Source organism: Thamnophis elegans, chromosome 16 (assembly GCF_009769535.1).
Source record: "Thamnophis elegans isolate rThaEle1 chromosome 16, rThaEle1.pri, whole genome shotgun sequence".
In the NCBI taxonomy this organism is placed as follows: Eukaryota; Metazoa; Chordata; class Lepidosauria; order Squamata; family Colubridae; genus Thamnophis; species Thamnophis elegans.
The window spans coordinates 13813470-13931435 of NC_045556.1; the positions used below are offsets into that span (position 1 = coordinate 13813470).

The 117966-nt window shown below is 43.1% G+C and overlaps 1 protein-coding gene across 1 annotated transcript; it reads right to left on the reverse strand.

Annotated features, from left to right (window-relative positions):
* Positions 1-3747: 3747 nt before the first annotated feature.
* On the reverse strand, positions 3748-64382 carry ACAN (aggrecan). Its single transcript, XM_032233151.1, has 17 exons — positions 64313-64382; positions 60626-61009; positions 58407-58581; positions 55760-55887; positions 52355-52648; positions 50606-51091; positions 46878-47052; positions 44041-44168; positions 42746-43039; positions 41197-41361; positions 36093-38228; positions 26127-26240; positions 17644-17802; positions 13641-13723; positions 11924-12068; positions 8342-8524; positions 3748-3824 (listed from the first exon to the last, which is right to left on the reverse strand). The coding sequence occupies exons 1-17, from the start codon at positions 64380-64382 to the stop codon at positions 3748-3750; spliced, it is 5196 nt and encodes a 1731-aa protein (XP_032089042.1).
* Between the last annotated feature and the right edge of the window lie 53584 nt (positions 64383-117966).

Genomic DNA, 117966 nt, shown 5'->3' on the forward strand with positions numbered 1-117966 from the left:
ACCTAATTTGGGTAATGAAATTGCCTGCAAGAAAAGCACCAAGCTCAGAGAGTACCAAGGACCTCTAACTCCTCCTCCTTGTAAATCTCATTCCTTACTAGCACTGATGATGTTACTAGTTTGGGTAATGAAATGTCTGCAAGAAAAGCACCAAGCTCAGAGAGTACCAAGGACTCCTCTAACTCCTCCTCCTCCTCTTCCTCTTCCTCTTCCTCCTCCTCCTCCTCCTCCTCCTCCTCCTCAATCTCACTCCTTACTAGCACTGATGATGTTGCTAGTTTGGGTAATGAAACGTCTGCAAGAAAAGCACCAAGCTCTGAGAGTACCAAGGACTCCTCCTCCTCCTCCTCCTCCTCCTCCTCCTCCTCCTCCTCCTCCTCCTCCTCCTCCTCCTCCTCCTCCTCCTCCTCTTCCTTGTAAATCTCACTCCTTACTAGCACTGATGATGTTGCTAGTTTGGGTAATGAAATGTCTGCAAGAAAAGCACCAAGCTCAGAGAGCACCAAAGACTCTGAAATACACTTTGGTCATAAAGGCTGGGCTACCTTCTCCCACCCCACCCACTTTAAATTTACTCCCCTGGTTTCACTTGGGTACTGGCACTGTCATGATTTCCGGGCTATAACATGGGAGTTTTCTACCACCACGCTTTTAAACAGAAAATACAGTGATTTAGGGATAAGAACCATGTGACTGTGTGGAAGGGAAACAAGCACAACTGGATGAGCATTTGTAAATGTTTACAAACCACCCACTAATAAAAGGATATAGAAAACAGGAGGCTGCTTCAGCGAGCAATGTCAACTCATGAGGACCAATGTTAGGAGTATCTTTTGAAGGGTCTGTCATCTCCACACCCCCATGTGAATCTTCTGAGCTGTGGGCTCTTAGTTGTCCTCTCTTTTGGATGGGACCAAGCAGGGCATTTAATCTGCCCTACAATAGCCAAAGTGTATTGTACGCGGGGGCTCAGTGGCTAAGACGCTGAGCTTGTCGATCAGAAGGTTGACAGTTCAGCGGTTTGAATCCCTAGCACTGCGTGTTATGGACTGGACAATTGTTGAGAATCTTCAAAGTAGGACCATTGATTTGTTGTTGGACCTCTTCACTAAAACGATTAACGATGGAATCCAATACCTTTTTCATTTAAAAAAAAAGGTGTTCTTCTCTTGAGTTGTATCAACATTAATAGAGACTTCATTTTCAGGTTATATATATAAAGGTAAAGGTTTCCCTCGCACACATGTGCTAGCCGTTCCCAACTCTAAGGGGCGCTGCTCATCTCCGTTTCAAAGCCGAAGAGCCAGCGATGTCCGAAGACGTCGATCAGAAGGTCGGCAGTTCAGCGGTTCAAATCTCTAGCGCCGCATAACGGAGTGAGCTCCTGTTACTTGTCCCAGCTTCTGCCAACCTAGCAGTTTGAAAGCATGTAAAAATGCAAGTAGAAAAATAGGAACCACCTTTGGTGGGAAGGGAACAGCCTTCCGTGCCCTTTTGGCATCTAGTCATGCTGGCCACATGATCACAGAGACGTCTTCGGACAGGGCTGGCTTGTTGGCTTTGTAATGGAGATGAGCACCTCCCCCTAGAGTTGGGAACGACTAGCACATATGTGCAAGAGAAACCTTTACCTTTACAATACCCACAAGCAGTGCATCATAATCATCATTCTCTTTTAACAACCCCATAATCCCTTGTGGGGTGGAGTCCGAGTAACTGAATGGAGCTGAGTGTTTACTGGCCAGATGCCTTTCCTGTCACCAATGCGGAGTTTTGTTCAGCAGATATATGCTCATTGTGCGCAGGGAGAAAATGATCTACGGTACTTAGGATCAAACTCACAGCCTCTTGATTATGAGGTGAGGGCTCCACCTCTAGATCACCGCACCTCTCACCCACAAGCGGTGCATGAATACCCCGATAATCAAATACATTCATGCATCCATCCAGGTGGACTTCCCTCCTCCCCCACTGCATGCAAATAGCACCTCAGCCAGGTTAAATTACAACAACTTTTATTGTACAAGGATTCACCATAGCACTGACAGCAATAGGCTTGGCTCTTTTTTCATTCCAGAGTTGCTTTGTGTGTGTGTGTGTCTGTGCACAGAACTTTAAAAGAAAATAAAATGCCGTTTTCCTTGATGGCGTTTTCTTTCTTTTTCTTTTGCAATATAAAAGGCTCTTCCTGGTTCTGTTCACCAGACCGCACTCTTCCCTCCCGTCTCCATGCATTTTCCCTTCCCCATGGTATACAGAGCACAAACCCAAAGCTGAACTCCTACCAGCATCTCCGAGACCTTAGCAAGTCCATTTAAGTTACTGTAAAAAAAAATGACCCCTCTCGGTTTCCTCTCTGCTTTCAATCAATATAACATATATATGTATTTTTCTAAAAAAATATAAATAGGTGCAGGGAATCTTAAGTGCCCTGCACCGTTCCCTGTTGAGAGAGAGTACGCCATCTCAGGGTGGGAGCTGCTTTTGCCTTGCCAGGTGTCCCAGGGAAGAAAACTGCAGCCAAGAAGAAACAGAGGCAATATGAAGTTGCGTTACTAGACTGTCCCCGCGGAATAAAAATGGGGAGCAGGGGGAACAAGTCAGAAGAGATGCAGCGTCAGGTTCAGCTAGGACAGGAGTTGGCAACCGTAAACACTTGAAAGAGCCACAAAGGTCCTAACCGGAAGCTCCCCGTTCAATTCTGGAGCCGAACGGAAGCCTGGTTCCCCCACCATAGAGTCTCCTCCTAGCGTGGCATCCTTTACCCCCTACCTGTCCTAACCTAAAGCCCTATCAATTGTGGAGCTGACCGGTGACATGGAGCCACAGCAGAGGGATGAAAGAGCCGCATGCGGCTCCTAAGCCGCAGATTGCTGACCCCTGAACTAGGACCCTCGGGTTCCGACCACGAAGGTTCGGAACTGAAAAAAAAAGGCAGTAAGGTGTGGAGTTTTGTTCTGCCTCCCCAACTCCCTCTTCTTACCTGTTTGCATTTGAGCGGCTCTGATGCTCTGGCTAATTTCAACTTCCACACGTGATTTGACATTTTGCATTTATTTAAAGGAATGAACATATCCAAAAACAAGCAATCGCAGTTCGCACCCATGATGATGTGTATTTGGGAGAGCTGACAAAGAGCTTTCCTGACCTTAACAATACTTCCACCCACTTATGATCGCTTCCTCCCTGTAGTCCCCACTCCATCCCATGATATTTGCTGCAAATGTGGAATGATGGATTGGAAAAGGGGGCTTTTAAAAAGAGTACTTGTCCACTCTGCAGTTTAAAAATTATGCTTTGTGTGAGATAAAAATCAGGATTCCCCCTATCATCATCATCCTCCTCCTCCTCCTCCTCCTCCTCCTCCTCCTCCTCCTCCTCCTCCAGATAAGCTTTTATTTAACTTAACCCTCTGTAACACCCCACCCCCTGACCCTTTTACCCACAAAGGCACAAAGATAGTTGGCTCTAAGAATCATTATATTAAAAAAAATATATTGCTGGAATCATGTTTGCTTCCTATTTGGCAAAAGGTTTTCCCCCACTTCTCTCTGCCTTCTTTTTCCTTGTCCTTTTTTCTTTATATATACACACATTGTTCCTTATATAATGAGACTTCCCCCCTTTAAAAGCAACAACAATGAAAAATATATCAATTTTGTTAATATAACTGTTCCATAAATTCTCTCTCTTTCTCTGCCTGTCCCTCTCTGCTCCTCCCCGATTGCTCTCTCTTGGAAGGGTGGATCATGCCGTCATCTTTCCATTGGTCCTTGACCGAGCCCGTGAGCTCCTCTTGTGTAGTCTGCGCTTATAGGTGGAGGCTGTGGGAGGAGAGAGGGAAGAAAAGAGACCTTGTTACTCAGGAAGAGTGGCTACACAAGCCTGGCTTGTCCTGGGCTGGATTTTCCCCTCCTGCTGGCTCTCTCTCTGTCCACCCCCTCTCTCTCTCTGTGGAAAAACACCACAGAGGCTGCAGCATGTTATTTCTCTGGCTGCCCATGGCAAGTGTGTGACCGTGCCAGATTTCTTTCTCTTGCACAATTGTGCTTTTTTCTTACTTGTGGACCCCCGGGAGTTGATGTATGAGCTGGGAGGGGATTTCTTCATGCATTTTTGGAGGGTGGGTGGGGGGCAGGTCCTGTCCTGCCTTCCTCCTGTCCCTCCAATCCTCCTCCTTCCCACAAACAGATTTTGGGCACTGCCAGAAAGAATTCTGTCCCTGTCCCGTGGATGAGCAAGACAGCTGCTTGAAAGGACCCAGATGGAGAGGGGGAGCTGCTTGTCAATGAAAGCCTTGTTAGCATTAAGAGTTAGGAAAGTTTAATCTTTTGACCGGGTGGCTTAAAATGAAACAGGAGCTTCCTCCCGCACCCCCCGTTTTTATGATGAAGATAAAAAATGGTCCAAAACTTTCTTGGAGCCTTGAAATCTAACTCATAAGGTATGTTTAGCCTATCAACAAGAAGGATCATTGTTGTTGTTAGTTGCGAAGTCATGTTTGATCCACCGCGACCCCATGACAAAGTTCCTCCAGGCCTTCCTGTCCTCTACCATCCTCTGGAGTCCATTTAAGCTCATGCCTACTGCTTCATTGACTCCATCTAGCCACCTCATTCTCTGTCATCCCCTTCTCCTTTTCCCCTCCATTGTTCCCAGCATGAGGGTCTTCTCCAGGGAGTCTTTCCTTCTCCTTAGGTGGCCAAAGGATTTGAGTTTCAAGAAGGATTAGGTGGACATGATAACTGTCTTTCAGGACTGGAGAAGGGGGGGTGTTGACTTATTTTCCAAAGCACCAGAGGGAAAGACAAAAAAGCAATGGGTGGAAGCCCGTTAGAGAGATCCAACCAAGAAATAAGGGGGAATTTTCTCACAGTGAGAACAATCAATGGAATAGCTTGCCTCCCAGAGTGGTGGGTGCTCCCTCATTGGAGATTTTGAAAAATAGACTGGTGAACCATTTGACCGGGATGGTATAAGATCTCCTATCTTGAGCAAGGGGTTGGACTAGAAGACCTCCAAGGTCCCCTGTAGCCCAATCGTTCTATGTTCTACAAAGAAGGTTAAAGCTACCATTTCTAATAAAAGAATCAGTTCAGATGAACTATACAGATGCACACAGGTTGGGCAGTTCGGTGGTATAGCTCAAATTCTCCAGCTGGGTTAGAATACGGTTCAAACAGTCAGTTTGTTGTAGAGGTTGAGCCATCAGGTAGAGACTGTGAATTCTACTCCTGCTTTAGACACAAAATTAGTTGGATGACCTTGGGCCAGTCCAGTGGTGGGTTTCAAAAATTTTTCGAACCTACTCTGTGGGTGTGGCCTCCTTTGTGGGTGTAGCTTGCTGGCTATGTGACCTGGTGGGAGTGGCTTGCCGGCCATGTGTTCTCTCTCTCTCTCTCTCTCTCTTTTCTTCCTTTTGTCTCTCTGTCCCTTTTTCCTTTTTTTCTTTCATCTCTCTCTCACTTTTTCTTTCTTCCTTTCTTTCTCTTTCTCTCTCTGTGTGAGTCTGTCTCTCTCTCTCTCTGTCTCTCTCTCTCTCTGTCTCTCTCTCTCTGTGTGTGTGTGTGTGTGTTTGTGTGTGTGGTGGGTTTCAAAATTTTTTGGAACCTCTTCTGTAGGTGTGGCCTGCTTTCACTGGTGGAACCTCTTCTAACCGGTTCGGTAGATTTGACGAACCGGTTCTACCAAACTGGTGCGAACTGGTAGGAACCCACCTCTGGGCTAGTCCCTCTCTCTCAGCTCCAAGAAGGTGGAGCCAATAGCAAAACACTCCCCAAAATCTTGCCTAGAATACTGCAGGGACTTGTCCAGGCATATTATCATCAGGAGTAATCAGTGAAACAAGGGTGCATATGCACTCAAACACACACAATGTAAAAAAGATGTGGAGACTCTAGAAAGAATGCAGAGAAGAGGAACAAAGTTGATAAGGGACTGGAGGCTAAAAAACATGAAGAACGGTTGCAGGAACTGGGTATGTCTAGTTTAATGAAAAGAAGGACCAGGGGAGACACGATAGTAGTGTTCCAATATCTCAAAGAAGAGGAAGACAAGTTATTCTCCAAAGCACCTGAGAGCAGGATGAGAAGCAATGGGTGGAAACTAATCAAAGAGAGAAGCAACTAAGGAGAATTTTCCTGACAGTTAAAACAATCAGTGGAACAACTTGCCTCCAGAAGTTGTGAATGCTCCAATACTGGAAGTCTTTAAGAAGATGTTGGATAAACATTGTCTAAAGTGGTATAGAGTTTCCTGCCTAAGCAGGGGGTTAGACTAGAAGACCTCCAAGGTTCCTTCCATCTCTGTTATTCTATTCTATTCTATTCTATTCTATTCTATTCCATTCTACCCTACCCTACCCTACCCTACCCTATCCTATTCAACAGCAATGTTGACCCCTGAGTGTGCAACATTTGAAGAAAGGAAAAACTGCATGAATCGAGCAGGAAAATAACCACTTCTTGCATCTCAGGACCATTTTTCTTCTTTGGCTCTTGGTTTGTCCAAAACAAATCCATGCATCAAAAGATCAGGCTTTTAACTTGTGGAATAGGAACCGACTCCTGTCTTTGTCCTTCTCCAAAAGGCCACATTGCGTGCGTTAGCAAACCGATTTTTGCTCCAGTTTGGAGTCTTATTCCCTACTACATCCATCTTTTCGTGTGTCTTTCGGGATGTTCATGCAACACATAATATGTGCTTATATGATCCTTCCAGAAAACGTTGAGGATACAGTAGGAGAACAGAGAGCTTGCACTGGAACTTCGTATTCTTCTACCGCTGACCAGTTTGGCTGGGCTGAAAGGTTGAATTCCAAACCCCTGGAGGCCACTACTTTTACCCTTCTTTAATTTATACTCATCCTGTCTTGCGAGTTCCTCTACTCGCTCTGGGTTCTTGTACAATTCTGAGAAACCCAAGATTTATAGAAATTTGCTGAGGACCATATGTGGTCCAAGAAGACCTTGCCAACTATTGGCAATCCTTTAGTTACTGTATTTTTCAGAGCATAAGACGCACCAAGGTTTTGAAGAGGCAAATTTTTGGGGAGAGGGGGGTGGGGAGTGGAGGGAAACGAGCACAAAATGGCCCATGTTTTGTCAAAAAAGGCATGCATAACCTTTAGGAGCTTTGCAGAGTGTTCCTGGGGGCTGGGGGAGCAAAATTGAGCAAAAAATGGCCTGGGTTTTGCTCATTTCTGCCCTCCCCAGCCCCCAGGACCACTCTGCAAAACTTCTATAGGCTGTGCATGGCCATTTTGGTGAAGGGGGTGGGGTTTCAGGAGGCAAAAAATTGCTGTATTCAGTGTATAACATGCACCCAGATTTTCAGCCTCTTTTTTGAGGGAAAAAGGTGCGTTTTATACTCTGAAAAATACAGTAATTAAAGGGCTCAGGGCTCCATTTACCAGCCAACTCCTGCAGTCCAGCTTTCCTAGGAGCTGTTTGAATCCGTGATCTCTGTTGGGGTCAAGCTACTGTCAAGAGCATTTCCCCACGTGGCGAGAGGTTGAGTCGAGCAGCTTGAATGTTAGAATGAATCATCCGATTGCGGCTAACAAGGGAAGAAAAGCTAGAACAGAAACGTGGTACACAAGGGACGTTTGTGTAGCAGCGTGCAAACATTGTCTTAATTAAAAGCAGGTTTAAATCTCATTTGTGGAAAGTCTTTCAGGGATTTCCCTCCTCATTAAAAGAACTTTACAAACGAGTAGGTGGCTCGTAGAAATAGTGTGAAGGAATCTGTTGCAGCTCTAATTCTGTCATGAGGAAAGGCAATATCTCTCCTTCGACTTGATTTTCTCACTGAGTCATCCTAGGCAAATAATAACCAAACTTTATCATCCCCCCCACCCACACACCTTTTTTTGAATCCGAAAATACTTAATATAGATTGTTGCAGACTAACTGGCTCATCAGAACTAGCCAGCTTGGTTTATGAACCAAGGTAATTCAAACCCAGACAATTAAATTCATCAATGTAACATCATGTCTATATCTAATCTGGTTGAATAAATATTATTGTAAATTTCCATTTGGGCTGCTATCATCATCTTTTAACAACCCCATAATCCCTCGCGGGATGGAATCTGGGCAACTGAATGGAGCTAGGAGAGTATTTACCGGCCGGATGCCCTTCCTGTCGCCAATGCAAAGTCTTGTTCAGCAGATATATTCAGTGTGCCCAGAGACTGAAATATCTGCCTCTATGTAGGATTGAACTCACAGCTTCCTGATTGTGAGGAGAGAGTTCCACCTCTAGGCCACTGCGCCACTCTCTTATTTGGGCTGCTATATCTTCCCTCTATGGTGAAAGTTCATCAGAAAACCTTACGTACGGTCTATGCAGGCTATCCGAGGCTCTTCCCACTGCCCATTTGATTGGCATCGGATGATAGGCACATGGCGCTGTAGGTAACCCTGGCTGCACTGGTAGCGCACCATAGCGTTGATCTCATAGCGGTCTTTCTTCTTGCCAAAGTGCCTGGCATTCTCAACTGCGGGAGGGTCTCCACAGGCAACTGGGGGAGAAAAGGAGATTTTTTTTTCCAAATTGTTTTCTGCTCAAAGCAGCAATCAGCCGACAGGATGCTCTCAGCTGCTCCCATAGTTATAATTTCTCATCATCAGAATGCACCAGACTATATAAACATAGTCAAAGGCTTGAAAATGTATAGTATCAATGTGACTTTTGTGTCCGGACTCTAAACCATCTTAATTTCCTGGAATGTCTGTGTTGTCATCCGCGGGTGGCCTCCGGAGCTGGCAGCAGAGTCAGACAGTGAGGAGGTTGGGGAGGAACATGGGCCAGTCCTGGAGGCTGGGGAAGGTTCGGACGAGGGCTCTGCATCAGAGGCAGAGAGGGGGCCATAGCCGTCTGACAGTTATCGGCTGCCTCCGGAGCCTCTGGAGCAGGGGTGGGTTTCAGGCGTTCACGGCGGTCCCCGCGGACCAGTTGGTTGGCGAACCCGGAAGTAAGTAACTTCCGGGAACGCCGAAGGATCCACCCGCCCTCCCGCGTTTCTTACCCGGTTTTGATGAGTTCTGCGCTTCCACGCATGCGCAGAACGCACACAGTGCTTGCGCGATCCTCCAGGAGCAGCTGGAGCATCGCACAGGCACTAGTACGCATGCGTGCACTGTGTGCGTGCATGAGGACGCCGCCGGCCCCGTTCCAACCAAACCGGTTGGAATGGGGCGAGAAACCCACCCCTGCTCTGGAGTCTGACATCAGCGAGGCAGAAGAACAGTGTGAGCCTGTTCCCAGTGTCCGCATGCGCAGAGCTGCCAGAAGGCAAAAACAATTAAGAAAAAAGGAGTGACTCGGGAGTAAGGCTTGGAGATGATTGGGCCCTCCCATAATGCATAAAAGAGCAGCAAAGGGAGGTGAGCTTTTGCAGGAAGCAATTAGTTCATATGATCAGTTTTAAGCTCTGAGAAGTTCTGTTTGACTCTGTGCTACGTTTGGCCATGCAAAACTAATTAGGTCTCTGGCAGCGTTTCAAGGGAGATAAAGGTGGGTGCTTATCAGCATTAACCTGAAAGACTGTGGAAGACTTCTGTCAGACTCTTCACAGACTATTTGTGAATCATTACGGGCTGTGAAAGACCATCATCCACAGCTGTTTAAATAAAAGAGGGTTTTTGGGACTAAGCATATGATTTAAGCCTAGATCAGACTTTTACTTCCCCTGGTTAACCCCTTGCTGCTTAACCCTGAAAATTGTAATTTTTCATGTTTATGTTTCAACTGCTGGACTTGTTTTAGAATTATAGTTTGGCCCACTGACCTTACTACAGGTGCCTGGTGCTGGTTTTTTAATCTGATCTTGCCACATGAAGGTAAATAGGATAATATTGAGCTGTATACCAAAATATCAGGTCAACTTTGAAGTAATAAGGCGCACTAGTGGGAAGTGAGTCAGTGGTAAGAACAAAGCAACTTTGTTATAAATTACATGAAGAAGCACCTTAGATATTAGAGCCACGGTGGCGCCGTGGTTAGACTGGAGTACTGCAAGGCTACTTCTGCTGACTGCCAGCTGCCAGGAATTCGGCAGTTCGAATCTCACCAGGGCTGCTTTAGCCATCCTTCCGAGGTGGGTAAAATGAGGACCCAGATTGCTGGGGGCAAATATGGTGACTCTGTAAACCGCTTAGAGAGGGTGGTAACCCACTGTGAAGTGGTATATAAGTCTTAGTGCTATTGCTATATTACAAACAATATTTGTATTGTATAATACAAGCAATACTGGTATAGGGAGGAGTGGTTTGAGACAGACTTGGGGAAACAACTGCCTGAGGACTAGTAGCACTGCAGCATGTGGTTATGCTTAAATTTCCCATGGTGTCAAAGTCCAATGTGGTATGGAAGCATTGTAGGACATTTAAGTAAAGACTAGATCCAGTTATGTGGTGCTGATTGAAACAATAGGCCAGAAACTACAGCTTGGGGGAAGTGCTATGGCCTTTCTTTATTAACTCCAGGAGACATGGATTATGATCTTCTCTCCAGGAAGGAGAACAAAGGTCACACCAGGCACTAAACAGGCATAAAGATGTGCAGAGAATTGTACCTGAACAATGCATGTACTCTGGAGAAGGCCAAATGAAGGCATGTTAAATTACCTGGAAGAGACCCATGAATGTAGCAATATCCTTAGAGTGAATTATTGCTTCCCAGAGGCCTGTTTTCTGCAACTGGTTATGATTAGCATGTGTTGCACTTGCAACAGGGCCAATAGCTTTCAATATTTCATGTTCAGCTGCTGGGACAGCCTGTCCTTGGATCTGCCATGTCTTCCCTCGAGTCTTGCCTCACTGCTTAGCACCTTTAATCATTGCTCAGTCCTGACAGTCCTCAGGATCTGGACTGCTGAGTTGCAAGCCTTTTGCAGTCATCGTCTTGGACTGCTTGATTGGGGCTGTGAATCCTTGTGAACAGGACATTGAGCCTCACCTCTTTTTTACACCTTTTTTACTACAGGTTTTGTAGGTGTGGCTTGGTGGGCGTGGCAGGGAAGGATACTGAAAAATCTCCATTCCTTCCCCACTCCAGGGGAAGGATACTGCAAAATCTCCATTCCCTCTCTGCTCCAGAGGAAGGATACTGCAAAATCTCCATTCCTTCCCCACTACAGGGGAAGGATACTGCAAAATCTCCCTTCCCTCCCCGCTCCAGAGGAAGGATACTGAAAAATCTCCATTCCTTCCCCACTACAGGGGAAGGATACTGCAAAATCTCCCTTCCCTCCCCGCTCCAGAGGAAGGATACTGCAAAATCTCCATTGCTTCCCCACTCCAGGGGAAGGATACTGCAAAATCTCCATTCTCTCCCCGCTCCAAAGGGAAGATACTGCAAAATCTCCATTCTTTCCCTGCTCCAAAGGGAAGATACTGCAAAATCTCCATTCCTTCCCCACTCCAGGGGAAGGATACTGCAAAATCTCCCTTCCCTCCCCACTCCAGAGGAAGGATACTGCAAAATCTCCCTTCCCTCCCCGCTCCAGGGGAAGAATACTGCAAAATCTCCATTCCTTCCCCACTCCAGGGGAACGATACTGCAAAATCTCCCTTCCCTCCCCGCTCCAGAGGAAGGATACTGAAAAATCTCCATTCCTTCCCCATTCCAGGGGAAGGATACTGCAAAATCTCCATTCTCTCCCCACTCCAGAGGAAGGATACTGCAAAATCTCAATTCCTTCCCCACTCCAGGGGAAGGATACTGCAAAATCTCCATTCCCAACCCACTCCAGGGAAAGGAACCTGCAAAATCCCCATTCTTCGGGGTAGGATATTGCAAAATCTCCATTCCCACCCCACTCTGGGGCCAGCTAGAGATGGCATTTGTCAGTCTCCGAGCTATTCAACATTTCCACTACCGGTTCTCCAGAACCTGCTGAATTTCACCCCGGCCTCACCTGTTCCTTTCTTGCAAGTGAACGGGAGATGGTAATTGCATGGCACATCATTCCATTCACCCTTCTCATGCCAGATCATGACCACACAGTCTTCGTCTTTGGCAAAGAAGTTATCCGGTTGGTTAGGTCGCCAGTTCTCATATTGCTAAGGAAAGAGGGAAAAAGATCTGGAGTAAAACAGAGAGCCAGATCAAGGGGGTGGGTGGGTCAAGGGGAGAAGGGACAAAGTCATTAGACTTTTCACAATTCTCCATTTTTTTTCAAGTTAGAATCTTAGTCTTTATTTATTGATTAGCCATGCTTGGGCCATATCAAAGTGCAAAGTCCCAGCAATAAATTATTACTAAAATTGGATAAAATGCAATTTAAAATGGAATTGGAATAAAATTGTGAATGCCCCAACACTGGAAGTCTTTAAGAAGATGTTGGAGAGCCATTTGTCTGGAATGGTATAGGGTTTCCTGCCTAGGCAGGGGGTTGGACTAGAAGACCTCCAAGGTCCCTTCCAACTCTGCTATTGTATTGTAAAATACAATTTAAAGTGAAATGGGAATGAAATACAATTTAAAATGAAATTGGAATAAAATACAGTCTAAAATGAAATGGGAATAGAATGCAATAATTTAAGATATAGATAAAATATGATAAAATTATATTTCGGTGTCACATATTTTAAAAGTTAGCAGCAGTTGTCGCTTTCCCATAAAGTGGTTTTGCTCTATAATGCTGGAATTTGAGGGTTATAACCTGCTTCCTAGCTAGGGGTGTACTTTCTCCATAAAAGTTTCATTTTCCATTATGGATCCTAAGCAACTTTTGAGGAAGGAAGGAAGGAATTTTAATTAAGGTAGATGCCTAATTCATCCTGCTTTGAGATGCCCAATCTCTTTTTTGGACCATGGACTATCTTGGCTTCATAAGAGCTACATTCTGCCCTGCAACATACATAGGGGCATTGCTAAGATCAAGGGTGGAGCCCTTAAGATCAATACTGATTTAATTTGATCGCCCTCTCAATATCAGTACAAATGGAAAGGCACTATGAGTAGTATTACTCCCTGCATATTTAACCATTCCCCTCCTGTAACATAAAAAAATAATTATTTGGTGGGTTCTGGAAGCTGTAGCTAAGACTTTGGGTTGCTCTAGGACCACCTGTGAACCTAAGGCACATGTGCCCGAAGTGGCACATGGAGCCATGTTGCCTGGCATGCGCGGCATCTTCCAGGTGACTGCCGTGCATGCATAAGTGACAATCAGCTGGCCTTCACGCGTGTGTCAGTGCCAGAAACTAGAAGACCTGGTCTTCCGTTTTCTGGTGTGAGCATGTGCTCTGGCCAGCTGATTGTTGCATGCATGCGCACCAGTAACCAGAAGATGAGCTGGACAGTGCGCATGTGTGCACCAGAAACCAAAGGTTCATTTTCTGGTGCCTGCATGTGCCCTGGGTTGCTCCTCTTCCAGGTTGCAGCCCCAATGACTGCGTACACATGCTCCCTTTTCGGCACTCGATGTCGAAAAGGTTCACCATCCCTGCTCTAGAAGATCTGGAGACTTGGATAATATACTTCTAGAGTAAGAAGGATGATTTGTAGTGTTTTCTCAAATTGGCACTCCCCAAATAGAGGTCCTGTTGGATTCTTGGATTTCTGAAGCATTGATTTCCCAACAGTCCAGAAACATCTCTATATTTGATACCTTCCAGAGTCTAACTTACCAGAGAATGTCCATCAGACCAGCGGAAGTCATCTTCTACAGCTCGGTCACTCAGCCCAACCCACTGGTAGTTCTGTGCATTGCCTAGATAACACAGAGAGAAAGAGAAATTAACAATGAATGCTGGTTTATTTGGAGGCAGAGGATGACTCTCCGGACTTTGAGCCTAAGGGGCGAGATTCAAACTCAACTAAGGAGCACTTTGAATTCAATGCAAAAAGGAGCTTTGGAACACCCAAACTGCCTACAGTTCTTTAAAGCAGCTGCATCTTTTCTCAGCAGTGCACATCTGTCTCTTGAGTTGCACAAGGATCCCTGGAAGAGACACACAAGGTTTAAGGAGTTATCGAGAGATGCTGCGGTTATGTGTCTACAGACTCTGAAGCATCTTCTTGCTTTTGAATCCGAAGCATTGCACAGCTCTAGTTTAAGTAATGATCACTTTAAATGAGGAACAGTTTCTTTCATTCAGTAAGTGATAATGAGCTATTTATTCTGGTTTAGTTTTAGAAAATACTGCACAGAGGACTGGAGTGATTCAGTCTTCACATACCCTTACAAATTCTTCCCTGCCCTGGAAAGTAATTAATGGTAATGTGTTTCTATTAGCAGCTATGGGAATGGCTTTATTATTGATGCACAAGATTGCTACACAACCTTTATTATCGTCCCAAAGGTGCTTTTTCAAGAGGCAACTAGACCATCTGGGTTTTCTTTGAAGATGTTTTGCTTCTCATCCAAGAAGCTTCTTTAGCTCTGACTGGATGGTGGGGAATGGAAATTGATCATTTACATTCTTTTAGAGAATCCTTGAGGAAAATTTCCCCCATATTATCTATTTGTAGAGAATATAGGGAATATACGGGATTCTGTCCCAAAGGTGCTTTTTTAAAAGAGGCAACTGGACTTTCTGGTTTTTCTTTGAAGACATTTCATTTCTTATCCAAGAAGCTTCTTCTGAGCCATCAAAGAAAGCCTCCGGAGCCTGGGGAAGGTGAAAATTCCCCCCTCCCTGCTATTGGGCAGGAGGCTGACTAGACCACGCCCACCATGGCCACGCCCACCCAGCAACCGGGCAGAGAACCTGCTGCTGAAATTTTTGAAGCCCACCCCGATGCAAACCATCACTTTGGAAATGCAATTCATTGATTGGAATCTGAAATGATCTGAAGCTTCGGATTGGATGCCTCTGAATTGATGTGGATCTTAATCGGCAATTCAAGGGACCTTTTTTTGCATCTGGGGGAAAAACCCTTGTTACCAAATTATTTCAGAAGTCTGAATTAGGTCAAGTCAGGTCTTTGAATCCATTTGAAAATCCAAATTACATTGTGAATGATTTACAGACCTTTAGTACACCATGACACCCATATCAAATAGTTTTCTAAAATGGTCCCATTTTTCATTACCAAGAAATGAAAGGTCTCTTTAAATTGTATGTTTTTTTAATAGGAAAAAAAACACCAGGCATCCTCATATAGTATCATATGGCCCAAAGGTGTACTAAAGTACCTAATAACCAGGACCATTTTATAAAAGAAAATAAGCTGGAAGGTCAAATGCAGATATTCTTAACCTTTCTGATTTTATTTTTCACTTTTTTCACTTTTTTCCTCTCGTAAATGTGTTTTTATTTTCTTCCATTTCATTTTCGTACAGTCACATATATACTGTGCATAACCGGGGCCATATAACATTAAACAATAAACACAGCCATTCCTCTTGTCAACAATACCCCTCAAAATATAAACCCAATGTACCTCTTGAACCCTCCATACACCCTTTCTTTCGCCCCCCTCCAACTTTCCATCTTCCCTCCATCATTCCCCTCTACCCTACTTCCCCTCTCCCTCTATCACTCCTCTCTCACGATACACTCCCTCCCTTCCTTCTCCCCCTCCCTCCAGTTCTCTCTCCCACCCTCTCTACCCCTCTTTCTTCTATCCCTCTACTCCTCCCTTCGGTGCATTTCTACAATCTATTAATATATTCAGCTTGTCCCATTTTTACAGTGGAATTAAAGAGCAACAGTATACAAGTGCCGTCATGTTACTTTAAAATCTAGCACATACTATATATCCCCCCTCCCCCCTAACACCCCACCTCCCTTCCCCCCCCCACCGATTCTGATTTTATTATAAACTACTAGCTATTTTCTTTTCTTTTTTGTAATTGCATATATATTTGGGAATCTTGTTAGACTTTACTTAGAAATCATATATCCCTCTAAATCTAATCTACTTGCTAATGGTGAAGTTTTAACTGGACCTCTATGGCTTATATATTCCCTTTATATAAGAGATTTCATAGCCTCCCATCTTATTATCAAGTTTGTTTGATTTCCTTTTTAAAATAAAATAAACATTAAGCTCTGAAATGCTTGTTTTGTTGCTTGATCAATGTAGAATGAACACATCCAACTATCTGGGCTGTGTTCATGATCTATCAAATTTCCATGCAGTTTTTATTTATAAAGCGGAAATACTATGAATTCACTAAGCAGCAGGCAAATAGATTGAAAAAAAATCAAGAGAAAAATTGATGAAATGAATGCAGGAACTAAAACCCAAATTTGTTATTAATGATGAATTTATGATCTCCCCCAAAGTTGTACATGCTTCAATTTTCCATGGTAAATAAAACTAATAACTTAATTTCAAGTTGCTTGGATATTCTAAGGACATTCAATACTTAGATTTTAAAAATTCCAAACATCTCCTTCCAGATAAGTAGCAGAGATTGCTAGCAATTTACATATTACAGTTTAAGAATCTATAGTCTAATCTATCTTGTCCCATAATAACTACTGAATATCAATTGAATGATGATATATTTAGCACACTTACAATGCACCCAATTGTTTACTGAAATTCTTTGGGGAGATTAGAATGTGAATAAAATATTAAACTTCTACTTGAAATAGAATTTGAAAATGTGGAATATAATACAACTGAAAAGATTACTGAAATGGAAATACAAGAGATAAATCAAGAAAGGAACAAGCAGCAGTTATAGCAAGGAATCCTGGGTAATGTCTCTTTATTGGATTCACAAAGTAGCTTGGTAAAACTTCTGAAAATGTTTTGGAATATTAAAGAATGCTGAAAGACCAAGTCCTGCAACACAACTGGAACGAATCACAGGCTAAGATTGTGAAGCACAAAAGGAAGGAATATAAAGTTGGATCATTTGATCAGGACTAAATTATTTGACATTTCTATGGATTCTAATGGTATTTTGAAGGTTAATACCAGTAGATTAACTTGTGGCTCTGTCAGATGAAATATTTGGATTTAACACAGCTTCTGTGCCAGAGGTGGGTTCCTACCAGTTCGCACTTATTTGGTAGAACCGGTTCGTCAAATCTACCGAACTGGTTAGAAGAGGTTCCACCAGTGGACCCGGAAAGCAGGCCACACCTACAGAAAAGGTTCCTAAATTTTTTGAAACCCACCACTCATCCTTGGATATGATTATTCTACATTATCATGCTCCTATTTATAAAACTCAGTGCCTCTGTGAAAGGTAAGGATGACTACTGCGTTTGTGGTGCAATCAGAACATTGCGTGTGTTGAAGTTGTTTTAACGCAAACCAAAGATGCCTTTTAAAAAACAAGTTTACATCATATTCTGATGCATGCCAGTGCTGTGTGTGAGGTAATTTAAGGTGGTTCTGACAAGTGTCGCCAGCATCTTCATATCTGGTCACATGGGCAGCAAGCCACTCCCACAAAGGAGGCCACACCCACAGAGTAGGTTCAAACAATTTTTGAAACCCACCACTGTTCTATGCACTACAGTTCATGATAATAATATATAGCCTCACTGGGGCAGTCTAATTAAAATATGCCACTTAAAGGCTGAGCCATAAAAAGGCAACCTATCTAGACAAACCGTTTCTTCCAAGTGAAATTCAGAATCAGTACTGTATTCTGTATCAGTGTTGTAATCCTAGAAGTCCATTGGTTTGGGGGTATTTTTTTAATCAAGTTGCTATACTTACTGTTCACAAATTCTTGCTCTTCAGGTGTGATGATACTGCTCAGGTGGGATTGATGTTTTCGGCATAGTTTCTCCGCCTCCATCCAAGTGAGTTTCTCTTCAAAATGCTTGTAGCAGTTACCTTGAAATTTAGTCCAGCCTGTTTCACATTCTGCCAGATCTAAAGATGAACACAAAAAGATCACATGAAGAAGAATCAAAGCAGAGAGTGACATTTAACCCTTCCAAATCTCTTTGTAGAAAAAGTGATGGTTCTTGTGTAAAACTTACCTGTTTCTCCAAAAACAAAGCATTATTGATTTCTTGCCAATGAATGTCATCCCTTAAAATAAAGGGTACTGAAGAGTTTATCAGAACTGTCAAGATGGATGAAAAAAAGTGTTTTACAGTCATCTAAACCATAGAACTTCTATCTAAGGAAACATTATGAGCTAGTAAAAAACAAAATCCTGCAGGATATTCTTTAGATGTGTATAACTTGATACCTGTTTTGGAGAAATTAACCCATACAATTTCCTTAAGAGGGAATATGACATTTTAAAAATCAGTTCCTTGCGCTCGTGGTTTAATTGTTGTGCCCTCCTATGCATTTTCTCACACACAAAGGGCTCCTAAAGTTTTATGCTGTATATGCATGCATTTTATCAGATAATGTGACTGCCCAACTTGCAAACTGTGACTGTGGGATCTATGATTGTCTTCAACAGATGAACACAACAAAGTAACCCAACTGTAAAAAGGGTAGTAAGAACATAGTAAGAACAGCTTGCCTTCAGAAGTTGTGGGTACTCCATCACTAGAGGTTTTTAAGAAGAGATTGAACAACCCCTTGTCTGAAATGGTATAGGGTCTACTGCTTGAGCAGGGGGTTGGACTAGAAGACCTCCATGGCCCTTTTCAAATGTTGCACTGTTATTGTTACTGCTTAAGCACAGGGTTGGATTAGTAGACCTCCAAGTGGTGCCTTTGATGTAAGGGAGGAGGGTGATGTCGTTGTCCTGTTGTGTGTCTCTCACAAACCTATTAATCTCCAACAGATTCCAATAAAACAATCACCAACCTAATCCAAAAGGAGACTCCCTCCAAAAAACGAGACACAGAACAGGACAACGGCATCGCCTTTTTCACTTACATCAAAGGCACTACAGATAAAATCAGCAAAATTCTCCACAAACACAATATCAAGACAGCCTTCAACACTGACCAAAAAATACCCAACATCTTAAGGAACCCCAAAGACAAAATCTAGCTAGAAAACCAAGGAGTCTATGAAATACCATGCAAAATCTGCCCTGCAACATAGATAGGACAAATGAACAGGAGAACAAATGCATGCATCGCAGAACACAAGAACGCAGTAAGAAAAAAAGAAGAAACTTCCTCCCTTTTCCAGCCCCTTAAAGCTACAGGACATGAAATTAATTTTGAAGGAACCAGGTTAATCTCCAAAACTAAACAGTTCAACAAGAGAATAATTATGGAAGCTATCAAAATAGAGAAACACCCCACAACATGAATAAATGTGACGATACCTCCCACCTACCAGACATCTGGAAACCAGCCCTAGTCAACAAATGATCCCTACCCACCACCCAGGCCATTACAACATGAAACAACAACGGACACACAGCCAGCACCAATCAGCACCAATCTACCAATCATGATACAACCACACAACCAATCACCCCACTTACTGAAACAAAGCCAGCACTCCATCACCCCCACCAAGATTTATAGAAAGATGGCAGCTCTGACCATGCTTTAAGCCCCAAACCCAGCCTGAAGATGGTGAGTGAGACTTCGCTGAAACGTTGCCAAGACAATCTCAATCTTACACAGGAAAAGACCCGATAACTTAGGAGTGCCTTAAGCAATTTCAACCAAACGGTACACAAATGACTTACCCTCTGGAAACAAATAGTGGGTGAGTGGGGTTAAGACACCCCTGGTGTGTGTCTCTGTGTTTGTGTCTCTGTGTTTGTGTCTCTGTGTTTATGTCTCTGTGTGTGTCTGCGTGTGTGTTCTGGATTGCCTGGCCTGTTAAAGAGAGTGAGTACGGCATCCTAGAGCAGCAATTGTTTGTGATGTCAGTTCCTTTGCAGCTTCCTCTGGAAAGGCAGCAGTGGCATTTGCCCTCCAGTGGACCAATGGGGAAGCGCCTGATAGATTTGGGGCAAAGTGCCAGGATCGTAGACAGGGCAGGAAAGAGGAGCACATGGGAGGGGGGAGGGAGAGGGCAGGGATGTTGGGCATGGGAGTAGGGGCAAGAAAGGCCCCTCTCAATGGCTCCCTGTCAGACAAATGCTTTGACGTCTATAAATACCCAGGCAAAACTGGGTTATCAGCTATTTTTTAATAAAGAAACCTTTTAATTTTGTTCTGAAACCATAAATGAAGAGATGTCAATATATTTGATTTTGTCTCCAAGCAGAAGTCAGAGATGAGTCTATATTTCCTGCCAGGGAGACAAATGAATAGGAACCTTTTGTAAGGAGAAACGAAAGTTAAACACAATCATAACATTATTAATGCCAAGTAGAACAGAATAAGTACGTGTTTTCTCTCCTCTTTATTTTCTACTTCTAAAAATAAGTACCCTTTTATAGTAGACCAGCTGAAGGACCTAATATATACATCTCAAGTACATCTGACACACAGAGAGGTATTTTTTGGCTCTGACTCTTCACAACTTTTTCCCCTATGAATAATTGTCAGGCAATTGTGTCTTTCTGAATTCACCATGGTGCAAAAAATAAATAAATAAAATAAAAGCTTGAATGCAAGTAATCCTCAACTTACAACATTTCCTTTACAACAAGCATTGAAAAAAGTGATTTATGACCCTTTCCCCACACTTACAAGCATTGCAGACTCCCCATGGTTACGTGAGAAAATTTCAGACCCCGGGCAGCTGATTCCTATTTAGGATGGTTGCAATGTCCTGGGGTCATGTCCTCACCACCTTTTATAACCTTCTGACAAGCAAAGTCAAAGGGGAAGCCAGATTCACTTAACAACTGTTCAGAATGGTTGTAAAATGGGGCCCAGGTGGCGCAGTGGTTAGGGTGCAGTACTGCAGGCCACTTCAGCTAACTGTTATCTGCAGTTCAGCGGTTCTAATCTCACCGGCTCAAGGTTGACTCAGCCTTCCATCCTTCCGAGGTGGGTGAAATGAGGACCCAGACTGTGGGGGCGATATGCTGACTCTGTAAACCACTTAGAGAGGGCTGAAAGCTCTATGAAGCGGTATATAAGTCTAACAGCTATTGCTATTGCTAAAACTCCCTTAACAACGGTCTCCCTTCACAACAGAAATGTTGGGCACCGTCGTGTTTGTACATTGAGGATTACAGATAGTTCAGATTTCATTTTTCTGTAGGGAGGCTTCCAAAAGCTGCTAGCTGAGCACACATTGAAGCATCCATACATTGTTGTGGCTCGCATTTGAATACAAACCCAGTCTATTTTGCAAGGTAAAGGTAAAGGTTCCCCTCGCACATATGGGCTAGTCGTTCCCAACTCTAGGGGGTGGTGTTCATCTCCACTTCAAAGCCGAAGAGTCAGCGCTGTCCGAAGACGTCTCCGTGGTCATGTGGCCGGCATGACTAAATGCCGAAGGCGCACGGAACGCTGTTCCCTTCCCACCAAAAGTGGTTCCTATTTTTCTACTTGCATTTTTGAACTTCTAGATTGGCCGAAGAGGGGACAAGTAACGGGAGCTCACTCAGTTACGCAGGGCTAGGGATTCGAACCACCGAACTGCCGACCTTTCTGATCGACAAGCTCAGCATCTTAGCCACTGAGCCACCGGGTCCCATAATTTGGCAAGACGAAGGGGAAAGCAATTCTCTTTCTGTTTTCTCCCACAACTTTCAGGTCCCACCGTACAGCTTTGATCAAGGTATGCCTATGGAAATAGATGCTTAGGCAACGAAGAGTACCAAAAAGAAAGCAGCACTTGAATAACATGCATATTTTTCAGGGCAAATTGCCTCTAACAAAGGATATGATTTTTCAAGTGGCAGCTGTAATTGAGGTTGAGGGAGAGTCGCCTCCAGATTTAGCTAAAAGGTTTTTCTTTGCTTACGAAAAATGATAACACAAATAACTAGGTATCTTAGAGCGTCACACACACACACACACACACACACACACACACCACTAAAGTGGGGATTGCTTTTGGATAACAGTGTAACAACAAACATTTCCCTTGTTTTCAGCCAGGTTCCCTATCCTATTGGCCTTTAAACTTTGAATTGAATAAGAAATGGGAAGGGCAGGTTTATTTCCAGCAGTGGCTATTGCAGTGGTGGGATTCAAATAATTTAACAATCGGTTCTCTGCCCTAATGACCAGCTGGGTAGGCATGGCTGGGTGGTCATGTGACTGGGTGGGCATGGCCAGTGACGTGCGGTGAGTTTTATGGCTGGTGAGGCAGCAATTTTTTTAGACTTGTGGGCTTCAACTCCCAGAATTTCACAGCCAGGCATGCTCAGTTCCGATTTAAAGCGACAGCATTTGTTTTTCTCCCTTGCTAAATGAGTTTCTTTCTTTCTTTTTCTTTTTCTTCTCCCTTCCCCTCTTTCCTCCCTCTCTCCCCCCTCTCTCAAACACACACACACACACACACACACAGTTGCACCAGGATTCAGAAAATTTAGGTTTTTCCTCCTCAGCCCATGTTAGCAATACCACTAGCAGCATTTTGGCTGGCAGGTGTAAGTAGAAGTGGAAATTCATTCTACTGAAACATTGTTTTTGCTTATGATTGGATAATTAAAATTTCAGAAGACCCAAAGGCATAGTATTAGAGTGTTATATAGTGCATAAACTAAAGAACTGTCTCAATATGCTCCCTCCCCCCTCTCTCAAACACACACACAAACACACACACACACACATAGTTGCAAGAGGATGAAGTTTGAATTCCTCGCCCTCCCTCCGATCCACACGTACCTTTTCCAGCTGTTTCAGAGAGGATTTCAACTCTGCTCTTGCCTACCATCATGAAAAGAAAAAAAATGTAAAAGGAAAAAGGCAAGAGCTGAGGTCAGGCTGAGCTAGTTGCTGCCAGAGTCACCATGGATGACTCTGCTTAGTGCTTAACTGTTTAAAAAAGCCTCTAAAAAAACGCCCTCTACAGGAGGAGGCAAGAGAACGAGGTGCCTCATCTGCATCAGGAATTTTTTGGCTTTTAACCCTTGCTTAGCTCTGCTCGAGTGATCATAAAGTCAGACTAGATGAGGCACCTCCTTCTCCTGCCCCTCCTTTAGAGGGCACTTTTAAAGAGGCTTTTTTAAACAGTTAAACACTAAGCAGAGTCATCTCTGCCTCCCCTACCTCCCCTGACTGCACATCCCAGGGCGTGGCCAACTTGACATCACTCACGTCGAGGGGCGCTTCTCCTTGCTTGGCCTCTTGTGACCATGGGGATGCTGCAATGGTTGTAAGTGTAAAAAATGGTCATAAGTGACTTTTTTCAGTGCCACTGTAACTTTGAATGGTCACTAACTGTTGTAAGTCGAGGAGTACCTGGACAAAAATACAAAAAGCTTCTTTGTTTGCAAAAAGCTGCTCTAAATACCAATCATTAGATTAGAAATACCTGCAACCCAGAGTTACAAAGAGCACCTTGAGGAATTAAAATAGTTAAAATGCGATGATTTCTTCCAACAACTGGTTCTCCAAACTGCTTAGAAAGTTAACAATGGATTCTAGTGATTGGTGTGAACTGAATGAATCCCATCACCGGTTATTTGCATCCTGGGCCATATAGACATTCTTAGAAAACAAAGATGTCAACAAAGATGGTGGCTATGTTTGAAAATGTGCCTCTCTGTCCACAAAAATGGACACAGGCCTGCTGGGAACATCCTATATATCATGACTGACCAAACTTGGCAACTTTAAGACCTGTGGACTTCAACTCCCAGAATTCCACAGCCTGCGTGGTTGGCTGTGGAGTCCTTGAAGTCCACAGATCTTAAAGGTGCCAAGGTTGGACACCCCTATTGTATATGCTAGCTATTTTGTAGTCAGGCTTATTTCAACTGTGGCCATCAGTTCTAAAGTTGGAGGATGTCAAGCTCAAACTGTGCAAGTAGTTCTCATCTACCACCCACAATTGGGACTGGTAACTCTGTCACTACGTGATGCACTTGTTAAGTCACTAACTGCAGCTTGCAACTTGACGCTGGCTTCCCCACTGACTTCATTTTAGCCCTGGTGGCACAGTGGCTACAATGCGGTATTGCAGGTTAACTCTGCCCACAGCTAGGAGCTCAATCCTGACTGGCTCAAGGTGGACTCAGCCTCCCACCCTTCTGAGGTGGGTAAAATGAGGACCCAGATTGTTGGGGACAATATGCTGACTCTGTAAACCACTTAGAGAGGGCTGTAAAGCACTGTGAAGCGGTATATAAGTCTAAGTGCTTTTGCGATTGCTTGTTGGAAGCCAGCTATGAAGGTCACCAATGGCAATCACGTGACTGAATCACAATCACATGACAGCGGGGATGCTGCAATATCTTCACCTCAAGGGCCAATTGTAAGAATTCTTCTTCAGTGTCCTTTTAACAGTGAAAGCTCCTTGAAGAAGTGGTTGGTAAGTGAGGACTAGCTCCATCAAATGGTAAATATTGCCCTAAGTGATGCTGTATTCCTCGTAATTTCACAAACACATCACTGTTATTTATTAATTGGCAATAATATAGAAATGGCGTATTATTCTGTGATGATGAAAAGAATTGTGGAACAGTTCAGGGACTCTGTCCATCTGCAGCGGGATAACTTGGAAAACAGAATCCTTTATGGGAGAAGTAGCTGGCAAAAGAAAGATCAAATTTAGAAGTAAGCAGAATGAGGTTGAGGGCTGTGGAAAAAAAAGACCAATCCTCAGATTCTCCCACTCTTTCCCTGTTAGACCCTGTTGTGAGCTGTCGGCTGCCGGCCCCTTCAGCAGCTGAATCAGATGAGGAGGAGGTGTGGGAGTCAGGATCAATATGAAGGCAACCTGAGAGCTCCGAGGGGGAAGAGGGAACGGAGCTGTCAGCGAGAGAGACAGACGCAGAGCCTGGGCCATCCATCAGCCCTCAGATGGAGAGTCAACAGCCCCCAGGTCTGGAGGTGGCTGATGAGGAAGAGGAGGAATAGCTGGGTCCAGTGCCTGATGCACGGATGCACAGAAGGCAGAGGAGAGGAGAACAGTGGAAATCTATGGGCCGGTCCTTGGGACAGAAGAGCCATGGCTGCCACGAAGCCCCACCCTAGCTCTGGGGATAAAGGCCAAGGGGCAGAGACGAATAGATGTGGCAGACAGCTATTCATCCCCCTGCCCGACAGACTTGTTAGCCTGATGTGTGATAGAAACTTTTGCCGGGGCTGCTGGTGCTCCTAATAAAGGAATCATTGATTGATTACAGAGGGTTTGTTGTGTTTGGGGAACTGGATCAGAACATATCCATGGAACTCAAACAGAAGCAACTTGTATACATCCACCTGATTAGAATCTTCTTTTATAACAAAATGCAATACATACTCCAATTATTCCCAGGAGAGAAAGTGCACACAAACACGAGATGCTTGTTCATTACACAGAAGAAAATACATATCTTCTCTATATTATACAGATCTTCGCCTGTATTAGTGAAGGGATTGGAAAATTCCCTATAGAAGCTATAGGTGTTTACTTTCTATGAGCTTAGAAGAACTCTGAACATTTGCAGATGGTTTTCCATGGGTGGCCTAACCAGGCCAGACTCTGTTTAACTTATAAGCCTTCATGTGTTTGACCGAGATCAATGGTAGGTAGCAATAACACTTAGACTTATATACCACTTCACAGTGCTTTACAGCCCTCTCTAAGCGGTTTACAGAGTCAGCATATTGCCCCCAACAATCTGGATCCTCATTTTACTGACCTTGGTAAGATGGAAGGCTGAGTCAACTTGAGCCAGTGAGAATCGAACTGCCTAATTGTTGGCAGCAGGCAGTCTGCAGAAGTAGCCTGCAGTACTGCATTCTAACCACTGTGCCACTATGGCTCATGATAGATCATGATAAGAGCCCTGGTGACGCAATGGTTAGAATGCAGTATTGCAGGCTAACTCTGCTCACAATCAGGAGTTCGATCCTGACTGGTTCAAGGTTAATTCAGCCTTGCATCCTTCCAAGGTCGATGAAAATGAGGACCCAGATCGTTGGGGGAGCAATATGCTGACCTTGTAAACTGCCCAGAGAATGCTGTAAAGCACTATGAAGCAGTGTGTAAGTCTAAGAGCTACTGTTGTAAGAGAAAATAAATCCCCCCCCATACCCTGAGCAACAGATATTTTAGGAATTAATTGTGATGAGATGAGAAAAGGTTGCAATACAATCATACTGGGTGCATGTTAGATTATCTTTTTTTTCCCAATTCCCCCAGGAAAAAAAAGAGGAATACAGTTAGTAGAATTAGCTGAAGCTGGGTAAGGTAGCAGGCCATACCAATGTCACAGCGGCTCCCTCCGTAACTGGGAAGGCATAAGCATGTGAAAGTGTGGATGCCATCGACACAGGTCGCTCCATTCAGACAGGGGTTGGAGTGGCACTCATCAATGTCTGGAAGAAATCAAGGGCTGCTATTAGGACTTTGGCTAGGCAGAAAGTCCACAACAAGAGACTCGGTTTTCTTGATTTAACCAGGATATAGAAGGAGGCGGTGAACTAAAGGATGCATAGAGGCAACGAGACCCATTTGGAGATGGGGGCAAAGTGAAACTGCAGCCACTGGAGTGGAAGAAAATGAGTGGGAAATGGAGAGAATTTCCCAACCATAAGGGAAAATAAAAAAAGCTTGGCAACTACCTGGCTACCTGGCTCAATGGCCACCAGAATGAGAGTCAAGCCCAGATGAGAGTCAATCACTCCAAAATCATGGGAAGAATGGGATATCCTTAATTAGTAAACATAGCAAAAATATGGAGAACAGCCACTTTCTTATGCTTGACCCATTGAGGGAGTCTAATTTTCTTGGAGCTCAGCAGAGGAAATTCAATAATCTCATAAATTAAAAATGCAATAGAAAACCTCATAAGAGCTTATGCATCAGAGACAAATTCTTTGTATTCGAATCATGTAAGACCAATAAAGAATATTCTGTTCTGTTCTGTTCTGTTCTGTTCTGTTCTGCTCTGCTCTGCTCTACTCTATTCTATTGTGGGATTCAAATAATTTAACAACCGGTTCTCTGCCCTAATGATTTTTTTCCAACTAGTTCACCAAACTGCTCAGAAACTTAACAATTGGTTCTCCTGAAGTGGTGCGAATTGGTTGAATCCCACCACTGATTCTATTCCATTCCTATCCTGCCCTGCCCTGCCCTGCTCTGTTCTATGTCTATTCCATTCTATTCTGTTCTGTTCTGTTCTGCTCTACTCCTATTCTATTCTGTTCTGTTCTGTTCTGCTCTGCTCTACTCCTATTCTATTCTGTTCTGTTCTTCTCTTCTCCTCTCCTCTTCTATTCTAAAGGCATTTAAGCCAAAGACTAATGCATAAACCATCTTCTGCTCAAGCAGCATTAGGACTAATAGCTGAAGCTCCCCAATATAGTTCCTGAAAAGACTCAACTGTTAACTTGTGATCAGCCCAATGACAGGAGAGCTGGGCTAAATGAATGGTCATTGATGACTGCCCATCTGAGAAGAGAGCTAAATTTGTCTCTTAGGCCCTTATAAAACTACTTTTTGACTGATAATTTCATACAAGCAGATCAAAATTGTCTTCAAAATATCAAGATAGTTGTAGTCATATTGGTGTTCTGTGAGTCTGAAGGCTTGAGTCCATTAGAAGTGTCCTTTCCTGCTACTTTACTGATGGATGAAAAAGACAGTAAAAATTGCCTGATGGTGTTTTCTTAGCTCAAGAAAACAAAACCAACATGCATGGAAACAATTTTAATTGTAAGAAGAAAATATTCAAGGCTATCAAATGGAATTTGCTCTTGTTTATGTTTGTTAACGAAACTGTACCTTCATCCTTGAAAGATTTGTCCTTCAGTTTCTGAGGGAGCGAAAAGCTTTAGAAATGTTGATCCTGAAATACTGATAATCTAGAAATTATCTCTGTGGTAGGGCTAAAAAAAAAGATTAGCATTTACTGCAAATGTACAAAGATGGTGACCTAGATAAGAAAAATGTTTTGAAGCAAAGAATAATAAATGGATATGTCTATATTTCACATTCATTAATGCTGGCAAGGCACAAGGTTGGGACCATGTTTCCACTATGGAAAGTCTAGGGCAGGAAATAATCAGGACTAGAAGTTCTCTAGAAGTTTGTTGCGGCATTGACACTAGTAATTACTTGTAATGACCTGTCCAGGGTGCTGAAAACATTTTCCACTTGATATTCTTGACCATGATTCTGGCCTGTTTTGACATTTCTGTTCTGGTATCTAAGGTTTGAATTTTGAATGCAGTACAAGGTCTTGCTTTCTTTATCAGCTGGCTGTGCCATTTGCCTTCTACAAATTCTCCTTCCCTGAGACAGATGCATGGACATAAAGATAAAGATAAAGGTTCCCCTCGCACATATGTGCTAGTCGTTCCTGACTCTAGGGGGTGGTGCTCATCTCTGTTTCAAAGCCAAACAGCCAGCACTGTCTGAAGATGTCTCCGTGGTCATGTGGCCAGCATGACTAAATGCCAAGGACGCACAGAACGCTGTTACCTTCCTACCAAAGGTGGTTCCTATTTTTCTATTTACATTTTTATGTGCTTTCAAATTGCTAGATTGGCAGAAGCTGGGACAAGTAACAGGAGCTCCCTCCATTACGCGGCGCTAGGGATTCAAACAGTCAAACTGCCGATCTTTCTGATCGACAAGCTCAGCATCTTTTCCACTGAGCCATCACGTCCCATGGACATAGGAGGCTGCAATTTTGTTTTCTGGGAAAATCTTCACCAAACATGCATGTTTCCAACCTGGTAGCCTCCAGATATATGAGCTTATGTCACAGAATTATCAACAATGCCTATGGAATTCTGAGTGTGAGGGACATCTAAGTTCAGGAAAGTTTTTATAATAAGAAAAATTCTAGAAAAATTGTGCCTTTGCCCAAGACTGCAGAGGTGATGGGTTATCAATTATTTTTAATATGTGACTTGGGATTCTGTGACTTGCAAAGTACTTTTAAAAAGTAAGAAATTCTGATAAAAAGCATTTAGCAAACAGTGCAACAGCATATGAGTGAAGAGCTCAAGCATGGACTATGCTGTCAGAAGTAAATCTCCTCTCTTTTTATCTGCAAAGCACAATATCTATAAAATACCTTCCTAGCTATGGCTCATGTATTTTCTTCAAATCAACAAAAACAGAAATGGAGAGTAGGAATTTTCAAAAAAGTGATCCACCAGAGTGGCAAACTTTCAACAAAGTATGTTATGAACCAACAGACCAAAATTTTTATTATCTTTATAGTTTCCCAAGCAGTGCCCAGCTGGATTGGATCCCTTACTCAATTAGTTTCAGCAGCCCTCAGAGTACCAACCAACTGTACAAGAAAGCCAACTAGTCTCCCAGAAGATGGCATTCAGAGTCAGCCATTCTGCCTTCTACACTAATACCCATTGATCCCTGTTGTGGCCCGGCAGGAGCTGTTAGAGCTGTCGCCAGACTCCGACAGCAAGGGATCTTATGAGTCGGTCTTGGAGGAGGTGGAGGACCCTGGACAGGGTGTCGACTCCGAGCAGGGCGAGGAGAGACTGGTTGGCCATCAGGTGGCGGCAGAGCATTGGATCAAAGGGAATGTCCATGAAAGCATTTGGGAGTTGTATCAGGATGCATGCAGGTCTACTCAGCGTAAAGGACAAAGAGTAACTACAGGAGGTGATTGCAAACAGCTGAGGCTGATCAAGATCCCCTCCTGCTGATAAAAGAGACTGCTGGTGCCACGCCCTGGGGGCAGAAGTCAACGTTCTGTTCCTGTTCTAGTGATTGTTCTTGTTCGTGTTCACAAACCGAGAGAAGCCAACTTGGATAAGTGGTTTGAGATAAGAGAAGCCAGGTTTACATTTTGTTATGAGATATAGGACTTTTGCCATCTTTGTTTATTTGGGCTTGCAGCCAACAAGAGCTTGGACTGATTAAAAGAAACCTTTTTAGTTATGTGGCTTTTGGCTTTCATTCCTGGATGGAGAAGGGGGGTTCAGAACAGATCCCTATGCCATCCATAAGTTGGCCCATGGCTTTTGTGAAACCTGACCCAGAAACACAAAATGAAGCAATTAATTGCAAAACAAGACTTGAAATTTGCAAATACCTCCCCACTTACTCTTCCAATCACATTCCATCCTAGATTTGCAAGATCTTAAGGTTAGACTTGAAATTTTATTCTTCCTACCAACCTGTTATCCTTCATTTGTTATGTTAGTTGCCTGGCTACTTCTGGATTCACCCTTACTAGTACATTCTCATCTTTCTGTTCCTGGGTCTATGGCAATTTGCTGCAGCCAACTTGTCACAGTCAACTCACCATGGCCAACTCACCACAGCCAACTTGTCACAGTCAACTCACCATGGCCAACTCACAACAGCCAACTTGTCACAGTCAACTCACCATGGTCAACTCACCGCAGCCAACTTGTCACAGTCAACTCACCATGGCCAACTCACAACAGCCAACTTGTCACAGTCAACTCACCATGGCCAATTCACAACAGCCAACTTGTCACAGTCAACTCACCATGGCCAACTCACAACAGCCAACTTGTCACAGTCAACTCACCATGGCCAATTCACAACAGCCAACTTGTCACAGTCAACACACCATGGCCAACTCAAACTAGTGAGCTGGTGAGACTCAAACTGCTGAACTGCTGGCAGCTGGCAGTCAGCAGAAGTAGCCTGCAGTACTGCATTCTAATCACTGGCCACTTTGGCTCTTACACTAATATCAAAAGAAATGGTGGAATATAATCATTAAGGAAAAGATGCAAAAGAAGGGACAGAATGAAATCTGAATGACAAAAATTAAAATAATGTTTTATTTGTTTTAAATAATTAAATTGAATTGCCCTGCGGCGAGTTGTCCCACAGCAAGTTTGCTGTGGTGAGTTGTCCCATTCCACCATTTTTGCCTTCTTCTCCCCAATTCTCTCCTAAAATTTACTATTCTGCTTTCCTCTTATGTTACAACAACATGAGTGGGGAGGAGCGAAGATGAAAGTTGAAAGTATAGCAGGTGAGATGAAAGTTAATCCTGATCTCCAACTTGCCACTTCATTTTCAAATTCCTAATATTGGCAAGAGCGTCACAATTGTTCAGTAAGAAAGGCAGATCCAGCTTTCTGGGGATGTAATTCTGCTGTTATTTACTCCTTCTGACAGAGCTCTTCATCGGAAGAGTTCTAGATATAATGGAGTTGAGATCAGATCAGATCAATATTTGGAATTCAAACATGCTTTTGGAAAGCTGACCTGTCATGATTAATGTTTTTAGCCACTTAGCATCTCAGTAGTTAACAATAAACTTGGGAGATAAGAAGAAGAAAACAACAGACTTATTTTATTCGCTTATAGCCCCATGCCCAAAACATACAATCTTCCCACATCTCTAAGGTCACTGAAGGAGAGTGAAATAGAATAAAATAAAATATATCAAAAGTCAGAAATTGGCAGCAGCAGCAGGAGAACCTTGAATTTATCCACTGCAGGATGAAAGTTTCTTCATTAAAGGTTAAGGACTATCACGTTAATCCAGTGTGCGTAAGTAAACAGATGTTTTTGAGCGACCTAAAAGCAATTGCAATTGAGTGAAGCTTTTGTTCCGTGATTGACAATTTCAGTGGAGAAATCAGCAAGTAAAAGGTAGGTAACTTGAACTCAAAATAGGCAGCCTCATGGGTAAGGCATGAGTTATGAGCTCTGGGCTCTGCACACCAAGCACAATAGAGAGGACAACGAAAGTAGAGCTGGAAAAGAAGCAGGAACATTTTGCCTGGGGGAAATGGTTAGGGTCCCCTTTATTAGATTGAGGGTAAAACACTGAACTTTGCTAATGTGACTGTGCTTCTCTAGCATTAGTCCTATATAACACATAACCCTAAAATGGACAGGAAATACATACTGTGAAATATTCTATGAATATCTATATCTATGTCTATATGTCTATATGTCTATATGTCTATATGTCTATATGTCTATATGTCTATATGTCTATATGTCTATATGTCTATATGTCTATGTCTATATCTATATCTATATCTATATCTATATATCTATATCTATATCTATATCTATATCTATATCTATATCTATCTCCATCTCCATCTCCATCTCCATCTCCATCTCCATCTCCATCTCTATCTCTATCTCTATCTCTAATATCTATATCTATATCTATCTATATCTATGTAATTAGTATCACAACCCCCTGGTATGCCCAAACATGGGAGGAAGCTCACTGCTTCCATTCTCTGTCCATCGGCTCGTCACAAGAGACCATCCAGACAGAAACCCAATATTTTTAATGTTGCCTTTTGTTACATTTGTGTTGTATTTGTGCTGATAAATTGTTTATTTATTTATCAGCACAAATACAACACATCTATCTATCTATCTATCTATCTATCTATCTATCTATCTATCTATCTATCTATCTATCTATCTATATGACTGTTTGTGTGGGTGCATGTTCCAGCATAACTCTGGGATGTCTCGAAGAATTTCAAACAAACTTGGTACACAGATGACTTACTCTCTGGAAACAAATACTGTGTGGGTAAGACACCCCTAACACCCTCAGGATGTGTGTTCTGTTATGATACAGCCTGTTGTGCCTTAAAATGGCTTCTACTGTACAGCACAGTGGAGTTGCCATGGTAATGGTTTCACAGTACTCCACAAGGGGGCTCCCTCTGGTAAGGGGGAAAATCCAACATTAGAAATTATGTTTCGTCTGGGCATTTTCTCCCTATAAATAAATACCCGGACGTCAGCTGGGTTATCAGCTAGTTTTAAATAAAAAAAAACTATTATATTATTGGAATTCCATTAAATCCTTATTAATATGTCTTCCCCTTCCTTCCCCATGGTTACAACATTAATAAATTGCAATCAAAGAAAGAAAAAAACAAACAGCAGAAGCTGTTACAATAGTCACTTTTCCTACATTGCTATTGTGTAATGAAAGAAAGCAGCAAAAGAGATAGAATGTGTGAAAAAAAATCACTTTCCTAGGATCACAAATTGCTCATAACGGTGAATGCAGCTCAGAAATAACATGCTGGCTTGCACTAGCCTGCACAGCAATGATGAACGTGAACCGAATATGGAAATATGGAAAAGCAAGGACATCAGCCTGCAACCAAAAATAGGTTAGTTTGTTCTGCTGTGGTCCCCGTAGCTACCTATGATTGTGAAAGTTGGACCTTAAAAAAGCAAGGCAGGAAGAACATTAACTCTTTTGAGGTGTGGTGCAGGGGAAAGCTCCTGCATATTCCTTGGAGAGCAAAGTACTGGAGTGCCTAACACCAGGCATGTCTCTGGAAGGGCAAAATCACAAAACTGTGTCTCACTTATTTTGGTCATGTCATATGGGGGATTTTACTGGAAAAAGCAATTACCGTATTTTTCAGACTATAAGACACACTGGAGTATAAGACGCACCTTAGTTTTTGGAGAGGAAAATAAGAAAAAAATCTGCCTCTGCCTACCAGCATCCATGATATTCATCTGGCTAGCGTCCTGTCAGTGTGTGAGAGAGTTGAGGGCTGTTTGGAAACAAACAGTATTTGCTATGTCTATCTTGATCGGCCTCCCGAAATACCTCCAGTCAGCTGTTCCAGGCTGCAGGGATTGCCACAGACCATCGTCTCCTCCGTGCCTTGCACTTTTGGCTACATTCGGTATATAAGATGCACCCAAATTTCCACCCTCTTTTAGGGGGGGGGGGAAGTATGTCTTATAGCCCAAAAAATATAGTCTGTTTGGAATAACTAGCAGTAAAAGAAAACCAGACCGCCAAAGAACAAATGGTGGCTGTTCTTTGGAAGATGTGTAGACACCTTGCCCATAGAATCATCAAGAGTCAGACACACATCATGATTAAGAAGAAATCAATACTCACCTATCTCACAGTAATCACCCATAAATCCAGTTGGGCATAAACAGGTGATGTTTCCTTCTTGTTCATGGCAGGTCCCACTTCCACATAGTTTCTCCTCACAAGTCTTAGGGGTAGCTGCAATCAAAAATATTTTTTTCTTTAACTATTCTTGAGGGTCATCAAACTTAAAGTTACATTTAAAGACAAGCCCCCTTTTTAATGAGACTTTCTTGTCCCCAAATAAGGGTTCAGTTCCAGCGTGGATTAAATAAAACCACTGGCATCTTAGCATAATCCTGAAAGAAACTCCCTTTCCCTAGTAAGGCAACATTGAATTCTACTTCACTCACTCTTATTGCCCCTGTGGGTTTTAAGGATTGTAGAAGTAAATTAAGGATTGTATTTGGTCCAAAGTTTGGGCAGAAAACGCTTTCAATGCCTATGAACTTTTTTACAGCCACCACATGTGAGATAATATGGAAATAACACAGAGATGGTATTCTGCTGGTTCGCCCCAGTTTGGGCAAACTGGTAGTGGTGGTGATGGGAGGCTCTGCCCACCCACCCAGATGTTATCATGGATGCTCTGTGCATGCGCAGAAGCTCCACATGCGTCCATGCTCCCAGTTCCGAACTGGTAGAGAAGATTGGAGCATTTCATGCCTGAAATAATAGTTCATGGGTTTTGGTGAGACAGAAGTAATTTTACAACTATGTGCCTTTATTAGTCAATATACAAGTCCTTTCTGAGTATACAATGTAGTAGGGTTCAAAGAACTTTGAGTTTTCATCAAACTGGGCATTTTATTTCATAGATAGGTAAAAACATTTTTTTTAAACAAATCAGCTGGTGTAAGGGACAGATATACAGCTATATTTATTTTTGCTCCCTCCTATTTGGAAACTTATAGAATTGATGAGTCTCTCTGACATTACAATGTTCTAACTTCTTTTATCTCCCAGCTGTGGCAAAAGAGGTGAGGTAATAAGAAGAGATCAAAATACAGATAATTTTTAAATAAGTGTTAGCATGCCTCACCCTTACACACTGGTGCTTAGACTTACATACCACTTCATACTACTCTATAGCCCTTTCTAAGCGGTTTTACAGAGTCAGCCTATGGACCCCCAACAATCTGGATCCTCATTTTATCAACCTCAGAAGGATGGAAGGCTGAGTCAACCTTGAGCCAGTCAGGACTGAACTCCTGGCAGGGGGCAGAATTAGCCTGCAATACCACATTCTAACCACTGTGCTACCAGGGCTCCTTAAGTAAAATACTGTAAACAAAATGCATAAATCTTTGTGGAGATAACTACTATTACTAATTGAAGAATTGAATGCTGCCTAGGCTAGGATTACTGCATTAATTTACTGGACGAACCATAAGCTTAAAATAAAGATCTTATTATATACTTAATTTTAGCAGCCCAAATGATAATTGTGCAACATTGAAAAACTTTAGAGAATGTAGCAATTGGATTCTGAATTAATGAGGCCTCTTCAATGACTAAATTAGAAACCCCCCCCACAAAGTTAAATAAATGAGATATCAGAGGCAGGAAGCACAATTTCATCAAATCTGGATGGATTTTATGGTTTATCTCAATGGTTTATAATCCATTGGAATACTTCATATATACATGGCAGTACCTGTTTATTCTCATTGTAGTAAATCTTTTTCATATTTTATCTATTTTTCCTCCTCTCTCCCTTTGGTACCTTGAATTTATGTTAATGCAGTTGCCTGATGTTGTCTGTTAAAAATGGATCAAAATGTGCTTAAAAAATTATTAAGCAATAGGCAAAAGGAAAGGTAAAGATTCCCCTTGCACATACAGTATGTGCTAGTCGTTTCTGACTCTTAGGGGGAGGTGCTCATCTCTGTTCCGAAGCCGAAGAGCCAGCGCTGTCTGAAGACATCTCCGTGGTCATGTGGCCGGCATGACTAAATGCCGAAGACGCACGGAACGCTGTTACCTTCACACCAAAGGTGGTCCCTATTTTTCTACTTGCATTTTTACATGCTTTTGAACTGCTATGTTGGCAGAAGCTGGGACAAGTAATGGCAGCTCACTCCGTTACACAGTGCTAGGGATTCAAACTGCTGAACTGCCAACCTTTCTGTTCGACAAGCTCAGTGTCTTAGCCACTGAGCCACAACATACATAGGAGGGAGGGACAAAACTGTGCAAACGAATGTTCACAATCTTTAGTTAATCAACCAGTTAGATTACCCTTCCTGAGAGTCTACGTTTGAGAGTCACTATGTCATGGGAGAAATAAGGGAAAGATCAGCAAGGGTGAAAATTTAGCCTAGTGCCTATTGGAAGCTCCATTGCATATATGCATTTCCCAATTTACCTTGTGTCATAAGATGTATCCCATCAGTCATCTCCGATGAAATGTTAGGAAGGAGAGGAGTAGCAGTTGGTGATGGTAGTGGAATCACTGGAGCAGCAGCATCTATTGTTTCCAACTCTGCAGTTGGATATGTACTGGTCTCTGTCTCAGCCTGAGTCTCTGTTAGAAGCCTTGAATGTTGAGTTAGTTCAACACCTGGACTGCTAGTACTAAGTAGGACATCTGTCAAAAAGACTTTCTCTGATGTGTCTGACACTGCCTCAGGTGCTAGACCTGAACTGTCTCCATTAAACTGAGTCCTTTCATCATAAGTCCCAGAGGGTAAGCCACTGATGAATGGTGCCCCAGATGTTTCTGAGTAGCTTTCAGATAATGAAGATGTTTCTCCACCTGGTTCATAATGGGTTGAAGTTTCTAGGTGGCTTTTTGATGAGACTGATGTTTCATCCCTTGTTTCATTAAACAAAGGGGTTTCTACACTAGTTTCATGAAATGTGGATGCCTTGCTACTGATTTCATGATATTCTGGGGGTGATATGGTACTTTCAGGATAGGTAGAAACTTCTGGCCCAGATGCGGAGGCTTCCACACTGGGTTCATGAAAATGGAAAGACTCTGTTTGTCCAATCAGTTGCTGTTGAACTGTTGGTCTTGTCACTGTTTCTATGGAATCAGTTATTAAGATAATTTCTGGGATTCCAGAGACATCACCACTAGCACTGGCTGTGGTTGAAGATGCTCCACTTACATCAGTGAGATCATCAATTTCTCTACCAAAATATGGAATGCCAGAGGAAGTCCCGCTGAAGTCAACTTTCTCAGATGATACTCCACTAGATGTTGTCACATCATACAATGCTCCAGATGTTTCCTCCTGTCCTGAAGGAAGCCCACTTATTTCTAATATCCTGGATGTCCCTTCTCCTAATTCTTGTGCAACAGAGGGCTGTGTTACGACTTCCACCAAAGTTGTATCCACAAGGGAAACTGTAGGAAACCCTGATGTGAGACCACTATAATCATATGTTCCAGATGAAATGCCACTGACAAGTTCAATGCCAGAGCTTTCTCCACTAATGTCTGTTAGTCCACTAGGAAGTCCACTGACTTCAGTAACTCCTGAAGCCCACCCACTGAAGTCCACTTGTCCAGAAGAAGGCTGACCACTGACATCTAAAATTCCTGGTGTAGTGCCTGATAGATCTTCCTCTCCTGAAGGTAATCCACTTATTTCTACAAATCCTTTCCCTTCTTCTTCTTTAGACGAAGGAGTTGTCACTTCAAATAATTTAGTATCAATGAAGGTAACACCTGAAGGCTCACCACTCCCATCAATACCTGAAGGCTGGCCACTTAATTCGACATCGCCACTTAGATCAGGTGTCCCAATAGATGTTCCATTGAAGTCAAGTCCTGATGGTAATTCACCGATATCAGGTGTGCTGGATGGTTCCCCACTGATATCAGTTCCTGAAGAAAACCCACTGAGGTCAGTGGTCCCATAGGCATCAGCTCCAGAGGGCAATCCACTGGTTGTGCCACTAACATCCCAGTCAACAGAGGGGAAGCCTGATACATCTCCATCTCCACTAACCCCAATTGTCCCTTTCCCTTCCATTTCCCTTTCTGTTGCTGTGGTCACAACTTCCGTCAAAGTGGCATTCACCAGGGACACAGTAGGAAATGCAGATGTGAGACCACTATAATCATACTCTCCAGAGGGTGAGCCACTGGGATCAATACCAGAATGGTCTCCACTAAATCCAGAAGGCGACCCACTAAATTCTGGGATCCCTTTGCCTTCCTGGAGCCCAGGTTCTTGGATTCCTGAACTAATCACTTCTTCTTCTCCAGAAGGTAAGGTGCTGACTTCAATAACCCCAGAAGATAGGCCACTTTGGTCTCCTGAGGGTAGCCCACTTTCTCCAGAAGGCAACCCACTTATTTCAGGGACTCCAGAGGGGAAGTCTCCAAATCCTGAAGACGTTTCACTAGGTTCGACTGTTCCGGTTATCTCTGGGGCTCCAGAAGTCCAACCAGAAGCAGATGTCTCTGTGATTGGAGCTTCTGAACTTGTTTCATCAGGTATGGCATCAGTGGGAAGAATGGTTGATTGACTCGCAGCTGGTGGACTCACTTGCATGAAAGAGAAAGAGAGAGCACAGATGCAAGAGTGAACACTCAAGCAATACAAAAAGGAACATCAACATTAGGCTACGTTCAAGGCTCTTTCTTAAAAAAGCAACATTATTCTGCAATGCATGAAATATATATTAGCATATGGATATAAGCAGAGGTAGTTTTCAGCCAGTTCAGCCAGTTCAGTTTTCAGACCGATTCTGGCAAACTGGTAGCGGAAATTTTGAGCCGTTCAGAGAACCGGTGAACTGGCATACCACTCTGGCTGGCTCCACCCCCAACTATTTGCTGCCTCCCGAGTCCCAGCAGATTGGTGGGGTATTCTTCTATTGCCCTGCACAGGAGAACGGAGCTGGAAAGCAGGTTAGTGGGGTGGGGTGGGAAGGGAAGGGAGATTTTACAGTATCTTTCCCCCAGGACTGGGGATGGAATAGAGATTTTGCAAGCTTCCCTTGCCACATCCACCAAGCCACATCCTCAAGCCATGCCCACCAAGCCACGCCACACCCACAGAACCGGTAGTAAAAAAATTTGAATCCCACCACTGAATACAAGGCTACAGAGCAAGGATACCCACCTTAAGAAAAAAGGTTTGTCCATTTTGGTAATCAAAACTGGAATAATATACCAAGAGTGAAATTTATAGTTTTTCTCTAAATGTAATATTCAGAGTAAATTTCACATTCTTCCACTGAAGTTTTCATTGTCGCACATCTGTTACTACATCTATAAGTTCTGCATCATTTTAATTCTATGGTATCACCTTCAACTTGTTTCCGAATCAGACTTTATCAGGTTATAAATAAGGCCACACAGATATTCTGAGTGATACATTATAAAATGTTTAAATTCATGTTGTTTCTGCAGTTATTTTCGCAGTTATTTTTGTACTCCATTTTTATGAAGATAAACTCGGTGAAGTGTACTAGACCATTGTGAAGAGTCTCAAAAGATTTTATCTTTGTCTTGTTAGTAATCAAATATTGCAATCTAAACACATTGTTCTCTCTCCACTGAATGAATTTCAGTGTTTTGCTCGTCATAAAAGTAAACAGTTAATTACAAAACAACAGGGGAACAATCAGGACTTATTATTTTTTTGTTTTATCCCAGACATTTAATATATTACTTATTACTGCATAATGTATTCTCCAGTTTGTTTCTATTTGCATCAGATTAGAAATATCTACGAATGCCGTCCTCACTCTCTTTAATCTGTCTCACCCCTTTGAATCCTGTAACATCTTGAATTTAATCCTTGATCTTTTATTGGAGCATTTGCAATTCATTACTCATTGATGCCAGTTGCTTAAAATCTTTTCAGTATGTACGGGAATCATACAGAATAGTAAGTTAAGTCTTGGTAAAATATTCATTTTGATAGCGGCAATTTTTCCTAAGCGGAAAAGGTTTAATTTTTCCCATCGGGAAACATCTGCTGTATTATTTCTCCATCTCTGTAAATAAGTATTTTAAACCAAGTTCTTATTATTTTTGTCAAATAGATTTCCAAGAGCTTAATTTTTTGGCAGTAGTGTTAATGCCCATTACTTGATGCAGATATAGCTTTTCTTTCTCTGCTAAAGTCTATGTCAACATCTGGGGGATTTTCGTTATTGATCTGATAAACTGAAAAGAGGCCATATCGCTGTATTTTTTCCTTTAACAGTCCTGCAGTTTTTTGGTTTGTTTTGCGAATTTACATCAACATGGCATAGAGATTTTTTTAGGCAAAGAATCTGACCAGTTTCAGAAAGCTGCAGACATCAATGGATTATAATGAAGATATTTTGTTCAATTCTATGTAATTCTCAGAGTGTTCTGACTTAGGCTTCACAAAACCATGAAGCAGACTCCTTGTCCCAACAAAACCCCTTTTTATTAAACTAATGTGAATTCCTCTCATTCACATCCAGCAAAATCCCAGCAAACAGTCTTTCAAGGTGTATTTACAACCACAGACCTTATCAGGAGATAACGAGAGTGCCAGCCAATATCTTCCAAACACAATGCTGTACAAGAAAATACTTGGCAAGGAGTCTCTGAGAGTCATGAACAAATCTTCACGCTAATTAAGCGAACTAATTGTCGTTTGCAAACTCTCCTCCCCTTTTGCTCCCCTTTATTCCCTATGGGAGAAGCCATTCACTGTCCACCTGTGGCTTTACTCCCAAATTGGCCCTTGTTCCTTAACTGTTCCCTTCTCCTGGCAGCTCTGTGCATGCACACGTCGGGAACAGCCTCCAGCTGTTCTGCCCCACTGAACTCCGACTCCGAAGGCAGCTGTTAACTGTTGGATGGCCCTGGCCCCATCTCTGCCTCTGATGCAGAGCCCTCATCAGAGCTTTCCCCAGACTCCAGGACTGGTCCATATTCCTCCCCAACCTCCTCACAGTCTGACTCTCCCACCAGTACCGCTGGCCACTGGCAGGCCACAACACAGAAGCTGCCTAGATAAAACCCTGTAGTTTTCTTGAGAAGGCTTTTCCTAAAGTGGTTTGCCATTTAATTTAAATATAAAACTGGCATCAAAAATATCCTGGGTTGACATCACACACTAAACTCTCAATCTAGAGACCCCTAGTATAAATGTGTGTCATTTGTACCATGTAGTTACAAGTGAATAAAGTACATGACAAAGGCAGTGGATATGTGCAAATAATGCAAATATTTTTTTTACATATAGACAAAAACCACATTTTGAGATTATCTGGACTCTGTGCATTTGGGGGGAGTGGGGAGAATTAGTCTGGATTTAGATTTCATACATTACATTTGAAGCCTGTTAAATGGGAATTCATTTCGAGTCTATTAGAGTTGAGCTACCAATCACTTTAAATATACAAATATTAAGATGATTTACTATGCTCTTATTGTTAAATATATATCCACTGTTTCCTAGACTCTGGGAAAATTTGCAGCTGCAACAGTTTATTCTGAAGTTGAACCAATGGAACTTATTTACCAGATAACAGTGATGTATCAGTTGGAAATATATCTGTTCCCCACTCAGTTTGATTGTCAGAATCAGTGGTAAACGTTTCTTCCCCAGAAGGAACTTCTTCTACACCAGGGACTGTCTGGGCGGTAATTAAGTCTTCTTCTTGTTCCCCATACAAAGATGGTGTTGCTGAAAGACAGAAATCATTGTTCAGAATATCCAAATAGGGAAATTCGAGGCAGATGTATAATGAAATCTTCATGATCAGGAGTGGGTTTCTGCCAATTCTAACCTCTTCTATAGAAGAGGTTCCACAAATCTACAATGCCATTTAGAAACGGTTCCAGCTCCCTCCCTCCCCCCACCCGCCCGCACATCATCAAGATGAAGAGCGAGAGGAGGAATTCTGGGAGTTGAAGTCCACAAGTCTTAAAGCTGTCAAGTTTGAACACCCCTGGGGTTTTTTTGTCTAAAGAGTTACGGGTGCAAGAGTCTTGTAACTTGACAGCTTTAAGACTTGCGGACTTCAAATGCCAGCGTTTCTGAGCCAACATTTTGGTTGCTAAGCAAGAGCGTTGTTAAGTGAGTTTCACCACATTTTACAAGTTGGCCATGCCCACCCAGTCACATGGCCGGCAAGTCACTCCCACCCGGTCACAAGGGCCGGCAAGCCACTCCCACCTTGTCACACGGCTGGCAAGCCACTCCCACAAAGCAGGCCACACCTACAGAAGAGGTTCTACAATTTTTTGAAACCCACCACTGTTCATGATGGTGTTGTAACTTCGAACAATCACTAAACAAACTGTTGTAAGTCAAGGAGTAACTGTAATCAATTCTGGCTGACTGGAGAATTCTTGGCATTTGGGTCTGGGAGTCTTAGAGTTGCCAAGTTTGGAGACCCTGGTGTAGTCCCCTGCTCGAGCAAGGGATTGGATTAGAAGACCTCCAAGGTCCCTTCCAACCATATGATTCTATGTCTTATGATATAAACAGGGGTGGGAGTCAGCCGGTTCACACTGGTTCGGTTCGGTAAACCGGTTGTTGTAAGGACCGGCTGGCCTCGCCCACTCTGCCAGTCTCCTTCCAGGAGTCTCCATGCGGCCCATTCTTCATGCCAAGTAAGTTCAGGGCCCACGTGGAGGCTCTGGGAAGGCAAAAAATGGGCCTCCTGGAAGTCTGGAAATGGGCCCATTTTCAACCTCTGGAGAGCCTCCGGAGCCCAGGGGAGCCTGTATTTTCCCCTCCTGGCTGCTCAGGGAAAGCCTCCAGAGCCTAGGGAGGGTGAACGCCCCCCCCCACCATGGTGCGGGAGGCTGAGTAGGCCACACCCACCATGGCCATGCCCACCCAGCAAATGGGTAAAGAACAGGTTGTTAACATTTTTCAATCCCACCCCTTGATATAAAGCAGGGGTTTCCAAATGCCATGATGGCTGGGGAATTCTGGAAGTTGAAATCTACAAGTCTCAAAATTGCCAGGTTTGGAGACCCCTGATATAAAGGATTGAAGGTTGAATTCCGGATGGAAAAGGTTGTTTCCCTAGTTCTAGAGAGATGAGCAGGTTCCTTACCTCTGAAGCAAAAGACGTGATGCTTCGATTGTGGGTCAGGGAATCCTGTCTGATTGGAGTACAAGTAAATCGTTCTCACACCGGGCTTGTCTCCACCACAGGTAGGGCGGGGATGAACAATGGGATATCGGAGGCTTCCATCAGCCAACCAGCTTGCCTGACAGTTATCTTGGCCTAGTCTCCAGGCAGCGTAGAGTTGTCCAGTGGAAGCCATGGTCGCATTTTGACTCTCACAGTATCTTTGGGCTTCCAAGAAGGTGAATTGTGCTGTCTGAGTTGCAAAGAAGACCTCACCTACACATAATGAATGAAAGGCGGTGAGATGCACTTTCATTAGAGCTACACAGTACTTGGGATTCAAGTTTCCCCATATTCTATAGAGCATAGATCTAGCACCTATCCATAACACCTCCAAGCAGCTGACAAATCCCGTAAATGGATGCCCTTTGGTGCTGTGGGAGGTCCAAATCCAATGCGTTGATTCATCAACACTTCTTGACCTACTGATAACAATAGGTCCTCTTGACTTCACCTTTTGCTTGCTCTTTATCGTCGTGTTTCTCAACTTTACCAACTTTTAATGTATGTGAATTTCAACTCATAGAATTCTGGGAGTTGAAGTCCCTATGTCTTAAAGTTGCCAAGGTTTAGAAACATGGGTCTAAGAGTGATTGCTAAGCTGAAGTCACTTACTTCTGCCTTTCTTCCAGGCTTGGAGTTTTTTCCTAGTGGACTCTAGGGTCTAGGCCAGTGATGACTAACCTTTTTGTCATTGCGTGCTGAAAGCCCGTGTACATAATGCAATGCCTGCATAACCCCACTGTGCCCACTCCCCCATGCATGTATGCATGACACCCCCGCATGTGCCCCACCCCCATGCATGCATGGCAGAGATCCAAAAACCAGCTGGCTGGTGGGAGGTACACTCATATGCATGATGGACCTGAGCTGGGGCATTGGCTCATGCTCCTGTGGCACATGTGCCATAGGATTCCCATCATGGGTCTAGGCTGTGTCTATCTCTACAGTGCTTTTCCTGAAGATAAATATCCTCTCTGCTATGAAACCCACTTCATGAGCCTTTCTTCAGGTCATATTTCTGCTGCCCCCAAAAGTCTTTGTGTCACACCCACAGAGCACTTCAGCCTTCAACAACCCTTTAAGATGTTGTAGACTGCTTCTGCCTTCCTTCATCTTTGGAGATTGAAACTAAAACGTTGTCCAGCCCTATTTCCATGATTACATTAGATGTCAATAAAGCACTTCTGCAGAAGGTCCCATAAGTGTAAACATACCTTTCAGTCTTTCAATATAACAGTAGACATCAAACTTTTCTGATGCTGGGCGCATACCATACGACCTCACTCCAGGGGAGTTCTCTTTGTCTCCTGAACATTTGCTGCGTGGAATGACAATGGGATACCTGGCCAACAGGGATGAATCTCATCAAAGGTTGCGGAATTTTTCACTAATAGTTGAGAACTGCTTTGGGTGGGCTAAAAGGTAAAGGTTCCCCTTGTACATATGCTAGTCATTCTCAACTCTAGGGGGCGGTGCTCATCTCCATTTCAAAGCTGAAGAGCCAGCGCTATCTGAAGATGTCTCCCTGGTCATTTGGCCGGCATGACTAAATGCCGAAGGTGCACGGAACGCTGTTTGCCTTCCCACCAAAGGTGGTTCCTATTTTTCTACTTGCATTTTCTACGTGCTTTCGAACTGCTAGGTTGGCAGAAGCTGGGACAAGTAACTGGAGCTCACTCTGTTATGGGGCGCCAGGGATTCGAACCGCTGAACTGCTGACCTTTCTGATTGACAAGCTCAGCATCTTAGCCACTGAGCCACCACGTCCCTTTAGGTGGGCTAGGATCATGTAATTGTTTTCAGTGTAAGGATTATACTTACTGTAGCTTTTGGGGAATGTGTTTGGAGCTACATTCCCAAAGTAAATGAGGCTGAAACGATTTTATAAATGTATATTTCATTAACTCAATGAATTTTATGATCACTTCATCATGTACTTAATGGATAAAACATTAAAAGCTGCAGTTGGCTGACAACCTTTGGAAATACTTCCTGGTCCACCCAAAGCTTTCTGTCCTGGGTATCTGGCAAAGTCACAATGGGCAATTTTGAACCAAGTTCCTCAGTTGGCACATTATCACATTCACAATCTCTTTGTTGAACAAAATGACAACGAATGTGACAACATCTTCACATGATTCCAAAATCATTGCGAACCTGCATTGAGATTCAAGTTTATAGATTCTTCCAACCCTATTATTCTGCATTGTTTCTTAGTTTTAAGTTTTGTATTCTTTTATGTGTGCTGTTGTCATTATTACTGATTTCTGTTTTGTTTTATAATATGTCTTTAAACCAGTGGTGAAATTCAATTGTTTTTACTACAGTTCCGTGGGCGTGGCTTGGTGGGCGTGGCAAGGGAAGGATACTGCAAAATCTCCATTCCCACCCCACTCGGGGGCCAGCCAGAGGTGTTATTTGCAGGTTCTCTGAACTACTCATAATTTCCACTACCGGTTCTCCAGAACCTGTCAGTACCTGCTGAATTTCACCCCTGCTTTAAACCAGTTGTGAACCACTTAGAGGCTCCTTGCCATCAAACAGCCTTAGACATTTAGCAAAACGGATAAAAAATAAATAGAAGCAGCCTTCCAAATTTGTGCGGGAGAGAAAATGTACTTTGTAATCAAGAAAAATCAAGAACAATGCATTTCCTTTCAGGTTTGCAAACTACGTCATTGGCAGCCTCTTCACTGCAGTTTGAAGAATTTGAAACTCTCCTGTGAGCTGACAGGTTCGGTGTAAATATTTTTGTGGAGAGAAAGAAATGGGAGGGTTGATAACTCTAAGGTAGACAGAGTTCCATACCAGTGCTTCAAACTGGTATGACTTTAGAAGTATTATGTCTTTGAGGAGTCCTTGGTGCTCTCTGAGCTTGGTTGTTTTCTTGAAGATGAGGCATTAACACCAAGAAACCCTCATTTCAACCCTGAGCTACAAATATTCTCCTTTATTCAGGGATGGGTTCACCCCACCCGTGGCTGACCTTTCTGATCAATAAGCTCAGCTTCTTAGCCACTGAGTCACCCTTTTTGGTTGCTTATATATAACACCATATCATTTAAATGCTGTTTAGTCTTTTGGACAGCGGGCCTGTTTCTGCAAGCTCAACCAATTTAGCTTAAATCCAAGCCATCATCAGGACCTAACAAAAATGGATTAATGTAGCACCAGGTAATGTGTGTTGAAAGTTAGCCAAGTGGACTCTTTGGAAGGACGAATGCGGAGAGTTATATCCATACATCTATGGAGATTCTCAGTCATCCAGGTCATGGTTATCTCAAAGGTGCTTTTACAAGAGGCAACTGGACTTTCTTGCTTTTCCATTCCATTTCCATTTATTGAATTTATAGGCCGCCCAATCCCGGAGGACTCCGGGCGGTTTACAGAAATAAGAAGGATTAAAAAGGATTAAAACAAATAAGACACAACAAATTAAAAGAAACACAACATGCACCTAGTCTAAGCGGGGCTGGACCTCAATCAAGAGGTCAACAGCCCCAGGCCTGCCGGAAAAGCCAGGTTTTGATAGCTTTACGGAAGGCCATGAGAGTGGGTAGGGTCCGGATCTCTGGGGGTAGCTCACTCCATAGGGCCGGAGCGGCAACAGAGAAGGCCCTATTCCGAGGCATCGCCAGCCGGCATTGTCCAGCTGATGGCACCCGGAGAAGGCCCACCCTGTGCGATCTTATCGGTCTTAGGGAGGTATGCGGCAGAAGAAGGTCTCGTAGATATCCGTTTTGCTTCTCATCCAAGAAGCTTCTTCGGCTCAGAAGAAGCTTCTGGGATGAGAAGCAAAACGTCTTCAAAGAAAAACAAGAAAGTCCAGTTGCCTCTTGTAAAAGCATCTTTGGGACAGAATCCTATATATTCCTGCATCTCTATTCTTGGAACTAGGTAGATAATATGGGGATTTTTTCCTTGGCATCCAGAATCTATAGAAATTAGCGGTAATCCTGTTTAATGGGAATCCCCAGAAGCTGATTAAAGTAGACAGGAAAATCCCTCTTTAGGGTACTTTCCTTCCTTCGCCATCAGCCCAGAGCCTTACCTGACTGTCTGGTCGTTCAGCCAGCCAGCATCACACTGCTCGTACCCATCTTCATAGGCAGCCTGTAGTTGTTCTGGAGTAGCAATAACAGCGTGATTGTTTAGGCAAGCTTGCTGAGCTTCAACAAAATTCAGGGAATATCTGTTGGTGGATGGCCGGTAATGAAAAACAACACCTGCAGAGAAATCAGCAGAACACCAGGAGGAAGTAGGTTGAAAAAGAAATAGGACACACGGGTGGTAATTAAGGAAACAAGGTAAAATATTTTGCTGGAAGGTATTCCTGTATTCTGTACAGTTCTTGGCATCTGATTCGTATGACCCAAGCAAGGAGGGTAGCGTCTCTGTGTGGACCAAACACTCAGAAAAAGGTTTGTTTAAAAGGTGTGTTTGGGAGTGTGCAGCAGCTGCCAAAAAAGCCAACACAGTTCTAGGCTGCATAAACAGAGGGATAGAATCAAGATCACGTGAAGTGTTAATACCACTTTATAATGCCTTGGTAAGGCCACACTTGGAATTCTGCATTCTCACGGACTTCACTCCCACTCTGAATCTATAAGCAAACACCCCAAACCTTTCTCTCTGGCCATGCTTTTGAGTGATATTTGTTTGGTTATTGAACAGAATTTATATAGCTGCCCACTCACTCTCAGTGACTCCAAAAAAGAAAAATCCATATATGTGTTTGTGTGTGTGTGTGTGTTCTGTTAAGATATAGCCTATTGTGCCTTAAAATGGCTTCTACCATACTGCCTTAACATGGGTTCTACTGTACAGTGGAGGGCCTGCAATCTGGGCGTCCTCCTGGATATGCGGCTTAGTTTAGAAGAACACCTGATGGCCGTGACCAGGGGGGCCTTTTACCAGGTTTGCCTGGTACGTCAGTTGTGCCCCTTCCTGGATCGGGATGCTCTGTGCACAGTCACTCATGCCCTCCTCCTTTCTCACCTGGACTACTGTAATACTCTCTACATGGGGCTGCCCTTGAAGAGCACCCGGAGGCTTCAACTGCGCGGATTATCATGGAGGCACCTAGGTGCTCCCATGTTGTGCCCCTTTTAGGCAGCCTGCACTGGTTGCCGGTTGTCTTCCGGGTGCGATTCATGGTACTAATTATGAAGCGCTCCATGGCTTAGGCCCAGGGTACCTGCGAGACCACCTACTGCCACCAGTAGCCTCCCACCGTCCAGTGTGATCCCACAGAGTTGGCCTCCTCAGGGTGCCGTCGGCCAGACAGTGTCGGCTAGCGACCCCCAGGGGAGAGCCTTCTCTGTGGGAGCACCTGGAATGAGCTGCCCCCGGAGCTTCGTATAATCCCCGACCTCCGGTCCTTCCGACGCGCCCTAAAAAGTTGGGTTTTCCAGCAAGCCAGCCTGGCCTGAACAAAACAAAATAAATTATTGATCATTGTTAATTTTAATTCGAATTTAAAAAAAAATGTTATTGTCAATTCTAATTGGGTTTGTTTGGGATGTTCTATTTAATTTTTTAAAAACTTTTGTATTATGTGTTTTTTTAATGTTGTACGCCGCCCTGAGTCCTTGGGAGAAGGGCGGCATATAAATCTAATAAACCAAACCAAACCAACCAAACCAGTACTGTGGAGTTGCCATGGTAATGGCTTCACAGTATTCCACAAATGGACTCCCTCTGGTAAGAAGGAAAATCCAACATTAGAAATTGTGGCGATGTTCATGGAAGGAGGGTCGGGATAAATAAATACCTGGGCAGCGCCGGGTTATCAGCTAGTATACAATAAAATCCAAGAAACAATAAAAACAATAACTCCATTCCACCTCCCTGGTGGAAACAATAAATCAGACAATCCCCTTGTTGGACTCTATCCCACTCTGGGTTTCCTAGGCCTGTTGACCAAACCACATCTTCTGGACTTTGCAAAAGTGTGTCAAAATGAGGCCCAATCTAATTTCCATTGGCATAATGGAGAAGACCCTTCTTCTGGGTCCCACTCCCAACAGATGTACCTCATTTGAAGAGGGGACTTGCACATTCCCTGTCTCCCTGCTCTGAAGGGTTAGGTAGATGTGATTGGGGAAAAAAATGTCCTTCTGATAACCTGATTCCAAGCCATGCAGCATAATAATAATATGCTACTAATCACTTCAGTGCTTTTGCTTATTGTTTTTGAATTCTCTATTATTTTTGTCCATTAATCAGCTTGATGCTTCACCTTAGCATATAGGTAGGACAATCTGGAACTGCATTGCCTGTGTTTCGATCTAAGCATAGTACACAAAATCGTCTGTTACAACGTCTTATCTGTCAACAACTTCTTCAGCTTCAAGTGCAATAATACACGGGCAAACAATACATACAAACCCAAGGTAAACCGTTCCAAACTTGATTGCAGAAAATACAACTTCAGCAACAGAGTGGTCAATGCCTGGAATGCTCTACCTGACTCCATGCTTACAACCTCAAACCTTCACAGCTTCAACCTTAAACTCTCTACTGTGGACCTCACCCAATTCCTAAGAGGTCCGTAAAGGGGGCGTGCGTAAGTGCACCAGCGTGCCTACCAGAGGTGGGTTCCTACCAGTTCGCACTTATTCGGTAGAACCGGTTCGTCAAATCTACTGAACCAGTTAGAAGAGGTTCCACCAGTGGACCCGGAAAGCAGGCCACACCTACAGAAGAGGTTTCAAAATTTTTTGAAACCCACCACTCATCCTTGGATATGATTATTCTACATTATCATGCTCCTATTTATAAAACTCAGTGCCTCTGTGAAAGGTAAGGATGACTACTGCGTTTGTGGTGCAATCAGAACATTGCGTGTGTTGAAGTTGTTTTAACGCAAACCAAAGATGCCTTTTAAAAAACAAGTTTACATCATATTCTGATGCGTGCCAGTGCTGTGTGTGAGGTAATTTAAGGTGGTTCTGACAAGTGTCGCCAGCATCTTCATATCTGGTCACATGGGCAGCAAGCCACTCCCACAAAGGAGGCCACACCCACAGAGTAGGTTCAAACAATTTTTGAAACCCACCACTGTTCTATGCACTAAAGTTCATGATAATAATATATAGCCTCACTGGGGCAGTCTAATTAAAATATGCCACTTAAAGGCTGAGCCATAAAAAGGCAACCTATCTAGACAAACCGTTTCTTCCAAGTGAAATTCAGAATCAGTACTGTATTCTGTATCAGTGTTGTAATCCTAGAAGTCCATTGGTTTGGGGGTATTTTTTTTATATATTGCATGCTTCAATGCCAGAGTTTCTGAGCCATCATGACTGGAGGAGGAATTCTGGGAGTTCACAAGTCTTAAAGCTGTCAGGTTTGAAGACCCCTAGTTTTTTTCCCTAAAGGGTTAGGAGTGCAAGGATCTTGTAACTTGACAGCTTTAAGACCTGCATGCTTCAATGCCAGAGTTTCTGAATAGCTACTTGGACCGACCTAAGTACTAATTCATAATTTCATATCCGGTCACATGGGCGGCAAGCCACTCCCATCCGGTCACATGGGTGGCAAGCCACTCCCACAAAGGAGGCCACACCCACAGAGTAGGTTCGAACAATTTTTGAAACCCACCACTGGTGTCTACCGTCCCTGTCCTACTGTCTCCATTTATTTGTACTCATTTCCCTTGTTCATGTCCATGTTTATTCTTATACCTGCTATCTTGTACATGTTTGACAAACTAATAAATACAAACACAAAGGGGAAATATTCATTGAAAAACAGAGGATAGCCTTGGTTGCGTACCTGTGGGAGAAGTGGGTTTCTGAGGGACTTGATCAACAGGAGAAGCCGCTGTCCCTGGCACGATTTGCTCTTCTACTGTAAATGGTGAGGCTGACTCAGATTCAGTTGTCGCAGTAGACCATGAACTATATTCCTCCGATGTTGTTTCTGGGATATCGGTGGGGAAGAGAGTATCCAGGGTTGAGATAGTACCGTTTTCTAAGTCCTCCCAGATCCCAATCTCAGTCCTGTTCTCTGTTTCACCCGTGAAACCTGTTGGAAAGAGATCTGGAGTTTCTGTGATGGCTTCATCCACCTCTAAGGTGGCGGTAGTAAAGTCGATGGGTTCCAAGGTTGCAATGCTTCCTCGGGCTTCTTCTTCGGTAGTGTTGCGTGGAAGCTCCAGCTCAATATCTGTCTGAGTAAATGTCTGGACGGTGAAGCCACTGCCCAACCCTTCGAGAGAGTCCTCTGTAATATTGTCATGGATGACATGAATGCCAACATCTAAAGCACAAAGGAAATACCTGTCAGGTTATTTGTTTGGTAAAGCAAATCACAATAGGGAACACATCCTTTTTAGGGATGTTTCCAGGACTTTTAGCAATAGCAATAGCGCTTAGACTTATATACCGCTTCACAGTATTTTACAGCCCTCTCTAAGTGGTTTACAGAGTCAGCATATTGCTCCCAACAATCTGGGTCCTCATATTACCAACCTGGGAAGGATGGAAGACTGAGTCAACCTTCAGCCATTCAAGATCAAACTGCTGGCAGTGGGCAGAGTTAGCCTGCAATATTGCATTCTAACCATTGCACCACCTTAGTTTTTTTTTTTTTTTGTTTTTTTTACAAATGTAATAATAAGTGATGTAGTAATCATGATTACTCTCTAGTCACATATGTATCATTTTTCCCCCTTTGGTCAAACAAAAATAATAAAACCATTTACATATCTCTTGTACCTCTTCCGAAGGGTTTCAAGAGCCTAAGGCCTCAGATTTGACTCACTTGTAATAGAGAATTAAATTGACTTGGGAAGAAGCATTTACCTGGCGGTAAGCATTATACACATAGCATAGAAAGTTGCATGGGTTTACCTTGTTAACTAGCACTTTAATTCTGATCCCAGATGGGGATCACACATTGCACTAATCCCTGATATGATTTATTCAGCTTTGATTGAGGGCTGTGTGTGATTCCAATCGTTACAGCTTGTAATCATGGTTTATGGCTTAGCATAATCTTCACCGACCATTGTCTCATTTCACAATGTTCAGTTCAAACAAACCATGGCCTACAGCAATGTATATGTTTAGCCACAGTTTCTCTTCTAGAATTATCCTACAAAAGTCAGTGGAACTTGATCTTCCTAGGGTAAATTGGCGAAACACATGCATTTTGAACCGCTTTGATATGGTAATTCTAGCGAAAGTGATGCTGGACACATTTGTTTGAACTGTTTTTTTTTAATGGACAAAATTTGAACTTCTCACAATGAGAGCAGAAAGATGATTCTCTAAATCTCCTAAATGATGCGTGTAGTTTTGTAGATGAAAGAAAAGAAAACTTATAAGGCTGTGTGTTTTGGAAAGACGTTGACACACAAATACATATTTCAGAGGAAGAGAAATGCACATCTGTGTGTGTGTGTTTTTAAAGAAAGTGGGGAGCAGAAGGTAACATGAAATATAGGGGGGGGGAAAACTGCCAAAATGGAGACAGAATGGGAGAAAAAAAGGCTCAATGCCTCTTTCTGTTTCTACTCACCAGTGTAGCAAATGGCATCGTAGCGGGAATGAGGGTAAGGATACCCGGTCTGATTGACGTAAAGATACACCGTACGTACGCCCACCAGGTTGCCACCACAGATGGGACTTGGTTTGTTGATGGGATACCGGACACTGCGGTCTGCCAGCCAGCCAGCACTGCAAACATCCATCCCATCCTTCCAGGCCAGATATAACTCTCCTGTGGTTGCCAAACGTGCCCCGAGACTATGGCATTTCTCTGCTGCTTCTGAAAAGGTGAACTTCTCAGGCGAGGTGGCATAGAAGACTTTGCCTGCAAACACAATGCACAATTATTGCTACTGATGAGCTGCCCAATGGTGCCCTTTCCATCTACTGAGAAGCTTCATTAGACTTTTCTATCCATTATCTGTTGTGGCCTGCCAGTGGCCAGTGGAGCTGGCAGCAGAGTCAGAGAGTGAGGAGGTTGGGGAGGAACATGGGCCAATCCTGGAGGCTGGGAAAGGCTTGGACGAGGGCTCTGTGTCGGAGGAAGAGGTGGGGCCAAGGCCATCTGGCAGTTCTCAGCTGCCTTTGGAGCTAAACAGCAGTGAGGCAGAGGAACAGCTGGAGCCTGTTCCCAATGTGTGCATACACAGAACTGCCAGAAGAAAAAAACACCTAAGAAATCAGGGTCAACTTGGGAGTAAAGCCACAGGTGGACGGTGAATGGCCCCTCCCATAGGAAATAAAAGAGGAGCAAAAGGGTTTTGCAGGAAACAATTCATTCATTTATTCGTTTCAGGAGTGTGAAGATTTGTCCATGAATCCCAGAGACTCTGTGCCAAGTCTTTCCTTGCACAGCACTGCATTTGTAAAATATTTACATGGCAGCTTTCCAAGCTAGATGAGGTCTGTGGTCATAACGTCACCTTTGAAAGACTGTTAACCAGGCCTTTGCTGAATGTGAATGAGAGGAATTCACATTCGTTTAATAAAAGGGATTTTTGTCAGGACCAGGAATCTGCCTTGTGATTTGAGGAAGCCTAGGTCAGAACATTATCTTTGCTTATATGCAGGGACCGAAGAGTCCAGAAGGAAAACCGGTTGGAGGGGGAAATGGATTAGAAAACACGTTTCTGAGAATGGACCTAATAGAAATTGGAACTCTTGGGGTGTGATGCTAGTTCCCCTCCTCATGGTATACCCTGGATAGCAAGGAAGTGTGAACCAAATTACTAGCAACCATTGGGAGTCGTACTAATTGGAAATTAACGACAGTTGGCAGGATGACATCTTTGTAGAACATCTGGCTCTCTAAATACATGGCAATGGGTAAACAAAATGGGCCTTGTCAATCCCAAACAACAACAAAGGAGCTTACAGCAACCCAATGTCTGATTTTTTCAACATAGACCATCCTGCCCTTGAATGGCTGGATGGACTGGACATTAGCATTGGAACTACTATCCTGTTTCCTCCAAAATAAGACCTCCCTGGATAATAAACCCAATTGGGCTTTTGTATGCATGCGCTAAAATAATCCCTCCCAAAAAAATGATCCTTCCCCTAAAATATTTAAACGCATGCACAGCTAGTCCCTGCCATTTAGCTGGGGGGGAGCATGCCCCACACACCCCACTTGTACCTGCCATCCACACGGAATGGCTTCATAGAGGTCACTCCCACAAACCTTAGCTACAGTGCCCCTTCTCTTAGTGGCGGCGGCAGAAAGAGTGGGAGCCCAGTGACATTAGGGCTGGCAAGAATGCGCCAGAAACAGAACTTCATGGATCAGCTGGTCTGTAGGCCACAGGCCGAGCTTAAGGGGTCTCCTGCACCTCAAAAATAATAAGACCTGACCGAAATAAGGCCAAGTTCTTATTTCAGGGGTCAAAAGAAAATAAGACCCTGTCTTATTTTCGGGGAAACACAGTGTAAGTCCATGTATTTGTCATATGCTAAATAAATAAATAAATTGGAACTCTTGATTTCTGAAGAACTGGACCTTGGAAAAATTACAGCTCCTATCATCTTAAGGCAACCCCACCCATTTTTGTCAGTCAGGGCCACAATGAAAAATGTGGATAACGATTGAGGTTGTTCCCTGTTGGATCCATTTGAAAAGAATAACAGGTGTCCCCTGTCATTTTCTCTTAAGATTTTCCCTCCTCAGCTTGTTCCTTCTTTCACTTATAATACATTTTCATTAACTACTCAGATGCTACATCGTAGAAGAGAATTATGTCTCCCTGGGAATAGTCTGAAAATTGCTCCCTCCTCCCCAAGTGTGCTACCTGCAAATTCAACCTATTTCATTCAATCCTAAAGATAAATCCAGAATATTAAACTATAAAGCCCATCAGCCACCCCCTACAATTTTGACCAATTTTTCTCTCAGCATAATATATCTCCATGGGTTGCTGAGAGGATTAAATTGAGAAGCAGAGTACCAAATCTGCTATTTTCAGATTCTTGAGTACAGGGTTTTAAAAAGTAAGAAAATAAGAGTTTTGATAAATCTAGAAAATGTTCTGAATAGCGTTGGTGTTGATGGTACAGTTATTATAGTACAGATTTACTTGTAATAACTAGTTGATATCAACAGACCTCAAACACTTATTAAAGAATATTTACTTTCACGTTAGAGGTAGCTCATTTTCCAAAATAATTTTGGAATTCAGAAAAGGGAGGTCAGTTCCTTCAAAAAACTCGCTGTTCTCCCCCACCCAAAGAATAGAATAACAGACTTGGAAGGGACCTTGGAGGTCTTCTAATCCTGCTCAGGCAGGAAACCCTATGGCATTTTGGACAAATGGCTGTCTAACATCTTCTTGAAAAACTCCAGAATTGGAGCACCCACAACTTCTGGAGGTAAACCATATCGCCCTTTGGAGAAGTCATCCAGAAATTAGGTTTTGATATCATTATTATCTAGATAAGATGTGACTCTAGTTTCGAATTCAATAAATTCTGTGGAACTCTTGATTCTAGGGAGCTCTTGAATAGCTACCTGTGGATGGATAAGGGGAATGGACAAAGAAGAACAAGACAAATCTTTGCTTTGTTGGTGGATCAAACTGGTTGATCTTAACAGCTGCTCTGCAACTGCTTCAAGTGGTCCTCACATTGATTGACCATCAACATTTCCTCTTCTGCTGTTGCCTTTAATTGTGCTGATTAAAATATCCACAGTACCCTTCCTGAATATTGTGGATATTCCCAATATTTTAGATGACAAGAACTCCCATTTAATAATCGTTGTACAAGTTGGGTTGAGAAAGGCACACAACCCTAAAAAGCATCTAAAAGTACATCCAATCAATGTGTTTATTTTGCTGCTCAAATCATTGAGCAATGTTTTAAACCCTGCAGAAGCTATCATTAAGGCCTTCTAGCTGAAGAATAGAACATCAGTGTGCTGAGTATAAAAAGAAACCATTACCTTCCATTTCCTGTGCATAACAATAGACATCATAGGTCTCATCTGTATCTCGAACACCATATGTTCTCACTCCAGGAAAGTCATCCTTGTCACCATAACAACCTTCCCGAGGGTGGTGCATTGGGTATCTAGTTTAATAAAAGAGTTAGGGAGAGGAAAATTTATTTTCACAGGGAGAGGACAGAGAAATGAAATAGTATATTCCGAGATATAAATAATTTCCAGAAAAATTAAAAAAAATGATTGAGACTGAAGGAGCATTTGGAATGATAGCATTAATTAATGGGTATGCCTAGTTCAAAGGTCAGCAACCCATGGCTCTACAGCCACATGTGGCTCTTTCATCCCTCTGCTGCAGCTCCCTGTCTCCAATCAGCTCCACAATTGATACGGCTTTTGGTTAGGTCAGGTAGAGGAAAAAGGGTGCCGTGCTAGGAGGAGACTCTATGGTGGAGGAACTGGACTTTCGGTCGGCTCCAGAATTGAACAGGGGGCTTCCAGTTAGGATCTTTGTGACTCTTTGAATGTTTAAGGTTGCCAGCCCCTGGTTTAGTTTAAAGAAAATAAGGACTAGGGTGTGACATGATAGCAGTGTTCCAATATCTCAGGGGCTGCCAGAAAGAAGAGGGAGTCAAGCTATTCTTCTACCTCAGGGTAGAACAAGAAGCAATGGGTGGAAACTAAGCAAGGAGAGAAGCAACTTAGAACCAAGGAGAAATTTCCTGGCAGTTAGAACAATTAATCAGTGGAACAACTTGCCTCCAGAAGTTGTGAATCCTCCAACACTGGAAGTTTTTAAGAAGATGTTGGATAACCATTTGTCTGAAGTAGAGTAGGGTTTCCTGCCTAAGCAGGAGGTTGGACTAGAAGACCTCCAAGGTCCCTTCCAACTCTGTTATTCTATTTTATTCTATTCATTCCATTCTAATTGGAAAACTAACATGAAGACCCTCCACTTTTTGGACAAATGAGTTCCACAGCTCAGTTTTTTGGCTTCTTTTGTTTTCAAGTTTCATTTTCTTTCTTTAAATTGTCCATCCCGTAATTTTTTGCTCATAAAAGTAAGAAATTTCTCCCTCAGGGAAACTCCTGTTCCAAGCTCTGATAGCAACGTTTCTGTCTTTTTTTTAAAAAAAAACATGGAATTACAAGCTGTGATTGTTTTCTGTGCCTCTTCAGAGAAACAGAAAGAATTGGGATTATGACTCAGAGGGACAATTTCACAAATGGGGGATATTTTCACTGCCAGGTGCTGTATGTAGCATGTCAAGGCGCCTAGGGCCATGATGATTGAGTCATATTTGTAGGATCAGATTTTTTAAAATTTATTTGAGAGAGAGAGAGAGACTTTTAGTTTTCAGTTGCCATGATGTAAAAAAGATGTTGAGACTCTAGAAAGAATGCAGAGAAGAGCAACAAAGATGATTAGGGAACTGGAGGCTAAAATAGTTGCTGGAATTGGGTATATCTTATTTAATGAAAAAAAGGAATAGGGGTGACATGATAGCAGGGTTCCAACATCTCAGGGGTTGACACAAAGAAGAGGGAGTCAAGCTATTCTCCAAAGCACCTGAGGGTAGGACAAGAAGCAATGGGTGGAAACTAATCAAGGAGAAAAGCAACCTAGAACTTTCCTGACAGAACAATTAATCAGTGGAACAACTTGCCTCCAGAAGTTGTGAATGCTCCAACACTAGAAGTTTTTAAGAAGATGTCGGATGACCACTTGTCTGAAATGGGATAGGGTTTCCTGCCTAGGCAGGGGGTTGGACTAGAAGACCTTCAGATTTCCTTCCAACTTGGTTATTTTGTTCTGTTCAGTTGTTTTGGGTTTCCCCCCCAACTTGGTTAAGCCTCTTCTAGGGCTTTTACTGTAGCTCAATGTACCTTATCTTTAACTGATAGGAAACCATGACAACTGGATTCTGGAGGTGTAAATCTCAGGGATGAGGCCTTGAGTTGCCCATCTCTGCCTTGCAGCAGAGTTATACAAAACCTAACCTTCTGGAAGTCACTTAGCTACTACTCACAGCAAGCAGACCAATCTGTGAGGGATGGTGGGAGAAGTAGTTCACTGACACTTGCAATTTTTATTTTTCTTTCCTGAATTTCTACTAATACTATCCAGGCCAGCAGAATTGTGTGGAGAGAGAAACCCGATTCTTCACCTGTTATAAAACCTTCAGTTCTCATCAAATGGACAGGAGGGAGTTAGTCAAGTCATATAATTTCCTACCCCTTCTCTACAGCAGCACTTGATATTTCAACATTATTAATCCCTGTGTTTGCATATACTGTATCCCTACTTCTCCATACTGACCACCCTGGCTGGGGAAGATGGAAATGTATTCTAGTTTACCCAGATGGTGTACGAGAAGGGCAGGAAGAGCCAGGTGGTGGAGTCAAGAATGGAATCAGCCTAGAGTCATTACATTCCCACAAATGGTCGAAATCCAACCCCTCTTGAATTCCACTGACTCTGTCTAGTGTCAATTTAGTGATGACTGTTTGTTGACTAGATTCTTGTGTATCGACATGAGCCATACATCATCTTAACTGGAAATTAATGTGTGGTCCCAATTCTTCATGCCTGATGGATGTGTTGTGAGAAATGGAATACAACGCCCCCCCCCCCGCTATTGCTTACCTGACAGTTTGATCAGACAACCAGCCAGCATCGCATTGGTCAAAGCCATCATCATAGGCAGCCTGGAGCTGCTCAGGAGTTGCAATGACTGCGCTGTTCTGGATGCATGCCTGCTTTGCCTTCTCAAAGTTCAACGTGTAGCGAGTAGAGATGGCTCTGTAATGGAACACGATCCCTGGAAAACACATTGGTTTAGTTCACACCACAGGCTTCACTTGGCTGCTGAACTTATCCACTTTCTGGATTGCTGCAATATTTTGATGCCCAGCTTAATGAAACGGTTGAGTATCTACAAGATGCTACTCCCCCCCACCAAAGAAGCCAAACTTTGTATGATGTGTGCTTGTAGTTTGAGCCATTCCTATCCACAGAGGTCAATGACAAAATGTAAAACCATTTTTGAATAAAAATGGGTCAATGCCATCTTCCTATGAGAAAAATGGGCCCTGCCATCTTCCTATGAGAAAAATGTGATCTTCATTTCCACATCAAGTTTGACATTTAACACCCCACAAAAAAAAAAAAGGATGAATATTTCTGGCTTCGCTCAATGACATCATTTCACCCAAAGAGCATGGTGACCTCCGAAGTCAAAGGAAATGAAACACACTGAAATTTCATGCCATTTATACTGAAAGCAATCACTTTCTCCTTTGTCTGTGCCTATGGTGTCGTTATGCTAATCCCTTTTGGACTCATCAATATCAATATAATATGTAGTAGCAGAGAGGGTGGAGTTTGCCAAAACAGACTATTCCCAGATAGAGACCCAGATCAAGGGAATGTGCAATCCCAAGATGGACGCGGGAGGGGAAAGAACTTCAGGGTAATTACACTCTAGAATCTTTCAGGTTGTTTCTAGTAGCTTAGAAGGTTATACTTAAATTTGATGTCAGGGCCAAGGCAAGAGATGAGAGAGTCAGATCCAATTGAATCCAATCCTTACACCCAATAGACAGAATCTTGCCAAACAAAAGGTATAACCTTCTAACCTTCATCATAAACAGTACATTAGTAATGCTTTTAGATTTATGTTTGCTTCTTTGACACATACAAACGAATACATGTTCAGTGTAAACAGACTCAATGCAGAGATCTAAGAAATTGATCATACTTAGATCTCTGTATAACTCATTGTTCTGTGTACTATCTCATTCCCACCCATCCATTCAGGCTTCTTAGCAGAATATTTTATCATGCTGGATCAGAGAATATTGTACGTTTTTTCCTGAAGCTCATCTGTAGTCCTTTTATTATCACTAAAGCACAACACATAACTATTGCCAACTTTTACACGTTCACCCAGAGCAATCTAAATGACACTAGTTCATATTTTCTGACATACAATTTAGCCTTCTGATTCATAATTAAACATATACTTTCATCAAAATAAATGAGGACCAGTAAGAATAAAAATAGAGGTACCAATAAAGAAGAATATTTGTAGCCCAGGGATGAAATGAGAGGTCCTTGGTGCTCTCTGAGCTTGGTTGTTTTCTTGCAAATGTTTCATTACCCAAACAAGATAACCAAGCTCAGAGATCATCAAGGACCCTTCATAAAAATGGAAGAGAAAATTGTAGCAAACGTCCCAATCAAAACTTGGCTCCAAAGCAGTAAAGAAGATTTTCTTTTTCACTGTTGTGGTCCACCAGCGGCCAACAGAGCTGGCAGCAGATTTGGACAGTGAGGAGGTTGGGGAAGAACATGGGCCAATCCTAGAGTCTGGGGAAGGCTCTGACGAGGGCTCTGTGTCAGGGGCAGAGATGGGGCCAGGACCATCCAACAGTTATCAGCTGCCTTTGGAGTCAGACATCAGTGAGGTAGATGAACATCTGGAACCTGTTCCCAGTGTGCGCATGCGCAGAGTTGCCAGACGAAGGGAACAACTAAAGAACAGGGGTCGATTTGAGAGTAAGGCCACAGGTAGATGGTGAATGGCCCCTCCCAGAGTAAATAAAAGAGGAGCGAAAGACGAGTGGAGTTTGCAGGAGATAATTAGTTCATTCCTGCATTCTTGAGAAGTATTGCAGAGTCTAAAAGATATCAGCCTGGCCACTCTCCAAGCCTGATAATGGCCGGTAATTGTGAACTATCTTGAAAGACTGTGGGCCGGGACTTTGCTGGAGAGGAATTCACTGTAAATTAAATAAAAGGGGATTATCGGGATGAGGACTCGGCTTCGTGTTGCTGGGGAAAGCCTAGGTCAGAACACTCACCTTTAACTTTCACCTCCACAGTGTCCTGGCTATCCTCAATACCATGAATGACTTCACAGCGGTAGATCCCAGTGTCATTGGATCGGAGTGTCTTGATTTCCAGAGTAGCATCAGTTGGTATGGAAGGATAATTGGGTAGAGAGATAGACTCCTTGTAGGCACTATTGATCCGGACCTGCCCGTCCATGGCCACTAGAAGGCTAACTTCTTTGCCTTCTGATAGTTTGCTCCATTTGATCCTTGGGGACACTGGTGGGGTGTTGGGAGCTGTGGTGACCGGCCCCAAAGTGTCGATAAAGTAGCAGGGAATGGTCAAAGTTCTTCCCAGGGAAACCCGCAGAGGAGCACTTAAAGGTATGCTCACACTGAGTGTGCCACTGTGATCTACTAACCCCCAAAAGAAAAGGAGAAAAGAAGAGTGAAATATCAGTACAGCAGAATCACCCTTGTTCATTAAACAGGCAGAATCATTTCCACACCAGGCCCCATGGAAGAACTGCCTGTGTCCTTTTATTGGCAAACATGGCCAGCCCTTAGACACAACTCTAAATGTTGGCGGTATGGTCCCCCCCCCCCCCCGGTGCAATTCAATCTTTAATATTACAATTGCCAGGCATTTCTCTATATATAAACATTGCATTTAATTTGTTCATGTAAGGAATACAATAACATTTACAAATACAACTTTTGCAAACTAAGGCAAAATACTTCCTTGAACACTATAAGTATCCGTGTTCGCCAGACTGAGGCCAAAATGACGTAATGTATGTTGCAATATTAAACAGAAGATCACAACAAACATTTTGTCACTCCCCCTCCCGCCCCAAACACCTAGGCCAGTGATGGCGAAACTTTTGTGGCTCGAGTGCCAAAAGCGGGGGGCGCGGAGGGGCGTGTCATGCGTGGGTGTGCCACACCCATAATGCTATGCACACGACCCCAGCGTGCATGTGCACACGACCAGCACTCCCCTCCATTTTTAGTGTGCTTTTTTCACCCTTCCCAGGCTCCAGAGGCTTTATAGGACCCTGGGGAGGGCGAAACCAGCCTTCCCTGCCCCACCCCTGGAGGCCCTCCGGAGGCTTCAGGAGCTTCCCTGAAGCCTCCGGAGCACAAAAAAACTGGCCTTATGGGCAAACTGGAAGTTCAGGAATGGACTTCCGGTTTGCTCATAGGGGCGGTTTTAGCCCTCCGGAGCCTTCAAGGGCCTTCAGAAGGCTTCCCTGAAGGCTCCATAGGGCAAAAAAACGACCCTACGAGCAAACCGGAACTCTGGAGGGAAAAAATCAACCCTACAAGCAAACCGAAACTTCTGGCTTGTGCGTAGGGCCATTTTTCATCCTCCAGAGCCTTCAGGGGCCTTCCAGAGGCTTCCCTGAAGGCTCCGGAGAGCAAAAAACAACTCTATGAGGAACCCAGAAGTGACTTCTGGTTTGCTCGTAGGGTTATCTTTTGCCCTCTGTAGCCTTTAAGGAAGCCTCTTGAAGGCTTCGGGGGGCTCCTACCCATGAAGAAGCAAGTCTGCAACTTAAAGATCCTCTTGGACTTCTTCTCAAAGAGAAGGTGAAGACTGTGGCCATGGAGGCTTGGCTTGGCTTTGGTTGGTACACTAGCAAAGGCCCTACCTGGGGTGAAAGAACTTCACTAAAATGGCTCATGCCTTTCCCATTAGCCGACTAGCCTTCTCTTGCATGTTGTACTTGGGATTGTTTAAAGACCTACTTGGAAGCTGCAGAGGGTCCAGATTGCAGCAGCCTTTGTATTCCCTAATTGATGTCATTGGGAGCACATGATGTATGTGCTACAACTCCTACGCAAGTTGCCAATAAGCTTCTCTAAGTTCAATTTAAAGTACTGGTTTCAATCAATAGAACCCTCTATGGCTTGGCACTTGGTGGCTTCCAAGACGGCTTTCTCCAGTTAGAATCAGCTGGAGCAGCAGAACTATTCCAGAAGAAGCAGCTTGTGGTGCTTCCAGGAGGTGAAAAGAATTGTGGTTCCTCAATTCTGGGAAGTCTCTTCTTTGTGGCAGTGCTGCCGCTTTGGAATGGCCTCCTGGTTGACATTAGTTTGGCACTCTCTCTCTCTCTCTCCCTCCCTCCCTCCCTCCCTCCCTCCCTCCCTCCCTCCCTCTCTCTCTAACGGCCTTCTGCAAAAAAACTTAAAACAGAGCTCTTTTGTAGAGCATTTGGGGACTGAGCCCATTTATTGTTACTTTGGCTGTTGTTTCTCTACAATATTTTAGCCTTCTTCTTCAGTTTCTACCATGTGTGCATCTGTAAAATGCCGAGTGTTCTTTAGACAAGGCCAGAAGAGATGAGTCTTCTGGATGTACAATAATAGCTAAACCACGACTTGCATAAACTCAACCACTATGCTTACTGTGTTTCACCGAAAATAAGACAGGGTCTTATTTTCTTTTGACCCCTGAAATAAGCACTTGGGCTTATTTCTGGGAGGTCTTATTATTTTTGAGGCACAGGAGGTGGCGAGGGTGGTCACCTCATGGCTGCTGCTGCTGTGTTGCAATATTTTGGGGAGGTCTTATTTTCAGGGGAGGTCTTATTTTAGCGCATGCACTCAAAAGCTCGCTTGGGCTTATTATCCCAGGAGGTATTATTTTCAGGGAAACAGGGTAATAGTATAGGACAGTGTTTCTCAACCTTGGAGACTTCAAGTCCTGTGGACTTCAAGTCTCCAAGGTTGAGAAACACTGGTATAGGATGATGGCGATTGCAGCTGCCATCATGTGGGAGGTCATGTGACATTCCTTCTTGCTTTAGAAGCTGTTCGATATCAGAAGGTGAAAACTCTGACAAATTAGAATGTAGAACTGGGATGTCAAACTCAAGACCCACAAACCACATCAGGTCCATGGGATGCTTAGATCTGGCCTGCCCAGCTGCCCTGGAAACAGTGAAGGACCGGCCCACAGCAGGAGTGAAATTCAGCAGGTTATGAAAGGTTCTGAAGAGCCGGTAGCTGAAATTTTGAGTATTTTGGAGAACCAGCAAATACCACCTCTGGCTGGCCCCAGAGTGGGGTGGGAATGGAGATTTTGCAATAACTTTCCCCTAAAGTGGGGTAGGAATTGAGATTTTACAGTATCCTTCCCCTGCCATGTCCACGAAGCCACGCCTACAGAACCAGTAGTAAAACAATTTGAATTTCACCACTGGCCCATGGTGCCTCTGCCAGCGAAAATGGAGCTTGACACGGCCACATTTTCAGCTGTGACAGCATCCTGCAACCCTCCGCCAATAAAAACGGAGCCCAGGGAGGTTGCATGTGCCCCCCCCCGCTCCATTTTCACTGGCAGAGGGCTGCAGGAGGCCGGCGTGGCCAAACCAGAGCACGGGTGGGCCACACGCTGCCTCCATAGGCTCTGTTTTTGCTGGCAGAGGGCTGCAGGAGGCCATAATGGCTGAAAACAGAGCCTCAATGAGTGATGTTGAGCTGGCCATGGCCACCCTGGCCACACTCACCCCAGGCCTGCCCACCCCAATGGGCTCACAACCTTGATGCAGCCCTCAATGAAATCAAGTTTGACACTCCTGATGTAGAAAAAGGAGCAGTACTTTTACAAACTGCAAGGGCATTGTCCATTACTTCCCAGAAAAGGCACCGAATTGCTTCTGTTTTGTTTTACATTTCATAGTAAATGTTAGTAAATGTTATGCGACATACCTAAAATTTCCACAGAGGTGGCTGCAGCGATGACAGGCAAACATACAAACGCTAGTAGTAAAGTGGTCATGTTTTTCCTGAAATACAAACAGAGGATAGTGAATTAATATTTTTGGTAGGCTGAACAAAACAATAACCAAGGACTGTATAGCAGCCCATATCAAGCACACAGACAGAGAGCAATGGTTTATTACAATGGCACATTTAGGATTTCACCTCCTCTAGCTGGCAAGGAAGAAAAATACTCCGCATTTCAATATTTGGGATGCTCTGCCTATTCCAGTCAATACGGAATTTAAATGAAGACGTGACAATGCTCAGCCTTCCAGATGTTGATGAGTTAGAATTTCCACATCCCTTACCATTGTTCAGACCAGCTGGAGTTGCTCAAAATTGGTGTTTAGTCACAGCTGGAAACTGGACATTGTCACCTCCTAATTAGCAGCTGCTAAGGTTTATTAAATCACAGTTTTCTGATGCATCTGAACAAGGAAATTGGCTTACACATGGTGCAAACTATACTTGCAGCAATTCTTCAGTGAATTGAAATGGCACTATAAAAACCAAGTACACCGAAATGCAGGAGCTCAGCTGGCTTCATATCCAGATATCTAATGAGGCACAAGTTGATATTAAAGTAGAATTGGCTTAAGAGCATAAGTGGAGAGGAACAGAAAGTGGGTCAAGCTGAGCCAGGCAATAAAGTGTACTTAATATACCAAGTCATACATTATTGGATTTCTAGGAAGGGCCGATAAAAAGATGCAGAAATCATCTTTCAAAATTCTCCAATTTAGTTCTGGTCGGATGGGGAATGAAGAAGGGAGAAAGTAGAAGCAATTTCATGGAATCTTTTCAAAGACAAATGAAATTCTCCAAACATTTTACCATTAAGGATTTTTTTTCCTGTCCAGCCTGTTATATCCATCACAATTGGTTTCTTGATAGCAATAGCACTTAGACTTATATACCACATCACAGTGCCCACTCTAAATGATTACAGAATCAGCCTATGGCCCCTAACAATCTGGGTCCTCATTTTACTGACTTGGAAGGATGAAGGGCTGAGTCCACCTTGAGCCTGGTGAGATTTAAACTGCCAAATTGCAGGTAGCCAGCAGTCAGCAGAAGTAGCCTGCAGTACCGCATTCTAACCACTGTGCCACCGCAGCAGGAAAACAAACAAATGGATTATAGAATAAACTAATCCTCAATTTAATCCAGCACAAATGACCAAGATTGAATTAGTCAAAGCGAGATGCATTATACAAAGATCTAACTTTCTAGGCTCTAATCTATAGTGCTGAGAAAGATGGAATGAAAATCAGGAAGAGGCCAAGTAGACACAAGGTGGATTGGTGCACCAGTGGAAGGCTTGCAGGGTCAGTTTAGGGACAACATCCTGGAGAAGATCTATTTAGATGTCTTCTAGGATTCAACATCTAATTGATGGCACACAATCAATCACCAATCAACGCAGGCCCATAGCTGGAATATCAAACTGAATGTACTGCTCTCCTGCTATATGTGGGTCTAGGACAACTCACCATGGCTAACACATTGGGACCAACTTGCCATAGTTAACTCAGCACAGAACAATTTGCCAATCTCGCTGCAGGACAAATTCAAATTCAAAGCCTTTATTGTCATTGTACATCATGTATACAAGGAAACTGGTTTAGCCTCTACTGGTGCAGTCCATACAAGAATGCAAGACAACATGAATAACATACAGAATAATCCTTATACAAATAGTTAGGAAAACTACTTGCCATGGGATAATTCAAAACTGTATTGTTTCATTCAGTTACTTTTCTATTGGTGACCACATTTTCATTGAAATGATTGTAACTGTTGTATTTCTGGGTTAGTTTATCTTTCTTTTATGATTATAGGCCACAGTCCTGTGGAAATTAATTTAACGTTTCTTTAAAAAAACATGTTTTATTTATTTTATTTATAACGCTTTTCAGCTCCATCAAACAAGTGTGCGAACTTGGTACACTTATTTGAGAATTCATAGTCCACATATTTGTTGTCATATTCATTACAATAACATTTATAATACAACTATATATCAAGATAATTACAATAATACATAATATCATCATAAACTTTTCTCCAAAGTAACATTTTCCCTTCTTATATCTCCTTCCTAACTTCTCTAGCCATTGATAAAATACATCCCATGTAAAAAAATATTCAGTTTCTTCTCTGTCCTTGATAATAAGCGTTAATCTGTCCATTTCTGCACATTCCATTATTTTCTGAATCGCCCTCTCGTCTGACGGGATCTCCTCACTCTTCCAGTGTTGTGCAAATACCATCCTAGCCATGGTCGGTATATGTAAAATCAAATATGCAGTCTTTTTGTCGCATTTTCCAGTAGGGTTCCCAACCAGATATGTATTTTCAACAGTATTTTTTAGTTTTGGGACATGTCCACCACATATGCTAATATGAACCTGGTGTCTGGTTACATTTCCAACATTTGGCTGACCTTTCTTTGTACACTTAAGCCAACCTTGCTAGTGCAAAGTGCCATCTATGAAACATTTTGTACAAGTTTTCCTTATACTGCATATAAGGAAAATGTTTAGTTTAGTTTAGTTTAGTTTATACTTTATTTGTATGCCGCCCTTTTCCCTGAGGGGACTCAGGGCGGCTCACAATTCAAGGGAGGGGGGGAAAACAAACAAAGTTACAGAACAAAAAGACCATACACAGCTAAAAACACAACAATCATACCATATGGAGTGGGGCTGCAAGTCTTTAGCCCCAAGCCTGTCGGAACAGCCAGGTTTTAAGGGCTGTGCGGAAGGCCTGGAGGGTTGTGAGGGTACGAATCTCCACGGGGAGTTCGTTCCACAGGGTCGGAGCAGCCACAGAGAAGGCTCTCCTCCGGGTAGTCACCAGTTGGCACTGGCCGGCGGATGGAATTCGGAGGAGGCCTAGTCTGTGGGATCTTATTGGTCTAGTGGAGGTGGCAGCAGGCGGTCTCTCAAGTATCCAGATCCAATACCATGAAGGGCTTTGTAGGTGACGATTAGCACCTTGAAGCGAATCCGGAGATCAACAGGCAGCCAGTGCAGCTCGCGGAGGATAGGTGTTACGTGGGTGAAACGAGGCGCACCCACGATCGCTCGCGCGGCTGCATTCTGGACAAGCTGAAGTCACCGAATACTCTTCAACGGCAGCCCCATGTAGAGCACATTGCAGTACTCCAGCCTAGAGGTCACAAGGGCACGAGTGACTGTTGTGAGAGCCTCCCGGTTGTGAGAGCCTCCCGGTTCAGGTAGGGAAATGTTTCTTTTTGTTGAATTGTCCCACAGCAAGTTGGCCCATTTTGGCTATATATTGTGATAAGATAAATGTACAAAAGCCACCTTCTTTTTATTTTGCAGCAAAATGGTGCAAAATCAGACAGTTTGTTCATTCCTAGTGATATAGCATGTCGAGTCAGATTTAAACTTGGTTTCTTCACCTTGTTGCTTAGAGCTTTGTACAAAGCTCCAGTTCAGTAGGTTAATTTACAGTTTGGTGTATTGTACAAAGCCAGAAGAACAGGAGTTATTTAAGAAGCAGATTTAGTGGTGTTTCCCCAATGTTTGCCTACATATGCCTGATGTTCTACATCCCACTTAAAGGTAAAAGTTCCCCTCACACCAGGGGTGGGTTCCTGCCAGTTCTAACTTCTTCTATAGAAGAGGTTCCACAAATCTACAGTGCCATTTAGAACCAGTTCCAGCTCCCTCCCTCTGCCCGTCCGCACATCATCAAGATGAAGAGCGAGAGGAGGAATTCTGGGAGTTGAAGTACACAAGTCTTAAAGCTGTCAAGTTTGAACACACCTGGGTTTTTTTTTCTAAAGGGTTAGGGGTGCAAGGGTCTTGTAACCTGACAGCTTTAAGACTTGCGTGCTTCAAATGCCAGAGTTTCTGAGTCAACATTTTGGTTGCTAAGGAAGAGCGTTGTTAAGTGAGTTTCACCACATTTTACAAGTTGGCCACGCCCACCCAGTCACATGGCTGGCAAGACACTCCCACCCAGTCCCATGGCCAGAAAGCCACTCCCACAAAGCAGGCCACACCTACAGAAGAGGTTCTAAAAAATTTTAAAACCCACCACTGCCTCACACATATGTGCTAATCGTTCCCAACTCTAGGGGGCAGTGCTCATCTCTGTTTCAAAGCCAAAGAACCAGCGCTGTCCGAAGACGTCTCCGTGGTCATGTGGCCGGCATAACTAAATGCCAAAGGTGCACGGAAGGCTGTGACCATCCCACCAAAGGTGGTCCCTATTTTTCTACTAGCATTTTTACACACTTTCGGACTTTTGTCCCACTTAGCATGTCAAAATTTGTGTAGGTCTGCTGAACTCAGTGTATTTCAGCCAGTCTTGCCTCTTTCTATCCATGGGCCCAGGAAATAAATAATTACTTTGGATTAAGACTGGTGTTTTTTGGTGGGAGGGGTGGGGGAAGAGAACATTGGAAAAAAAATCTTCTCTTGTTTTGCTGCTATTCTCTCCTGGGCATTTTTGGAATCAATCAAACAGTGAGAGCACAAAAATGACAAAAGTCAAAACGGAGAAACTTTACAGCTATTTGTTCTGGGTCATGGAGGGAAAGAACATCAGGTGCCTCCATTATTTCAAGGAAATCCTTCCTTACTGGTCTGTCAGCTACTCAATTGCAGAAGAAAACAGGGAGGGAAGGAGATAAAAAAAAGAAAGGCAGGGAATGAAGCATTGCCATGAAAAGTGCCACCAGTCTCGCCAGAATCACTTAATAAATTAACTTGCAGCTTGGGGAAGCCAAATCAGCCTAGGGAGTTTTCTCCTGCATTCTGTGTCTTAAAGAGAAATATGCAAAAGAGAGACATTTTTTTAAAAAAATACCATAGTTTTTGGAGTGTAAGACACACCAAGGTTTTGAAGAGGAAAATTTTAAAAAGTTTTTGCAGTCTGCAGACCTCCCAAAAATGGCCTGTTTTTTTTTTTTTTTTAAAGTCATGAATAGCTGTTAGGAGGCTTGTAGAGTGTTCCTGGGGGGTGGGATGGGGGCCAAAAACAAACAAAAATGGTCAATTTTTCGCTCATTTCTGCCCTCCCCAGCCCCCTGAAAGCCTCCTAAAGGCTATGCACAGCCATTTTGGTGAAGGGGGTGGGGTTTCGGGAGGCAAAAAAAGTGCTGTGTTCAGTGTAAAAGACACACCCAGATTTTCAGCCTCTTTTTTGAGGAAAAATGGTGTGTCTTATACTCCAAAAATTACGGTATTTATTATTTATTTTATTTATAATTGAATTTATATTGCCGCCTATTTGCCCCTGGTGACTCAAGGCAGCTTACAAAGTATAAAACCTCATTTAAAGCAGTAAAATTAATAAAAAGACCCCAATAAATTAATATAATAAAATCACCACCCACCCCCAGCAACAGCAGATCACTCAAGCCATTTAATGGCCTACATCCTGCTCTGGGTTCTCCAGGCCCACTGACAGAGCCAGATCTTCAGCGCCTTCCGGAAGAGTGCTAAAGTGGGGGCCATTCTACACTATGGAAAATGCGGTTCCAGAAAGAGGGAGCCACCACGGGGAAGGCCCTTCTTCTGGGTCCCACCAGCTGTATCTCCCTCGGGGATGGGACATGCAACATTCCTTGCCTCCCCGCTGTGATGGGTCGGGTAAATGTGACAGGCAAGAGATGGTCCCTCAGATAAACTGGTCCCAAGCCATTAAGGGCTTTAAAGGTGACAACCAGCACCTTGAATTGCACACAGAAGCAAATTGGTAACCAATGCAGCTCCTGCAGGAGAGGAGATATATATGCACACTGGTTTCTGCACAAAACCAGGTGGGCCACCGCAATTTGCACCAACTTTTAGACCTTCCGGAGTGTTAACTGCACATTCTTAAGTCTTTTGCAAAATGTTCATTAGACCTTCTTTTTAAAAAAACATAAATTATTAAATCACCCCTACTCCCATTCATTTTGTTCCATGTTATTTCAGCTTCTAAGCAGTTGGGAACATGATTGCAAGCAAAATAACAACGTGAAAAGCAATAATAATTTAAAAACAGCAGCAACCCAGCCATTACAGAAAGCACACAATAAAAACACAGCTGTACCAGTCAGTGTGAATATCATTGCAGTACAATACCACCAATCTTTCCATAACTAACGTTGAATGAGTAGGTTCTTATTCAAACACAACGCAAACACAAAAGTTGCAAGGCGATGTAAGTTTAATCGTTAAAATAGTTGCTACACGACATCCTGCCCTTGCTACAAAGGAACGATACAGATTAATTATAAATCACTGAACTCTATAACTCTGATATTTGAATTATTCATTACAATATCACTAACCTTTCCATAACTATGGAGTTATGGAGCCGAGGTGGCGCAGTGGGTAGAGTGCAGTACTGCAGGCCACTTCAGCTGACTGCTAGTTCTGCAGTTCAGCGGTTCAAATCTCACCGGCTCAAGGTTGACTCAGCCTTCCATCCTTCCGAGGTGGGTAAAATGAGGACCCAGATTGTGGGGGCGATATGCTGACTCTGTAAACCGCTTAGAGAGGGCTGAAAGCCCTATGAAACGGTATATAAGTCTAACTGCTATTGCTATTGCTATTGCTATTGCTAACTAATGTTGAATAAGTACACTCTTAACAAAACACAAAATCCAGGCTAATTCAGCCATTAACTACACAGGTAATCATAAAGCACTGAGCTCTACAATTCTGATGCTTGAAACTTGTTTATTTGTAGAATAGAATTCTTTATTGGCCAAGTGTGATTGGACACACAAGGAATTTGTCTTTGGTGCAGATGCTCTCAGTGTACGTAGAAAGACAAGATACTTTCGTCAAGAATCATAAGGTACAACACTGTTTATTTGTAACTTGGTTAATTTGTTATCTAGAGTGCAGTCTGCATCTGGTTCTATTGCCTCTATCTTTTTTCCTGAATAGCCTTTCTTAAGTAGGACACCTCTGAATCAGTGGTGGGTTCCTACCAGTTTGGACCATTTTGGCGGCCTGGGTTGCTGGAACCTGGAGCGACTCAGGCTTGCCACGCCCCCAAACAGGTTCTCCGGGCAGCGTTATGGGTGCCGCCATCTTGTTTTTCAGTTCTGCGCATGCACAGAACAATTTTAATTGCACTGCATTTGCGCATGCAAAGCATGCACATCCAGGGCGCACAGAGTGCGCACACAAGCAAACCAGCAGTAGTGCCTGCTGGAACCCAACCCTGCTCTGAATGTGTGGAGTCTGTGGAGAATTTAATTCCAGAGTCTTTAACGCTGCCCCAAATGGCCGAGAATTATGGGAGATGAAGTTTATCTATCTGGGAGCTGAGTACCTGGGAGAACTTTACCATTTCCCCAAAAAACAAGATGGCCGTTGTTATGTCCACTGACTGATAGAGATGCTTAGAAGAACCATTTTATACAAGGCTGAAAGTGAATGGAACAACCTTCTCATTTCAGGTTTTTTTTTTTTAAAAAAGAACAAATTATTTTCCAGTGGACAGGCTCCTGAGTAAAGAGCGGAATGAGTCACATCTGCATTTAAACAAGACCACAGATGAACGAAATGGCCACACCTAGAATTAAAACTCAACTTCACTTTTTCATAGCTTAACCAGGGAGGCAAACACGAAGGTTTGCTGATTCACAAAGAAGCTTCTGTCTGCTTCCCCAGTCCGGGCTGTGGTTTGGGTGGGTCCCAAAGCGCCCTGCCCCTGGGTGCTTCTTTCTAAGACCCCTTTGTTGTAGAAATCTCACACCTCTCTGCTTCTCTCATCTTGCAGACACTTTTCCCACTTCTTGGTTTTTATGGCAACTTTAGCTCTTCCATGAGCCTCGAAAGGCATCACATTTATCAGGTTTTAGATAAAGTCACACCCTTCTCTGACATCTTAAACCAAAGAGTAGCAATTTGTAGAAATTGTTCAGTGAGCATATAATTTAGACATATTCAGTATTACTAGAAATATTTCTCAGGCTATTTCATTCCTCCAGAGATTCCGGGTATTTCAACACTGGAGGTTTTTTAAGAAGAGACTGGGCAATCATTTGTCTGAAATGATATAGGGTTTCCTGCCTAAGCAGAGGGTTGGACTAGAAACCTCCAAAGTCCCTTCCAACTCTGTTATTCTGTTATCCTCTGTGAAAATGCTTTTGGGTGCCTTTTTCATGGAAGATTACAAGTAGAATAGAATATAACTTTATTACGGTCATAGACCAGCAATAGACAGCACTGTTTACAATATATTAAAATAGTACTGACATTAATAGTGGATAATAACATCCCTGTTAAGAAAATGCATGTTCTCAAACCATTAGAGTCACTCCCTAGTTTACGTGAGTAGAGAGCCGATAAGTATGTAAGTATAATTTTTCAAAAAATTGCTAGAGAGATCTCCAAAACATTGGCACAAATTGACAGTTATAATTTTGTAACCATTTTTTTTTCTTGTGGACATTGCAGCAACACAGAATTTTGCCCCTGCACGCATGCTAGCCAGGTTTGAGTCCTGGAGGAAAAAACCTACATAAAAGTTGTTTGCCTTCCTGGCAACCTTTCTAATAAGGGGAGAGTATACTGTATAACTGACCTATAAACTCTGGAATTATACAAGTAGAAAGTGGTCTTCTGTGATGTTCAGGCATCAGACTAGTTGTGGCCTGCTTACTAGAGCCAATAGGATTTCAGCTGTAATATCATATTTCTTTAAATGTCATTCCTAAAATTTACCAAAGGGCAACACGTGCTCTGAAAATGTCTTTTCTTCTCAAAGTTCTCTCCTTGACTCAGCTGCTCTTATTCTTTTCATTTTACATTACTGACGTGTGCATATTTTCCTTTCCCTCACTCCCCAGAATCTGAAGCTAATCACTTTTCAGCTAGTGGAGGAAATACAGCCATAGAAGTATCTTTTCCAATGCTTCTGGTGCCAATCATCGGGTGAAGGGGGGGGGGGAAATGTCCTGTTGCACCGATAGTAAGTGAGGACAGATAATTAAGCTCATTGTTAGTTGACTACTCAATCAGAAGGCAGATGTAGGTCAGCAGAAGAGAAGCTCCAAGGAAATCAATCAGAGCTTTAAACAGAGTCCAGCATCAGGAAACTGAAATAAAATCAAGACTAGCAAATATTATGTTTAACGAGATTACCTATTTCACACATTAAGCTGAGATAGAACAGGGGTGTCAAACTTGCATCGTCATGGTGGCATCATGTGACATATCATGACTTTTCACCCCTTCTCTAAACCAGGTATGGACGTGGTCAACATGTGATGCATCAGGCCTGCAGGCCATGAGTTTGACCAGCCAGCCATAGAACATAGAATGATAGGGTTGGATGGGTCCTTGGAAATCATGCCGTCCAACTCCCTGCTCAAGCAGGAGGCCTATACCATACAACCACAAATGGCTGCCCAGTCTCTCCTTGAAAATCTCCAGTGATGGAGCATCCACAACTTCTGGAGGCAAGCCGTTCCACTGGTTAATTGTTCTCACTGTCAGGAAACTTCTCCTTGGTTCTAAGTTGGATCTCTCTTTAATGACCTTCCACCTGTTCCTTCTTAGACCATGGCGAGGTTCCCACAGTGTACTGAACCCCAAGCCATCCAGTCCCATTGGAGCATAGCCTGGTGTTCCATCTGAAGATAGATGGCCTATGGCAATCTCATGAGCTGCCCCTTGACTTTCTTTAAAGCCCAACGGCATGTTATCTGAAGAAGACACAATCCGTCCATTTTGTGCAGAAAAAGGGGAAATCTCCATGAGGCTCACTCTCATATACAGAGGTTGGTGTGTATGTGTGCGCAGTTGCCATGAATACTTTTTTTTTTTAAAAAAAGCTGGATGATCCCCATTATAGAGTTATAAAAAAAGGGCCCGTCTATTCCATGGCTCAACAAAAAAGCTTCTATATGTCTGCACTGTAAGTCTATTGAGGGAAGATGGGCAGAAACAGCTGCTCACACCCGTTCCCCTTGTACACACAGATGGATGGAGACTGGAGTAGTTCTAGTTACACACACATAGGACGAACTGTTCTGCTTCCCTCCAAGGAGAACAGGGAGTTTTTCAAAAGCAAATGCTATGATTTCCGCTGTTGCATCTTGCTTGGGTTAATTTAATATGTAATGACTTGCTTGGTTTCTCACTCTACCTCAATGCCCTCTCGGCCAGCCTGCCACCCTACTCTCTTGCCCTCTTCAGAAAGAGAGTGAAACTATTTAATCAGCTTCTTTATTAATAATAATGATAATAATGAAACTTTAAAGGGTCTTTGCTGCTGTGTGGCAGCCAAAAGCTGGCAGCATGTGGACTATGAGATGAACACAACTTTTGTTGCTGCTGCAGAGACATTGGCTATGGCAAGGCAACATGAGGGCTCCTTGGTGCACTCTGAGCTTGCTTCTTTCCTTGCAGACATCTCATTACCCAACTAGGTAACTGCATCAGTGCTAGTAAAGAGTGTGATTTGCTCTCAGTTTATATTCAGTTTGCCCTGTCAATGCTGATAGGGTTGATCTTAGAGGTTCTTTGATTGGGGTGCTTACTGTTGGCTTCTTTTCAAGTTTCTTGATTGGAGTATTGTTGACTTGTTTGTTGGCGTGATGTTAGTCTTCAAAATTTATCTTTGGAGGTGTGTAAAATATGCCTGTGGGTGTGTTTATGAATCATAAAGTGGAAGATTAGCCTTTCCTTTTAGCATACAAGTTGACTTGACTTATAACTGTTGATCTGGGTGCTGATTGCTGGCGGAGAGGTGCATGGTCTTTTGTTCCCCTTTTAGCTGGTTGATTGACTCTTTTGCATAGTCTGTAGATGTTAATGTCTATTTGTATCATCATCATCATCATCATCATCATCATCATCATCATCATCATCATCATCATCATTTTAGCCATTGTCTGTCCACTGCAGGATGAAGGCCTCTTCTGCATGTTTCCAACCTATATGGTCCTCTAGCATTCTTTTGCCAGTTGGGCCCACCATACTTGATGATGTGGTTGATCCATCTTGTTTTAGGTTTCTTACATTGATACTTTCTTTTATTCGCTTGTTATTGTATAGTTTTGTTTGTTCTCTAATCCAAGTGCGGATCTTTCTATTTTGTCTTGTAATGCTGAGCAGGTGTCATCCCATGGCTTTTTGTGCCACTCGTAGCCTTTGGATTGATTGTGAGGTTAGTGTCCATGTTTCACTGGCATATGTTAGAGCAGGTAGCAGACATTGATTGAAAACTTTTTTCTTCAAGCCAGAGGTTAGTTTTGAAAATTATGCTTAGCTTGCCTGCCAACCACATTTAATACGCCATTCAATTTCCTTTATTGTATCATCTTCCACTGAGATCCATTGGCCAAGGTATATGTAGTGGTCTACCATGTCCACTACATGGGCTGCGGTGGCTCAGGGGCTAAGACGCTGAGCTAGTCGATCAGAAAGGTTGGCAGTTCGGCGGTTTGAATCTCTAGTGCTGCGTAACAGAGTGAGCTCCCGTTACTTGTCCCAGCTTCTGCCAACCTAGCAGTTCAAAAGCATGTAAAAATGCAAGTAAAAAAACAGGGACCACCTTTGGTAGGAAGATAACAGCGTTCCATGCCCCTTTGGTATTTAGTCATGCAGGCCACATGACCATGGAGACGTCTTTGGACAGTGCTGGCTCTTCGGCTTTGAAATGGAGATGAGCACTGCCCCCTAGAGTCAGGAACAACTAGCACATATGTACGAGGGGAATCTTACCTTTACCATGTCTAATTCTTCTCCAGATATAACATTTTTTATTTCATTAGTTAATTTATTAAACACAACCCGGCTCCTTTTCGGGTTTATTTTTGAGCCAAATGGTTCTCCCGCTTCGTGCCACTCTTGAATGTATCTTTGTAGCTCATCTAACATCATCTGCAAATCTAAAGTGATTTAAAGAGGTGCCATTGATTTCTATTCCATCTTTTTTTCCCTGGTCTGGTTTGAGAAATACGTCTTCAAGGCAGGCTGAGAAAAGGACAGGTGATATTTCATCATCTTCTGGCACACCTCGTTCTATGTTAATTTCCACTTTAAGATCATTAAGGCAAATTTTTGCCATTGTTTTTATTTGTCTTCCAGCCGATAACCCGGCGTTGCCCGGGTATTTATTTATAGGGGGAAAATGTCCGGACCAAACATAATTTCTAATGTTGAATTTTCCCCCTTACCAGAGGGAGCCCCCTTGTGGGGTACTGTGAAGCTGTTACCATGGCAACTCCACTGCACTGTACAGTAGAAGTCATTTTACGGCACAACAGGCTGTATATTAACAGAACACACACCCCGTGGAGTGTTAGGATTGTCTTGCCCCACAGTATTTTTTTCCCAGAGAGTAAGTCATGTGTTTACCAAGTTTGGTTGAAATTGCTCAAGGCGTTCCAGAGTTATGCTGAAACATGCACACACACGCACGCACGCACACACAGAGCGATAGATAAATAGATGGATGGATGGATGGATGGATGGATGATGGATGTTAGATAGATTAGACAGATAGATTAGGTAGGTAGGTAGGTAGGTAGGTAGGTAGGTAGGTAGGTAGGTAGATAGATAGATAGATAGATAGATAGATAGATAGATAGATAGATAGATAGATAGATAGATAGATAGGTTAGATAAATAGCTGGCTAATTTATCAGAGCACCAGGCTTCCAGAAATTCCTTGGGGTTTTTGGATTTGACTTGATCTAGGATGATCACATTTTCCCAATTGAAGAAGCTATGGTTAAGTCCATTTATATCTTGTGAAATTAAGGAGATTTCATCGCATCTTCTGGCCTGATGAGCAACATGGCAGCTGGCTTTTTCAGGGCAATGGAAAGTTATATTGGAGGCCTTTGAGGAGATGACCAAATTGTGGGAAGGGGAAATTTTCCAACAGCCACATGCTCATCTCCAGTGCAACTCCAGTGCAACTTCCATCCTTCCGAGGTGAGTAAAATGAGGATCCGGATTGTTGTTGGGAGCAATATGCTGACTCTGTAAACCACTTAGAGAGGGCTGAAAGCCCTATGAAGTGGTATATAAGTCTAACTGCTATTGCTATTGCTAACTCTGGGAAAGAAGCAGCAGCAGCAGATGACAAACAGATCGGGGAATTGGAAATGTCTTATTTAAAGCCAATCAACCTGCCTATTGTCCTCCAAAATGAGATGAAGACGCCGGGGGAGTTGACTCCAGCTGCATACCAATGCGCCTCCTTGTGAAAAATAAAGGCAGGGCTGTGCCAATATTATTTTTGTTTTAAGCCAAGCACCAAGGAAACCTATACGGGGCTCCCCCACATAAAGTGAGCAAATAATGGAGCCTGGGATAGATGCAAATCACCTTGTTGCGTTTGTCTGGCTGTGTTTGAATCTCTACTGGATTGGGAAGAAATGAGCACGGGACAGGAATCAAGAAGGCTAGACTAACAGCCATCCTGATTTTTAATTACAGACTATAAACCGGGGAGAAGGAAGCGTGAACTGAATGATGTTTCCATAAAAGTCCACGGATGGTGTTACATAAAATTGAACATAAAAGTGCATCCTGTTGTTTTTTTGGCCCCCGTTTTCTGTACCTGGCATCGCATTGTCTCGGCATGGTGTATGAGAATGGCAGAAATGACAGACCATTCCGATCTTGAAAAGTTTGCTTAAGTGAGCCGGTCTTGAATAATAACCTCGGCGAGCATCTACTCCTATTGTGCCCATGAATATTGGCATTGTTTTGGAGCAGAATTATCGTGTCTGAAATGAGCCAGATTTCTCGGGACTGGCAGTCCTGCAAAGTGAGGAATCAATTAGAAAAGCCGGACGGAGCTCCCGGGAGCTCGGTTGAAGCAACATGCTAAATTGTAAATCTGGATGTAGAAAACATGACGCCTCCATTGGCAGAAAATGGGATAACTCAATGGGGGAAAAAAGGGTTGGGGGCATGATGGCCTAGAACAGGGGTGTCAAACTCAATTTCATTGAGGGCTGCATCAGGTTTGTGTTTGACCTTGGGGTGTGTGTGTGGCATGACCAGGGGCATGGTCAGCTCAATGTCACTCATGTTAGGGGTGCCTGTGGCGGCCCAAGCGCTCTGCCAGCAAAAATGGGTTCCCGAGCTCCATTTTCACTGCGGGCCAGTCCTTCACTGTTTCTAGGGTGGCCCCGTGGACCAGATCTAAGCACCCCGTGGGCCAGATCAAGCATCCTGGCCATGAGTTTGACACCCTTGACCTAGAACATCCAATATGTTAAAATAATGATCAATTAATTAAGCATATTGGGTGAACGAGGCCAGTGATGGTTAGGCTTTTTGCCATTGCATGCCTAAAGCAAAGGGAGCGCAGGGGGGGAGGGGTCGTATGCGGGCATGCCCACACTCATAATTCTATATGTGTGACCCAGTGGTGGGTTTCAAAAATTGTTCGAATCTATTCTGTGGGTGTGGCCTCCTTTGTGGGAGTGGCTTGCCGCCCATGTGACCGGATGGGAGTGGCTTGCTGCCCATGTGACCGGATATGAAGATGCCGATGACACTTGTCAGAACCACCTTAAATCACCTCACACACAGCACTGGCATGCATCAGAATAGGATGTAAACTTGTTTTTTAAAAGGCATCTTTGGTTTGCGTTAAAACAACACACGCAATGTTCTGATTGCACCACAAACGCAGTAGTCATCCTTACCTTTCACAGAGGCAATGAGTTTTATAAATAGGAGCATGATAGTGTAGAATAATCATATCCAAGGACCAGTGGTGGGTTTCAAAAAATTTTGGAACCTCTTCTATAGGTGTGGCCTGCTTTCCGGGTCCACTGGTGGAACCTCTTCTAACCGGTTCGGAAGATTTGACGAACCGGTTCTACCGAATAGGTGCGAACTGGTAGGAACCCACCTCTGGTGTGACCCCCCACGTATGCAGGTGCAACCCCCCATCCTCCCCCCACTTTTTGCACACAATGGACCCGTTTTCCGCCCTTCCCAGGCTTCAGAGGCTTTCTAGGAGCCTGGGGAGAGTGAAAAGGGCCTCCCTGCCCCTCCTGGAGGCCCTCTGGAGGCTTAGGAGGCTTCCTTGATGCCTCCGAGGGCAAAAAATGGCTCTACTGGCAACCTGGAAGTTCGTTCCCAAAGCCTCCTGAAGCCTTCAGAGGGCAAACATGCAACCTGGCAGTTCGGGAACGGACTTTCAGGTTTCCCATAGGGCCGTTTTTCTCCCTCCGGAGGTTTCAGTGAAGCCCCGGAGGGCAAAGGATGGCTGAAATTGAAGGCCAAAGTCAGCTAGCCAGCACCCACATGCATGCTGGAGCTGACAGGGCAACGTCTTGCATGCCCTAACAAATGGCTCCATGTGCCACCTGTGGCACACATGCCATAGGTTCGCCATCCTGGAACTAGGCCATCATGCCCATTTCCATAATACATTGATGACTCAGTCCCATGTGAAAATCCAGCCATTGTAAGAGTAGACTTGCAGGTTATATTGGTGTAACATGCAGTAGTTGTAAGCAGCTTCCTGGGTGTTAAAGATTTATTCCCTTTTGTGTGAGTCAGATTGGTATAGGGTCTCCTGTTTGGGCAGAGGATTGGAACAGAAGATCTCCAAGGTCCCGTCCATCTCTGTTATTCTATTCCAAGGGTATCAAACTCGCAGCCCGTGGGCCAATTGCATAATGTGCTGGGCCCCACCCCTGCCCAGTTTTGTGAAGGGGAAAAAAGTCCCGATACGTCACATGCCACCCCCATGACGATGTGAGTTTGACGCCCGTGTTCTATTCTCTAATTCCCATCCATTATGAAGGTGGTTGAGATGACAGCCCTTAGAACAATAGCACTTAGACGTATGTACCGCTTCATAGTGCATTAAAGCAGAGTTCCCCAACCTTTTTCGGCTTTGTGGACCAGTGGTGGGTGGGGGGGAAAAGGATAGTTTTGCATGAGCAGCAGGCAAGCACACAGGTGCACACAGCTCCATTTGTACGAGTGGTGTGCACACTGTTGCCTGCTGCTCATGCAAATGAGGCATGCGTGCACGCACTTACACAAGTGGAGATGGACGTGGGCATGCTCGCCCACTGTATTGGCTTCTGAACAGCTCTTGGCCCAGTAGTGGGACATGGCCTGGGGGTGGGGGGGTTGGGGTCCCCTGCTTTACAGCACTTTCTAAGTGATTGACAGAGCCAGCCTCTTGCCCCCAACAATGTGAGTCCTCATTTTACCAACCGCAGAAGGATGGAAGGCTGAGTCAACCTTGAGCCGGTCAGGATCGAACTCCTGGCAGTGGGCAGAGTTAGCCTACAGTACTTCATTCTATCCACTTAACCACCATGTTTCTTGGTGGGTGTTCCATCCTGCAGGATTGTGAAGTTTTTTAAACATTTATTTTTTTTTATTATAAAAAAAAAAGATTATCATGGTAGGATGGAAAGCTTTACCTGCTATTTTACCTGCTCTTATTTTTCCAGACATATAATTGAAGAGCAATCCTGTCTTTATTTCTGTAATGTAGGAAAGGCCTTGAGAGACTGGGCAAAGAGCTGCTGTTAAGGGAACGGTCAGATAAGAGACAACGTAGCCTGCAATTGTATAGTGAGTGGAAACAGTTTCTCAGGCTGCAAAGGAGACAGGAGGGAGGGAGTTTTAGACTTGCAATGTAGAGGTTGACCTCGCAGGGTAAACCAGATGGGGAATATCAACCAGATGAGCTAATTCTATAGTACTTAATTGGGAAGTGACACTGAGGGGAAACTGCTGGCCTTTCATATCAAATGGCAGTATAAAACTGACTTAGTGGGAGAAAGCTTTGTTGCTTTCCCTGCCTGCTCAAGGTTAATATGCAAGAGCGAGATGAGGGCAGAAGAGGAATGTAGGAGAGAGGCATTGCATATGAACAAAGGGTGTCACAGATACATGCGTGTCTACCCAATCCTGTGCTCACATACAATAGCAGAGTTGGAAGGGACCTTGGAGGTCTTCTAGTCCAACCCCCTGCCTAGGTAGGAAACCCTATACCGTTTCAGACAAATGGCTATCCAACATCTTAAAGACTTCCAGTGTTGGGGCATTCACAACTTCTGGAGGCAAACTGCTCCACTGATTAATTGTTCTAACTGTCAGGAAATTGCTCCTCAGTTCTAAGTTGCTTCTCTCCTTGATTAGTTTCCACCCATTGCTTCTTGTTCTACCCTCAGGTGGCTTGGAGAATAGTTTGACTCCCTCTTCTTTGTGGCAACCCCTGAGATATTGGAAGACTGCTATCATGTCTCCCTTAATCGTTCTTTCTATTAAACTAGACATACCCAGTTCCTGCAACCCTTCTTCATATGTGTTAGTCTCCAGTCCCCTAATCATCTTTGTTGCTCTTCTCTGCACTATTTCTAGAGTCTCCACATATGATGCAACTTGCAGGGATTTGCAGCAGTCGGTGGATTCAAAAAAATTTAACTACCGGTTCTGTGGGCATTGCATGGCATGATGGGCGTGGCTTGGTGGGCATGGCAGGGGAAGGTTACTCCAAAATCCCCATTCCCTCCCGATCAGCTGGGTCTCGGGAAGAGAGAATAGATGGGGGCGGGGCCAGCCAGAGGTGGTATTTTCTGGTTCTCCGAACTACTCAAAATTTCTGCTGCCGGTTCTCCAGAACTGGTCAGAACTTGCTGAATACCACCTCTAAGTTGCAGGGTGCAAAAAATATCAAAATTATTATATAGGTGTGTGCCATGAATGAAGCTAAATGATATGAAGCCCCAGAAGAAGGCTTGGCACCTTGATGAAGGTGGGGCCGGAACAAGACGGTGGTGCAGCAAACAAAATGGGGAGAATCTGATAGGTAGGGCAGGGAGCTGCAAGAGCAGAATCCATTCATATTACTTTTTCCAGATGCGTAGAAAGAGGAGCTTTGGCGGCTGCAACATGTCATTTAATTTTCTAGGGAAATAAAGAGCTGCAAGCCTGCCAGCTTTGCTTATTCTTGCTCTATTGGCACAGACGATGCCAAGTCTGAGGACTGTGTGATTTCTTCTTAAATCAGAGCTTTCCATTCCCTTAAAGCAAGGCTGGGCAAATCAACTATTTCCAGCCAAGGGGTTGTATACTTAGTGGGATTGAAATGGATTTTTCTAAGCCTTTGGGCAAAGGAGGTATTAAACAGGTTCTGACAAGTTCTGGAGAACTGGTAATGGAAATTTGAGTAGTTTGGAGAACCGGTAAATACAACCTCTGGCTGGCCTCACCCACATCTGTTCTCTGCCTCCCGAGTCCCAGCTGATCGGGAGGGCATGGGGATTTTGCAGTAACCTTCCCCTGGAGTGGAGAGGGAAGGGTGCTTTTGCAGTATCCTTCCCCTGCTACGCCCACCAAGCCATGCCACACCCACCAAGCCATGCCACGCCCACCAAGCCATGCCATGCCCACCAAGCCATGCCACACCCACCAAGCCACACCCACAGAACCGGTAGTAAAAAGTTTGAATCCCACCACTGCTTTGTGGGGGTGGGGTAGGGGGCTCCAATTGTGTTGTCTTTTTGTTCTAGGCCAGATTGAGAGTCAGCAGGCAGGCAAGCAAGCAAATGAGGTTTGCATGCCTGATCTAGGAGCATTCTGGGGACGATGCAAATGAACCTGGGCTTTAAAGCGAGGATTGCAAATTGCAGAGAAATCCAAGACCATATGACTCTCCACTAAGATGACACTGCAAAAAATTTTTTTACTGGAATATTTTTTGCTGTTTCGTTTTAGAAATAACAATGGAAGGAAGCCTTCTGTGCTCAACACACTCCCTGGAGCCCTGCCAGAATGAACAGAGTATCTCTGCATCTCACCCATCTCAGTGACCCTGAGAAGACGGCAGCTATGTGGATCCTTCAGCATTTCAATGTCACTTCATCAGCAGCATGTTGTCACTATCCACCAGCTAGAGTGTGATCCTAGCTACAAAGGAGTTAGCCATCATTGACTTGTAGCCATGAGAAATGAAAACCGAAATATAGTTAGGCAGTCATTGGACACAACCTGACCAACCCCCCCCCCAACCTACAGCAGGGGTCAGCAACCTTAAACACTCAAAGAGCCACAAAGGTCCTAATCGGAAGCCCCCCGTTCAATTCTAGAGCCGACTGGAAGTCTGGTTCCCCCACCATAGAGTCTTTTTCCTCTACCTGTTCTAACTGAAAGCCCTATCAATTGTGCAGCCAGCTGGCAACAGGGAGCCACAGCAGAGGGATAAAAGAGCCACATGCGGCTCCAGAGCCGCAGATTGCTGACTCCTGCCCTACAGCATAAAAAGCTTGTAAATTTGCACAGTGCCTCACATGTTTGGAATGAATGATTTAAATAACAGAATAACCAAGTTGCAAGGGACCTTGTAGGTCATCTAGTCCAGCTCCCCACTCAAACAGTACACCCTACACCATTTTTGACAAAGGGGCAGTCCGGTCTCTTCTTGAAAGCTTCCAGTGATGAAGGTCCCATTGTCAGACCCAGAAGCCATCTTTTACATTGCTCCTTCAGGCTTGCCCCATTTTTGTACTGTGGGAAAACGGGCAGGGGGATTATATGGAGTATGTAGGGAGTATAGTCAAAATAACATTCCTTTCTCAGAGAGTCAAGGACACCTTGCCTTGCAGCTTCAATGGTGTGATCTGGAGGCATCTCCAGTTGGGACGGTGCCTGATTGGACCATGGGATGGACATGTGGGTGCTGGGCAGGGATTTGAACTTTCTTTTGGGTGGGGCAAACCTGGAGACTTTCAGATTTGGTTTTTCCTGGATGTGCCAATATCACCTCTCTAATAAAATGGAACTTTGAGGAACCTCAAGCCTCCAAGTCTTCTTTTAGCAATAGCAATAGCAGTTAGACTTATATACAGCTTCATAGGGCTTTCAGCCCTCTCTAAGCAGTTTACAGAGTCAGCATATCGCCCCCACAGTCTGGGTCTTCATTTCACCCACCTCGGAAGGATGGAAGGCTGAGTCAACCTTGAGCCGGTGAGATTAGAACCGCTGAACTGCAGATAATAGTCAGCTGAAGTGACCTGCAGTACTGCACCCTAACCACTGCACCACCTTGGCTTTTGTTGGAGGTATTACTTGGAAGCCTGACCCCCATGACTTCTGAAGGCAACTTCTGTTCCATGGGTTGATTGTTCTCACTGTCAGAAAATTTCTCCTTATTTCTAAGTCGAATCTCTCCTTGGTCAGTTTCCATCCATTATTCCATGTCTGGCCTTCCCCCATCTTCCAATACTTTTCATCAGTATGGATAAAAGGACTGGTTTATCACCTTTTATTCAGTGCCTACATCCCCAAAGGCAAAGTGCTTTCTTTTCTGATCTCTTAGGAAGCTTTACAATTAAATGGACTAATTGAACAAGATCAAAGCAGCATGATGCAGCGTTTAGGAGATTGGAGTTGGAAAATAGAGATCCTGGTTCAAATCTACCCTCCGCCATCAAAGCTAAGGTTAATTTTGAATCAGTAATTTCAGCCCAAACTTTCTCACAAGGCTGTTGCTAGCACAATGTGAATTGCTTTGAAGAAAAGGTCTAAGTTCCAAACAGACCATTTCCAGGCTACTGGGTCCAGGATACTTTGGTTTGAGACCAAGTCATCACCTGCCATGCTGGAACAGAAAAAAATGGCCCCTTCCAATATCAGAAATTGGAATGGGATGCAAGCTATTATGACGTTTAAGGCTTTGTAAATTTTTAATAGGTGCAAAGAGAAAAAAAATGGAGGAGGATCCCTAAAGGCAGAGGTGGGCTGTTGGGGGTTTGCAGGGGTTTCGGGAGAACCTCTAGCTAAGATTCTGTGCAGTTCGGAGAATCCCCAAATCCCATTTCTGGCTGGCCGCACCCATTCCTCCCCTCCCCTCCCAGGAGTCCCCATACAGCCCGTTCTGGATGCATATAAGTGCAGGGCGTGTGCGGAGGCTCAGGGTGGGTGAAAAATGAGCCTACTGGAAGTTCAGGAAGGTTGGAAAGAACCCCATTTCCTGTCTCCAGAGGGCCTCCGGAGCCTGGGGAAGCCCAAAGAAAGCCTCAGGAGTCAGGGGAGGGCAAAAACGCCCCACCCCCCTCTCTGTGGTGCAGGAAGCCAACTAGGCCATGCACACCATGGCCACGCCCACCCAGCAACCAGGAAGAGAACCCCTTGCTAAAAAAAATTTGAATCCCACACCTTGGTTAAGGGTATGCAGGAGCTAAGGCTAACAGATGGACTTTTATTTAAAACCGAGGGGGACCACTTTAGATGAAGGACATACTGAGCCTTGAGTGGAATATTAAGAGAATTCAAAATGGGACAAAAAAAAGGTTAATTAATTTAAACATCAATTCATTAAAATGGACAAAATCAAGTGACCAGCTCTGGTTGTGGTAGCAGTTAGCAATAGCAATAGCAGTTAGACTTATATACCAATTCATAGGGCTTTCAGCCCTCCCTAAGGGGTTTACAGAGTCAGCATATTGCCCCCAACAACAATCCGGGTCCTCATTTTACCCACCTCGGAAGGATGGAAGGCTGAGTCAACCCTGAGCCGGTGAGATTTGAACAGCCGAACTGCAGAACTGCAGTCAGCTGAAGTAGCCTGCAGTGCTGCATTTAACCACTGTGCCACCTTGGCTGTATATGGTAGCGCCTGGCTGACTTTGAGCTTGGAAGCTAAGCAGGGCTGTGCCTGGACAATCTTTGGATGGGAGAAGGCCAGGGCAAACTATCTCTGTAATTCTTTGCCTAGTAAATGGCATGGATGGATCTAGGCTTGAAGTCATCCGATTCAAGAGCATTTTTTTGCTTTCATAAACGGTGTAGTGGTTAAGGCCCCAGTCTAGAAAGCAGGAGACTGTGAGTTCTAGTCTCACCACAGGCGCAAAAGCCATCTGGGTGAGCTTGGGCCAGCCACTTTCTTTCAACCCTTGGAAGGAAGCAATGGCAAACCACTTCTGGAAAACCTCGCCAAGAAAACGGCAAGGACCTGTCAAGGCAGTTGCCAGGAGCTGACAGACAGACAGACAGACAGACAGACAGGCAAATGTTCGATAGCAATCTGAGCAATTCCCACCCACCCCATCCCCCACAATTTAAAATATCCCAATGCAGCAGCAACTTTTAGAAGTGTGTTAGATTATACACACCCGGGCGAGAGTATTTTTCTTTGTAAAAATCAGATTATAGAAAATGGGCAAACATTTTAGGCCATTCTATAAGCCAAGATTCTTTTCAAGAAACAAGGAACCGTCTCAATGGCTTTAGAATAATAGAATAGAATTCTTTATTGACCGAGTGTGATTGGACACACAAGGAATTTGTCTTTGGTGTACACTCTCGGTGTACATAAAAAGAAAAGATACATTCGCCAAGAACGTTTGAGAGTGGCACTTCTGTGGAAGTTATTTCATGAGAAAGATGCACATTTTGAATGTCTATTGAACCAAAATGTGATGGTGCTATAGGTGTAAACATTTGTTTTATTGTTTTATTCATATTAGCTGCTGATTTCTATCAAAGTGTGCACTGTGGGTGGCTTTAGGCTACTTCTAAAAAGCAATCTCCTTTAACCATAATAATAATTACATGTATTCTGGGTCTTACCCATTAGCAATTAAAAAAAGAAGTTTGAAGAACACACAAAGAAGCAGACTAATAGAATAAAGGAACAAAAACCATGCATGTTCCTTGTTCCTTCTCCCCCCATCTCCCTTAAAAAAAAAATGTATGTGGTCACATTTTTCTCTTCGGGCAAAGCCTAGTTCTAATTGGCCAAGGCTAAAGTTTAGGGGTTTGGCATCAGGCAGAAAATACAAGCATTCAGGATTAATGAAGGGTTTGAAAACGCCGATTCCATGAAGAAATGACACATTCTCTTTTAAAATGAAACCACATTGAAGAAAAAAGAGAGAGAGAGAGAAAGAGAGTTCTGTGCATTCATTCAAAAAGAAAGTAGGTCTTTAGCCATTCTAAGCTGATCTGTTGGATTTAAAAAAAAAAAAAAAAAAAAACCTAGTCACTCTAAACTGTGTAAGAAGTCACCTGGGACTGAGGATCAACGTTTCACAGCCAGAAACTTTTATATATATATATATATAAAAAAGCAGGATCTATAGCCACTGTTCTCCCCCAGCTCTTAATGCGTTCATTCATCATTTGTATATATATAATATACAAATATATATATATATATATATATATATATATATATATATATATATATATATATATATATATATATATATATATATATATATTATATATATATATATTAAATTGCCCAATATTCCATCTTTCCAAATAGCTTACAGGCTGAAGTAAGATCAAAGAATGACATTCTAAGAACAAACCTCCCAATATTACGGGTTCGTAGCATAAGGGATAATAGAACTCTTGGTTTGCAGATGTAAATCTATAATTTCACAATTTTTAACACTGAGCCTTAGTCGCTGAGTAACGAACAGCCAAGAAAAATGGAATAATGATCAAGCACTATGACACTGAATTGGGAAGATTATTTAGACATAGAAAAACAGAGTCGGAAGGGACCTTAGAGGTCTTCTAGTCCAACCCCATGCTCAAACAAGAAACCCTACACCAGTGTTTCTCAACCTTGGCAACTTGAAGATGTCCGGACTTCAACTTTCAGAATTCCCCAGCCAGCGAATGCTGGCTGGGGAATTCTGGGAGTTGAAGTCCGGACATCTTCAAGTTGCCAAGGTTGAGAAACACTGCCCTACACCATTTCAGACAAATGGTTATCCAACCTCTTCTTAAAAACTTCCAGTGTTGGAGCATTCACTACTTCTGGAGGCAAGTTGCTCCACTGAAATCCTCATTTCTTAATAACAGCTTCCCCCTAAGTGATCCTACATTGCTGCCTATATTCACACAAACTCCTTGACCTAGCTGGTGGATGAACCCATTTTTAGGTTCCAACAACGTAATAAACCATCAACAAAAAAGATGGTTTGCAGAACAAATTAAACCAAAAGCGCATAGAAAAACCAAAATTAACATTAAAGGTGAAGGTCCCCCTTGCACATATGTGCTAGTCGTTCCTCACTCTAGGGGGCAGTGCTCATCTCCGTTTCAAAGCCGAAGAGCCAGCGCTGTCCGAAGACGCCTCCATGGTCATATGTCTGGCATGACTAAATGCTAAAGGCTCATGGAACGGTGTTACCTTTCCACCAAAGGTGGTTCCTATTTTTTCTACTTGCATTTTTACATGCTTTCGAACTGCTAGCTTGGCAGAAGCTGGGACAAGTCATGGGAGCTCACTCCGTTACGCAGGGCTAGGGATTCAAACCACTGAACTGCTGACCTTTCTGGTCGACAAGCTCAGCGCCTTAGCCATTGTAACTAACATTACTAAATCTTAATATGATGTTCTAGTTCAGTTCCGCAGTTTCTACTTGACCTGAATAATCTTGTTATGCCAAGGCATTCATCGTTCCTTAGTGTAACAAATCTCATAGGGTTGCTGTAATAAAGGAAAAGGGGGAAAAATCTATTTTGACATTTGTGATCCTTTAAGACAAAAAGCATGTTTTTGTGTAATTAATAAGCTTAGTCATTAGTGCTACTTTGACAGCTTAGCTCATGAATAATGCAAGTGGCTATCATACTGATGAAGCCATTTTTTTGGAAATGCAGATGTGCCTGCATCCAAATTGCATATTTGCAAACTTGTTACCTTCTTTGCTCCCTTACCTTCTCGAGAGAGAGCTAATTCCAAAGCATCCGTTGCATTTAGTGACATTCCTCATTCAATCTCTGCTTCCCCCACTTTGCAAACATACATTATGCTAAGCCGTAATATTTGATGGACCGGGAACCAAGCTGCTGTGGTAAACTAGAGTTTCATGCATTGTGTGAAGCCGGTGAATTTGTGATTCAGTAAACGGCAGTTAAAGCAATGGATGCTTAGTGTGATCCTAGTCTAAATGCAGATTGTTTGGGAAAGGACCCATGTTTGGTCCTTCTGTAATTAGCAATTTAATAAATTTATATGCCGCCCAAATCCCGTAGGACTCTGGACGGCTTACAGAAACAAAAATAACAATAAAAGTTAAAGTAAAGAAAAGATACAATTTAAAAAACAACACACCAAACATTCCATTTAAGTGGGGCAATTTCTGTAAATTGGCTACATGCCAAATAAATTAACAGAGCAGGAGAAATGGTGATATGATAATAATAACAAGAATCTGCAATAACCAGCATAACTTTCTAGTGGATTGGTCCTAGACCTGGATCAAATCAGTTTTCTGCAAAAGAAACCCCCCTCCCTTCCCATACTCTCTTAGCTCAATTTAATGGGATTTCACTTCTAACCCTCCCTCATAAAGCAATACCATCAAATTATCCATTTCTTCCCATCTACAGTTCCATTCCCACTACCCCCAAAACAAAATGAAGGAAAGAAGTTGGATGTAAGTTTTGTTCCTTTTCTTGGTTGCCTGGCAACAATAAGCATCCATCTACCCAATCATTCATCATGAACAAACTTTTTCTGTTGCGGCAGCTGAATGCTCATGGATGCCACTTAATTGGAACAGTTGGCAAAGGGAATAATTGCTCCCCCTTCAAGATAGACATTACAAGACATTCCGCATGGCTAGATGGAAAAAGGTTTCCTCTGTTTAATCCAGCATCCTTTTTTTTTAAAAAAAGTGGAGCAATTTTACCAGGGAAGTATCAACATGACCTGAAGGCGTTCACTCCTGCTGTGATCCCAATGCTGTCTAGCAGAGAGAAAGGATGCACCCAAATTCCCACCATCACCAAAAAAAAAAAAAAAAAACCCCTTATCAAGTTACACACCTGAACATGTAAAAGCAGGAAAGAACAGGCAACATCTTACCTTTCACAAATCAGTGCTTTGAGAAGTTAAGTCCCATACGCCCCAACTGAAGGCTAGAAGTCTTGTAGTTGTGTCCAAGGGAATTCAGGAAGGCAGGATGACTTCTGGCCAGCCTGCTAAGGCTTCTTCTTCACAGCCTTCAGATGTCCTTGCTTTTCTCTGGGGTCACCTTGTTCTTGATTGATTCCCCCTACACCCCCACCCCCAAAAACAAGAAGTTCCTGCTACTGGTGTATCGAATTTTCAGTCGGAAAGCAGCAAAAAGCAGCAGCAGGGTTAATGCTAGAATGAAAGTCGAAATGAATGAAGAAAGAAGGGAGAGAAGTAACAGTCCTCGTTGAGCTGCAACCGGCTCCAGGGAGACTCCTCCTGTTCTTCTTTAGATACCTTTTGCTCCAGTTGGTGGATTGCTAAGAGGACTGAACTGTCCTATGAAACTTTGAGTCAGGTAGGCAAAGATCCAGGAAAAATAAGACATGGGCTGGAGTGGCAAGGGGGTGGGGTGGGGGGTGGATAGGAGGGAAGGAGGGAGGCAGGAATGGGAGAAAAAGTAGGAGTCAAACCTCTTGGAGGAAGGGAGAAGAAACAGGGAAAGGAAGAAAGCTTTTGAGCAAAAAATGAAGGATTTTTCCCCCCCAAAAACCCAGGATCCTCTGGAGGGAAAACCAGCCAGATTGTACATCAAAAGTGGTTGAAAAGGAAGGTGTGAGCCAAGGAATAAGATGCAGAGGACCACGGCTTAATTTAAAAGGAAAAAAAAAAGGCAGCTACATCTAAACCTCAATCTCTCAGCAAGAAGGGATGAGTGAAAAAAAAGAATGTCTGCAATGCAGTCAATATTACTGCAAGCTGGCTATAAGCTTTTGAAATAAATATTCAGAGCATCCTACATAGGAGGTTGCTGCTCAGATCGGGCAAGCCAAATACAATCCTGGGTTGTATCAGCAAGGGCACAGAATCAAAGTCACGCGAAGTATTACTGCCGTTTTATAAAGCCTCAGTAAGGCCACGCTTGGAATACTGCATCCGGTTTTGGTCACCACAAGATGTGGAGATTTTGGAAAAAAAAGTGCAAAGAAGAGCAACTAGGAGGATTAAAGGCCTGGGGACTAAAACATATGAAGAACAGTTGGAGGATTTGGGTTTGGCTAGTCTAGAGAAGAGAAGCGAAAGTTACTTTGGACATGGGATGCGACACTCAAATCACAGCACCCTTCACTTAATCCTCCAGGGAAAGATTGGAGGCAAATGAAGTCCAGGAAGAAGAAGAACATCATGGCTTCAAAACCTAAGGGACTGGTTTGGAGAAAGTCTGGCAGCACTTTTTTCATGCAGATGTTGACAAAAATAGGATTGCCAACATGATCGCCAACGTCTGATGACAGATATGGAAGAAGAAGAAGAAGAAGAAGAAGAAGAAGAAGAAGAAGAAGAAGAAGAAGAAGAAGAAGAAGGAAGAAGAAGAAGAAGAAGAAGAAGAAGAAGAAGAAGAAGAAGAAGAAGAAGAAGAAGAAGAAGAAGGGGAGGAGGAGGAGGAGGAGGAGGAGGAGAAGAAGGAGGAGGAAGAGGAGGAGGAGGAGGATAGGGGGGACATGGGAACAGTATTCCAGTAATTGAGGAGCTGCCCCAAAGAAGAGTTGGTCAACATATCTTCCAAAGCACCAGAACGGAAGACAAGAAACAATGGAGAGAAGGAGAGAAATAACCTGGAATTAAGGAGAAACTTCCTAACAGTGAGAACAATTAATCAGTGGAACAGAAGTTGCCTTCAGAAGTTGTAGGTGATTCATCACTGGAGTCTTTTAAGAAAAGACTAGATAGCTACTTGCTTGAAATGGTACAGGGTTTCCTGCTTGATGAAGGGGTTGGACTAGAAGACCTCCAAGGTCCTTTCCAACTCTATTCTGATTGATTGATTGATTGATTGATTAAAGATAGACTAAAGGAAAGTTAGCAGAATTTCAGATCTTTTGGTTGGCTTCAAGAGTCTGCTGATGTGGATGGCATTACTTCTAAGAAACAATTTCTCCCCCAAAAGGATGCCATCTTGTATCCGATTAGGCATCTAGTAATGTGCACATACGAAAGCATGCAAGCATAGAAATAAAGTTACATATGAAGACAGTACACTATATCTCATTAAACTAGGGAGGTTTGTAAGCTGTGCAGTGGCTGTTCATTTAGCCACCAGTATTAATACTGAAAGGAACACAGTGGCTAAGATGCTGAGCTTGTCAATTAGAAAGGTCGGCAGTTCGGCAGTTCGAATCCCTAGAACCGCGTAATGGAGTGAGCTCCCGTTAACTTGTCCCAGCTTCTGCCAACCTAGCAGTTCGAAAGCATGTAAAAATGCAAGTAGAAAAACAGGGACCACCTTAGGTGGGAAGGCAACAGCACTCCATGCGCCTTTGGCATTTAGCCATGCCGGCCACATGACCAAGGAGATGTCTTCGGACAGCGCTGGCTTTGAAATGGAGCTGAGCACTGCCCCCTAGAGTTGGAGACAACTAGCACATATGTGTGAGACAGTGGTGGGTTTCAAAAAATTTTGGAACCTCTTCTGTAGGTGTGGCCTGCTTTCCGGGTCCACTGGTGGAACCTCTTCTAACCGGTTCGGTAGATTTGATGAACCGGTTCGTTCTACCGAATAGGTGCGAACTGGTAGGAACCCACCTCTGGTGTGAGGGGAACCTTTACCTTTTACCTTTATTAATACTGAATGCAACTTTTAAGACTTTTGATTCTTTGATCGCTTTATGGCCTCTTCTTTTAAGAACTTTAGAACTTTGAGTCTGGATCAGACAAAAGGCCTGCCTAGTCTAGCTTCTTGTCACACACACACACACACATGCTGGCATGCACACACACACACAGAGTGGCCAAGGAGGTTATAAGCATTGACAGGAAGATAACAGTCTTCACTTTTGCTTTCTCTAAGATGTTATTTAAGGGTTGCTCTTTGTGATTCGAAAATTGTATGCAGGCAACAAAGCAGGTATCCATGCTTGCGTGAGACATCTTCAGTGTATCCAGTCTCTTTAAAATCTTCTGAACTGATGGCCAATGCCATCTTAGAAGGCTATGGTGCTGGATCAACACTTAGATTAGATCCAATAAAGACACTTCAGGGTGTGCTTGGTGGGGGGGGGGAAGAGAACACTGAATGTAAATAACCTTCTCCAACTCTTTAAAGTAATGGGACACTGCAAGGATCATAGTTACCACTGGTTCAATGCTGTCATAAATTTGAATGGTTGCTGGACAGTCAGTAGTCATTAAATGAGGACCACCTATGAGAAGAGAATAGAAGAGAAGAGAAGAGAAAGGAGGAGAGGGGAGCAAGCGAAGGGAGGGGTAGGGAGAAGGGAAGAGGGAGGGAAAGGGAAGGGAGGAGGGGGAGGAGAGGAGAAGAAAAGAGAAGGAAAAGAAGAGAAGGGATGGGAGGAGAGGAAAGGGGAGCTGGGGAGGGGAGTGGTGGGCAAAAGAGAAGTGGGAGGGGAAGGGAAGGGAAGGGGGAGGGAGGGGAGGAGTGGATTGGAGTGGAGTAGAGTAGAGAAGAGAAGAGTAGAGTAGAGTTGAGTTGAGTTGAGTTCTAGGTATTGGTTCCATATCTGGGCCATCCACACCATACCAAGCATGTTAAAAGGGAGTGTGGCTCTATACATTTGCAGCCATCATCTGGACTTCTTTTTTTCATTTCACCGCAGACAATCCTGCTTACCCATCATTTCCTTCAGCTCACCTGTCGCATCACCCCAACAGTCATCCCCTAGGTAATTCTCCCTCAACAGGAAAATGGTAAGCAGATCTGTCCTTCTATCACTCTATAAGAGGAAGTCATCTGATGAGACACCCCCCCAAGCCATAAAACAACCAGAAAACACATTCTGAAACCGGATGAGAATGGCGGTTGAAAGAACCCAGAATCCTGTTTCACAAGGAAATTAAAAAGAGTCTAATAGATTCATAACAAATCCTTGTAACATTTATGGAATTTTCCATGTCAGTTTTCCAAGGTGATGCCAACTTGGCTAGGTTTTTTTTTTTTTAGACAACTACAGGAAGAGTGACCAAGTCTCTAATAGTTCTGAAGCTTATCTGGAATTTTACAGGAGTTGAGGTTCATTTTTTTTTTGAACTGTTAAAACTAACACAGAGATGTTGATGATGCAATGACAACGGAGAGAGAAGAGGAAGAACATTTATCTTCCTTTCTAAGCGGTGAAGTTTTGAAAAAGGTTGTGCTTTTTTCTTCTTCTCATTTTTTGGGTGGATGAATTCCATAGATGTGAATTGGGGAGGGAGGGAGGGGGCAGATACGCTAAAGAGTGGGGTACAGTCTCTCAGTGGATGATGACTGGATGCTTAGCTCTGCTTGGTTCAGGGCCGATATGCTTCCTAAATATTAGAGTCCCTTGGGCAGAAATGAGCAACTTGACACCCGTTTCCCTATTTCTGCAGACTTCAGGAACCTCCAGCATGGTGCCATTGAAAATTAGCTCTCAGCAGCACAATTTTGGTCTTGTTTTCATTCAATCAAAAATTGTATAGCTGCTTTGTTTCATTTTCCTCTCCCTGAAATGGGGTGAGGAAGGGGGGGATATTTATTCCACCTATTCTGACAACAGAGGTGGGTTCCTACCAGTTCGCACCAGTTTGGTAGAACCGGTTCGTCAAATCTACTGAACCGGTTAGAAGAGGTTCCACCAGAAAGCAGGCCACACCTACAGAAGAGGTTCCAAAAAAATTTGAAACCCACCACACACACACACACACACACACACACACACAGAGAGAGAGACTCACACAGAGAGAGAAAGAGAAAGAGAAAGAAAGGAAGAAAGAAATTAAAGAAAAAAGAAAAAAGAAAGAAAAAGTGAGAGAGAGATGAAAGAAAAAAAGGAAAAAGGGACAGAGAAACAAAAGGAAGGAGAGAGAGAGAGAGAGAGAGAGAGAGAGAGAGAGAGAAAGAGAGAACACATGGCCGGCAAGCCACTCCCACCAGGTCACATAGCCAGCAAGCCACACCCACAAAGGAGGCCACACCCACAGAGTAGGTTCGAAAATTTTTTGAAACCCACCACTGGACTGGCCCAAGGTCATCCAACTAATTTTGTGTCTAAAGCAGGAGTAGAATTCACAGTCTCTACCTGATGGCTCAACCTCTACAACAAACTAACTGACTGTTTGAACCGTATTCTAACCCAGCTGGAGAATTTGAGCTACACCACAGAACTGCCCAACCTGTGTGCATCTGTATAGTTCAGAAAGAAAGAAAGAAAGAAAGAAAGAAAGAAAGAAAGAAAGAAAGAAAGAAAGAAAGAAAGAAAGAAAGAAAGAAAGAAAGAAAGAAAGAAAGAAAGAAAGAAAGAAAGAAAACACATGGCCGGCAAGCCACTCCCATCAGGTCACATGGCCGGCAAGCCACTCCCACAAAGGAGGCCACACCCACAGAGTAGGTTCGAAAATTTTTTGAAACCCACCACTGTCTGACAACCTCCTGATGTCACCACCGATAGTTTTTGATGCTCGCTTTTGATAGACCTCATCCTCATCTTCATTATTTCGAATGCACTGAAGAAAAAGGATGGCCCAGATTGATATCTCCATGCATCATTCATATGTGGGCCTCCATGTAAAGACCCAACCGATCAAATTTTTTTTATTACGGCTGCAGACCAGCACATGAAAGCATTAAAACCATAATGATGCTAACAAATAAAAGACAGAATAATACATTGCATTTGGTGGTGGATGAACAGTGAGCAATAGCAATAATAGCAGTAGACTTATATACCGCTTCATAGGCCTTCAGGCCTCTCTAAGCGGTTTACAGAGAGTCAGCATATTGCCCCCAACAATCTGGGTCCTCATTTTACCCACCTCGGAAGGATGGAAGGCTGAGTCAACCCTGAGCCGGTGAGATTTGAACCGCTGACCTGCTGATCTAGCAGTAGCCTGCAGTGCTGCATTTAACCACTGCGCCACCTTGGCTCTTGAGCAGTTAAAGTTTGCCTAATTTTGCACACAGCCCAGCAGAATAGCAGAACCCAGGGTGACACAGTGACTCAGTGGTTAAGACGCTGGGCTTGTTGGCTGGAAAGTCCAGATCTGAGACCCCAAGTGCCTCATGAGAGGGTGAGCTCCCATCCTCGCTCCATCTCCTGCCAACCTAGCAGTTTGAAAACATGCAAATGCAAGTAGATAAATAGGGACCCCTTTGGTGGGAAGCTCACAGTGCTCGATGATGTCATGCTGGCCATATGACCATGGAAATGTCTCCGGACAGCGCTGGCTCAATGGCCTTGAAACCGAGATGAGCACTGCCCCCTAGAGTTGGGAACGACTGGCTGAATAACATCTGCAGGGACTCTTTTTACCTTTCCCCATCGCAGAATGTGGCCACACTCAGAGAAACCATTTCATGCCGATCTGATCACAGTAATTCCGTGTTAAAAAAAGATCAGTGTTTCCCAGATGTTTTCTTAGGTAAGGTGTTACAGATGGAGCCCGTGAATCTGCAGAGAAGACCAACAAGAGCCGAGGTGGCGCAGTGGTTAGGGTGCAGTACTGCAGGCCACTTCAGCTGACTGTTATCTGCAGTTCAGTGGTTCTAATCTCACCGGCTCAAGGTTGACTCAGCTTTCCATCCTTCCGAGGTGGGTGAAATGAGGACCCAGACTGTGTGGGGGCGATATGCTGACTCTGTAAACCGCTTAGAGAGGGCTGAAAGCCCTATGAAGCGGTATATAAGTCTAACTGCTATTGCTATTGCTATTGCTATTGCTATTGCTATTGGTCCTATTGGATTGGATCCTTCTCAACCTCTTGGGTTGCATGTGCTGGAGTCAACATTGAAATCTCCATGTCATGACACTTACAACAGATTTATGCTCATATCTGGGACAGATGGACCCGTCTTCATTAGCCACCAGTGGGTTGGTCCTTCAGGTTGTTAAGACCATTTTGTTGTCAGCCAAAAGGTTCTGGGACAATGTGTCTATTTAACCTGCAGTGGTTGGCTGAAAAAGAGACTCCTTCTCATTGCAGGCGGTGTAGACTGGGCCACTTTACATAGCTAGGTATAAACACCCTAAGCTTTCTTTCCCCTCCTCTACACCCTCCCTCTCCCAAATATTGTGGCTTATTCATCAACTGGCAAAAATAGCAGCAGACATGTCCAAAAAGGACGAGACTGCCTTACAAAGTGAGCTCTATTTAAATGCTATCCCAACCCCAGCTGTCTTTGTAACCCCTTCTGTATCTTTCCAGTTACTCATCAAACCTGCCAGAAAAGGGATGCATTAAAGCCAACAAGGCTAAGAAAACTAAGTTAAAAATCAGGAAATCCCCTGTTCCAACTATACTTTTTCTGTGAATGCATTGGAAGGCTACAGGGAAGCCTTTCCAGCCTTCCACTTAGGTCGTTAGCACCAATTGCTACAGGTAGTTCTTGATTTACAACACTTTGTTGTAAATTCAAAGTTACAATGGAACAGAAAAAAGTGACTTACAACTGGCACAGAATTCCCTTGGTCATGTTTCCCAAATGTGAGTGCTTGGGAACCACCATGTAGAATAGAATAGAATAGAATGAAGAGGAAAGGAGAATAGAATAGAATAGAATAGAATAGCAGAGTTGGAAGGGACATTAGAGATCTTCTAGTCCAACTCCCTGCTCAGGCAGGAAATACTATCCCATTTCAGACAAATTGTTCAATCACTTCTTAAAAACTTCCAGTGTTGGAGCATTCACAACTTCTGGAGGCAAGTTGTTCCACTGATTAATTCTTCTTACTACCTGGAGATTTCTTCTTAATTCTAGGTTTCTTCTTAATTCTAGGTTTCTTCTTAATTCTAGGTTTCTTCTTAATTCTAGGTTTCTTCTTAATTCTAGGTTTCTTGTCTCCTTGATTAGTTTCCATCCATTGCTTCTTGTCCTGCCCTCAGTTGCAAATGTATTCCCATTGCAAGAGGTTAAGGAAAGAAGGGGTTTGGGTTTACCAGATCTGAAACTGTATTTCGATGCTGGTTGTTGGTCTGGCTAAAAGAGTAGGTGAACTTCCAGAATAAGACGTGACTTGATTTTAGAAGGTCATGAACTAAGGTTTGGATGACACGGTTATTTATGTTATAACAAAGTTAAAGTAAATGTTGATTTTTTTAAATAACTGCTTTGTTTGATGTGCCATTCTAAGAGGTTGGAATAAATATAAAACAAGGTTTTCTACAAAGATGCTTCTTTGAGTGTCCCCACTCCACTCCAGGAAGCCTTTTTCAGAAAAGAAATGGTGGACTTATAAAATATTTTCATTTTGGTGATCCAAAATTAATTAATTTTGGTGATCCCACCCTCAAGTCTAAGGGAGAGGTAGAATCAGAAGGTCATTTCTGCTATTGATTTATATATTTACAATTGAAAGAAAGATTTAAATTACATAAAAAGACTTCTGGTTTGACTTCATTAAAAACAAATTAGAAAGCCTAATGTGTGGTAGCGATGAACATATTATGGCTAAGATCATTTTCCAAAAGTTTTCTTCTCCTAGGTAAAGGTTCCCCTCGCACATATGTGCTAGTCGTTCCCGACTCTAGAGGGTGGTGCTCATCTCTGTTTCAAAGCCGAAGAGCCTGCGCTGTCCAAAGATGTCTCCATGGCCACGTGGCCAGCATGGCTAAACACCAAAGGCATTAGCCAGAGGTAGGATTTGGCGGTTCTCTGAACCAGCCATAACATAAGATGATTAGGGGACTGGAGGCTAAAACATATGAAGAACGGTTGTAGGAACTGGGTATGTCTAGTTTAATGAAAAGAAGGACTAGGGGAGACATGATAGCAGTGTTCCAATATCTCAGGGGTTGCCACAAAGAAGAGGGAGTCAAGCTATTCTCCAAAGTACCTGAGGACAGGACAAGAAGCAATGGGTGGAAACTAATGAAGGAGAGAAGCAACTTAGAACTGAGGAGAAATTTCCTGACAGTGAGAACAATTTATCAATGGAACAACTTGCCTCCAGAAGTTGAGAATGCTCCAACACTGGAAGTTTTTAAGAAGATGTTGGATAGCCATTTGTCTGAAATGGTATAAGGTTTCCTGCCTAGGCAGTGGGTTGGACTAGAAGACCTCCAAGGTCCCTTCCAATTCTGCTATCGTATTGTCTTAGCTACAGTTTCTCCTGAACCGGGGTGAATTCAGCCCACCCCTGAATCCGTCACAATATAATTAAACAAAAGCTACAAAATTTTCTTTGGCAAAATGCAGAGCTTTGAGAGTTTGAAAATGCTACACAAATGTTAAATCTGAACTATAATTCCAGCCCCGAAGCTATTACTGGATAGAATTGACGTTTCCATTAGCATCCCTATTATTTTACTCAGGAAACGCTTGTGTCTTTTTATTAAACAAAAAGATCTTTCAACCCACACACTACAGTGAATACCAGCTGCCATTTGGGCAGCTTTGATTGAAAGGTGGCATGCTCAGATTCCAAATAAACAAATGTCAGAAACTTTTGATTTGATCCACTTCATTTAAAGGAAGCAACCTCGGAGGACGCTGTTTTGAGCAGAGTGGCTATATAGACTAAAGAAAACATCATCTTATTTTTGTTTGCTTGGCTCAGTACACTTATCTCTCTGCTTCCTTCCTGGGTAGCCTGAGCTTTTTAATCTTTCATCTTTGCAAATGCATCTGGAAGCCTTATCTGAGAAATGCTTGAGTTGCCAGCGTAACCACTGGCTGCATTCACACAACATCCAATATCGCCTGATTGTTGGATTTACCAACAATTATTGGATTGTTGGATTTTTCTGGATTTGCACAATACGTTGTGTCTTGAAAGAATGGTATAGGCTGCGTTCAAACAACGCCCTAAGCCACAAAGAAGCTAAGCAGAGTTAATACTCCCTACGGTTAGTGTCTCTCGTTTATGTCATGTAGTACATTGTTTCAAAAATGAGAACAAGAGGGTAAATTTTTATATGAAATGCACACATCCCAATGTTTGCCAGATGACAATCTTAGAAATAAAGATGTAGCTACAAGCTACATTATTAATTTCACATCATTAATTCCCTTCCAAGATATAACTGGATAATGGATATATACAGTATGGATATATACAGTGTGTGTGTGTGTGTGTCTGTGTGTGTGTGTGTTGTATGTATGTATGTATGTATGTGTATATATATATGTGTGTGTGTGTGTGTGTGTGTGTGTGTAGGTGTAGGTGTAGGTGTAGGTGTATGTGTATCTATATCTATATCTTTGTCTATATATCTGTCTATATATCTATCTATATCTATCTATCTATCTATCTATCTATCTATCTATCTATCTATCTATCTATCTATCTATCTATCTATCTATCTATCTCTGTATCTGTATCTATATGTATATGTATATCTATATCTACATCTACATATCTATATCTATATCTATATCTATATCTATATCTATATCTATATCTATATCTATATCTATATCTATATCTATATCTATATCTATATCTATATCTATATCTATATCTATATCTATATCTATATCTATATCTATATCTATATCTATATCTATATGTCTATATATCTGTCTATATCTATCTATCTATCTCTGTATCTGTATCTATATGTATATGTATATGTATGTATATGTATATCTATATGTATATGTATATCTACATCTACATCTACATGTATATCTATATGTACATGTACGTCTACATCTACATCTACATCTACATCTATATCTATATGTATGTATGTATTTTGATTTATTCAAAAGTTTTTTCCTCCTCCTCCTCCTCCTCCTCCTCCTCCTCCTTTCTTCTTTCTTCTTTTTTCTTTCTTCTTGTGTCAAGAAGAGTTCTTCTTGACAAAGTTCTTCTCCCATTCCCCTCCCAAAAGATTCTTATTCATGAAGTGCTAGTATTTTCTTTTTAATTGATGCTTTCATTTCCTTTAAAGTCTGGGATGAGACAGATATGTATCAAAGAAGATACCTTGGTTGGATAAGGTTAGCTTGCATTACTTTACCTAGTTTAAAATGCTTCCATCTCACTCCAGCTCCAGCTTCGCCTCTATTCTCTAGCTGCCCGTCCCTTGCATTTTAACTTCTCTGCTAATCACAGGGCTAAAAATGCAGCACAAATAAAAGAAGGTGTTAATATGGACAAACAAATGAAAATTGAATGAATTGTCTGTTCCTTCTGATGCTCCATGAAACTGGGCAATGGAAGAATGTTGCGACTATTGAATGGGTGAATACAGAATGTCTCCCATGTTGATTTTTCTGCCAGAATTTTGTGAGTTCAGCTCTTGACAAATAACGCTCTGTTGACCTTGCAGATGGACAGAGGGAATACCTCAGGTGATTGACAGTTGCTGGGCTGGGGGTTCCCACGAACGTTTCATGGCAATGCTTGTTCTCATGAAATGTTTCTCTTCTCCTCTGCAAAGGTAAAAGCTGGAGGAGGCCTGAAACACAGACCATTGTTCCCATTATTCAGACCTTCCCATCTTGCCCCGTTCACTCTTAAGCAGCCTTTGCACAACATGGTGAATAGATTAGCTAGCTAGTCCAGAATGCGGCCGCGCGAGTGATTGTGGGTGCACCTCGGTTCGCCCACATAATACCTATCCTCCGTGAGCTGCGCTGGCTACCTGTTGATCTCCAGGTGCGCTTCAAGGTGCTACTTACCACCCATAAAGCCCTTCATGGTAGTGGATCTGGGTACTTGAGAGACCGCCTCCTGCCAATTACCTCCTTGCGACCTATTAGATCACACAGATTAGGCCTCCTCCGAGTTCCATCCGCCAGTCAGTGTCGACTGGCAACTACGCGGAGGAGAGCCTTTTCAGTTGCAGCTCCGACCCTTTGGAACGATCTTCCCGTGGAGATTCGTACCCTCACCACCCTCCAGACCTTCCGCACAGCCCTCAAGATCTGGATATCCCGTCAGGCCTGGGGCTAAAGATTGTAATCTGTCCCCACCCAAATGATGAATGTTGTTTCTATTTTTAAATTATGTGTTGTTCTTATATGTCATCGTTTGTATTCCCTTCCCTATAAGTTGTAAGCCGCCCTGAGTCCCCCCAGGGAAAAGGGCGGCCTATAGATAAAGCAACTATAACTATAACTATAACTATTAGACTAGAATAGAATTGTCCAACTATGATTGGACACACAAGGAATTTGTCTCTGTTGCATAAGCTCTCAGTGTACATACAAGCAACAATGAGATAAATCATGATCATAATCATAAAAGGCATTCATCATAAATCATAAACTACAACACTCAGCGATAGTCATAGGATACTAAATAAGCAATCAACACAAATCATATTAGGATACAAAATAAAACAATATAAATCATAAGATACAAGCAACAAAGTTATAATCAGAAGAAGATAAGGAGACAGGTAATAGGAAAAGTAAGAAGAATAACAGTAATACAGCCCTACCAGGTGCTTTAACAGTATTGTGGGAATTAGTTGTTTAGCAGAGTGATGGCATTCAGGAAAAAAACTGTCCTTGTGTTTAGTTGTTCTGGTATGCAGTGCCCTATAATATCGTTTTGAGCGTAGAAGTTGAAATAAATTATGTCCAGGATGTATAGTGTAGCCTTTATTATTAATAAATTCAATGAAATTGGTTGTGTGAAGGGTCTGTAGATATTTTCACAACCTTCTTTTTGACTCCTGCAGTGTACAGGTCCTCAATGGAAGGCAGGTTGGTAGCCATTGTTTTTTCTGCAGTTCTAATTATCCTCTGAAGTCTGTGTCTGTTTCATTTGCTTTCGGTGCCAAACCAGACGGTTATAGAGGTGCAAATGACAAACTCAATAATTCCTTTGTAGACCTGTCTCTCAACGAAGCACTCACAGCCTGCTTCTCCACATTGTTTCAACGTTATAGAAGTTAGTGCTAGTTTTGAGCTTGGAATCAAAATCAGATGTATTGTGCAAAGTTGTTAATCCTGTATCCAAGTTGAGTTGGTAGTTTTGCACGGCCAGCTACAACATGGGTGTCAAAGTCGCCACGTCACATTGCCATGATGTGACGTGATGTGACTTTTTTCCCCTTTGCAGAGCTCGGGTGGGCGTGACCTGCACATGATGCATCCAGCATGTAGGCCACCAGTTTGACACTCTTGATTTCCGAGCCGAGGTGGCGCAGAGGTTAAATGCAGCACTGCAGGCTACTTCAGCTGACTGCAGTTCTGCAGTTCGGCTGTTCAAATCTCACTGGCTCAGGGTTGACTCAGCCTTCCATCCTTCCGAGGTGGGTAAAATGAGGACCCGGATTGTTGTGTGGGCAATATGCTGACTCTGTAAACTGCTTAGAGAGGGCTGAAAGCCCTATGAAGCGGTATATAAGTCTAACTGCTATTGCTATTGCTATTGCTATATCCAAGTTTATACATTTGTCAAGTTTTTTGCCATCTTTCCTTCAGAAGTCCAAGGCAACAAATACTATATTAAGGATACCATATTTGGGTTGGAAAAATGTGATCAACCCAATGTTTGAATGTGTATTCCCCCACTCTCTTGCTTGGGAAGTTACTTTGCTCCAAATATTCAATATTTTGGGAAAACGTTTTCCTCCTCTTCCTCATTGAGGATGTTTCTTTCAATTCGATATCCCTTGTTTAAGGCAGAAACATTGAGGTCAGAGGTGGGTTCCTACCAGTTCGCACCAGTTCGTCAAATCTACCAAACCGGTTAGAAGCGGTTCCACCAGTGGACCCGGAAAGCAGGCCACACCTACAGAAGAGGTTCCAAAAAATTTTGAAACCCACCACTGACACACACACAGAGAGAGAGAGAGAGAGAGAAAGAGAAAGAAAGAGAAAGGAAAAAAGAAATAAAGAAAAAAAGAAAAAAGAAAGAAAAAGTGAGAGAGAGATGAAAGAAAAAAAGGAAAAAGGGACAGAGAGACAAAAGGAAGGAGAGGGAGAGAGAGAGAGAGAGAGAGAGAGAGAGAGAGAGAGAGAGAGAGAGAGAGAGAGAGAGAGAGAGAGAGAGAGAGAGAGAGAGAGAACACATGGCCGGCAAGCCACTCCCACCAGGTACCATGGCTGGCAAGCCACTCCCACAAAGGAGGCCACACCCACAGAGTAGGTTGAAATTTTTTTGAAACCCACCACTGATTGAGGTTTACTTTTTTATTATTCACAAATGAAAAAGGCTGGAACCAAAGAATCAAGGCCAGATCTATACATCTATCCTTTAATTTATGAACAATCAACAATTAGGATAGAGCTCAAGCAGAGAAGTAAGGCGTGGTTTCCATTCTTATTTTTCTTTTTCTTCCTCTTTTGTAAGCCGCCCAGAGTCCTTTGGGATTGGGCGGCATATAAATTTTAATAATAAATAAATAAATAAATAAATAAATAAATAAATAAATAAATAAATAAATAAATAAATAAATAAAAAAACACAGAAATGCATAACAAATTCCAAATATTTTTTTTTTAAAAAGTGGCTAAAGAGGCATTTGTTTAGACTCTTATATTTTTCACATGTTTGAATTTAAAAGCAGAATTCAGACTTTGCTTTTTGAATAAAACTTCCTTATATTTATTTACTTATCACAATAATTTGTAGGAACCTCTATAGCTGACTCACAACAGCTTTTTAAAACTCTTTTTCCATGTTACTTTTATTCTTTTACTTACAAACCTTAAAGGTAAAGGTTCCCCTCGCACATATGAACTAGTCGTTCCTGACTTTATGGGGCTCATCTCCGTTTCAAGGCCGAAGAGCCAGCACTGTCAAAAAACATCTCCGTGGTCATGTGGCCAGCATGACTAAACACCAAAGGTGCACAGAACACTGTTACCTTCCCACCAAAGGTGGTCCCTATTATTTTACTTGCATTTTTACGTACTTTCAAACTGCTAGATTGGCAGAAGCTGGGACAAGTAATGGGAGCTTACTCTATTACGCGTTGCTAGGGGTTCGAACCACTGAACTGCCAACCTATCTGATCGACAAGCTCAGCGTCTTAGCCACTGAGCCATTGTGTCCCATACTTATGAACCCAATATAAGCCTAATCCTGATGAAAGAAGACTTTTCTTTTAAATCTGAATTGATTTGGTAGTATGAAATGTACAGAGAGAGAGAAAGAAAGACAGGACACACTTGTTAGAGATTCTATTTTAAAATAAATGGCAAGGTAAACATTTTCCAACTAATATTCTCTTACTCCATAAATGACTACCCCAGAACATTGGTCCCTGCTTTTAAAGCCATATTTTTTGAGCGAAGGGTTTAATCCCAGAGTAAATATGAATTGAAATTCAGGGGAAAATATTGCAGGTTCTGTTATTCGAAACCAAGAAGATGAACTGAGGACAAAGAAGTGAACATGGAATTAGCAAATAAGATGATGGGTGAACTTTGATTTAAGAATCCACTTGTTGACTTGTTTGTTTTCCAAATAAAGATCCCGTTCAAAATCTCTGCAAACCTCAGGCAGTTATTTCTGTTTTCCTGACATGCTATTTGGGAACAGTAATGATGTAAGTAATGGGATATACCCTCCCTTCTCCCCAGAACCACAGTTTCCTTTAATACATTTTATGTATTAAAAAATAGGTACATCGGAAACAAGAAAAAAGAAAGAAGGGGAAGGAAATATCTTTCATCAATCTGGGGTTATTTATGTTTACAGAGGTGGGATTTGCCAACTGTTTTTCAAGGCTTAGACTGTAGAAGACTTAGAATAACTTTATTGTCACTTTGAATGTCCACTAATAGCCATACATTAAAATGAAATGTCATTGCATACAGCTCTCAAAGGCTCTCCACCTCTAATATACACTACATAAACATGACAAAACAAACAAACAAACAAATAAATACATGAAGGGTTCCAAGATCATCTCTCTATTGGTTTTCATAGCTTCTTCCAGCCATTGCTGAAATGATATGAAGCTTATCCTTATTGATATTTATTTATTTATTAAATTTATATTGATGAAAGAAATGTCCTTCTGGGTTCGGCTCCAAGTGGGGAAAAAGACACTGGAAAAATGGTTTATTGTTGGACAGGGCCACATGGCTTGAGCCCTGAACAGAAAAGGTGATCACATGCTTCAACGTTGGGGGAGAAGAAGAGAAGGACTGAAGGAGGGGCTTGCTAGGCTTTTTATAACCTGTTTAGTCCCACCTCTCTGTTTCCTGTTCCTGTGTAAGAAATGTATTCTGATTGGTTGCCAGACTCCCATAGGGCCATGCAGGGGCAACTCTCTGGGCTGTGTTTTGAATCCAGGTTTAGTTGAGTTCTCAGATGCCATATGGTCAGTTGAGTAAAGGGCCAATATTATCATGCCTTTACTCCCATCCCCCCTGGGGCTGCAGTGGAGAAGTCTTTATTATGTAAAAGGGACTAGCTTGGCCTTCTTAATGGCACATTAACAGTGGGGATGGGCAGGAAGCTACAGGCAGCTATTCTGTCTTTTAAAAGATGTTTCTTTCTTTTCATATCCAGAGAAATATTCTGCCTTTTAAATATTTCCTAGGATATTTCATTTTTCTGGGAGAGGGCTGGATGATAACTTCCCACAATATGCCCCCCACTTCTCCTTTTGAGGCAACTCTGGGTCATTAAATCATGGTTCCTTTTATCGCAATGAAGGTCTAACAATTCTTGAAGGTGCTGTCAAGTTGTGAGCGGAGAAATGGGAGATGACAACCTGGAGTAAGTTATCAATTGGAAGCCGAAGAAAAGAATTTTCCCACAAAATCAGACTGGGATAAAATGGATTGGAAGACTGGAAGCTTCCCATCGCAGTTTTTCCAGGGGAAAAAAAGTATAAAATACCATTGTGGGAACCTATATAGAAACATTGGGATACATGCCCTCCCAATACCACATCCATGTTATTGATACAAATTAAGTTCTGCCAATATTATAACCCGGGGTGGGCTGCTGGGGGTTCGCAGGAGTTCGGGAGAACCTCTAGCTAAGATTGTGTTCAGTTCAGAGAACCCCCAAATCCCACCTGACTGGCCCCACTCACCTCACCCTGCCCCTCCCAGGAGTCCCCATGCAGCCCGTATTGGATGCGGGTAAGTGGAGGGCGGGCATGGTGTTGAATATTCAGTAGATATTTGCATTCAGAACTTACAAGAGGGCCAGCAACAGCTCTGCTGCGCCCTGATTGGCCAGGACGCAGCAGAGGCTGTTGCTGGCCGCAATCCCTCCCTGATTGGTCGAGGTACTGCGTCAGCGGTTGCTGCCCAGTCCTCGGCCACCGATTGGTTAACTAAGAGTTACTTTAGTTATAAATACCTTGGCGCGTGCGTGCGCCGTTTGAATCGCTGTCACTTCGTTCATCTGTTTAATAAACCAGTTCTTGTTTGGAAACCCTGGCTTCTGCGTTGTCCCTTCCTTCAGAATTCAAAACTGGCGACGAGGGTGGGATCCAGCGATTCCCGCAGAGCCTAGGGTAAAGCGAGAGAAGACGCTTAGCCAGCCGCCCAAGCCGCGACCTCCCGCCGGCACGCAAACGCTGGTGGAAGCAAAAAATTTTTTTTTCTGTTCCATCCTTCTCTCTGCTCCGTGCCACATCCTGCCACCATGGAATCGGCACTACCACCTTTTGCTCCTTTTGGTTCAGCTGGGGAAACCTGGGAAGGGTTCATGGAGCGGTTTGAGTGCTACCTCATTGCGTCCAAGAACCACAACCAGCCCGAAGAGGAGAAGTGCAGTTTCTTCCTGTCCTGCTGTGGCCCCGCGATATTCGCCCGCCAGCTTGGGGAGGACGAAAAATGCCCCTAAGTTCAGGAAGGCCAAAAGTGGGCCCGTTTCTGGCCTCCAGAACCTGGGGAGGTTGTTTTCACCCTCCTGGAGGCTTGAAAAAAACCTCCAGGGCCCAGGGAGGGCAAAAACGGAGGATGACTAGGCCCAGCATGGCCATGCCCACCCAGCAACCAGGCAGAGAACCCCTTGCTAAAATTTTTGAAGCCCACCTCCGACAACAACGATATCATTGATACAAATCGAGCTACAGCGTATTTGCCTAAATAAATACTGAATGTCAGTTTACTCATATATACACCAGTTCCGGTGTCTTTTTTCCAGGCTTAGTGCAGATCTGGCTATATATTTTCATGAATTGGAGAGAAGATTCCATCCCTCGCGTCATTCGTTAAATTAGCTTACTGAGATGATCTCTAAGGAACTCCTGTGGTTCAGGACATTTCCAGACTATGAGATGGTGAGAAATGGGGGTTAGGTTTATTCTTAGGCTTTCCCTTGGTTTTACCACACTCTTTTTTTCTTTTTTCTTTTTTGAAGGAACCTGTGCTCCTCTTTTCCAATCTTTTAAATAGTTTTTAAAAATTATTTCCAAATGCTAGGATTGCACGAACATTTCTCCCCCCATAGAAGATGGAGTATGAGCGTATGTAAAACCAACTAGAAAATCTGGGGTGTTCAGGAAGGGGTAGCACCTATGGTGTCGGGGAATGTCGTGTCCTTTGAGGGCAGCTCATTTTAGGGAATCTTTTAGGGCAGCTCCTCCACTTTTGGTCCCCACCTGTCACTCAGCTCTCACCTGTGGGCTCTTACTAGCTGTAGCATGCGCAGCGGCCACACCCCGGGCAACAGCTTCAACAGCCTGGGCAAACCAGGTTGAGAGTAGCCGTTGGGTCGTTGACCTTAGGTGAGATAGGGACTTGTCTCTCCCAAGCATGTGAAGACAGATTCTGGGGGTTGAACGGATGAAACCTACTAGAATAGGACGGCGGTCATGAAGGCGGTGTCTGCAAGCGATGTGGTATGCTAAGAGCACAGCAAGACATGGAGGACGCCCTGGTCAACCACTGCGCCCGCCCATCTCCAACTGTCTTGACTCTTGTCCTGCTATTGGAGCAAGATGGAATCTGGGAAGAGAAAGTGAGGCTGACTCTGCGCATCTCTCCCTCACTCTAGTCCAATTCCCATGTAAGTCTTTACATCCCCCCCCCCCAATTAGATGTCAAAGTCCTCTTCGAACTGGATGGGTGAAATCAGAAAATTAAACATTTAAAAAAACACACCAAGACACCAATGCCTCTAGGTGTATTTTACTGCTACCTTGCTCTTGTGAGCCAGCTATCATTTTTAAGTCTGTAAAGTGATTTATTCGGCACTCTCAAGTAGCTTACAGCCCAAGATAAATTGATATGAACAACCACCAGCAATCATAAGCAACAACAATATAGCAGAACACATATAATGGAAAAAAAGATGTAAAATGATTGACATGCTATCAGAGCAAAGGATTTAGGCAGGAGAGAGTAAACTTGTGTCATCTCTATTAAAATACAGATTGGGTCTTTTCCCACAGAGGGATTTTCAGGCCATTTTCTCACTATGGACATGTGTGTATCTTTCTGGTTTCTCAAAGTAATAGATATGCTTCTATATCAGTGATGGCAAACCTTTTCGGATCCGAGTGGCCAAACTTGAACATGCATGCATGTGTGTGCACCAGAGCAACAGAAACCCCAAAACAGCTGGCAGGTGTGCGCATGTCTGGTTTTGGCCCATTTTTCCCCATTTTTCAGGCCATTTTCAGGCAGTTTTTCAGGCTGTTTTTCAAGCCATTTTCAGACCATTTTAGGCCATTTTCTGGGCCATTTTCAGGGTGTTTTCTGGGCTGTTTGGGGGCCATTCCCAGGTCATATTCCGGGCTGTTTTCGTCCTGAAAAACAGTCCAAAAACAGCCTGAAAATAGCCTGAAAAAGGCCCAGAAACAGCCTGAAAAATGGCCTGGACAGTTTTCTGGCGCTCTGGCAATTGTGAAGACCAGCTGGTGCGTGTGCTGGAAACCAGAAGAGCAGTGTGCCCACAGAGAGGGTTCTGCATGCCACTCTGGCACGCGTACCGTAGGTTTGCCATCACGGTTCTATATTGTAGGTTTCTTGAAGGTCTTTATGCTGAAAATGGACATCATCTAGTCATTTCTCCACTAGTGAATTACAGGGTTTTTGAGAGACATCCAGCATTGTTATGCCCAAAGTACTTATTTATTTGCTTTTGTCTTTTCACATGACAGCTCAGTGGTTAAAGATGCTGAGCTTGGCAGCTGGAAAGCTGACAGTCTGCATTCGAGACTCGAGTCCCGTATGACAGGGTGAGCTTCTATTCCTGCCTCAGCTCCTGCCCACCTAGCAGTTTAAAAACATGCGCATGTGAGTAGATAAACAGGTACCACTTCAGTAGGAAGACAACAGCATTCTGTGCATTGTCATGCTGACCTCATGAGCACAGAAATGTCTGTGGACAATGCTGGCTCCCTTGGCCAAGAAACAGAGGGGGAGCACAGCATCCTAGAGACAACTGAACAGAAAAATCTTCTCCTTTATCTTAGTCTATATAGTGTGCCAGCAATTTGGAACAGTAAAAACAAATGTAAACCATGATATCCATTCTAAAGCCTTTATATCAGCGCAGTGATGTTTGGGTGATGGTAAGCAGAGGCTGTAAGTCACAAGAGGATAAATGGTTTCTACTTGGAATATCTATATTCTAACTTTCTGGAATCCCCAGTATTGAATTGGTCGAAGATTAAGCAAACTGTGGCCTTTTGAGGATCAATGAGTTATCACTCTTAGCTAACTAAACCAGACTAGGCAGGTATGACTGATATTCAAACTGAACTTCATCAGTATTTACAGAGTCAAACCTTGCCATGCCCTGGTTTAAAAGACTTCTTTTGATTGCGATCCTAAAAACATGTCCGAATGACTGATAGCACCAGTTCCCTCCACCTCCTTTTGCTTCTGCAAAGATTGGTCTGATGAAGCTACCCTAGAAGTGTTATTCTTAGCACTGGACATGGCGATCACTGGGTCAATATTTGTGAACAGGGATGGGCCGTCCTAGCGGCTAGTGCTTATACAAATGAACTGCTCCAGGAGAATTCTGGAGGTGCTGAATCATCAGCTGGGAGCTCAGAAAAGAGTATCTAGTCTCACCCCCCTCCCTCATCCCTGCCCTAAAAATGCCACCCTAACCACTATTCCATGTAGGTCAACTAAGGTCATCCTAGGTGTCCACTGTTGCAAAGCAAACAGATGGACCACACAGTGGAACTACTATGTCATGATTTATAAGGGTAGGTGAACATTCCAAATGGATTAGTGGGATTTAAATATAAATACAGTCCTTTTTAGGGGTCCAGTGGCTCAGTGGCTAAGATGCTGAGCTTGTCAATCAGAAAGGTTGGCAGTTTGAATCCTTAGCGCCACGTAACGGAGTGAGCTCCCGTTACTTGTCCCAGCTTCTGCCAACCTAGCTGTTCAAAAGCATGTAAAAATGCAAGTAGAAAAATAGGGACCACTTTGGTGGGAAGATAACAGCATTCTGTGCGCCATCGGTGCTTAGTCATGCTGGTCACATGATCACGGAGACATCTTTGGACAGCGCTGGCTTTTCGGCTTTGAAACGGAGATGAGCATCGCCCCCTAGAGTCTGAACGGCTAACATATATGTACAAGGGGAACCTTTACCTTTACAGTCCCCTTTTAAGGGGAGGATTGAGGCAGCATGAATTGTGCACCTATTCAACCAACTATTTGGATGCCAAGTGCAGGTAGTCCTTGCCTTACAACCACAACTGAGCCAAATTTTTTGTTGGTCAGTGAGACAGTTGTTAAATTAATTTTGCCCCATTTTACAACCTTTTTTGCCTCGGTTACCAACAGCAATAGCAATAGCAATAGCAGTTGGACTTATATACCACTTCATAGGGCTTTCAGCCCTCTCTAAGCAGTTAACAGAGTCAGCATATTGCCCCCAACAACAATCCGGGTCCTCATTTTACCCACCTCGGAAGGATGGAAGGCTGAGTCAACCTTGAGCCGGTGAGATTAGAACCACTGAACTGCAGATAACAGTCAGCTGAAGTGGCCTGCAGTACTGCACTCTAACCACTGCGCCACCTCAGTGATCAGTTAGCAACCCAGTTGTTAAGTAAATCTACCTTCCCCATTGACTTAGCTTGTCAATAGGTCGCAAAGTGGGATCATGTGATCTTGGGACACAAGAACGGTCATAAATATGAAACAGCTGCCAAACATCTGAACTTTGATCACATGGTCATGGGGATGCTGGAAAGGTTGTAATTGTGAAAAAAGGTCATAAGTCACTTTTTTTTTAGTGCCCTTGTAACTTTGAATGGTCCCTACAAAAAGGCATTAAGAGTTGCTAACCTTTTTATAAGGTTTGGGATTTTTTTTATCAATGGTTAGATAAAAAAAATCATGGTAATGGAAAATATTGAAGAATTATTTTTATATTTTAAGAATAATAGAATGATATATGCAATACTATAAGGGTTTAGCATTGTTAAACAGATTAGAATAATGTAATGGAATGATGTATGCATGGATTCAATATTTAGAATATTCTACTTAAAATTGAGGAATAATAATTATAGTTGAAGAATTGCTATGTAACAATAAGGTACTTATGTTTATCTATTGAACAATTTGTGATTTGATATATAATTATAAGTGGTGACCATGGAAAGGACGCAAACACTTTTGTAGCCAAATGACACACTATATGAAATGGCAGAAGTTTGCATATGTTTATGTTTTTGTTTGTCTTTGTTTAAAAAAAATTTTAAAAAAACTTTTTTTAAAAAAAGAGTTGTTAACCTAATCTTGCATAGCTTCTTCTCTGGCAATATTGTCTGCTAACCAGAGCATACAAAACCTTTGCTAGACCAATTCTCGAATACAGCTCATTTATCTGGAACCCGCACTGCATATTGGACATTAATACAATCGAGTGAGTCCAGAGATATTTCACGAGAAGAGTCCTCTGCTCTTCTGCTTGCAACAGAATCCCTTATGCCACCAGGCTCGAAATCTTGGGCTTAGACAACTTAGAACTCCACCGTCTTCGGTCTGACCTAAGTGTACTACATAAAATTATCTGCTACAATGTCCTACCTGTCAATGACTACTCCAGCTTCAACCACAACAATACATGAGCACACAATAGATGTGGCACGACAAAACCGCGCTCGACTAAAGCGCGCCCGATTAAACCGCGTCGCTGACGTCATCAACAGAGCGACAACAGCGAGCGCGGAGAAAGAAGGGCGCTTTAAATAGCGCTTTGAAAGCAAGCCGATTCAACTTAAGGTAAGGGTTAGGTTTAGGGTTAGGTTAAGGGTTAGGGTTAGGTTTAGGGTTAGGTTAAGGGTTAGGTTTAGGGTTAGGTTTCGGATTAGGTTTAGGGGGGCTAGGTTTAGATTTAGGGGTTAATTTTAGGTTTAGCGTTTACAGCGTGCTTCTGTCTCCGCGCTGTTGTCGCCCTGTGATGACGTCAGCTACGCGGTTTCGTCGAGCGTGCTTTAGTCAAACGCGGTTTTGTGGTGGAACCCACAATAGATACAAACTCAAGGTAAACCCCTCCAAACTCGATTGCAGAAAATACGACTTCAGCAACAGAGTGGTCAATGCCTGGAATGCTCTACCTGACTCAGTGTTTTTTCCCCAAACCCCCAAAACTTTAACCTTAAACTGTATACTGTCGACCTCAGCCCATTCCTAAGAGATAGGTAAGGGGCGTGCATAAGCGCACCAATGTGCCTACCATCCCTGTTTCTTTTTATTTGAATCCATTTCATGTATCCAAAATCATGTTTATACTTAGATATGTTATCTAATACATGCTTGACAAAATAAATAAAATAAATAAAAATAAATAAATGCCATGCCTGTTTAGATGCAGGCCAAAGGCAAGGAATTAAGTTGCATTAACAGAGGGGTACAATCAAGATCAAGGGAGGTACTAATACCACTCTATAAAGCCTTATAGAGACCACACCTAGAATACTGCATCCAGTTTTGGTCATCATACTATAAAAAAAGATGTTGAAACTCTAGAAAAAGTGCAGAGAAGAGCAACCGGGATGATTAGGGGACTGGAGGCTAAAATATATGAAGAATAATTGCAGGAACTGGGCATGGCTGGTCTAGTGAAGAGAAGGACCAGGGGAGACATCATAGCAGCGTCCCAATATTTAAGGGGCTACCCAGAGAGGAAGGGATCAAGCTATTTTCCAAGGCACCTGAAGGCCAGGCAAGAAATAATGGATGGAAACTGATCAAGGAGAGATTCAACCAGGAAATAAGGAGGAACTTTCTGACAGTGAGAACAATCCACCAATGGAACAGAAGTTGCCTTCGGAAGCTGTGGGATCTTCATCACTGATGGCTTTCAAGAAGAGATTGGACTGCCATTTGTCAGAAATGGTGTAGGGTCTCCTGCTTGGGTGGGAGGGTTGGACTAGATGACCTACAAGGTCCCTTCCAACTGTGTTAACCTGTAATCTGTAATGACCACGTTTCTGTGGATCTGTCAAATAATCTTGGAATCTTACAGGTTAATCAGTAAGATATAAAGAGCTACAAAATGAATAAAGTGAATCAATTGGCAGAAATTTTTCCAGAACTTCAGCACAGCTCTTTCCTAGCCCTTCCTTAAAAATGGAAAAAGATTGAACCTTGGGTCCATTGGCTTGGAGAACACCAGATTTGTGTTTATAAAAAACCACAAATATTGTGGTTTTGCAAAAATCCACGGAAGGCTGAGACACAATGCATCTTGGCTCTTTCTTTTGGTCACATCCCTCAAGATCTGTCAACAGAAAGGACTCCAGTATGTCGATTTTTTTTTAAAAAAAAACTTTCCTTCATTTACAGAGGAAAACTATTTCACACCTCATTATAATAACTGAACCTAGTATACAAAAAATGGCCTTACTGGAAATGTTAAAGAAGAAACAAGGGAAACTCTGTCTTTTAATTACAGCAATTTGTTGAAAGCCTCCAGACTGCAAGTGATGGAACAGGACAATATGAAGGTTTACGCTGTAAGAAAGAGCTCCTTCAGAAGCAAGGCAGGACTTCCAGGTGTTGGGAGAAATTGAGCCAGAATGGACCACAGTATATTTTTCCAGGTTTACTGAACAGCATTTGTCAAGGTGACTCCTCCGTCATGTTGATGTGAGAATAACAAAACTGGTTTGGGGAAAATATTGGACCACAAAACAAGACATTTCACATTATGGTAGGCCCCTTTCCTTCGTATATGACTCACTATAAGGTATATGATTCACTATAATGTCACTGGCATGCCCTATGACGCCATTCACAAAATATGCTAGGCTGGGTCAGTTGAAGATTTATTCAGTTTTGGTCACCAAAATGTAGAAAAGATGTGGAGACTCTAGAAAGAGTGCAGAGAAGAACAGCAAAGATGATTAGGGGACTGGAGGCTAAAACATATGAAGAACGGTTGCAGGAACTGGGTATGTCTAGTTTGATGAAAAGAAGGAGTAGGGGAGAGATGATAGCAGTGTTCCAATATCTCAGAGGCTGCCACAAAGAAGAGGGAATCAAGCTATTCTCCAAAGCACTTGAAGACAGGACAAGAAGCAATGGGTGGAAACTAATCAAGGAGAGAAGCAACTTAGAACTAAGGAGAAATTTCCTGACAGTTAGAACAATTAATCAGTGGAACAGCTTGCTTCCAGAAGTTGTGAATGCTGCTCCAACACTGGAAGTTTTTAAGATGTTGGATAACCATTTGTCTGAAGTAGTGTAGGGTTTCCTGCCTAAGCTGAGGGTTGGACTAGAAGACCTCCAAGGTCCCTTCCAACTCTGTTATTCTATATTATTTCTAGATTACTTCAGATGCATTCAGACACCATAACAAAGTGGTTAATGGTAACTCTGACTAGACGTTGGGTTATTTTGTTCATGATGCCAGGCCAAATCCCTGAAAGATAGGGGTTGGCATGTTTCTTTGATAGTGGTAGGCCATTGCCTCCAGCCTAGAGCTAAGAAAGAGTGATTAGCCCAAGGTTGTCTTGTTGGCTTTGTGTCTAAGACAAGACTAATGTCAGGGTTCCAAGTAACAGACTCAAAACTCCAAAGCAGGTATCTTCCTCAAGGCATGAATTTATTAGAGATGTCACATTGGCACATCTGGGAACCCCGAATCTGAAAGCTCAGGGGTTTTCCCCACCCAAAGTAAAGTCAAAGTTCCTTCCCCTCCACCCACATGTGCATCACATGGTCCAATCAGGTCACTGTCCCATCTTTGGTCGACCTCCAGTCACGCCTCCCCAGGTGCAGGCTGAACATCCTTGACTCCCAAGGGGAAAAGTGTTGTTATGATTACACACCATACACTACCTTCACCTCCCCCCTCCCGTTCCCACAGCTTGCCCATCCACCTTGCAACAACTGGTTCAGCGAACCAGATGCAAAATTAACATCCGGTTAGCCTGAACTGGTGCGAACCGGCTGAATCCCACCCCTGCAACTAGGACTCATGTTTTCCTGGCTTCTAGCCTGGTGCCTTAACCCAACACCAGGGATGGGCACTGTGGCCCCTTTACAACCCGTGGACTTCAACTCCCACAATTCCTGAGCCAGCCATAGAGGTCCAGAGGTCATAAAGGAGCCATAGATGCTCCCCTTACTGTACACCAAAAAGATTCTCAACAAGAGCATTATTTCCTATTAATTTGCTCTGAAAAAATAAACCTAAACTAAATCTATAAATTACCTCTTTCCAGTGGCTCACTTAGAACACAGAACAAATATTTGCAATTTCTTAGATCAACCTAGAAACCCCATCCTTTCCTACCTGTATGGCATTATTCTTTATCCGCTGTAGCCCTTGGAGCCAAAGAACTCAAAGATTTGACCAAAGGCTCACCAAAGGTTCCCTGTTTCAGCATGTAGCTATCTAGCTGCTCTGGTTAGCCACAGCTTCAGAGGTGGAAGCATTCATCATGAGCTTGGCTGGAACAGAGGTGTCTTCTCTTGTATCTTTTAAACAGTCTTAGTCAACTTGGTGACATCTCAATGTGTTTGGTCATAGCTTCAAAGTCTCCTGGCCAATATCATCAATATTGTATATCAGTATATGTGTTCCAAAGGTGCTTTCTTCCAAAAGGCAACTGGACTTTCTAATTTTGCTTGAAGACATTTCACTTCTCATTCAAGAAGTTTCTTCTGTTCTGACTGTATGGTGGAAAATGGAAGAATTTATATTCCTTGTAGTCATTTTATTTGCTTATTTATTAGTTTGTCAAACATATACAAGGTAGCAGGTATAAGTAGGATCATGGATGTAAACAAAGGAAATGGATACGAATAAATGGGGACAGTAGAACTGGGACCAGTGGTGGGATTCAGCCAGTTTGCACCTATTCGGGAGAACCAGTTGTTAACTTTCTAAGCAGTTCAAAGAAACGGTTGTTGGAAGAAAACTTATTTTGTTTTATTTCCACTTTACAGGGCTAATCCTGTAAGGAAGGCAGGAAGGAAACATTCTGGTGTTGTTTCTAGCCTAATCTTGATTGCCCTGCTTACAGAAACTGTCTCTCCGGTTAACCCTTATTCCATTGCAACAGCTAAGGTCAAGCACCCATTGACCTGAGTGAGGTAGAATTGGCCACGCCTATCCAGTCACATGAACACTGAGCCCCGCCTACCCAGCTGGACATTAGGGCAGAGAACTGGCTGTTAAATTATTTGAAACCCACCACTGACAGGGACGGTAGTCACACTGGTGCGCTTATGCACGCCCCCTTTACGGACCTCTTAGGAATGGGGTGAGGTCGTCCACGGTAGACAGTTTACGGTTGAAGCTGTGATGGTTTAAGCCTATAACAATGGAGTCGGGTAGAGCATTCCAGGAGTTGACCACTCTGTTGCTGTTCTGCAATCGAGTTTGGAGTGGTATTAA

Excerpts from the sequence above, each read along its gene's own strand:
- ACAN (XM_032233151.1), bottom strand. The coding sequence starts at position 64,382 with ATGACCACTTTACTACTAGCGTTTGTATGTTTGCCTGTCATCGCTGCA. Across the intron at positions 43,040-44,040 it reads TTATATTGAAAGACTGAAAG|GTGAGGTCTTCTTTGCAACT; the intron begins GTATGTTTACAC and ends CATTATGTGTAG. Across the intron at positions 17,803-26,126 it reads AGGGAGCCGCTGTGACATTG|ATCTGGCAGAATGTGAAACA; the intron begins GTATGGCCTGCT and ends GTTCATCTTTAG.